This window comes from Rousettus aegyptiacus, unplaced genomic scaffold, assembly GCF_014176215.1.
Source record: "Rousettus aegyptiacus isolate mRouAeg1 unplaced genomic scaffold, mRouAeg1.p scaffold_m13_p_4, whole genome shotgun sequence".
NCBI lineage: Eukaryota > Metazoa > Chordata > Mammalia > Chiroptera > Pteropodidae > Rousettus > Rousettus aegyptiacus.
Window position 1 is genome coordinate 86,943,155 of NW_023416307.1, and position 138,464 is coordinate 87,081,618.

The 138,464-nt window shown below is 34.1% G+C and overlaps 1 protein-coding gene and 1 long non-coding RNA gene across 3 annotated transcripts; one reads left to right on the forward strand and one right to left on the reverse strand.

Moving 5' to 3' along the window:
• The first annotated feature begins 12,615 nt into the window (after positions 1-12,615).
• LOC118601761 lies at positions 12,616-36,578 on the forward strand. The gene is made up of 3 exons (XR_004950579.1): positions 12,616-12,784; positions 35,140-35,181; positions 36,322-36,578. It is a non-coding gene; the product is annotated as an uncharacterized LOC118601761 (long non-coding RNA).
• Positions 36,579-59,249: 22,671 nt separating this feature from the next.
• SAMSN1 (SAM domain, SH3 domain and nuclear localization signals 1) lies at positions 59,250-107,236 on the reverse strand. Of its 2 annotated transcripts, XM_016152013.2 has the most exons (8): positions 107,073-107,235; positions 89,749-89,820; positions 86,850-86,999; positions 82,813-82,939; positions 80,458-80,609; positions 77,204-77,410; positions 75,183-75,333; positions 59,250-64,480 (listed from the first exon to the last, which is right to left on the reverse strand). In XM_016152013.2, the coding sequence occupies exons 1-8, from the start codon at positions 107,127-107,129 to the stop codon at positions 64,278-64,280; spliced, it is 1,119 nt and encodes a 372-aa protein (XP_016007499.1). In that variant the 5' UTR covers positions 107,130-107,235; the 3' UTR covers positions 59,250-64,277. The 2 variants fall into 2 exon arrangements, with proteins under 2 accessions (XP_016007499.1, XP_016007501.1); XM_016152015.2 differs by lacking the exon at positions 89,749-89,820 and having other exon boundaries at positions 107,073-107,236.
• Positions 107,237-138,464: the final 31,228 nt, after the last annotated feature.

The window sequence follows — 138,464 nt, forward strand, 5'->3', positions numbered from 1 at the left end:
CTAACATTTTGGCATGCTATAATTTGGGTGTCTTAATATCTTTAATTAGTAAGTTTGAAGTGGCCTTTACCTTTGACATTTAGCTTTATGGAGATGAAGCAGAAACAGGAATCATTTCAATGTTTCAAACAGAGTTGTTACCAGAGAGACTGGAGAGGATCATGTTGAGAGTACAAGCTTTGGAGCCAGACTGAACTTCCCATCCAGTATGCAATCTGAGGGAATGTCTTCCAAACCCAGTGAGCCTCAGATAGCTCAGCTGCAAAAAAAAGAAAAAAAAGAGAGAGAGAGAGAGATCATAATCCCTTTTTTGCAAGGGTGGTATGAGAATGAAGTGATATATATTTTTTATGCATAACAAATAATAGGCACTTATTAATAGTAGTATATATTGGTATATACTTACTCGTGTCTTACATATTTCAGGACAAAGCTACCTCTTCCTAAAGAGGCTTAGATAATAAAAGGAGAATAATGATTATTTCTTTCTCTTAAGAAATATTTATTCTTTAGTCAGAGAGTAGAGCAAGGGAGGTAGAAGAGGGTGGGCATGGGGTTCTCATTTACTAGGTTGGTCATCAGTATGAATCAATTTATTGCTTAATTTTCTTCTTCATTTATTATTATTAGCATAGATACCAAGTAAATAAAATAATCATTATATAGAATGTATGAAATTATATGTAAACCACTTTCCCTGTAGCTGAAGTTTGAATCCAAATATTATTAGCAAAGTAACTCAAGTGGAGCCAATCTATTTTAGACCACTTATGGTGAAGGTTACTGCCAAACTAATCTTCCCTAAACTGTAAATTTATCAAGTTACTCTCTTTAAATTTATCAAAACTCATCTTTCTTATGTCCTGACACATTAAATCTAAATTTTCTGCCAGGTTTAATATTCTCCCTACACTGGCACCACACTTTCAAGCCAAATATTTTTTGTTATTCTCTCATGCCACTCTCCACTAGGGAGACCTCTTTCTTACCTATGAACAAATTCTTATCTTCCCATTACTTCTCCTTTCCTGAAACAAATTTCACTATGACTTCCACCTACTCAGATCCATCCTTGTATCAATTCATATGCTCATTCAGTGCTCATTTCCATGATGAACATCTTCCTAACTGGTCTCTAGCTATTCCAGTACTCATGCAGGAACTTTAACATGATTTTGGGTCATCATCACTAAATTTAGCTCATAATTAAATGCTGACTTTGTTGTACAATATTATTTCATGTGAAATAAAGTGAGCTAGCCAATTAGAATATGGAGGTTTTTGAAAATATGTTGTCTTACAGTTCTACATCCCTTAAAATCCCTTAATTGAACACAGAGGGTTAATAAATGTCAATTGATGAGTTGATTATAATTAACATTTTTTATATTTGCCCACATTGTTAATTTAGTCACAAACAATATTTAGTGTATCAAGTCAATCGATGCTATGTGCAGTTGTAGATACAGATTGAAATTCTTGTTTTTTGAAATATTTTTTAAATTTTTGTTTTTAAAGCATAAAATTTAAGGATGCTATAGAAAATGCAATTTATATTTTGTTTGCCAGGAGCGTATTTATTCATAATATCTTAATCCGAATTATTTTTAAAAAAAGGGATACATTCTCTCTGAGACAAAGTTCTCTTAGGGATAGGAGTTCTAATTTATCAGTCACAATCAGCTGATTAATGTTTATGGCTGATGTCTTCTAAGTATTACGGCAGTTGATATGGACGTGTCTATCTTGAGAATTTTATAGCAGTGAAGTAAAATAAACCAGATTTTTTAATTTATACTGGATTAAAATATTATAATATAAACTTTTAGTATTTCTATATAATCATGGCTTACATTTCTTTTCTAAGACAAAATCCTAACCTGGTATCTTAGATATATTTGTTTTATATATATTTTTTCATTAACCATGCTACTATTATGTACGTCCAAAAAAGCAAATGCTAGTTATTTTTTTCTAATAGAGTTGTATAGTATACTTTAACTTTTAGCAGCATTTTACACTACACAAAGGAAGCTTAATGTAATTATATTATAATGGCAGTAGCAAATTGTCTTGCTAGCACAGATTTCCCCCCAGATTCCAAGTGAAAAATACACTTCATTGATTTAATTATCTTTTTGGTATGAATTTCTCATCATGTTCATTCTGTGAATTTTCAGTGGTTTAGATGCTATCTGGGGTAATAGAGTATAGAGTGAAAAAACAAATATATTTTGAGAGTTAGAACAGTGAAATATATAATGACCAGCAGGTGTCTCTGTTATACAGTGTAGGTGAGATTCTCGAAGTTTTTCCACTGACCCTATTTTATATCTAACAAAATTCTCTTCAGTTTTTACATTTAATTTTTTTTCTTCCTCCACATCACATGAAGAAATCATTACTCCTCTTATATTGTTAATGATGGCTCTGCCTCTTATTTTCCTTAAAATTCTATATCCAAAATTAGTTTTTAGTGCCTAACTTCTACCTTCTTCCTTGGAATGATAGCTGGATTAAAATTTTTAGAAGTTCTTTGCAACTGAAAAGATCATGATTACACATCTCCACACATGTAATTAAATGAAAATATGGCAAACTGTAAAGTAAGAAAGTATGACAGTATTTTTTTAAATTTGACTAAAAGTTAATAACTATGACAATGTGGCAAAGTTTTCTTAATATAACAAATTATTTTTTCTTAATGTTTAAGGGAAAAAATCGATGACCTATGTTGAGGGATTTCTAAATTTAGTTTGTCTTTTGTATCATCTGTCACTGTGTAAAAGAGGTTCAAGATGAAACCCAGAATTATGCAAAGTGCCCCTGCCAAGAATGTAAATCATAGACTAAGATATACAGTAGTAGATAAAAGGGGCCAAGGGAGAGTTGTATGAAAGCAGAATAGGAGTGAATGAGTACACCTGGACATTGCCAGAGTGTAATTTGTACATTCTTTCCAATAAAAAAAAAAAAAATCTGATGTTTATTGTGAGCTAAACTTTGCATGTGTTCTCTCATTTTTTTTTCTCACCATAGTCCTGATTAGTGCTGTGAATTCTCTCACACTGAAGTGAAGAAACTGAGGCTCAGATATAAGTTGCAAAAGGTTTACACTCAGAGATTGGCTAACATTCTTAACCTCTATGGTATATTTTTAAGAGGCAGTTCGACACTATGTTTTTTTAATTAAAATTTTGTATAATCCTTGGCTTAGCACTTCTAAGATTTAATGAAATAATAATGGATAAGTGCAAAATATGTCTACAAAGTTTTCATTAGAGACTCTTATAATATTGAAATTCTTAGTTAATTCCATAGAATCAGGCTTCCACAAAAGTTTATTTACTACAAAGCTCCTTGAGAGTCTCTAGAGAATGAGAAGCTGGTTCAGTAAGGATCAAGTTATCAAGAAGGAAGAAGGAAGAAGCACAGTTACTGTCCTGGAGCTAGCAGCTCTGTCCTGGATGTCCCCACAACTCTAGTAGAGACTACCCCGTTGGGATGAACAACTTCTAACATTTTCCTTTGTACTTAATTCAAAGCTCCAGTTTCTAAGTCCTAGGAGAGGAGCTCCAACTGGCCAAATTTAGGTCCAATGCCAGCACCTGGCTGTTAAACCAAGAGAAATAATCCTTTCCTTTGGCTTCCATAACAGAAGGCAATTTCCTGTTTTATTTTTTTTTCCTCCCCTAAGACTTAAAACAATGTAAAAGAGTTAGTTTCCTAGTTGCAAATTCATGTACTAATGGGGAGAGGAAATGAAGCTGGTAAAACCAAAAATAAAAAAGGGATATATAACTACTAGACTACTTTAAAATCGAAATATCCAGCAATAGAGGATTAATAGATTAATCATATTATGGCATGTTAATCTAACATAATGCAAATAAGTAAACATGAAGTTGTAGAAGACTTTTTCTTGACATCAAAAGATGATCATGATATACTCAAAATTAAAATAACAGTATATAATGTGCGAATCCTGTAAACACATACACACATACACATAAATATACATTCTGATATGTGGAGTTAGGAAATGCTAAATCTTAGTGGGAATAAGTACTTTCTGAAAATTGGCAGATAGTTTTTTTTCTTAACATTTTGCCCTTCCTTTTCTCATGATTTCTTTACTAAGTTTCCCATCACTTACCAGTTTTAGTTCATCTTTGAGGGAGATAGGAATGTTGTGTGTTTGTGTGTATGTGTGTATCTTCTAGAGTTTTAACTTTTCCTTTCCCTTTGTCATTTGTTTTATGTGTATATGTGCCCATGTAAATAGGTGCAGAGGCTGATTTAAGTCATGGGGACTGTGCCATGAAATAATTTGAGAATCAGTGAATAAGAATGATCCTTTTTTTGAAATAATTAGAAAATTTGGGTGGTTCTAATCTCCTTGCTTACTTTGTGAATTTACATTACTTTCTCTATGTGGGAGATGCAATTATACTATTTATTGAATTTATAGGAATACTAAAAATTGAGTAAGAACATTTGTAAAATGTTAATGTTTTAGACAAATTTTATTATAAAAGCATCAGATATGATTAGTTTCCATTTATAAAGATTGCAATTTTCCCATAACTAATTTATAGCCAGTTTTTTGTTTGTTTGTTTGTTTTTCTTTTGAGCTATCATCTGGTCTTGAAAACACATCCAAAAAGAGCTTGAGACAGAACCTAATAATGCATGTGGGATTATGCTGAAATTCGTTGAATGGTTCTTCTAAGGCAGTTTAAAATATTAACTAATGTAATACCTCATCATCTAAATATCACCCCTCACCTGCACTGACATGTGACTTGTAGTTGTCTAGGTTTCTGATTAGTGTAAAGAATATTTGTTTGGACTAAATATAATTTTGAGCCTTCCTGCTCTCTCTAGTCAGCTGATAATGATCTAATTCACGCAAGCTTCCTCAGTGCACCAGAAATTGTTCAGGAAATCACAGCCAAGCACATTCTGAAGTTAAAGTACAATGTTAATAAGGTCAGGGAGATGGGCTTTTTAGGCCTGTTAGCTTTGTTGTGTTCCTAGCTCCAGGGCCTTAACTTCATATAATCATTTGTCAGATACATACAGCAGGAGAAGTAGGTCAAAGTTTGCCTATGATTACCTATCCTAGAAAAAGGAATCAAGATTCACATCATCTTCCTTATGTAAAGCTCAAAGCATTTTATGAAACAAACTAATTTTGAAAAAAAAATTCCTTTTCTTGAAAAATACAATATAAGTTAATACATGGCAATTTAAGCAATCTAGTAATTTTTAGCGCATATTAGAAAAGATTTAAGAATAAAAAAATCTAGGACTGACTGGAATATCATTTGTGCCATATATTCCTTTGTCTGCCTGGAAGCAAGACAAAAGTCAACCATCCCAGAAAAATTGCTCGCTCCTCCTTCATAGTTCTGATTTCACATCCTCTGTAATCACACTTCACAGGAGAATAAAACCAAGTTAATGTTTTGAAAAGAAAATTAGAACGATTTTCACTTCTTTTTCCATATATATTTCCTATAGCATTTTGATATATTTAAAAAGTGGTATGTTCTAGAAACAAAATGAAATCACAGGATGCATACCATGTTATATACTTGAAAATAAATAAATAGGGCACTGAACCAATAATTTGTAACCGTATATTTGTATCCCATGTACACAAATTAATATATATGTATATGTATTAAATGATGAGTCCAATATTTGTATAACTTTGGGTGTAAAGGCAATGTTAGGACAAAACACATTTCGAAGGCTTTTCTATTTTACATCATTTGCAAAATATCTTGTAAATGATTTCCTAATTTTTTGTTCTTTGTCTCTATGTGAAATCCCTTCCCAAAGTTGTTATAGTCTGTATTTCAATGTAGAAATGGGAAATTCATAAGTATAGCTCTTAAATATCCTACAGCAGTTAAGTTAAATAGGATGCTTCCAGCAGGATGCCTGATGAAAACAAACCAATGAACAAACATGATTATCCTCCTGCTGCAAACATGGATAAAATGTAATAATTTTTAAATGAGTGAATGAGTTCAAAAGAAGAAAGAGAAATATCAAGGTTCCAAAAATAAAGAGGCAACTGATCCCTGGAGTGCTAAGTGTGTTAATTCACAGTTGCATGTTAAGACTCATGCAGAGGCTGTATATGAGGCCTGGGATCTGACAGGTCTTGGAGCCAAGATCAATACAAAAGCCAAGATCTGGAAGAGCCTCGCTATTGAGAGCAATAATATACTAAGGGGGGAAAAATCATCTCCAGCAATAAGGGAACTTTCTTTAGCTGGGACTGGAGTAGAAATAAAAGTGAAACACAACAGTGGTCTTTTTTTTGACAAATCATAATATCTAGTTCTATACCTTAAAAGTTAGGAAGCCAAATTAATGCTTTATTGTTGACCCTGAAACTCCAAACAGAGATTAACATAAAAATTGATCCTAGGCTGGGAAATATCTTTAATTTCCTAACTTTTCAAAATTATACTAGAAATAGACCACATAATCTAGGTCACACAAGAATCCACACAAAAATGAGAAAACACAGGAGGCAATGATAAATAGAAGGAGGAGAACCTCTGGAGCTGTGTATAATAGAAAAATCTGAAAGGAGTTAAATACATTTTTCGAAGATATAAAAGAAGAAATTGAAACAATAGAAGGATATACTGTTTCAAAATGAACTAAATGGAACTTCTAGGAAAAAAATGCTTCACTTGTTTCTGAGAATAATAGCTAGGTAAAAGAAATTATTCACCAGGATATAACAATCTTGACTTGTATGCACTAAGACTATGGTCACAAAATACATGTGTTTATGTCCATTTTTGTTTTAGATATAGTCAGAAATTTTAAGCCACTTTCAGTTAATAATATTAAACTAGTGAAATGTTGGTGACTCTAGAAGACTTGAACATTTCAATTAACCTTCTTAACCCATGAACTTTTGTAGACCCTATACCCAATATTTATAAAATGCATGTTTTTTAAAGAACACATGGACTGTTCCAAAATTAATTATGTTCTCAGCCTGAAAAAGTCTCAAAAATGCAAATAATCAATATTACATGCACAACAGGGAAACAAAAAGAATGAAATAAATAAAAATATCTAGGGTATAAAAGTATAATCAAAATTCCTTATACATTAAGAAACAGACACAATACATTTCTAAATAATTCATGAGCCAAAGTAGAAATCAAAATATGAATTAGAAAATATTTAGTACTGGATAACAATGAACAATGTTATGCAACAAAACTTACCCGATGCTGCTCAAGCAGTAGTTAAAGGAATTAAATAACCTTAAGTTCATTTGAAGAGAAATCAGAGTGATTAATAATTATTAACACATTCAAGTAAAGAAGTTAGAGAAAGAATAAAAATGGAAAGAGTGATATAATAAAGATCAGAAAATTAGGGAAATGAAATAGAAACAAATAATAAAGATTATCAAGAGTGATATACCAAGTTCTCAGATTTTTGCAGGTCTGTTTTTTGTGTATTCTAATGTTTTCTTTTTCATCTCTCTCTTTTTTTTCTTTTTGGTCTATCTCTGACATTGTTCTGATTATGATGTTATTTTAAAAGATTATAATCAAGACAAAGAAGGCATTATCAAATCAGTAGACCAAGGATGGACTGATAAATGGCACGGGGATGAGGAGCTATACCTATGGAAATATATAAAATGAGATACATCTCTCATCATATACAAAAATATATTCAAGGAGATTATATACTAATAGAAAGCAAAACTAAACATTTTAAAAGGAGCTATCTTTATGTTATTTGAGTAGGAAATACTTTTGTAAACAAGACAAACAGAAACTTTAAAGAAGTAACGAGTAAACCTACTCAAATGTGTTTAACATCAATATGAAAATGGAGACATAAAAACCATAATGAGATAACTCTATTGTCCCACCAGAGTAATTAAATTAAAAAGACTGACATACCAAGTGTTGGTATTAATGTGGATCATTTGAAATGCTCATACACTACTGAAAGGTGTGTAAATTGAGATAATTAGGGTACTTTGTAAAACTTTTTGTTAGTTTCTACCAATTCTAAACAAATGCCTACCTTATGACCAAGCAAAACCACATATTTAGTAATATTTACAGCACTTTTATTCACAGGTCTAGTGTTCCCATCACTAGACACAACCCAAATGGCCACTAGCATGAGAATGAATTATGGTAAAGAATGAACCATCGCTACTCCCAACATGGATGAAACTCACAACAAAATGACGAGCAAAAGAAACCAGGTACATGAGTAGAAATTGTATGTTTCCATTTGTATGACACTTAAGAACAGGCAGAATTGATCTGTCATGATAGAAGTCAGAATACTGGTTATGTTTCACAGCAAGTATCGATGGGGAGCATACAAAAAAGCCTTCTAGGGTGTTGGAAATGTTTTGCAAAATCACTTATCAATTGGATTCACTAAAATATCAAAACTGTAAGTGACAAAAGAGTGATAATATTTGCAATTATATAACCAACAAAAAATTAACATTCAAACTCTATAAAGAACTTCTAAATATTAATAATAAAAAGCACAAACAATTCATGAAAAATAGGCAAAGTACACATTTGGGCAATTAGCTAGTGGCTAATACGTTGAAAATGTTAACTTGAAAGTTAACAATGAGGGAAGTGCAAATTAGATCAAAGTCAAATATTATTTCATACCCATCAGATGGGCAAAATTAATTGGTCAGGTACCACAGGTCTTGGCAAGATTTCAATTGCTAGGAACTCTAAGGGATTGCCAGTGGGTAACCTGCCGATATACTTGGGAGAACAATTTTACAATTGGAAAATGAAAGATGTACATAGCGTTCAGTCAGTAATTTTATAGCTATGTCTACAACCTAGAAACATTTCTCTAAATATTCACAAGAAAAAATTCAAATATAAACTTTATAATAAAGAAAAAGTAGAAAAACCTATAATCCAAAAGAGATATTTAAAAAACTTCGTTTTCTATTGATACAACATAATACAATTTCAAAATAAATAACTATATCAAGCTTTATCAAATACAAATATGAGTAAAAAGTAAGATATAGTGTAGTACTACTTACGTAAAATTTAAAATACACAAACAATAATATATATTGTTAATGTACATATATATATAGTAAAAATTACAAAAAAAATGTGAGAAATAAATGATGAATGTAAGGTGGTGGTACTAGGATTCTTACTATATTTATTTTTTATTTAAAAAATAGACCTAAAATATGTAAGCCATATGTTCCTATCTGTTATATTTGTATGAAGAATGTTGTGTTATTTTCTGTACTTTGGAGTTATTTCGTAATTAAAAATTTTAATTAAAAAGAATGAGACTAGACCATGTCTTGAATTTTCTTGGATTAACTTATTTTGGACTTGATCATGTATTCTAATGGCTTTATAAAATATGAGAGAATATTTCTATAAGGAATTTTCTATGTCCTGCACTGTCATTTGTTTTTAGACCTTATAATCCTAGAATAGTTTCTTCTAGAGACAGTACAATAAAGAAAAAGCTGTGTCCCGGGAGAAGGAATTGGCTTCTAATTCCAACATTTTCTAATCCTAGATGAACCTGTTTATTTCGTGGTTTTTCATATGTAAAATAATAAATTTGGACTATGTTATGGGGTGTATTGTTTTTCCCCAAAACTCATGTGTTGAAACTCTAAACCTCAGTACCTCAAAGTAAGACTGTATTTGGACATAGGCCTTTAAAGAGAAAATTAAGTTAAAATTAAGATGTTAGGGTGGGCCCTAGACCAGTCTGATGGTATCTTTACAAGAATCGGAAATTTGGACACAGAGACCTCGGGGATGCATGAGCACTGATAAAAGACCAGGTGAGAATATAGTAAGGCAAGTGTTTCCAAGCCAAGGAGGAAGGTCTCAGAAAAACAAACAAACAAACAAAAACCAAAAAAAACCCTGCCAACACCTTGATCTTGGACTTTTATCCTCCAGAACAGGAAGAAATTAAATTTCTGTTGTTTAAGCCACCTAGTCTGTGGTATTTCACTATGGCAACTCTAGGAAGCTAATGCAGACTAGATTCCTGCTGCTGTTCTTTCCAGACCTAAAATTTTACTGTCGTTTTTAAAAGATGACCTCTTTCTCTTGATAGCCTAAAGTCGATGAAGATAATGCTGATAATTTTGGGTTTATCTTAAATAATTTTTTATGTCCTGTTTGTTTATCTTTCTTCCTCTGCCTCTAGATATTTTCCACATGTTGGTAGAAATCCCACTAGCTTACAGCGTAGAACTCTAATATCATACATCATAAAACTTTGCTCACTTGCGTTTTGTGTATTTCTTTATAAGTATATTTGGTGATTCAACTCTGAACTAGTAACTGAGGATTAAAGTATGGATTTTTTCTAACCTCTGTCTTTTCTGATTGTTACTATTAAAATATTGATAGTGTGTGTATGATTAAACTCTTCAAATGTCACCATTTTGTTTCTAAAATTACTCTTCATGTTTTCATTGCCTTTATTAGCAGATACTTCCCATTTCACCCTTTTCACATAATTATGATGAATTATTAAAATCTCAATGCATTTGGTTTTATTATAGGTTAAATGATATTTTCAGGATGCATAAGGAAACATGTTGCATATTTTCATGATGACACAAAAAGCTTACAATAATCAGGATTCTTTGAAGAGATGATTGATTCTAGAATGGAAGTAGGAAATATAGAAAATGAGCCTGGACCATCTTATAGTGCCAGAAAATAAGAAAAAGCTCACAAACAAATAAAATCCATATTGATGAGTGTGTCAAAGGAACACGGAGCACTTTTTGACTTCTTGTTATTCAGCATACTGGACACATTAGTTGTGTTTGCTCTCTCCAAAACCAATGACAAACTGAAGAGTATAACTATCAGTGCCATTGTCATGTCACTTCATAGACCATTCAGCCTCCTAAATGGAAACAAACTAAGTACAGCTTATGTGGGGCGCAACTGTCCTTAGGGTGTAGGCTGAAGACACTATTTCTGTTTCTCCTACTCCCCCTTTAGACTGCTCAATGAAGTGATTCTATTTTTAACCCTGTCTGATATCTTTGATATCTTTGATTTATCTCATACCTTGTTTTTTCTTTCTGATTATTTGTTCAGATTATAAAAAGAACTCTGATCACTTTCAAATTCTAAAACAGTCTTGTTTTAGTAATAGATTCAATCCAGTGTGCTTAATTTGAATTCTTACTTCATTTATAGCTAGCTAACCACTCTCAGCTTTGGCCTGCTAACCCCTGGAAGAGGTGAGGGCATAGTCATTGGATTTTTCTCTCTTTCTCTGCTTTGAGCTTTGCTGCCTCCTGCTCCAGGTTATCTCTGGCTTTTCAAGGTTGGAGGTAGGAAGGAAGGAAAGAAGTTGGAATATATGGGGACATTTCACTTTTCAGGTTTGAGGACATTAGTGTTCTTATTTTCCTCCTCCTATTCATTTCGTTGTTCTCATTCTCAAATCTTCCCAGCACTTTTCCATACTTGGAAATCCCAGCTTTAGTAATTTGTAAAATGAAGGATTTAAGGAAGTAGAACTTTCGGGCCATGTGGACATGGTACCTTCTAAGCACCTGGGAATTTAGGAAAACCTGAGGGAGAAAATAAAGCACAGGGCAAATGGGTTTGATCACTGAGATAGTAGGTTCTTGAGAAAGAGAATGATAAAAGATGAGGAGAGCCAAGAGATAAGACTGGAGGAAAGGAAACAATGGGCGAGAAGAGTAGAGCTTGAGCAAGTGGGCACAGGGTGCTGAAGCTTCACATACTATCCAAACCTGCCATAGTCTGCTCTTGTTAGCTCTGGACTCCTTTAGCTGCTGCCACAGTCCAATTAGCCTTTTGCTTGTTTTCTCTTTGGCAGAAGAGAAAAGATCATGGAATACAATGAGAATTTTTCATTGCCAAGCTTTACATTATACTTCATTTAATGAGCTACAAAATACTTTTTTGCTCAGTTAGAAACAAGGCTTAAATGCAAATTTCCCAGAAACAATTACAATGATTAAAGTCATTTGTACCAAAGTATAAATGTTTAATATAAAATCAGTCTTTGAAATAATAGTAGAAGGAGATAAAGACCACCAGACCTCTGATGGGTAGTAAGGGACAACACCGAACATTAGATGGGATAACGGCCCAAAGATGTTTTGGGGTCCAAGACTGGCTCTTTTTACAACTGCCTTTGGATAAGTAAAAGTGTTTTCTGTAATATATGATATTTTGAATGGGCTGTGTCCTAAATGTTCTGCCTCAAAGTACACAGAAAAATAACTTAAAAGGGACAGTAGGAGCCAGATTCCCCGTGGACTGTAATTCTGATTCTGAAGAACACATGCAGTTGCTCAACAATTCTGGATTCAGAAATGAACTCTCGAGAATTACCAAAGAAGTGCTTCTGAGATAATAGAGCTTTGCTGTGTTCCATCGCCTGCTGGGGAACAGCAGGACGGAGAGTTGGTTTTCCCTCCAAAAGGGCTAAACCTCTAGAACTTAATAATGACAGAACTGAGGCTTGGGTTTTTTTTTTAAGGAAACACAATAAAAATTATCCTGTCATAGTTCACATCACTTCAGGATTGACATTACTTCTATTATTTGTTTTTTATTTAGTTTTCATGATGTTGGTAAATAAATGTCACTTGGGGAATCAAATCTTTATAAGAGAAGGGAAGAAGAGCCACGAGACAACAGTGTGGAAAACTCAGGGATACCTTGCTGTTCATACATAGGTATGTCTTTCAAGAATCTGGTAAGAAACTGCCAAGTACTAAGAATCTGTTTAGGAAATAACTTTTGAAAACTCTCATCCTTTACCTTGGAATATTTCACCTCCAGAATTTCCATGGTTACTGGCTCCCTTATTATTTGTCATTTTATAAAAGAATTTTAAACTTTTAACTGTTTCCAGCTTTGAGACAGGCCTCTTTTAATATTTACTTACCTCATGGAAAAGCTGAACTTTATCACTAGACACAATTTAAGGGACTTTGTTTGTCTTTTGTGCTCATTTGCCTCTCTTGCCAGCACTGCTTTAGGTGACTCCATTGCCTCCATCTGCTCTGGCACCAATTCTATCTTGGTGCCATTCTCAATTATCTTCCCTCCCCCAATCCCCCCACCCCCCTGCTCAATAAATAGGTATGGAAAATGGTGGTATTCCTATACTTTGACATGAGATGAGAATGTTTATGTTTGGTGTGTGGTCCCGAAACACAATTTTTGAAGCAAAGAGTGATAGTAGTGAAAGTGGCAGGTGAAATTTTACTGAGCTCTACTTGATACCCTTTTTGGCAAATACACCATAAAAATCTTCATCCTCTTATTAGTTATATTGGAAGTAAATTCTCTTCACTATTTCCTTGTCTGTATGTGACTTGTTATCTAAAAAGATGATGAGATTTTCATCTGTTATTTAAGGTAAGACTACAACTATAAGAATTGAAAACAACTAAGAAATTGTTATAGCATAATAACAAATTGATGATTTGGAATAAATGCCCAAGATGATAAGTAGGAGTTTTCTTTCTGATAATCTCTTCAAGATTCCACATCTTGTTATGATGACATGGCCTCTTGCATTACATACATTTGAGACAATCATCAAACTAAACAACACAGGCACAAGAATTATATAGAGTGGACCAAATTCTTTGTGTTATAATTGTTACCTGTTTTACTAAAAGCAGTAGGGGTAGAATTATGGTGATGAGTTTATTTAGCTGATAGTATATAAGAAAGAGTAAGTCATTAAGATAGAATTTTATAAGGCGTCTGCTTGCTTGGTTTTTACTTCCTTTGGACAAAAGAATGGTGATTCTAAGGTCTATGTGATCTGTGTAGCTACCTAGAAAGATAATTGTAGAGATTCTTTAATTTCAGATTTTATTAGATAATAAATATATATTTTTTGTGAATAACAGCTCACATTTTCTATACATACAGCTTTTTGTTACACATAAAATTTTAAAATCACTCAGCACTTTTAATTATTAAATGTTTTTTCTTTACCTATTCCCATCCACCTTTAACTCCACTTCACTGTAATTGCAAATGATTTCATGATTATATCTTCCCAGATTTTTATTCAATAGGTCCTTTTTATTCTCTCCAACCTTTTCTTCTGCAAACCATACTAGATGGATGTTGCCTTCCTGGGAATTTTCCTCCCTGTCTTTCTATGTTTGTTCTTTTTCTATTTTTAAACTTTATGCATTTGTGATGTGTTCTGGGAAAATTCTTCCATCTTCTCTTCCAGGCCACTGATTTTTTCTTCAGTTATGGCTATTCAACCTATATATCAAGATTTTTTTGTTGTTTAATTTCAACAAATATAGTATATTGCTTCTTTTTTCCTAATCTATTCATACTTCCTAGATGAAATAGCTGTCTGCATTACTTTAATGATAGTAATTTTATTTTAAATAACGTTTCTGATAGTGTAAGTAATTATTTTTTCACATATTAATTCCTTTTTATTTTTTTATCATGGCATTAATTTTCATCAAAACTCATCAGTATGGTTGAGAATTCCAACTAAACTATCAGTAGCCCGATTGGGAAGAAGGGTGGAATCATCTCCCAAGGGCTTATGCTTTACCTGTTTTCAGTTTGAGTGAAGAGATGGGAATAACATCTCAGCAACTGGTTTTCCGGCACTAGCATTGACCTAGTTGTTTATGATTATCATCACCTATTTGAGTTACTATCATGTCCCTTTGACCTAAACATTGTTCATTTCTGGAGACAAACCCTACTTTAAGCTCAGGGGCTTGATACATAGGGGTAGAGGGTTGCAGAGTCAGCCAGTCTCCATGCTCTCCTTGCAGTAACCAGCTAATTCTGGCAGTAGAACCATGCTGTACATAGTAGTTAAAAGATTGCTTTTAGCATCTAATAATATATTCAGAACATAGTTCCAGGTTATCCATGTCATTCTTGTTAATGGCTGTACAGTGTTCTATTCTATAGATATGATTTGTTTAATTATTCCTTAGTTTAATTTTAATGTTGTTTCTAGTGGTTTGCTATTGTAAACAAATTTTTGACTGGATATTTTTGCCATTATTTTCAAAGAATCAATTCTTAGAAGTATGACTGCTGGGATGGTGTATGTACCTTTTTAGCAATTTATACTCCCATCAACAATATAACAGAGTGTCTATTTTTCCACTTTCAAATCAACTCTATTCTTTTAAAGTTTTCCAAGCTGATATATGAAGAATGGCATCTACCTTGTTTTGATTTGTGTTGCTTCCATTATAAAATGTATTCTTTTTTTTTCTAGTATGAAAACAATTTTGTTATTTTCATTTACATCATGTGACAACTAATTGTCTTGATACTACTTATTGAATAAAACATCCTTTCCCACTAATATGAAATGTCAAATTTTTCATATATAGATTATAATATATATTTACATTATTTCTGAACTCTATTTTAGTCCACTGATTTATTTCTCTGTTCTTGGATCTGTATTAGCCTTTATTACAGTGAGGACATATATTTTAATATTTTGTGGGCCATATCATTTCGCATTATTTTTTTTTTTTCCAAAATGTTTTTAGCTTTCGTATCCACATGTCAGATTTCGAAAAGAAAAAAAACGTCATTTGAATAGGGTCAAGTCTTCCCATCTAGGAAAATGGTATGTTTCTTCCCGTATATCCTTTAGTAAAGCCATGTAGGTTTCTTCTTGTACTTTTTATTCTTCTCCTGTTAAGTTTGTACTTAGGAGTTACCAAATTTTTGTGCTAATGTAAATTTGATTTTTTCCCCTAATTTATTTTCCAACTTAAAAATTATTTTATTCATAAAGAAAGTCTTGATTGTTGTGTATTTTCTTATATGGAACTATTTTATTACTTATTAATTCTGGATTTGTTTTAGAACAGCAAAGGAAACCATCAACAAAATAAAAAAAGTAACCTACAAAATAGAAAATAGTTACAAACCGTATATCTGGTGAGGGGTTAATATCCAAAATATATACAGAACTTGTGCAACTCAATACCAAAAAACTCTTACAAACAATCCAATTCAAAAATGAGCAAAAGATCTGAGTAGATGTTTTCCCAAAGAAGACATATAGATGGCCAACAGATACATGAAAAAATACTCAACATCACAGGTCATCAGGGAAATGCAAATCAAAACCACAATGAAATATTGCCTCATACTTGTTAAAATAGCCATTATTAAAAAGATTAAGAAATAACAAGTGCTGGTGAGGATGTGGAAAAGAGGAAACACTTGTATACTATTGATGAGAATCTAAATTGATTCAGTCACTATGGAAAACAGTATGGAATTTTCTGAAAAAGTTAAAACAGAACTACCATATGATCCAGCAGTTCCACTTCTGAGTATTTATTTGAAGGGAACAAACACTAACCTGAAAAGACATGTGCACACCCATGTCCATTGCAACATTCAAAGCAACCTAAGTCCATTAATGGATGAGTGGATAAAGAAAGTGTGATATATGTGCATATATATAATGGAATGTTATTCAGGCATAAAAAAGAGTGAAATATCGCCATTTGTGACAACACGTGTGGACCTTGAGGGCTTTATGCTAAGTGAAATAAGTCAGGCAGAGAAAGACAAATACCATAAGATAACTTTAATATGTGGAATCTAAAAAACCCACACACACACATGAAATCAGACCCAAAGATACAGGGAACAGATTGATGGTTGCTAATGGAGGCGGGTGGAGAGTGGATGAAATGGATAAAGAGGTCAAAAGGTACAAACTTCCAGTTATAAAATAAGTCCTGCGGATGTACGATACAGCATGGTAACTATAGTTAATAACATGTATAGAATATTTGAAAGTTGCTAAGAGAGTAAGTCTTAAAGGATCTCATTACAAGAAAAAAATTATATGTAGTTATGGATGTTAATTAAGCTTACTATGGTGATCAAATCATTATGTCATATGCCTGAAACTAATATAATGTTATGTCAATTATATCTCAATTAAAAAAATCGATCCAGCAGCTGTGAGGATAATGGACGGGAGGGGAAAGAATGGAGTCATTGCAGCAACTCAGGCCAAATATGATTTTGGCCTGCCGCAAAGTGGTTGTATAGGGGATGGAAGCAGACTTACAATCCAAGGTAAAACTTTGGACTTCAATATCTCTTTTCCTTTTGCTACTATCATGGAATCAATCATGAAGTCTAGGTTTCAACCTTTAGACTTTCTCATCATATTTCTAAAATAATAATTATAACAATAAATAACATTTTGATCACTTGTATTCCCTAGGCATAAAATTCCATCATCTGCAAATAATAGTTTTGTCTCTTTTTTTTTCTAAAATTTAATCAACTAGCAAACTCTTTTCTGAATTTTGTTGAATGAGCTAAACTCTCCTAAGTGTCAGTGACTCTCGGTCATACCTATCTCGCTCCTGGCTTTATTAGGAATGTTTTTAGTATCCTTTTTATATTTTCTCTATTACTCATCTTTTAATATTTTCTGTTGATTTCTAATAAATACTACTTATGATGTTTAGGAAATTGTCTTTCTATTTTTATATTAGAAGCATTTTTTAAATGAGAAATATTTGCCACATTTTATCAGGTTTTCTCTTTCAGGGACTAGTAATATAATTTTACATTAGCCGAGGACATAAATTTAGCTTGATCTGGATTCTTTTTCTGTGTGCCTTGTATTTTTCTTGTCCCATGTGATCTTCAGTAGAACATCTGCTTACATTTTTATCATTATCTTTTATTTAATGCAATTTATTTAATCAGAGTTCACAATGTACTGAATCTTTTTCAATTGATATCTTTTATAAGACCTGATTTTTGTCTAAAATCTCACCACATGCTCTCTGTGGCCCTGCGATTCTCCTCTCTCATGTCTCAGTCTCCCACTTGGATCTATGTTCTCTTTGGCAACTCTGTTCTCTCTGTGGTAGCAGCACTCTCAGTGGCAACAGGATAGGGTGAAATTTTACATCTTCTTTGACAGGAAAAAATACTTCCTGCCTGGTGTCCACAATGAAAATAAATTATCTGCCATGCAGAAATATGGAAGTCATGATATTTCTGATGAAACATTTTTTAATAGTCTCTGGGCTGTCATTGAGTGTTAGGTTTTCAATACCATAGGGGTTACATTTCCATGAGATTTTGAATAATTTGGCAATAAAATGCAAATTGTTTATTCTGTATGTCTATATTTATTTTTTTTACTGTTTATACTTTAGTATTTGTTAGCATTGAGGGATAGTGGTTTATTTGCATCTTTATTTTGCCATTTGTGGGAAAAAAGGAAGAATATAAGTGACTTAGGCGTGTTAAACAAGTTGACACTGTAGAAGATTACAGTTATGATCCTCAGGTTAATTCTTTAAAATGGGACCTTTTCCACTCAAATAAAACTGGATAATTGACATGTCATCATGTATTTTCTTTTGTAACAATATGTCCTGCCAGTACAAACTTTAATGAATAATATTTTATCCTTTGCTTGCTTTGTAAAATTTTTCTAAATTTACTCTCTTCCCTTTGAACTTTTATCATGCTTTTTGTTTTGTTTTTCTCATAATTAAGTGTACTTCATCCTCTCAACCCTTTTTTATTTACTAAACTTTTTAATCTTGTTGTTGTTCTCTGAATTTCTTCCAGTTTTTTGGTGTAGTTTAATAAAGAAAACTCAGAATCTGAATGCTGAGGGCTTTTAAATGCCAAGTAGGGTAGAAAAATTACCTCATGTTTTTACATGCAATAGTCTTAACAATAGTCCAATTCAGTGTTTATTTTTCTGGAAAAAATGTTCATTATTGACTCATTCTTTCTATCATTTTCATTATAAACTTGAGGGCATTACATAAAAAACAGAAAATGAAACTTAAAGCACAGGACGGATTTTTTTTTGATGGGGGAGATCACAGAAGTTGGTATTATGCTGTCTCAAAACTAGCTTAACATTTGTGATATTTGCTATGCAAACTTTGGGTATTAAATCAACATATATTGACAATTATACAAAATTCAAATGCCACCCTGCCTCTACCAGACTTTAGCAGTGTTGTAAGTAGAATCACATTAAACATTCTTATTGCTGATGTTATCATAATTTTGATTTAGTTCGTGCAGTTTTCTAGCTTTTGTCTTTACACTTCCAACTAATCACCTCGTTTCATTTTATTTTTATTCTATATTAAAGTCTATACTTCCTGATCATAAATATGAAGTCAAGGATCTATTATAGCATTTTCTTGTTTGTAAAAAGCTTTCAAGTAGGATCTCACTTGATCCTACAGTGTTGTTCATGGACAGAAAATGAATCTTCTTTTTATATGTGAAAAATCAAGGCTCAAATTATTTAAGAAGTTGTCTTAATGAATAGCAAATGTGACCAATCACATGGATACTCATTAGTAGAACTTAGGCTAATGTATATGTCTTTTCACTTTTGGTTGACAGATTGCTTATTCAAGTATCCAACTACAAGAAAAGTTTAGCTATTATTTTAACTCTGTTTTATTATTGAGTGTAGACTATGTTCACAACATATCAGTGGCAGTACTCAAATGCAGATGAAATGCATATGGGTGACAGAAGTTAAAAAGGAAGGAATAAAGTAAGTCAAGGGAGGAGGTAGAGAGAGTAGTCTGATGCAAATTTTCTCTGGCACTCAATGATACCATTATCATAGGTCACCAATCCAAATTTGATTTTTAAATCTGCATCGTTTAGTACAAATTATGTAAATTATGCCAATGAGGGCATCTATGAATATCTGTGAATTGTGTAACTAATATTCCCAGTTTCTGTGTGTGTGAGATTTGTGCTTGTGTTTGCAATAATGACAAAATTAACCACTGCTATAATAAATATTTCACTCTAATCCCTAGACCTTAGAAATCACATCTCTTCCTTTCTTAGAGACCTCACAATCACCTGGCTGCCTCCATGGAACTGTTTCTTCCTGTAGGACCGGCATGGGCACTGTTCTGCAACTGAGCTCTTTCTATGTGGCTTCATTGCTATATGATAAGCAGCACCAGCCTCTTCCCCCCAACCCCACCCCCATAGTCTTTCAGCTTACCTTTTTCAGTACAGTTTTATTGCAAACTTGGGATCAAAAGAAAAGTCACAACTCATATGAGGTATCATTATGATTTTTAAAAGTATCTACTGATTTGAATTGAAAAAGTCAAATACAGAGCTTTCCTGGAGATAAGTGGTAAAATGCAAGAACAGAAACTTCAGATGATTTAACCTTTCTCTTATTTCTATTTGACTTCTGATCCTATGATGATTCTGTGGGAATATTTCAGAATTGTTGATGCATCTAATCCATTCCTTTAGTGCTAGCATTCTAGCTTTAAATAAGTTATAATTATGGGTCTCTGTAGTATAGAGCAGAGACTCGCCCTCCCTGTGCTGTTCTGGCTTCCGTTTCTGGCTCACTGCCATTTCTCTTGTGGCAAAGACCCAGAAGCCCAGGAACAGAAGAAATACACTATCAGTTCTCATCACACCTACCTGGCTTTTTGCCACTCTCATTGAGAGCACCTGAAAAATAACAACCAGGGTAGCTGCCATTTTATTGACCTGGGGAAAAGGAGAAAGCCAAATGAGCATAGTATTCCTGATTTAAATGCATTCAGTTTGATCCTTCACATATTTCTGAAAGCACATTTTGTGACTGGCACACTGCACATAGAAATGAATAGGAGTTTGCTTCAGATGAGGCAGATGCTCACAACATATTGTGTTAAGGGGACTTTCAGTTGTATGTACAAATAAGCAGTAGTGCAGAGGAAGCATCTATCACCCTAATGAAAGGATCACTCATCTACTTGCTTTAGACCTCTCAGCCCCTTTCCTATGTCAGGAACTGGCAGCTGGCATGGGACGCCAAGCGTTCTTCACAGCTTCACAGGGGGCACTAAGATAATCTGTGGGAACTGGTGCACTGTTCTAACAGTCTTGCACTCTTAGAGTGGCTGACAGCCAATGGCATTAAAGGTATTAAAGGTATAACCCTCTTAAGTTGTGGATTGGCAGGGGGCCATTTTACTAGTCAGTACAGAAACTCACTAGCACAAAGACATTTAAATATAGATAGATACAGATATAGATTAGATATGGATAGATCAGTAGCAAACTTGAATTAAAAGCTGTCATGGTAATTAAGATATCCTTACAGACCAGGGAACACAGTAAGTAGACTGAGAAGTTATTGAGATAATATTGTAATATTGAACTATACCAGAGATAATAGCATTGATTCACCCCAGAAGGATAGTATAAATAATGACAATTAATTATTGCAGAAACTTTGAAAACAAATCAGTGAAAATCAAGGAGACAGATCCGATTGACTAAATGAGTCTATTCAGGTTTTTAGAAAGTGCTGCTGAGTCCTCTGTGGTCACGGTTAAAGGTACATTTGCAGTTCTGCTTCTGCCAGGAGCCTTGAAAAACAAGGCACTTATTTGTTGCACTATTGCGACCTGAGTGTGGACTTTTCTATAACACCTATGCTTCCTTCTTTGCTCATTATTGAAACTTGAAAAACAACAAGGCTGTCAAATAGACACCTGTAGCAACCTCAGGGGGAAAAAATTACCCTTTTGTATTTATTTTGTTTAAGGAAACAACCAGAGGTCTCAGTAATTGAAGTTGAGGCGGGGGGGTGGGGTGGGCCAGGGTGTCTTTAGAAGAGTGACCAGGAGAGATCTGTTTTTCTGTCTCCTGGATAACACTTTCACAATTTGCATTTTCCTTTTCTTGAAATGCACAGAGCACTTATTCTCTGACCTTCATCTCTCTTGTCATTCCCGTCGTCGGTTGAGAAAATGACATTTTTACAAAAGGTCAAGTATTTGTCATGTAAGAAAACTACATTAATATTTCTCAGAATTATGATCTCAAGATACAGAGGCAAAAAGTTAGGTTACCAAATTTTTCAGTTGAGTTTATTTGTATGAACCATAAGGAATGAATCCACTTTATGGATGCTTTTAATTACTTATTTTGAGGCAAATCTCAGATGAAAGTTTCATTCTTCTTTATTCTCTAATCCTTTTGATTCCTTAGTGGCCATTCAGAAGCCTAAGCATTCTCCTTCTGCTTGAAGTTATTTTCAGGACTCAGTGAAGTTATCAGGTAGCCATTTCAAACAAATGAAAAAGACAGTGCCTTCATAGACATGTGCATCTAAGGGAAGATGATGATCCAGATTAGCCAATTACCACCCTTCAATTTTCTTCAGCTCCTAACAAGTGTAAAGATATTTACTTTCTGAGTAATTTAAAAAGACTGCAAATCATTTTCAAATGCTGATCGTTGCATCTATCTTTGTCATAACAGCTTACATGCATTGAATGCTTCCTATGTATACCTGATATGTACTACTTAATGTTTCCTGTGATCTGATGTGGAGGATCTTTTTTTAATCACTGATTTTATTAATAAGTTGGCCATCCTTTTATCTCATACTCACATCATCACCAGTCGTATTAATTCTACCCCCAAGATACAACTCAGCAGTCAATTTAGCTTCATATCTAGGGTCAACATGCTAGTTCAAGGCACAATCATCCTTCACTTAGCCTCTTGCAGTAAGCGTTCTCCTTTCTATACTGGCTCCCATCCAATCTACAAAGTAGCCAGAATTATCCTTTAAAAATGCAAATTGATTCCCATTGCTTATCTCCATAAAATCTTGGTCTGTGAAGTTCAATGAAAGCTGACCCACCACGCCCTGTCTGCTCTGACCCTGCCTGCTTTATCAGCCTCATGTTTTATTATCCCCTCCTTGCTCATGCTACTCCTGGATCATGCTATTCTGGTCTTTCCCTTCTAGAACTTGTCTCACCTTCACATGTGTTATTTCCACCAGGCTGCCAGACTACTACTCCTTATTGAGGTCTCTGCTAAAACATTGCTTCTCAAAGTTTCCTCAACTCACGCATCTAAACTCAGTTTTCTGCTCTCATCACATTATCTATATCTATATCTGTATCTATATCTATGTCATATCCTCTGTCCTTTCGTCAATTGGGTAGATTTTGTCTCGGGCTGTTGCTGATTCATACGTAGGCCTAGTTCTGTCATAATGTTTCACTGTGAATCCAAGATCCTTAACATTTATTAAATACAAAAGAAAACATTTTGGAGCCATTTCTTATGATATGGAGACCAAAAAAGGAACAACGTACCATTGTGCCATAATATTTCATTCTAAAATCCTAGGCCTCAAAGTTCTGTGGGAACCATTCTTGAAACCTCAGATTGTTCCTCCACACCTTGGCTCTCCCATCAGGCAGGATCTAGCTAGTACTGGTACACTAGAATTCCCACCCTTGACTCGCTGAGGCAATAACACTTTCTACCTCTCCCCCACCTTTAAAATGTATAACAATTCTCTCTTGTCTAATTTCTACCCACAAACCTCCACCCATTATTCCTTGGTCTATGCAGACAATTCAGCCACCAGAACTGTTCAAAAAAGCTGTGGGGGATAAATATAACTTACCAGGTTTTCGTTTTGTTACATTTTATTTCTGTGATCATTTTGTCAATGCTTCCTCCTCACTAGACTAATTCCATGATAGCAGAGAGCATGGTTATTATGTTCATGGTTACATGTCCTGCATCTAGCATAGTGCCTGGATCATGAAAATTAATAAAGAAATAGCTCTTGAATAAGTGGAATAACTTGCATGAGATCACACAGCAGTTAGTAGTGGAGCAAAATTTAATCCAGATGTGCATCTGACTTCAAAGGCCATGCTTTTTTTTTTTTTTTTTAATGCTACAAAAGCCATGGCTGATGCAATTATTGCGCAAGTGTATTCAAATGGGCGTATTATGGCCAGGTATGTACTTGATTTGTCTTTTTCAGTCAAGGGTCTGTGTAATATATTTTTATGAGTGCTGTACTTTGTGGCATGGCTCTAAATTAATTGATATCTGAGAGATGTGAACACTAGAGGCCATTATGAGAATTTTTAGATGTGGTTCTAACTTGTATTTTTTCCTAAAAGGGACTACTAATCATTTACCATCCTACCATCTGCCTCTTCTTATCTCATTTTCAAAATCTAGAGTGTGGACAGAAATCCCTGGCATCATAAGACATAATAATGCCCAGTAAAGTTTCTCTTCAAAGAATTGAATGGCAATTTCCTGCGATAGCAAGAAAGAAAAGATTGAAAGACATGAAGTCATGCATACTCTTTAGGAAGCTATTAGATAACCTCCAAGGTTTGCATTCAGTTATATTATCAGAAGGTTCTGTGAAACAGCCATGATAGCAAGTAGCAATGCCCTGGCCTAGCCACTACAAAGAAGGGCACCCTAGAAGGCTCTACGGCTTCTGAATGGCCCAATCCATTCATCATACGAAAGAGGAAGCAGAGTCATTTTTTAAATTAGCTTATTCTCAAGTTATAAATGATAATTCATTTATTTATTTATGTATTTATTCATGATGATTCCCAATATCATTTACTAAATTATAAGTAATACATTTCTGCAGAATATTTACTTACTAATTTATGTTTTGGGTTATAAATTTAGTATATGATATTTTAGAATATTTGGAAAGTACTGGAAAAAGGTATATTTTAAAAATCTCCAAACCTATGGATATCCACAATTACTATTTTGACATGTATTTGTGCATAATGATACATGCATTTCATGGCTTACACATACTCCTAGTATAAGTTATGGGGGGGAAAATGGGCTGCCCTCTTCTGCAGAACAGAAAGAAATTTTAGGATACCAAGATAGTTTTACATGCCTTTTATTCTATGTCAAGTGAAATGCTCAATCTCTATGCAAAAAATAACCTGGAATCTTCTGTCCTCCATTGGATGGATGGAATTTTCATTGGTTGGAGTGGTGCTCCGCCCAAGGCTGGCTTTATTCACCTGGTGATGGAAGGGATATCTGAGGGATCTTGCTTATAGTTGAGCTCCTGGGGTCTACCAGGCTAGTGTCCAGTAAAGAGAGAGGCTGTTACAGTTCTTTATTACTTTCCCCAGGGTCAAGATTGTTAGCTCATTTATGAAATCAAGTAATAATTCATTCTTGCCATTATTTTTCAGTTATAAGAGTCTCTCTATTTATTTAAAGATATATACTTACCAAACAGAGCAAACAAGAAGGATTTGCAAACAAAGGGGATTTAAGGAAGTGATACGAAGACACTACTCATTTTCTCAGTGTGGGGATGCAGCTTATGATTCCAAAAATATGTAATTGCTTTGCCCCAATTTCTCTTATGACAGACTCCTCTTCTTTCTATCTTGAGAAAATAGAAACAAAACAAGTATCCATAATTTATGAAAAACAGTTTATCCAATTTAATTCTTATGTAATACCTAAGATTACGTAGTATATCAGTTTGCTTGGGCTATAATAGCAAAGTATCACAGACAGTGTGTCTTGAACAACAGAAATTAACTTCGTCACAGTCCTGGAAGCCAGAAGTCTATGATTAAGGTATTAATAGGATTGGTTTCTTCTGAGGCCTTGCTTTTTCACCTGTAGATGGCTATGTACTTCCTCTGTCTCTCCTTTGTACATGTCTGTGTCCTAATCTATTCTCATAAGGCCACCAGTCATATTGGATTAGAGTCCACTCTAATGGGCTCATTAACTTACTTCTTTAAACACATTGTTTCAAATAGAGTCATATTTGAGTTCAACATGTGAATTTGGGTGAGGGAGGGCCACGATTCAGCCTATAACACATACATAGTAAATTAAGAGTCTGAGGTTTAAACAGTAGGCTTTATGATGACAAAGTCCAAATATTTCTACTATAGCAAAGCTGCCACTCTGTCACTAATTCTCTTCTCCGCTGTTTTTATTCTGTCTCAGTAAGCAACTCTACCTCCCACCATCCCAGAATGCTACTACTTGCTAGTAAGGTTTTACAAAAATTAAAATCCTTCTCTTGAGAAGATAGAGTGGGTAAGCCTAAGGAAAAGAGGCAGTAGTCATGTTGTGAAATGCTTGAAATATAGATTAAGGAGGTTGTACAATTATTAGACCCAAAAAAAGGCATTTATTGAATGTATACAGGTTATTTACAAATAACTATTAGACTATTAGAATTATTCTCAACTGATGAGAATTAGATTAAGGAGAAAATAACAGAGAATCCTTAGTCCTTATTTCATTTATTCTTCACCATAACCCTGTTAGGTGAACAGAGTTCCTTTATTTTTATCATTTTAGAGAATAAGGAGTTGAAGCTCAAAGAGTTTGTATAACTTGCTCAAGTGGTACAACTAGGACTCCAACCCACTTTTGATTCAGAGTGCAGTGATCTTTTACTTGTACTGGCTGCCTCCCTATTCAGGGTACCCACAGGATGCCGTGTGAAGTTCTGTAGGTAATTTGTAGATTCACCACAGGATATGCTCTCAAAGAACTTCCTTTGTGAAAGATCAAACTATCACACTCCTCACCATCTCCACTCTGTACCCGCCGAAGCCTGTGGACACACCAATGGATATGCATATCCACGTCCACAAAGTCCTATCTTATATTACACTCACGGGAATGCATTTTCTGAAGATGGAATTACTCAGAGGGATGTGGGCAACTAACTTCTATACAGTATGATTGAGAAGTTCACAAGCTCACATCCTCTTTCAGATATGTCTTCACCTGACTGCCAAAGTGCCCATACTTCCTCCTCTTAACTGATTCTAAAACCTCGCCTATAAGGAGAGCTAGAATTTTTTTTTTTTTAAGTGGCTTAACTGTCACTATAACCCTGTTTTTCACTAGTGAGTTGTGAAATCAATTTTGTGAGTCATGACTAGCATTTCAAATATGAATTTGAATAAAATAAAATAGAAAACATCAGAGTGTACTGCTTGAAATTAGAAGAAATATTGCTTTATGAAACTTCTGTGTGTGTGAGCCCACATACTGAATCCTTATGGAAGATGTATTTCTTGATCAGTGATAGTGGAAAAAAGGTTGAGAAACAATCTTTTTTTTTTTTTTTGACAGCTCTTAACACTTTTGAATTGAGTATTCTTTTGATAATATGATAAAAGTTAAGTCCTCCTCCCAAGAAAAATACACATAATTTTATACATCTATGTTTTTGGTACAGTTTTGAAAGGCTTATTCACCATATGAATGTCACCTGCTGGTTTCAAGTTAACAACACTTGCTCTAGTTAAAATGGCATATTTTCTGGAAAGAGGAGAAATGGCCCTAGAAAATTCTTCTGGTTCCTTTTCCTCAACATGTTCCTATTTTAGCCTGAATACATTTGGCATTTCAAATTAAGAGCTTAGCCTAAAGAGAAAGAGAGAATTTATTCAATGTTTTGTTAATAACTTTTTACTAAATAAAATAAAACTGAAGATGCAATGGTGTTCAAGCAAATACTACACTAACTCCATTGAGATTAAGTTCTAAAAGCAGAGAAAGGCAATAAGCAACTAAACGAGATGGTTTCTGATGAGTTTAAGTGTTATGAAGGAGATAATTGGGATGAGGCGATAGAAAAAATTGGAGAGGAGGTGGGAGAGGTTAAGGAAGGCAGTTTATTTGGGCTTGGGGGTCACAGAATGTATTCTTTTATTAGCTTGGATTGCTATACTAATATCTGTGGTCATGCCACCCTTACTGCATTATACCTATCAGAGTACTTTACAATATTTCAAAGAACTTTATGAATATATATTGATTGGTAATTTTCTTTAATTTTTTCAGGATAGATGGAGAAAATATGTCTAAGAGTATAGATTCTGGCATCAAACTGAGCTTGGATCTTTGCTCTGCCCTTTTCTAGCAATGTGGTTGTGGGCAAGTTACTTAATTTCATTAAGCTTCAGTTTCTTCAGGCTTATCTCTAAAATTGGACAAATCAGACTGTTATGAGGATTAAATAGGTTAATAAATGTAAAGAGCTCGCTTGCACATTCCATTTTCTGATATCCATTCCAGGAGTCAGTGGTTTTGAAAAACCACCATTTTATATCCCACAATTTGTGGGTCAAGAACATGGGCAGATCTCAATAGAGAAGTTGTTCTATTTCATTCTTTTTCTGCTTCATCAATTGAAGTTACTCAGTAGTTTTAGCTGGCAGATGAGCTGTTCTGGAGGTGTGTGTGTGTGTGTGTGTGTGTGTGTGTGCGCGCGCGTGTGTGTGTGTGTGTTTGGGGGAGGGAGGGTTCCAAGTGTCTTTATTCATACATCTGTCATGTGGTAGATATGACTGGAAGGCTGGGACTGTAGAATAGAGCTCCTATGTGTGACGTCTTCAGCAGGTTCTCTCAGAATAATCAGATTTCTTAAGTGGAGATTCAGTGCTTCATGAGATAGTGTTCTAAGTAAGAGGAAATAAGCGGTGATGGTTTCCTAGAGGCCAGGTCCAGAAACTAATACAGAGACACTTCTGCTATATCCACCTGGTTAAAGCTATCACAGAACTAACATTCAAGGAGTTATGGTCCCTACCTTTCCATGGAACAAATATCAAAGAATCTATAGCCGTCTTTAACCTGCCACACAATGCACAGTACCTAGAAAGTACTAGATAAATTGAAGTTTGTAATTTGTTATGTTATACCTTTTAAAAATTCTGGTTATACATTTATTCCAGATTGTTATAGAAAAATCAAATTTCGACCTTGTTTTTTCTTTACTTTCGCTTTGCTTTTTATACTTCTTACATTAACCCTCATCAGTAGGAGATTTAAAAACTGGTGTAGCCAACGCAGACCACTGAGCATTAACTGTGTGACTTTCCCTCCCGTGATAGCAACGGGTTTTATTTGTGCCACAAGTCATACAGAACTTGGTTTCAGTTTACTCATTGGTAGCCCATAATCTCACTAATATTACCACACAATTGTGTGTGTTTCCTCTCCAGAGGCCAAGGGCCTAGATAAAAGGTGATACCTTAGTACATTAAAATTTATTAGTAAACAATCAAATTTTCCTGGATGCATATACACTTGACTGAACTCCAGGCTCTTCTTTCTATCCTCGACCCCAATGAAATCTTCCAAATTAAAAGAGCAGAAATAAAAAAGCCACACGAAAAGTTGAACAAGTTCACATTGTAAAATTTCTTGTAAAAGCGTGATGATTGTGTGGCATTACTCTAAACAGACATTTCCTGTAACCACTTACTCCCAATAACGAATCAGCAGCTTAATAGGGGCTCTGCGTTCTTATCTATTGGATTGGCTGTCTAATTGAGTTATTTATTTGCTTTGGCCAACTCTGCCTACCCCGCTTTCCTTTTTATTTAATTTTTCCAGATTTAATACTGCCAGAGGTACACAAGTGCTTTTTTTTTGTTCGTGAAGCTCAATGTCAATTTCAAGGCAGGTCCCTGGAGCAGTGAGCATTTGTGACTGGGTCATATATTTCCCTGAATTTGTTACAGCTTTTGAGATATATGTAAGAAGGATAAAACAGATAAGCCAAATTGGTTTTTAAGACAAGGGGCACCTACAAATGGAGTACTATTGACCATGAAAATACAGCGTAACTATTTTTTTGAGAAAAGATACATTTGATCATTTTATCCTATGCCTTGAAACTAAAATGTCTCTGTCCTGCTTTTAATAATAAAAAAAATTATCATAATGTAAGTCATTCCCATTCCCTTCAACCACACCCCTACTTACCCAGCCTCAGCTGTTTATTAAGTAAATTCTGTTTTGAGGTCATTATTTTCTCCAAGTTTCCCAGAATTACCACTCCCCCATCCCAAAACTGTTTTAATTGTGTTGCAAGGCTACTTTGTAAGGGATATTTGCTAGCAGAAGTATTGATTCAGTAATGGAGTTGCAGTTCAATTGTGGTGACAAGAGGACTGATTTTTTTTTTCTTTAAGGATCATCAAGCTATGTAGACTCCAGAGGATAAAATTTGTACATGAAATCACCTGATTTTACTTGCGCTGTTTCTTTTTACTGCTTAGGTAATACACTTGCCTTAGCAGTTTGCTCAAAGTTCACACATTTGCACCTTTGAATAGCTTTCAAAAAGAAGGCCCTCATTCCCTCTTTGGAAAAGAAAAATTGCCTTCTAACAACTAGGAAGGTGTATTCCCCCAAGACCATCGGTCTTTTCTTGTGTGACATTATCATGCTGGCACTCCTACAGACTTTACCTGAAGCACAGTGTGGTGAAAAGAGTTCTAATTGGAAGCCAAGAGTACTAGCTTTGGTATTCGCTTCTGCTCTTCACCAGTTGCTTAAATTGGACCTGTACTTAACCTTTCTGATCCTCTTCTTTCTCTGTCATTTAAAGCAAGAATGAGGAACTACATGATCTTATGGGTCTCTTTTAGTTCAAAAGACAAAGGAATAACATGCGCAAAATATTTAGCTTTGGCATTTATTTAGAATGGGTAGTGTCAAATGTAACACTTAATTTTTTTGTTTGTTTTAATGTACTCTTTGATGTTGATTTAAATAATTTCTTTTGTTTAATTTTTTTAACCAAAAGCTGCTTCCGTTCTCCTTGATTCTCCCAATGAGACACTCCAAGAACCTTGCACAGGGCGTGACCATGGAAAGTGTTGGGCTGATTTCCGAGCTGCAGTCACCTTCACTCTGCATGGCAGCATTTCCAAGCAAACTGATGTTCACAGTTCTCCTTCTGGCAGCAAACTGCTTGGCCACAGGGTTCGTATCAGTTCTCTTTTTTCCTCAACACAGCACTTTCCCAGTTCATGTAAACTCTGTGTTAATTATTTTGGCCATTGGCTGAGAAAGAAGAAAAGCTCACATTTACTAAATCAAGAATGACAAAGTGGATTCAGAAGCGTTCTCTCTACAAAATTGTTTACACTCTGGAGCTAATGTAGACTCTGTCTTCACTTCGATGTGTTGCCCAAAAATATCGATTAATCATTTTTCTTTATTAGCTTATGCCCGTTGGTAGTATAATGCATTTGACTTTTCTTCTGTCTTCGAGGAGAGCGAGATGCTATAAACTGAGGCTGATAGTGTCAGCAAAAGGATCCCAGCAGTTTCTAGAGTTGAAGAAACAGATAATATAATGTTAGTCTCCTCTAATAAAAAGTATAAATGTTAGAGACTGGTGGTGTTTTCTCTTTTCGTACTTATGAAACATGCTGTAGTGAGGTGGAAGACACTGGGGTTAGAATCTGAAGATTCTAATCCTTCTGTTAGTTCCACAATGCTGCCTAAACATTTTCTGTGCCCTTTAAAGAAGGACAAGAGGCCAATTCTAAGACGTGCACAAGTGTCAGAGTAATATAAGTGTCTAGGCAAAGGAGAGAATCCACATGGGGTATTTCCCTCTAACTCCTTAAAGAGTGTGTATTTTTAGTTGCAAAGGAGAGATTTAAACTGCCTTTTTAGGTCCCAGTTGATAAGCATAGCTTTAGCAGTCTGAACTCTGGCTCCAAGTATGAAAAGAATTGAGTGAGTTTGCTGTTTTCTTCTCATGTTGCACACTGGATTTTATTATTCAGTCAACACTATGGGGGAGAGAGGTGCCTCACAGCCCCTAGGATCATACTGTCTTATTTCAAAAAAACAGATCAAACTGACGATTTTTAGTCCAAACTCCAAATTAAGGAGAGAAAGGAGTTTATTGTCTTAACTCACGACAGATGAGTACTCGTCCTTGCACTAACCGTGGCAAAGGGGTTTGGTAAGGAAACGCATATCGGAGTCCTGGGAAGGTCTTCCCACCACCTCTTCACCTCCTTCTCCACTACTGTGAACCAGGGAAGCCATTCAAGCACAATTACCTGAAGACTTTTGGCCTTTGTCAAAGACCTGAACTTTCATGGCCACGCCTATGAAAGTAAAACCCAATATATGTTCTTAATTGATCTGTCTTTTATGTGCTTGTCAAGAGAGATTTTTCCTTTATTCAAAAATAGGAAAGTCTCAACTTGAGGACAAGATTTACTTCTATTACTATTTCTTTGCATTTTAGGCACTGTTTATTGACTTTCCACTGTGGAAGAGGAGGACTTTGTGCTCTTTAACACTCAATATCTCAACTATACCAACAAAACACTCTTAGCTCCTCCTCCATATACAGCACTCTCATAAAACACATTCCCTATGCCCATTGTATAGTTATATCATAATTTTACATAGAACAGTAATTACTGTTTTTATTATTATAAACATGTAAATGTTATTTACAGTAGAACCATATAGAATATTGTGTCAGCCAGAAGAGGATAATCCATGTCACATAATGAACAATGCCAGAATCCCAGTGGTTTTGCTCAAAGTTGACTCCAGGATCAAGGTACTGTCCCAGGCACTTGTCCTTCGTGCATTGACCTAGCAATCCAGGATGTGGTGTACCAGCTAAATAATTTCTGAGGCAAAGGACAGAGAATGTAGTAGAAAATCCAGGGGCTTTTTATTGCTTCAGACCAGAAGTGACTATATACCACTCTTGCTCACATTTCATTTACCCAGACTAGTCACCTGGCTTTGTTTAACTGCAAGGGTATTAAGATGTGGAATTCTCAAGAAAAGAAAAGAAAATGGGAGAATGGGATTATTGGCGTTTACTACATATGAGATTATTTTAAATTTTTTAAAACTTCCTGAAGTTTGTTATACTTGTTTTCTTATTTTGTATGCTTACATATACCAGTTCTTCTTGACAATAGCTCTTCTTTAGCATTTTTTAAACTTATTTATTTTAATTAGTTTTAAGTATACAGTACATTGATTAGACATCTATATAGTTCATAAAATGATCCCCTAATTGCTCCCTCCCTTCCCGACCCTCCACCTAACCAGCATATTAATGCTAACTGTGTTCCTGTTCCATGCTCCCCATCCCCGTGACCATCCATCAGCTATTAATTTGTACTTCATCTCACTCTCCCAGCCCCACAACCTCCCCTTCCCTCTGTCCATCACCAAATTATTCACTATATTTGTGAGTCTCTTTTTGATTAGTTCTTTTTTATTCCTTAGGTTCCGCATATATGTGCAATCATATAGTGTTTATCTTTGTCTGACTCGAATACCTTGTAGGTCCATCAAAGCAATATCTTTTCCCATCCCCTTTCTTTTAGTCTGTGTGTCTTTTAATCTGAAGTGTCTTCTATAGGCAACATATGTAGAGGTCTTATTTTCTTATCAATTTAGCCATCCTATCTTTAGAAATATAATTGTTACTATTATTATTCCTGTTTTTGACACATGTTTTTTCCTTTTAAATAAACTCCTCCAACATTTCCTCTAATACTGGTTTGGTGGTGATAAATTCCTTTAGCTTATTTTTTCTGGGAAGCTCTTTATCTGTCGTTCAACTCTAAATAATAGCTTTGCTGGATAAAGTATTTTTGGTTGTAGATCTTGGGTCTTCATCCTGTTGAATATTTTTTGCCAAGCCCTTCTGTTCTGCATAGTGTCTTTTGAGAAGTCAGCTGCCAGTTTTATGGGTGTCCCCTTATAGGTAACTATCTGTTTTTCTCTTGCTGCTTTTAATAATCTTTCTTTGTATTTAACCTTTGGCACTTTAATTATGACATGTCTTGAAGTGGGCCTCCATAGATCCCTGGTTTGGGATTCCCTGAGCTTCCTGGGGTTTTATATCCATTTCCTTCACCAGGCTAGGGAAGTTTTCCATCATTATTTCTTCAAACAGGTGTTCATCGTCTTGATTTTCTTCAGTTATCCTGATCAGATGGATATTGGGACCCTTAGTAGTATCCCATATGCTCCTTAAATTATTTTTATAGTCTTGGCAACTTATCTCTTGCCATTCAGATTGAGTGTCCTTGGCTTTCCCATCCTTTAGATAGGGCATTTGATCCTTTTCTTTATTCACTTTGTTTATTTCTTTGCATATTCTATTTAATATACTTCTCACCTCAGATAATGTGTTCTTTATTTCAGATTGGTTCTCTTTTATAATTTCCATTTCCATTTTAATGTTTTTTTTTATCTCTTTGTTGAAGTTCTCACTGAATTTATCTACACTTCCCAAAAGTTCATTGAGCATCTTTATAACCAGTATTTTGAACTCTGCATCTGTTAGATTACTTGACTCTATTATATCTGAATCTCTGTTCTGTTCTCTCATATGGTTTCTGCTTCTTTGTCTTCCCATTTTGGCTGCCTTTCCACCTCTGTTTCTATGTACTAAGCAAAGCACCTATGTCTCCTGGTCTTAGTGTGTCCAGTGCCACAGTCCTGAGAGGGGTTCAGGTGCAGACCAAATTTAGCCCCCGCCTCTACCCCTCTGGGGCCGCCTGTTAAGATTCAGCAAGCAATCCACAGATGCTGTGCTTACAGTTTCCTCAAAAACTGAGGCCAGCTGCCTCCAGTGTGAGTCTAGGTGCTGCTCAGCAAGGAGCACCTGACTCACTGGGGAGATACTTGGATATGGCTTGGGTGGGGCCACGAGTTTGGGGAGGGGAGGTTTGAGGAATCCTCTGGGCGGACCAACCTCTGTTATCCAGTTTGATGACATCACGGCTATGACAGCTCTGTGTCCATGCACTAGGAAGGGAGAGTGCTCAATAGGGAATAATGGATACTGCTGGCACTTCTGTACAGAGAGGGTCTCACCTACAGCCCTCACTCTGACAACTCAGTGTTCCCCTGTAAGTCTCAGGTGACCCCTGCATGCAGCCGAATCGACACTGGTGCTCAGAACAAGCAGATCCGTCACCTCACAGACTCGGCCCCTTTAAGAGGTGTCTGCTGCTGCCACAGCGTCCATCTCATTCTCATTCAGCCACTCGAGACCAGGCAGCCCTGCATCCTCACCCCATCCTACCTTCTGCCATTTCGGAGTGCTTTCTTGGACTTCTCTCGAGTTGTATGGTTTGCTCATCAAGATCCTAGGCGATATTTCCTTGCTGCTTACTCCTTGTTTCTGTCACCACTTTGATTTGGTCACCAGAGGGATGAACAGAGCCTCTATCATCTATGCTGTTTTCCCACACCCTCTTTAGCATTTGACCAGCCCCAATCTGTACTGGTTTTCTGGATATCAGATTATATATATATTTTTTAATTTTTTCTACCTCTCACTAATTTAATCCCAGATATTATTAATTTTCGGTTTATGTACTCATTCTAGGGGAACATGTCTTTGGATTACCTGAGAAAGAGTACACTGGAGGTAAATTTTTTAATAACTTACATGTCTAAAAATGTCTTTATTTTATTGATAGTTTGGTTAGATATGCTAATCTAGCTTGGAAAGAATTTTCTCACAGAATGTTAAAGTCATCATTTTGGGGGGGGGGGGGGTTGTATCCAGTGCTTCTGTGGAGAAAGATAAAGAATTTTTATTCCAGATTTCTTATGTCATCTTTTTTTTTCTTCTGGAATTCTTATAGAATCTTTTCAGAACATGTATTCTGAAAGTTCACAGTGATATATGTGTGTGTCGTTCATCCATTGTGTTGGCCACTCACTGAAATCTTTCAATTTGAGAAATTTTCTTGAAAATTTTAATTATTTTTTTCTGTTATACTTTTCATATCTCTTATTTTGTAGATATTGTACTTCCTATTCTGGTCTTATAATTTTCTTATATTTTACATTTTATATTTAATTTTAAAATGTTATCCTTTCACATTTTTATTTGATTTTTTAATTTGTACAATAATATTTTAAATTTCAAAGTTCTCTTTCTTGTTTTCTGATTATTCCTTATTTAGAATTAGCAGGTCTTCTTTCATGAATGAAATGGCTCCTCTATTTTCTCTGTTAATAATGTTAATAATGTTTCCCTATTCCCCTCCATGCATAGATCTGTTGCCCTTAAGTTGCCTTTTAATATTGGCTTGTTTTGGCTTGTCTTTTACTTGAGAGACTTTCTTCAAATGTCTGGCGATTTCCATATGTACATATATAAAGGCTGGGCATATAAAAAACTGAAATGTTTGTATATATATATGTGTGTGTGTGTGTGTGTGTGTGTGTGTGTGTGTGTGTGTGTGCGCGCGCGTGTATGTATATGTGTGTTTATGACTTGTTGATTGGAGATTTAATTATAAATTGTTCTTATTAGGCTATCCCAATTGGAGGTTGTAAGTCAATATGTTTAGATCTTTTTTATTGTGATTAGTTTAGAATTCTCCAGTTAAAATCCTTTTCCTGTCTGGATGATACTCGCATCCTCAGAGATAAGAAGAAAGAAGTGGGGATTTCTATATAAATGTATAAATGTTTACTTAGTTTCTCTGTTTTTAGTATAGATTACAATATTCAGATGTCTGGTATTGGAATCTGCCAATAAAATGTTTTTCTGCAGGAGGTGAAGCTGGCACATCTTTGGCTCAGCAGCATGGAAGAGGAAGTTGTGAAGTCAAATTACTTCTCAGATAAACTCAACTAATCCACCTATTCTTAGCCCACATTGCTGTCAACTACTGCCACATGTAAATGGTCTCCCAATTTACATGTTTTTGAGAGTGTTTGGAGCAAATTGAATTATTTTTCAGATTTACTCACTGCTACTTTAGGATTTAGCTTCCTGAAGTCCCTAAATCATTTGTTACTCATTATGCTTTTCCAAATTTTGTGGCTATATTTACCTTATGTATTGTTTTTCTTGTGAATTTAAGCTTAAAATATTTATTTGACTCTTAAGATTTTTATTATGAAATGTTAAAACATGTACAAAAGCAGATATAATAGTACAATAAACCTCCATTTACTTATCACTCAGCGTCAACAAATACCAACATATCGCCAATTTTATTTTGGCTATTCTTTACTCCCTTTTCTCATTACTCTAAGTCCCCACTGGAATATATTAAAACAAATCCTGATTTACATTATTTCATTTATAAATATTCCTCATGTTAATCTAACAGATGAGGACTTAAAAACATAATGGCAAAACAGTTGTCACACCCAACCAAACGGTAATTACTTAATATAATTTAATGCCCAAATATATGTTAAATTCTCTCTGATTATCACAAAAAGTTGTCTTTTACTTTATTTATTTCTTTTTCTTTTTTTCTTTTGATCACAATCCTCAGATTGTCTTGTTGAGCAGCAAGCTGGCATAGTTGACCTAGTTATCAAACATTAGGAAATATGAGTGCACTGTTCCTTCTCATCTCTGTGGAGGAGTAGCATAGGTAGTCACGACCATATATTCAAGATCATTGTGGATAGCTTTGGTTTAAGCCTTTCATCCAAGAAAAATTATTAAGTGTCCCCAGTCATGATTATAAATGTCTTAGTTTAGACAAGAAATTATGTGGTCAACCAGCAAGGAAGGAGCCCATAAGCAGTGCATTCCTTTAATTATTTTCTCCGCAAATCTAAGGTTCTCAGAAGATTTTACTTGTAAAAAAAAAAAAAAAAAAAAAGGGCTCAGAAGGATCAGTCCTTCTGCTGGTTTTCCCCAAGATTTGGTTGGGAAATTGCACAGCCAGGTGACTCCCCTTTACACTTAGTGTAGATTGTTCTTCAAGGTATTGCTCAACTCTTTTAAACCCAGAAGTTCATTCTGGGTGTGTAATTCTCATTTTACATCCCTGCACTTGGGGGCGATGTGAGATTCAGCAACTTTGGGGTGGAGAAGATTCCTAGCATGGCTATTTTATCGTTCCTTAATTAATTACTGGACACCTCCCTGTGGCCAGAACTGTCTTCTAAGCCTTGCCCCTTTTATTCTTTGTGATTTGGTACTTGAAAAACTATTCTGAACTCCTTTTTGGTTATATGGGATTTATAGTTCTCCAGCTTTTGTCAGGTTTCATTGTCAATCTCTTCTTACTTGCTTTATATCTTCCAGGATTTCTTTGCTTTTCTGGTTTGTGGTAGCATACTACCCAGCTTTCAAGTGCTTTTATGGACTTATTTTTATCACTCTATTTATTGTGTCATTAGAAAAGGAGCTGAGGAAGGAGGGAAGCTAAACTCAATAGTATTTGGTAAGCCATCTTGAGTGAGAGCCTCTATGCCTTTTTTACTTCTTCTCTATAGAAATAAGTTTAATTCTTTATGGTTATGAGGAGCAGTTCTATCAGGGCAATAGCGTTCTACTCCTGGCAAGACAGATAAAACTGATGTGATTCAGGAAAACGAAAGTAAAAATAGTTCTGAATTACTACTATATACTTGCCAGAATGGCTAAAATGAACAGGACTGATACTATTAAGTGTTGACAAAGATGCAAAGTAGCTAGAACTCCTTTACCAGATACTGGGAGGAAAAACTGGTAAAACTTTTGAGGAAACTGACATTATCTACCAAATTTGAGAATACAAGACCTATAACCCGGAAATTCACTTTTGGGTGTCTATCTAATAGAAATGCATCTGCATGTATACCAAAATGCTAATATTGGCATTATTTTTAGTAGTCCAAACTATAAACAACCTAATGTCCATCATTAGAAAAATGTATAAATATTTTGTAAACACACACTTTAGTATACAGCATGTGACTACAGCAATGAAAGTGGCAAAATACTGTTACATATGGTAGAAACCAACCTCACAAAAGTTACAGTGAAAAAGGGAGTCAAATAGAAAAGAGTATATATTGTATGATTTCGTTTAGAGTAAATTAAATGGAGATGAAACTAATCTATGGCATTAAATGTCAGGACAGAGGTTACCTTTGGGGAGGAAGAAGGAGAGTGGGTAACTGGAATGGGTACAAAGTGAGACTTCAGGTGCTAGCTATGTTCTATTTCTTCACCTGCGTGGGGATTTCATGAGTGTGTTAACTTTTTGATGATTCATCACGTCGTACACTGATTTACACACTTTTCTGAATATATATTTAAAGATTTCAAAAGAAACAGAACTGGTTGAAATAAATAAATCTTATTATGTCCACTATACATGAACCAAACTAATTTCTAAATTATTATATTTCTGTAGGGATAATATTGATACTCTTTATTTGCATGCTATTCAGTAATTTTCAGAGAACTCTCAAGTAAATGTTCTCATTTAACTTCATAGCATTATAATGAAACATTCTGCAAGTAATTTTAAATTTTTTGACAAGTAAAATAATTCAGAGAGTTGTCCTTTGCCATTGTGGCAAGTAAAAGTTGGTAATAGAACCCAAGGCTGATGACTCGTCATATAGCTTTTCACTATACTTACTGGACTTCAGCCTGTAATCTCAGAACCTTGGACAGATGTTTTTCTTGTTTTATTCTCTAAGGAGTCTTTCTGTCTCATAGCTATCCCAAGAAACTAGTCTAGGCAATTTATTAGTAAATGTATGAGCTAATTACTGTTTTAAAAGGAGCCGTCTTAGAAAAAATTTTTTCATTGATAAGTGAGATTGGGCACCATGACAATTTGATCACACTTATGGGGAATGCTACTGAAGTACAAGGGGTCTCATTTATCTGCATGCACCAAAGACAAAGGAGATACAAAAGATGCTGAAGCAAAGAAATAAAGGTCTAAAGAAATGGCTCCAAACCCAGAGACGAAGGTGAGCTAGCACTCAAAGACCTGGCTCCCTCCCGATGGGCTCTAAGGAAAAGGTTATGTAAGGAAGGATCATTAGTCATGGTTACTTTTGGAACTGGGGTCATGGGCTTTACTAATTAGTCAAGGTTAGGGTAGCAGCCAGTTGATCATTGCACCAGATCCTGATGTCAGTCATATAGCTTCAAGGGGTTATGATCAGTGGGGATGTTCTACCTTCATGAGTCAGGAGGGGAAATACAACTAAGATCAAGATGTTATCTTTAGTTTGACTGAAATTGTTTCTGTGGTCAACAGGCCTAAGGCTTTGTTCCTAAGACTGTTCGATGCTGACCTAAGGGCTTACTGATTATGAGAGTGGTCCTGCAGTATGTGCAGAGGTGGAAGGATAAGGAAAGAAAAGAAGCAAGTGGGTCATGGTGCTACGAGACTAGAAAAGCCCAGTTAAAATCAAGGAAAAAGAAAAGAGAAAAAGTCATTTCAAAGAAGTGACATTTTTTTGCATGGTTACAGGAATGCTTTGTTATTTTGCTATGTTATCTTAAGATATGTGGCTTTAATATTGCCTATAATAGCTAATAACTATGTTTACGTGTAGACTCATGTTTGTTTGAAGGGAACAAATCATATCCACATGAATGTATTTATGCTCTGAAATCTCAAAGTTTCCTGACCTCTCTCATACCAAAAGCACAAAGTATAGGGCGAGAGAAGTGAGAAGGTCTTCAATATAGATGCTTGCAGCTCTAGCTGGTCATCCTGCCCCATGTATCCTTGGGTTTTAAAATGCCATCTTCCAATTGACATTTAAGTTTGAGTAGCTGATAGTAGGTGATACTAAGGAGAGCATAGAGAATATATGTCTTAATTTAGGAGGAGGTTAAGAATGCTGAAGATGACACGAAAGAGGGCAGGTAGAAATGAGGAAGCAGGGAGGCCACATGATATTTTAAAAGACCTGAGGTTTATACTCATCAAATAACTTGTAAAAATATCTAAAGGCGAGGCTCATTGCCCTCTTTTTTCTGTTTCAAGTTCCTCTTTTCTCAAACTCCAGGCTGTTTTTTGTGTCTTATTTTTTTCTTTTAAGGTTTGCCTTGATTCTCCTAATTCGTTTTTTTTTATATGAATGATATCTCTTAGCTCTGGCTGGATTTGCTCCAGACTCCTTAGATATACCTAAATTTAATCATATTTCTAACCTAGGAAATCTCTAGAGAGAGGGGCTTGAAGTGAAGACAACTAGGCAAAGCCTTGAGACTATTTAAAAAAAGAGAGAGAGAGAGATGTGTGGGTAGTCACTCATTTGCTTTGTTTACGTTGTTTTATCCCTCATCTAAAATTGTTTCGCAATCGTGGTTTTATAAAAGAAAAGTGAACTAACAGTTTTTGACTGTTTTCTAAATTCGTAAACGTGAAAGCTTCTCAATAGAAATATTCAGGTTGTAACATTCAGATTTAATGCCCATATGCTTCAGTCAGATTAATGACATAATCAGGAAAATAGTCTACAAACTAAGAACACATTTTGCTCTAAAATATTACCTGAACCCTATGTTATCCACAGCATAATTTTAACTGCTTTAATATGGAATACTTTTTCTCCAATCTTTGCTGCTCTAAAGAGCCATTATAATTTTTTTGAGTAAACGATGTTTAAACCAAAGTGCCGTGTTTATTCTCAAATACACATTTGAGTCTTAACATTGTCTTTTTAGTCTAATTAAATGTGAATTTCTCATATTTAGTGCTAAATTAAGAAATAACCATGTAACTTTTTTTCTCCCTTAGACTCTTCTTCTCCCTTATAAAGGTACAGGAAAGCAATTAACATTTGAAAATGGTGAGCATGATTCAAAACATGAGAAATTCGAACTACTCAATTTATTTTCTATTTTATCACAAATTGGTTTCATTTTAATATCATCTTTAAGGACTACAGAAGAGAGGAGGGAAAAATGATGAAATCCTGTAAGCCATATGTACCTGCCTCCAAAACCTCTGCTGATGCCACAGCTCGAGAATCCTGAATTCCTTGGCAGTGGCAAGCCAGTCTGTGTGTTTTGCGCCTAATTTAGGACAAGCAAACAGATAAAAGATAAGAGAGTAAGTTCTGCTCTGTTTGGCTGATTAACCACGGTAGATAGAATTAATGAGAAAAAATTAGACAAGCTTATCATTTAAAAATCACTTTTATTGTAATAGTAATACCTGTTCACATAGTAAAATACAGAGAAGTCTAAAAAAGCAATATCTATAATACCATGTCCTAGGCAACCACTATTAACATATTTTTAAATGTCTGTATAGGTTCTTCCAAGATATACATACTTACAGTATGAAATGTATATGTGTGTATTTTGTATCTATATATGCACGCACATACGTATATACACATATATGCATTCATACAACTATACATTTTGTTTTATAATTTTAATAATTTAATAATAAATGGTAGATATATTCCAATGTTGTTAAATGCAGTCTGAAAAAGAACACAAAAAAGAAACAAGCTAACAGTTTCTTCATTCTATATTTTAGGTTATTATGCATTTACTGTCTATGTTAGTTCTCTACTCAGTGCTGAATATGTAGTTTTTGCCTTGGAGAGCAATAAGATTAACAGAAAGAATAAACAGACAATTTTGTAACAGTGATAAATCCTATAGTAGAGGAATGCCCAGGATTATATGGGATCATACAGCAGGGACTTTGATCCATACTGAAGGTATCTAAGATGTCCTTTCAGAAAAGGTTAACATCTGAGCTAAGCAGGAAGTTAGGCTGTATAGGAATTTTAGTAAAAGGAGTGGGTGTTGATATGAGGAGTGGGTGTGGACCAGTTCAAAAGATATGAGAGTACAGTGGAAAAATTGAAAGCAGTTTCCCATCACCAGAAGATAAGGTAATGCAGTAGGAGTGGTAAAGTGATAAACAATAAAGCTGGAGAATTGGGTAGGAACAGATACTTAAAAATTAGTCTAAATGTTTGAATTTCATTCAGAAAGTACTTGAGAGCCAGGGAAGATTTTCAGCTGGAGAGTGGTGTAATCAGGTTTATATTACAGAATGAAGTCTGGGGAATGGATTGGAGGATATCAAGTATGGAGTTATGGCGATTACTTAGAATTCTAATGATAACAATTCTGTGAAAGGAGATGATTACATGTTCTGAGGAAGAGGCAGTGGGGATGAAGGGGAAGAAATAACCTTGAAGAGTTATGTTTTGGCAGTAACATTGATGGGACTGAATGACTGATTGCATGTGAAATTCAAGGAACAGGAAGGGTCAAGGGCCATTTTTGGATTTCTAACTGGAATCTGGATGGATGATGGAGCACTGGTAGAAGACACAGTTTTGGGATGAAGATGATTAATTTCAATCAAGATGAATTGGAGATTTATGTGAGACATTGGAAATAAGTCATTGGGTGGAATGGCTGGCCTGAAAATTTAGAATGGATAGGATCACCAAGATCATGGAAATATTTTTTCAGTTATCTTGGATACATACCTAGGAGTGGAACTATTGAGCCATATAGTAACTCTACCTTTAACTATAGGAATTTTTGTTTTTTTTACTTGATTTCAATTATAGTTGACATACAATGCTGTATTAGTTTCAGGTGTACGACACAGTAATTAGACATTTATATAACTTATAAATAATCACCCTGATAAACCCAGTACCCATTTGATACCATACATAGTTATTACAATACTACTGACTATATTCCCCATGCTATACTCTACATCCTTGTGACTATTTTGTAACTACCAACATGTACCTCTTAATTCCTCTCCTCTTCACCATCCCTCCACCCCCTACTCTGGCAACCATCAAAATGCTCTTTATATTTATGAGCTTGTTTTTGTTATTCGTTTATCCTGTTTTCTAGATTGTACACATGACATTTGTCTTTCTCTGTCTGACTTGTTCCACTCAACACAATATCCCTTATGTCCATCCATGTTGTTACAGATGACAAGATTTTATTCTTTTTTATGGCTGAGTAATATTCCATTGTTTATATGTACTACCTCTTTATCCATTCGTCTACTGATGGACAGCCTCTATATCTTGACTATTATAAATAATGCTGCAATGAACATATGGATTCACGTGTCCCTTCAAAGTGATGTTTTGGATTTCTTCAAATAATTACCCAGAAGTGGGGTAACTAGGTCTTTCTTTGTCTCTTATTATAACCTTTGATTTAAAGTCTATTTTATCTTATATAAATATAGCTACCCCAGCTTCTTTGTTTGTTTGTTTCCATTTTCATGCACCATCTTTTTCCATCCCCTTCCTTTTAGTCTGTATATGTCCTTAACTCTGAAGTGAGTCTCTTGTAGGCAGCATATGTAAGGGTCTTGTTTTCTTACCCATTCAGCCACCCTATCTTCTGATTGGAGTATTTAATCTATTTACATTTAAGGTAATTGTTGCTAGATATATAGTTTTTGCCATTTTATTATATTTTTTATCTTTTTTTCTTCTTTTCTTCCTCCTTCTTTCCTTCCTTCCTTTCTTCCTTTTCTTTCTTCCTTTCTTTTCTTTCTTCCTTTTCTTCTTTTCTGTCTTTTTTCCTTTTTTGTTCTTCCAGAAGTCCTTCTAATATTTCCTGTAATACTGACTTAGTGATGATAAACTCCTTTAGCTTGTTCTGGTCTGGGAAGCTCTGTATTTATCCTTTGATTCTAAACGATAGCTTTGCTGAATAGAGTAATCTTGGTTGTAGGGCTTTGCTTTTCATTACTTTGAATATTTCTTGCCAATCCTTTCTGGCTTGAAAAATTTCTGTTGAGAAATCAGCTGACAGTCTTATGGGAGCACCCTTTAAGCAACAAACTGCTTATTTCTTGCTACTTTTAAGATTCTCTCTTTGCCTTTAACCATTTGTTGAAAATACTATCCTTTCTCCACTGTATTGTTTTGGCACTTATGTTGAAAATCAAGTGGTCATAAATATAAGTGTTTAATTTTGGACTCTCATTTCTATTCCACGGACCTGTATGTATAACATTATGCTAGTATTTTGAAATCAGGAAGTGCAAATTTGCTCTTTTTCAAGATGATTTTGGTTGTTCTGTGTCTTTTGCATTTTCACATGACTTTTAAGATTAGTGAGTCAATTTCTGCAAAAATGGCAGAAGGACTATTGACATAGATTGGATGTGTAGATCATTTGGGGAAATATTGCCATCTTAATCATGTTAAGTCTTCTAGTCCATGAATATTGATATCTTTCCATTTATTTAGGTTTCCAATTTCTTTCAATGATATTTTGGTGATTTTCAGTGTATGTGTCTTACACTTTGTTTTTTTATAGTAAAATTAATTTAAAATTTAATATCAATCTTGTATTCTCCCACGTTGGGGAACTCGTTTATTAGTTCTAATTTTGTGTGTGTGTGTTTTTTAAGATTTTCTATATATATAAGATTATGCCATACGTAAATAGTAATAATTTTATTTCATCTTTTCCAATCTGGATGCCTTTAATTTCTTTTTTTGTAACTAATTACCTTAGCTCAACCCTCTCGTACAGTGTTAAATAGAAATAGCAAGAACAAACATCTTTATCTTGTCTGTGATCTGAAGGGAAAAGCTTTTACTGTTTACCATTAAGTGCGATGTTAGCTGTGGGATTTTTATTATACTATTTATCATATTGAAAAAGTTCCTTTCTATTTCTAATATAATGAATGTTTTCATCATGAAAGAGTGTTGAGTTTTGTCAAATGCTTTTTCTACAGCTGTTGCAATTATTGAGATGATCTTTTTTTTCTTCATTCTATTAATGTGATGTATCATATAGATTGATTTTATTACGGTGAGCCAACCTTGAACTCTGGGACAAATCTCACTGGGTCGTGGTGTATAATCCTTTTTATATGTTGCTGGACTTCTTTTTTGATATTTTTCTTGAGGACGGCTACCTCTATATTTATAAAGAATATTGATCTGTAGTCTTTTCCCTGTGATATCTTTTCATTTTTCAATATTAGAATAATACTGGCTTTATATAATGAGTCATGAAGCATTCTCTTCTGTATTTGGAAAGATTTTGGAAATATCAGTGTTAGTTATTTGTTAAGTGTTTGATAGAATTCACTGGTGAAGCTATCTGGTTATGAGTTTTTCTTTGTGGGAAGATTTTAGATACGAATCCAGTCTCATATTTTATTATAGGTATATGCAGAATTTTTTTTATTTCTTCAGTAAGCTTTAATAATTTGTTTCTTTCTAGGAATTTTTTCAATTTCAACTCAGTTATTTAGTTTGCTGGTACACAATTTTTCATACTGTTTCTTTATATATTTTTTTTTATTTCTGTAATTCTCTCTCTCACTTTTGATTTTAGTAAATTGCTTCTTAATAACTTGGACAGTCTAGAAAATTATATTTATCAGCTTTGCTGTTTTAGTTTATTGTTTCAAAGAATCAACTTTTGGATTTAGTGATTTTTTCTATTATTTTTTATTCTATATTTTATGTATTTCTGCTCGAATTTTTATTTTTTTCTTTTTTCTCTTTTCTTCAGGCTTAGTCTAAGTTGATCTATCTTCAAATTCTGTCATTTCAAATCTGCTATTGAATCCATCTAGTTAATTTTTTATTTCAGTTTTTATAATTTTTCTGATCCTGAATTTCTATTTTTTAACCTTTTTTTCCGTTTATTGATATTCTGTATTTGATTAAACATAGTTCTAAAATTTTCCTTTAATTCTTTGGACATGGTCTTATTTAGTTCTTTGAAAATGTTTACAATAGCTGGTTTAATGTCTTTGTCTAGTAAGTCTAATATCTGAGGTCCTCAGAGATGGTTTCTTTTGACTACTATTTTCCCTTTGTATGCACCATAAATTTATATTCTCTTAAATGCCTTGTAGTTGTTTTTTTTTTCTTTTTATCGAAACCAAACATTTTCAACTATATAAATCAGTTTTCTCCTCTTCCTCCAACTCCCCCTGGGGTTTTCTTGTTGTTGTTTGGTGGTGTTATTTGGTTACTATGGATGCTTGGTTTTTTTATTGAGTTTCTGAATTAATTTCATAGTTTCTGAATTCTTTGTTTTGTATACCACTTAATGTCTCTTCTCAGCTTAGTGATCACCTAATACAGTCTCCCTGACTTTGCTCAGGAGCTTTGCATGTGTTTGGGAGAAATATGCCAACACGCCAGGAGGTAGTTTAAACTCTACTTTAGCCTTCACTTCCTGCTTTTGCAGAGACTCAGAGTAATCCATGTATGGGAGATTAGGGCCTTTTCAGGTCTTTTCTAAGCACATGCACATCCTTGCAAATGTGTGTAGCCTTTTAGATTTCCAGGAATATATTGGATATTTTCAACATCCTGTATGAAAATCTAATTTTCCAGTTTTTCCTTTAAATATTTTTGTTAAGTCTCTTACTTAACTCAACTGGTTTTACTACCTCAAGCAGCTGTACTCTTAAACAATGGCATTTATTGTTTCGACAAATGCCTTAGGGACAGAGCTGTTACCACTGAGCAAGATTAGTCATATTTGATTTAGCTGTCACTCAGGTCAAATAAAAACAAGTCCTGAGAATGAGGTGCCAGACAGGAAATCATGATGATTCTCATGGGATGAGGTTTTTGGCAAACTTCAAACCTATTCTGTTCCTTCCATTGACTCCTAGACTGCTGGTTTTCACAGTTAGTATAGTTATATAGCTTTTGGATCGAAGGCTACCACAGAAATTAGAGGGTGGGAGGTGGATATAGGACAAGTTGAAATGCCACAAAGCTTGCTGTTTTTACTAACGTTCGGCTGTTTGTTTTTTTTTAATAAATGATCCTCGTATTTTTGAAAACTTTTCATTAATTTCTAGAGTTCTAAAAAAGTTTATTTTGATCCTTTTTGCAATTATTCTCATTGCTTTTATAGATGAGTGTATTTATGGAGATCTGTACTCTGCCATTCAGAAGTGTTTCCTATTAGAATTTTTCAAGCTCCTTATATATAGTTTCTAATGTTTGGGCAAAGTTGAAACTCATTGCTTTTTTGAGAAAAGAAGAACAAGGGCTAGATTATGGAAAACACAAGCATTTAAGACCAAGAATAGAATCAGAAGCTTATGAATGAGTTAGATAGGAAATGGTTCAGAAATGAATGGGGCTTATAAAAAATGAAAGAGGAAAGAGTTTCAGGAAGAGAATAGTGAAAGCTGTTGAATGCTGCCTACATAGTTCAGAATATGGATTGGAAAATATTGATTGGAATAATCTGCTAAGAGGTCAATGATCTTTGTCAGAGCAATTGCAATGAAGCGGTGGGGTAGAATCCTAACTGCAATAAGTTCTGACATAAATGGGAGGTTAAAAAAAGAGAAAACAAGTTTTACTCTGAATAAACTGGACTATGAATAAATGAGAGATAATGTAGGCTAGTAGCTATTATAAAATGTAAAGTCAAAAAAGTTGCTTTCTCCCAGACATCAATTCAACTGGTTTATTCATTCACAGATTTCTTTTTGGCCTTTACCTAGTCAAACAGTCCCCAGCTTTTTGGTACCAGGGACCGGTGCTCCTATGAGAATCTAATGCCTGATGCTCTGGAGTGGAGCTGAGGCAGCGATGCTAGCATTAGGAGCGGCTATAAATATAGATGAAGCTTCACTTGCTCACCCATCACTCACCTCTTGCTGTGTGGCCTGGTTCCTAACAGGCCACAGACCAGTACTGGTACACAGCCTGGGGGTTGGGGATCCCTGCCATAGACCATAGGGCCATCACCAGTAGCTTGGACTTGTGGATGAGAGGGTTACTTTTCTCCCATTATATGTAAAAGAAATGTGATGCTAGACAGATAAATTACGCCTTCAAATAGATCCTCAGTGAAACTGTATGACTGGATCTATGAGGGGCAGTAGACTAGAATATACATAACATCTGAGAAAACAGAGATTGAGATTAAATCACAGCCCCTCCACTACAGTTACTAGCTGTATGACCTTGGCCAAATTACTCGACTTTCTCAGCTTCACCTTATTTATGTGGAAAATGATACCAATCTTTCAAGATTCTCATGTGGATTAATTGAAATAATGCCTAGGCTTTAGAGTAAGGAGGAAGATGCTATATGATTGATGGAAAATTAACCTTTTAATGTTAGTTTTCTTATCTATAATATACGAGAGGTGGATATTATAATCTCTGTGCTCCTTTCCAGTTCTAACCAAACAGGCCTCTAATATTTTTTAATTCAATACTATTCTCCATGTACTTTGTGGACTAGATGGATATTTGAAATTGATCTAGGATTTAAACTGTTCTTTGTAAAGAGTTTCCATTAGAAAAGGCATTTAGAATTCCAAAGGATTTACTTACAAATAAAATTGAAAGAGAGCTCTGCTGAACTGGGGTTTACTTTTAAATAGATGAGCTCATTTTAGGACATATAGAGAGCACTCACCAAGGCACATTTCATAACCTTTGGAAATGAGCTTTGAAGAGTGGCACATCTTGCATGATGTCATATCCCAAAGAGTAAGTCTGTGTTTTGGGGGCCCCTGGATTGATTATTCTACCTGAAATATTTGTATTTATGAATGTTTATAACTGCTATTTTTTTTGGTGGTTGAGGAGACTCTGAAGCAATAAGCCACATGATAAAGAAGGGCAGAACTGAAACTAACTAAGTATTCTGAGGAGAAGTAAAGGGGTGAAACAAGAGTGAGTGAGGATTGGTGAGACCAACAGAACATAATGAGATCAGGATTAGATCAGGGGCTTAGAGACACAGGAAAAAGGGAAGCTGGAGGCCCATTAAGGCTGAGCTGAGCTAGAACAGGAAGAACAAACCAAAAATGACTTGTCTCCTTAGAGACTTTTCCCCAGCAATGCTCTCAGCTTGTTTCGTTCAGTTTACTATGTACTTTGGTAGAATTTTATTTGGGTAGACGTAGTATGAAATTTACCCTCTCATTTCAGGCAAGAATTGAAAACTTGTTCATTTTCCATTAGCAGATTAGTGCTTTAAAGTTTAAGGAAAATAAGCTCTGTGATTTAAATGGAGATAAAATGACTAGGAAATAAGAATACAAAGCAATAGTATTGTATTTATTGTATTTATTAGAAGCCTCTTTCCACACAACTTTTAACACTTGGTTTCTCAACTACAGTTTCTTCCTGAATTGTGAAAGAATTTCTACTTTAAGAATTTCTTCTTTTTTCCTCCTTCTGCTTATTCTTCCCATGTGGCCTGTAGCATAACTTTATTTTTAAAATTAAAGATGGTTGGCAAATTTTCTTTTGGGGGTGTCCCCAATTCCACATTATTTCTTGAGATAGCTGGAACTGTCCAGGATATCCTGGGAATTCTGATCTACATTGTCTACTTTACTGGAGACTCCATATTCGTTCAAGACATTTTGCTCACATATGACTTTTGGCAAGAAAGAATGACTGGAAGGTCATTGGATAGCCCTTTGTCTAAGTGGACCCTTTGGGTGGGATTATTGATCAGCGGGGGCTCTGTAGACAGCTAGGCAGCACTACAGCCCGAGAGATCTTCCTCAGCAACCTGCAAATGACACTAATATTATGAAAGATTTCTCCAAAGACAGACATTTTCAATTAGCCAAATTACTCTAACAGGGCATAGCTCTGGAAGATTTAAGGCAGAGCTAGTTGCTCTGCCAGCCAAGAAAGAGACCTGCTCTTCCAGTTGAAAGGGAAGCACATCTTTCCCTGCCAGCTTGAAATGAGATGGTTCTTGCAGTGACAGCAATTCTACCATGCACATTTGATTTAAGGCCCTTGATTACCATATTTTTGTAATTATTATCAGGCATTGCTAAACCCTGGGAAAAGTATGGGCCTCATATGTGAGGATCCTGGAGCTTAATCAAAATGCAGCGTGCAGAATGAATCTTTCTTCTTGATGTTTTACCTCTTTTCAACCAATTGTTCTTGGTTTGAGTAAAACTGTAGCACAACTCTTTGCCAGTAATTGTGATTCATTTTCACTTTGCTAATCAAAAAGTTGTTTCACAAGACTCTGATTGTATTTAAGACACCTTATAGAGGTATGATTTTTCTCTAATTTGGCTGGTGTAGATCTCATATTTTATATGAAGTCATAGGAAAGATTTGTAAAGCCTCCTTTAGCTTATATGTTTTCTTAGTCTAGCTAAGCACTCTCACAAGGTTTCTAAAAGGCAAATATCATATTATTGGTATCTAAAATATATTTTGTTTTTCTGTTAAAGGTCAATGATATCTAGACTAGTGTTTCTATTTTTTTCCTTCTTAGGGACAGTAAGTTACTGAAGAAACACAAATTTTGGAGGATTTGTAAAGGAGAGAGAAGTTACTTTTTCTTGATGAGCCATAACTTCAATCAACTCTATTATGTTAAATATCCAACTTTGCCCAATGCTGTGTTTCACTTATGGTGAATTCAGCAGCATGGTATGAAGGAAACAGGCCTGGGCTTAATTCCATAAGATCACAGTACAAATCTGAACTCTTCTTATATATAGGTGTAAACATGGATAGATCTCTTCATCCTTTAGGCCTTAAATCTCTTCTGCAATGTGGTGACATTGGAATAGGTTCTCTCGAGGTCTTCTCCATCTCTGACATCCTTTGAAGGCAGGAGTCCCTCCTCTTGAGGAAGTAATTATAAGCATCCAAGCATTTAGTATACATTTTGTAAGAAGTTATTTATGACACTCGATTAATTTTTTTAAGAACTTTTTTCCTTACAAGATTTCATCCCTACCTGTCTTGTATTATTGCAAGCACTAGAAACTTGGGAAAGTTGGAATCAAAGGATACATCAGCATCATTCTCTTATTCATAGACTCATGGTTAAAATGGGAATGGCTTCTTTTGGTTTGGGGAATATTATAACCATCGGGACACGTATAACACACACATATTCTGACTTCTCAGTTACATGTTAAGTCCCTGAAGGTCTGAGAGTATATAGGGGGCGGGGAGATTTAAATATCTCTAGCACCTACCATTTATCAGTTGGCACCATAACTAATCACTTAATATGTTATATGATATGATTTTTTTGTAAGCAAAGCTTATGGAAAATTATATAGGCTAAAAATTTCCTCTTAATTACTGCAGTGTAAACAATTTTTCACAAAACTCAATGAAAAGGAATGTAGAAATGAAGAATTTAGTTTATTGTGGTAAACCGAAATCTACTCTGGTGTAATTAGTGCTTATTTGATTTTTAATTGACAGTACCTCCCATAAATTAAATTGTATGCAGCTGAGTAGTTATTACTCCATGAATAGCTTACCTAGTATATAATTATATACTATGTATCTGTCTGGTTTACCCCCAACCCTTAAAACTATAAATTGAGAACCAGAACCAGGATAAATCAGTTTCTTACAACATTTAAGTATGTCTTCCTTCTCTAAACTCTATAGCCATTACTTTGTTCTATTGGTTTGACAACTATGCTACATCTTTTTTTGAAGGATTGTGTTGCTATTGCAGTCTTTGGTATTTGTCCTTCTACCCCAGATAGATTGCAAACTGGTTGAGAGAAAAATCACATATCTTATGATTCTGTATTCTAAGTTTGTAATAGAGTTTTACTTATCTAGAAAGTACTCAATTAATATTTGCTAGAATTATCTAAGTAGGACAATAGACACATTACCCTTTGGAAATTCACAATAAAATCAACAAATATAAGTCTACTTATATTTCTAATTCATGAAATAACTTTAATACAGAAATAACTATTTTTCTTTTATGATGATTTTACCACTCTAAATTTTTGTTATTCTGTTTCCCATATATAAGAAAAAGGTATATTTAGGTCCTGTAGATCCTGCCTACATAAGTCCACGGTCTTATGTAAGTGTAGGATTGTTCGAAATTTTAAATGCTTTTAATCCATCTAGAATAACAAATTTGTTGCATATCTGAATTTTTTAATCAACACATTAAATGTGAGGCAGCTTTCTAATTATTTGAAAGTATAGTAGAGTTTATTAAGAGAAATCTATATTATGTCTAATTTATATCTCATAAATGCACATGTAAATAATCCTTTGCCTAAGTTTTGAAGAATTTTGGTTCTTTTTTTCCAGGAGAAAACTAACCTAGACATCTAAAAGTGTAGTAAATAAAACATTTATAAAGGCATTATAAAAGGGACACTCTAGGAAAGTATATAAATCAGGGTCCCTGGAGTCCTTTTTAAGATTCAGGATAAGGAAGTAATTTCTCTCATTACACTCCCTTGGTGTGAATATGATAGTTCACTATTTCATAAATATTTAATGAATTATTATTTCCTACAACTTAAGAGTGTTTGAACAGTTTAAGCTTTGTTTGGAATACAAGTATATATCTGGCTGTGTGGGGAAATGAGTTATTATAAATGCTTAACACTGTGAGTGTGTCTTGAAAAAGTCTGGGAAAAATAATTTCTAAGTTTTAGAGCAGAAGGATATTTACTGGGATTTTTTATGGTATAAATTTGAAAGTGTCTGATGGGAGTGCTTCCTCATTCTTAAATCTTAAAGTATCATTATTGTTGTTGTTGTTGTTGTTGTTATTATTGATGTCACTAGTACAAGTAATGAACTTTACAAAAATTGTAAAAATCATCCTGGGTGCCTTACTTATTTATACTTGTTTAAGTTAAATCTCTACAATGTCACCATCAATGTCTCTTTTACACTCCAATAAACTAGAGCATAGATGCCTAAGAACTTGAAGCAAATAAGTGCCGAAACTAAATTTCATCCTAAATATCTCACATTCCAAAAATCCATGCTCTTAAATTGCATTGTGTTGATTTTCTATACTGAGGAAAAGTTATTTTTCCTTTTGCTATCAAAATATAGGTGATTTTTTGCATACTGGTTCTGGCACTGTCTCACATAGGAGCTTCCAATAACTGCCAGTCACAGGGTGACAATTATACTTGATTAAACAGATCCAGTAAGTACTTGATCGACTTTTTCCCATAAATGCTGACATTCTGCAGCCAAAGGGAAAAGAACACTTGCTATTATTCAAAGCAATCTGGCCATCTCTCCTTGTCCCTCCCAATAATACCAGGCCCTAATTTTCCTAAGATCAGTGTTTCCAGATCCTTAAACTCAGCTTGGATTCCAAGGTTTCTATCAAATATTTTCTTAGATAATTTGAAATGTTGAGGTCTGTAAGCCCTCCAAAGAGATAGGTATGACAATTTGTGAGATTTGAGAGTATGCTTGGCAAAGTGTCACTGTTGCTATTAGTTATTCTATCCCCGATAATTCATTGCTATGGATTTTGAAGTCCTTATAATGTTCCAGAATCCTCTAAAAATACATAGGAAAAAGTGCTTCAAAAATTATAAATGCATGCTATTATGAGAATATACATAACCCCACAAAATAGTATTATATATTTATAGTCCACTGAAAAGATGACTTTAGCAATGTTTCTCAAAAAGTGATCAGAATTGTTCAATGAGCTTGATTCTGCTCTGGGAATTATGGTCCCTGCCTCAGACTGCCATACTCTCAAACATAGAATATTAGGGTAATATAAATGGCATAAGACCATAAAGTTTAATTTTATGTGGCTCTTGAATGTGCTCCAGCAGCATTCCTGAATGGTCCTCCAAAAATGACTCAGTAATTTAGGTGTTTCCTACAGTGGGCTCCTCCACAATTCAGAGTCCGTTATTTCCAGCTATATAGATTAAAAAGTGGAAAAGCACAGGAAAGAGTAAGGAAAATCTATTGAGGGAGGACTTGAGCCTCAAAGAAGATCTTATGGGCCAAGCCCTAACTTTGGCCAGAACTGGTCACATGAACAAATAGAATGTAAGAGCACTGACCATATGCCCAGGGGGCTAATAGATGTAATTTGGTGGGCACATAGCATTTTCTCTGTCTCATAGTTTATATGAGTAGAGGCTGGATAGAGCAGAGAAAAGCAAACTCAAGTCAGAATGAAACATGTTGATTCTAATAGAATTTAATGGGTGTCCAACATGTCTTTATAGTTAATATGGACCCATGCAAAAAACATGTGACTTATAGACAGGTCTTATTGTCATTTTTGTAATCTATATGGTCCTTGAAAAGATCCAAATGTGCATTATTGCTAAAGAATATCTGAAACCAGGGCTGGATGAATGGGTGTGTACTTAAGTTTTTGCACAGGGCTCTGCTCTCATAAAAGCCCCACATTTGATTCAATGCTCTGTTATTGCTGTTTTAGAATTTTTAATAATTTTGAACAAGGGGACTCATATTTTCATTCTACACTGGGCAATTATTCTAAGCATTCTGGCCATCTCCCATTATGTTGCTGGTCCTACCTGAAACTCATGCCTTAGCAGAGACTAAAACTGGGCTCAGTGATATAAAGAAGATACAGTCTTTAAGATGCAGCTAATTCTAATTGACCTTTTAAAGAAAACAAGTTACAATAAGAAAGTCGTGTATGTGTGTTTGTGTGAGGGTGTGTGCATGCACACACACATTAACATGTCCATGCAGAAATATGTTTTCTAGGGACAAAGATTATTGGGAGCGATTTATTTTAATTGATATTAGTTGAGCATCATTCCATTGTTTACTGTTAGTTACTCATGTGAAGAGTTGGTTGATGTTGATAGCACAAACATTTGTTTCACATATATGGGTGTTTCAGTTGGGTAAGTTTTAATTAAGCAACCTTTATTGTACAAGTAGTTGTTTTTGAAACCATGAGAAAACTCCTTGCTAATTCTGTTATCCTGAATCTGAAGATGTTGAATCTTGTCTACTATAACCTCGAATGTGATTTTGGCTATGAATGCCCCAAATATTTGTCAATAAGAAAAAGGAATAAGAAACTTCTAATGTAATGTGTTAAATTCTATTTCTATAATACCTGGTACAATTTAACTCTTCTCAAGCTCATAGAATCATTTGATTCTGAAATGATTTATTTTTAAATCTTGTTTCTATATTGCTACTCTAGCATATCACATTTCATAAGGATTTATTTATTTGCACATTTGTCAAGGGGACACATGAACTCTTAACTCCTTGATAGGAGGTGTTATTGTCATTCATCTTGATATTCCTAGAGCCTAATAGAATTTCCAGGCACCTAGAACATGTTCAATAAATATTTGATGAAGGAATGAAGGAATAAATAAGTTATAATAAAAATACCATATATTTTTCTTTCAGCAAAATATCTATGTCCAAGTCTTAAAGGAAACGTGTGCTCTTAATAAAGACAAAATCAAGATGTTCGTCTTGTAAGAACATTTTAAACTTGCATTTTGTTGTTTAGCTCACAACAGCTATATTACAGGTGGCAATTAAAGAAAACATACTTTTATTAAGTAAAATGAAAACATCTAAAGGATAAAAATAGTGCGTACCTAACTGGCATACTAAGAGGGTCATTATTGTATTGAAGGAGTTTTTGTCCTGTTAAAAAAAAAAATTGAATTGCTTAAATTCACTTACACAACACACGTACGAGTAAAGAACATACACAGATTTCATAGGATAGATATGTTAATATGCTTTTGTATCAAACTTGCTACTAATGATGTAATTTTTTTCTATAGTCTACTAGTAATGGCCATGAATAGAGGTCACTATGTCTTAGTTTCCTGTGGCTATTATAACAAATGATCACAAACTTGGTGGCTTAAAACAACAGAAATTTATTCTCTCCTAGTTCTTGAGGCCAGAAGTCCAGACCCAATATCACTGGGCCAAAATCCAAAACATGTCTGCAGGGCCACACTTTTGCTAGAGGCTCAAAAGGAGAATCCGCTTCTTTCCTTGTCCAGCTTCTGGTAGCTTCCAGCATTCCTGTGTTTACATCACCCCAATCATCAAAGCCAGCCAGCATCTTTAAATCTCTGTTTGTTCTGCCCACATATTGCCTTGTCTTCTCTGTGTACCGGATATCTCTCTACCTCTCTCTTATAAGGACACTCATGATGCATTTAAGGCTCACCCAGATAATCCATAATAATTTCCCTATCTCAGGACCCTTAATTTAATCTCACTTGCAAAGACACTTTTCATAAATAAGCTAACTTTTATGAGGTTCCACAGATTAAGATCATCTGTCTTTTGAGACACTTATTCAGCCTGCTATATTTGTCTTTTGCATTAATGACCAAGTAGTAGGATTCCAGATAAAGTATAATAGTTTATTTTTCTTAATACTCACTGACGCAGGAATAAGGTGCTGCGTAAGTGAGTGCGGGAGAACTATAAACTAAATAACACTAAAGGAAATCCTGCCTGAAGAAGCAAGCTTTGGCAAGTAGGACTCAGAGAGGGAGCTCATAACTTCATGATAATACTTGACATAAATTAAAGTAATGTTAATTGTCTCCCCCAAAGCATGGCCATTAAGCAGCTTATTGCTCCTACCTTAAGAATTTATTTTGGCATTTCTTGTGGTTCTACGTTTTCAATGGTATTTTACTTTTTACCCAGTGGGGCTATAAACACCTCTCTGACAATCCTTTCTGGTATATTTTATCTCTAAGTATAACAACAGGAGGAAATAAATGACCAAATAGGTCCTGATAAGCTCTGCAGCAATCAAAGACAAAGGGCCCTATAAAGATGTCAGTAGGTGGAGCTCCATTTTGAAACACAGTTCCTAAAAATGGAAAGAATAAGTGTGTCTACATTCCTTAGTTATGAACAGCTAAACTGTCAGTGACCTTGCAACTGACTAGGGAGGAATTTTCTATTTTATTTTTTCTTCTGTGCTGAGGGAAGACCATCTGAACCATGAAAGAATATGTTTCAATTCCTTCAACACATTTTTATTCATTCCCTACTGTGTGCCAGTTACCGTGTGCAAATCCCTGGCTAATACAATTGCTTTATTTCTCCCTGTCAGTAGCTATTTGTGTAATTTTCAAGTTCCTCAAAACTTTGCAAAGTTCTGTTCTTGGTCATTTACAACTGAACCAAGGTTACAAAAGGACAGTTTAGTTGTGGGGGCGAAAATAGGAAAAAAAAAAAGAATGCTAAGAAGTTAACATAAATGTCCTCTAGCACATTCCCTGTTCTGAGGGCTAATGTACTGTAGCAATTCATCAGTCATTCTAATAGTTTTTTAACTTCTGTCAGAAAGCCTACTAAATGCTAACATCTTAAATGTTTAATATTCTAAACGCATTTTCATTAATCATGCAAATTATCTGGGCATCCATGTTCTACAATAACTCTTTTGAGATTAAGAGGCCTAAGGCTTTGTGTTTAAGACACCCATGTTAGCAAGTGACATTATAGATGAAATATAATTTAGAATTAAAGAATTTAGAAATAAGAAGTTAGTAAAATCCCAATATCCATGGGCTATCACATTTATAAAAAAACAACCCTGAATGATGTTAATGTCGGATACTTCTGATTAGCTGTAAGCAACTAAAATATACATTTACTTCATTCTATTTCATTATATAGTCAGCGAATGGATATTAATGTTGGTACATGGTATATTGTCCAAACAGAAATGCCCTATGTTTTATAGAAAAGTGGACTATGGGCTTGGTCGTTAGTAAAGGATAGAACACGTGTTCCTCACAGTTAGGTTGGCCCGAACTGCATCATGAAAATCTCCATTTATGTGCTGCCAGTTCCTCCAGTTCTAGGAAATCTTACCTGCTTGGAAAAATGAGAAATATGTGGGTGGGCTTCATGAAACAGATGGATAAGGGATTGAAAGGGGTAAAGGGCATGAGTTTTGGTAGTGTTAGTGGAAATATTTTACCCTGAAGCCATTTGATTATCAGTAGGGATGGAGGCTGTTCATGAAATAGGTAGAAACGACCTGAGACCATGTAAATGTAATTATACTGAAGTCACAGAACAGTGCTCACTGGACTCAAGAGCATGACCCAAGTAACTGGAAATCATGAGTAATGGTGGAGCCCAGCTCCCATCAGGAAACAGATAGCATGAATTGGGATAATCCAAGGAAGGTTTATTTATAAAGAGACAAATTACAAAGGTTTGGGCAAGGTGGAGGGTAGGGGAACCATTAAGGGCTGTGCAAGTAGTGAGCGCTAATGACCACAGAGCCATTATTAAATCTAGGCCTAAAATGATGAGAGAAATGGGTAATTATCAGAATCTGAATAAAGAAAATATGTACAAAAAGTCTACTTTAGGGATTGAGCTTTGATTATGGGAGATGGCCAGCACAAGGTGATCTCATGGTAAGAATAAATAACCTGGTCTCATTTCCCTCTTTCCCAACAGTCTCCTGATGGGGCTTTCCATTCACTAAATCCAACAGAAACCTGAGAGCACAGATCAAGAATGTATGAAGTCCATACAGCTCTGCCTCCCAGAGGCAGTACCAGGGCTTCACATGTGGGGAGTGGATCTGAAGGAAGACACTAGGAGTCAGAAACATCTAATTTTGATAGGAATATTGCTTCTTTGGTTATGTGACCAAAATTCACACATACACTTTGAATGACTTTCTTTTTTTTCAACGATTTCTTATATTTTTATGGTTATTTTATTTCGCACTATCTACTGATGCTCTATTTGTTATCTTAACAAAATTTTTAGTTTCATTGTTGCTTCTGCAGTACATGTGCATGAACCACCTTAGCCTCTGAGTGATCAGCTGTTAAAAAACAAACATACCTAAATGCCATCCAGACAGTTTGTTATTCCCCCATGTAGCTTTTTTCAGTGTAACAGTGTGCTTTTAAATGTCTGTAGTGTGTATTATTAAAGAAGCACTGAAGTCTTCACTTTTTTTACATGGTTTGCCTTTTAATTGTATTTCTCTAGTAAAATATTTAACCAATACTTCCTTAATCATAGATTCTAAAGTACAGTAAAAACCCCAAGGGAAATACAGTTGTTATATAGAGAAACAGATTTTGTTCCCGGGTGTTTTTAATGCTTGGTGCAGGAATGAATGAGTAAAGGTTTCAAGAATGAATAGCTGTGGAAAAGCAACTTATTGTTGCATATAGTTCCTGCAGCCCCTGGGTACAAGTACTTATGTATCTCTTTTTGTTGAGCTCTCTATTTTTTTATGAATATGCATATTGGGAAAAAAACTTCCATCTGCTCTTTTTTAGCTGATTCTATCACATTTTTGAGCTGCGCTTCATTATGGAGCTTCAGAAAAAGATGATCATTTACATTACATATGGATATAAAGGAGAGAAAGAGTTGATGAATTGCAAACAAGTATAATTTATATGGACAAAGTATGCCAGAAGTGCTTTTCACCCCATTTTACTCTGCAAATGGAATGATTCCTGCCCATTCACTTGGCCCGGTGCCCAAGAACTCAAAGAGGAAAACCATCCTGTTAGTCATATGCATCAGGATTCCACTCCTTTCCTGTGAAGAAAAGGTTCTGTGCACTCAGGCCCACCAGGGACACCAGAAGGTCAAAAGAGATCTCAGAATTTACTAATGTTATTTTTTAGGTTCTTCCATCATGGCTTCTTAATTTGTAATATGCATCATGCAAACACATTGATACTCTGTTGGTAATTCAAATGTAAGGATTTGCATGATGAAAAAGGAAAGGGGAGTAATGAAAATCTCACATTTTCCTGGTGACCTCTCCCTGCACTTTGATTTCCCATGGCAGATCATTTGCCTAAATGTCCGTAAGCTTCATAAATATGTAAATATCTGCATTTAGGGTTTCTTCCTAAGGGTTTCTCTTTTGGCAGTTGCACAATCAGCCATGACTCTATATTGTAAAGCCCAGGACCCATGGTGTAGTAATAGCACTGATAATCCCAAATCTTTTATTTATTTATCTGTTCATTAATATAGGCATTTATTTATTTATTCAATCACGCAGCCTTCAAAAATAGTTATTCCTTTCATGTGCCAAGGATGAGGAATCAAAGCTAATTACAACATAGCCTCCTTCTAGACTGTCCGCAGTAAAGAAAGAAATGTTCTGTCATGATAGAAGGGTCATTTATCTGCCAAGTTCTGTTAAATGAGCTGATTCTCTTTCACTGCTGCTGGATATTACAGTTGTCTAAGCCCTTAGACAATTTGTCTGAAGGATTTAAAATTACTACAAGTCTGTGCCTATGTTATTGTAACATGTGCACTACTTCCATTTTATGTTTAGATATCAGTTTTTATGAACATACTGCATGCACTGTGCTGAGTGCTTTGCCATATTATCTTATTTATCAACACAGTAATATGAAATATTATTACTATAATTATTTACATTTTGTAGAGAGCAAAGCCTAAGCTCAGAGAATAAGTGACCTGCCCAATGTCACATAAGTCTTCAAACCAGGACCTCTAGTCTATGTGTGTAGGTCAACGACGAGTGTGATCAGATGAACTCAGTAGTTAGCTAGGAGGTAAGATAAAGTGAGAGTTTTGTCTGTCTTATTTCCATAGCCAAAAAACCTGGTCAGATTTACAAACTATTGTTCTCTTGCCTATATTTAGTTTCTATTCATTCTGCTTTCAACTTTTATAAAATTTTAGCATGACTTCCCACTCTATAAAGTTGCACATGAAGTTTGCATGCTGATTAGTTATACAATTTTCTTTGTTCGTGGTGGGGGGATGGAAGTGCGTGCATGTGTGGGCTGATGGAATATCAAAAATTTCTTCATATTATTTTTCTCAGAAGTTATGCTTGTAACGGAAGTTTCTCAACATGAAATGTCATCAATTTAGCCCCACACAGGAAGTTGCAAGGCACTTGAGTCTAACCTCAGTAAACTGTATGTTCTCTAAAACCTGATAATCTTTAGCTGCCTATCATTTTTAACATTTTAAAAGTTGTTTTATTTCTTAACTAATTGTTTTGGCAATTTCTTTGATAAAAAAAAACACTTCTGATAAAATACTTCGGAGTAAAGATATATTTGTGTTTATATCAACAATAGAATGGGAGTGGAGGGGGGGGGGTAAGAATTTAAATGATCTGAATTTTGCTCTTACCAAAAATGTATTATGAGAAATTTACCCACTTACCTGGAATAAAATTTCTCTTACCATGTATGCCATCACAACATACTTGAATTTGTAAATATAGGATAACCCTGGCAGAATAATCATTTCATCCCCAAACTGTATTACCTTTCTATGCTGAAAGATAGCTGGTTCCAATGAAGAGGATATGGGGAGATTCTAATGCAGATTACCTAATCCAAAAGGCCTTTATTGACATAGATAGTCTCAGGCAACAAATATGCTTAATGTCTAACTATTGTCAAGTGAACAAATAAGCTAATGAGACTAAGACTTACCAGGTTTCAGTCTAGAAACACAAAGCCAGTGTGATCATCTGTAAACATTAAAATGTCAACCCTCTCACCACCTCCACATCGACTCTTTAAAGGCTCAGACTCATGTCTCTCTCCCAGCCAAAACAGCAGAAAGCCTAAGGCTCTGAGCTACTTCACCACCTTGGATGGACTAGCATCTACCTTTCCACTCCTCTTTATCCAGCTTTCCATGGTTAAGAGAAAAACTTAAGAAAGAAATCCAGTAGGTACAGTGAAGGCAGCAGCAGCCCCTTAATATGGTGTATATTTTTGCTACAAATGTGTCCTTTTTAGTTCTATGATCTATGAAGGGGCCATCCTTCCATCAATTTGAGCCTCGTGGTGTCTTCACTTTCCTCTTTTACTTCCTCTTTGCAGGAATCCAATCTCTCTTTCTATACTTCAGTCTCCTCAAGGCCTCTGCAACACTTCTACTCAAAAACATTTCCCTGAATCCTTGATCGGGTACCAGATATTCATTTTGAAGGGATTGAAGTTGTGACTGAGTATGCTTCACAAGAGATTTTTACCACTTTACAATCAAGTAATTCTTTAGGTGCTGCCTAACCTACAATTTTCTGATATTATCATAAAGTAGTTGTACTCTCTTGACCTCCTTTAAATATCAGGTTGATTAAAGTTTAAAAATTATAGTCGGTGGCTATGGTGTGTCCAATGAGTCCAAACAGAATAATCTATTTGGAGCAGTAGCCATAGCAGGAGTGGGGCCACAATGGACACAGCATATTAGAAGTTTGAAACACTTTTTACTGCTGTGGAAAAGGAAGAACAGAAGTAGGCGTGTTGCTTTACTCCTGACCGAGGAGTGCATATGGGATTAAATCTCATGGATCTGAAAAAAAAAAAAAAATACGTTAGAGATTAACAGTTGTTCCACAGCATTTGCAATAACACTTTGTGTTTCTTGATTTTTCCTAAGATATTATGTTTCATATATTTAAAAAAATGTTTAGGTCACTTTGGAAGGTATTTACCTATAGGCTGAGTAGATTGATTTAAATATAAATATAGAATGTTATATGAGAATCATTATTGTATTCAATGCACTCCAGCAAACATTTCCTAAATGCCCACTCTGTACCCAGCGTAATACCAGCAGGCATCAGAGATTAAGGAGGGTAAACAAAATAATTTCTAGCACAAGGAGGTCACAGTCTCATGGAAGGACAAGTGTCATACATATAGATAAATTATAATTTGATAAGTGCTATAATCAACAGAGATGCAAGTTGCTATGGAAACACAAAGAGGAGAACACCAAAGGAAATCATGGAAGGGCTTTACAGAGTAAGTGACTTTTGAATTATGTCAATATCCCCCCACCCCAATTTATATGTTTAAGCTCTAACCCCCGATGTATGTAATTTAGAGATGGGGCCTTTAGGAGATAATTTGGTTCACATGAGGTCATTAGGGTGGGGCTTCATGATGAGATTAGTGGTCTTCTCAGAAGAAACACCAGAAAGCTTGCAATCTCTCCTTGCCATGTGAGGACACTGTAAGAAGATGGCTCTCTGCAAGCCAGGAAGTGAGATCTCAACAGAACCCAACCACACTGGCAACCTGATCTTGAACTTTTAACCTCCAGGACTGAGAAGATAAATTTCTGGTTGTAAGGTGCTCAGTTTATTGTACTTTGTGTGGCAGCCTGTACTGACTGATGCATAGAAGTATTCAGGAAATTGGATAACACAGATCTGGGGCTCAGGAGATAGATTGAGGTGAGGTATATATATAAAAGACCTTGTCTTATAGGAGATATTCTGTCTAAAGGTCTAATATGAAAATACTTTAAGTAAAACAAATCTGGAAAATACCAAATGCACACAGTTCTTTTTATTATTAAAATTAGGACATTTCAAAAGTAAAAGTATTTACACTTAAAGGTGAAACATCTGTACATTATTAAAATTAGTTTTACTAATTAGAATTGACAATATCTTATCTACACTTTTAAACCAAATAACAGTGAAGAAATCAACAAAAAATAGTTACTAAAACGCCACTGTGGATAAGTATAGAAGTCTCCAATATTAACCTGCACTTTCCCAGTAAGTATAAAGATGACTGTAAATGCTTCTTAGACAATTGGCTATCACACGCATGCTCCACTGCTATCATTCAATAATATACACAAATTCAAACCTGGCAGGTATGAAAAAGGTGGGTTTTTTTTTGCAGAATTTATCATTTTGCACTTATAAAGTCAAATAAAAGCTTATGTCATATCAAAGGTTTGTACTGTACATTTCTAATACAGATATGTGAAATATTAACATGTAGAATTTAAAATAATAAATATACATATTGTTTATAATAATTGGGAATGTTAAAGATGTGAACTTTTATGTACAACTATTCAGATTAAAACATTTTAACTTTAGGTTGTATCTTCAAATACTTCTCTTCCTCTCCGATTTGATCTTTTAGCTCAAGAAAAGTTAAAATGGAGTGCATCTGTAGATATAGAGTTCAGAATGTGTGTTCAGTCACTTGTTTCTGTGATAGTTATCTTCTGTACCATGTTGGAAAGATTTTCAGACTCCAGATCTTCTTTGCCATTATCCGAATTTTCTGATGAGATGTAACAACCAGAGTCCCTTGGGCAGTCATCTAGCTGTGACTTATTTAAGGAGATGTCAGGGCTTAAGGATAAGGGCACAGATTCATTTTCTTGCTCTTGAACATCTGTAAATGGAAAAGAGAGCAGCAGTTAGGCAAAGCCAAAAAAAGTTTTATTCATGCACTCATTTATCTTCAAGCTATTTTAACTATTCCAACCTTGACTTCATTATAATTGAAACTTCTATAAGTAAACAACATATTTTTCTTTCTTATTATAAAAGAGATATTTACACTCAACTATTCAAGCCACTGTTTTCTTAGAAGACAAAGTTTCCCCTTTGTTGCTCGCTTTCAGTTTCATGGAATTCATGTTAACTGCTTGCATAAGCAAAGATCAATATGGACTCTCATTTTACATTAATGATGAGTTGCCAAAGAAAGCAGATTGTACCCACAGTGTGACTGATGCCTTGTCCAAATACTCCTTAAAGAAACATTAGAAAAAGTAATTTGTAGATTAACCGTACAGTCCATAGTCCATAGTGAACAATTCTAGAATCATAATAATGTGGGTTAGTGAATAAAGGATCACTGTGGGGAACAATGTATAGCAGGATTTCACTTACTTGGTGTTTAAATAATAAAACTTGGAATATTCAGGATTCCCCTACATTTGCATTTATCAGAAAAATAGACATAGAAAACCAGGTTTCTTTTGGGTAGTAAAATACCACCATTTTCATTGAATCTGATTTAGTTTGTTTTGTATATCTGTGTTTGTAGTTCTAACAGTCATTTATATTCAGATTGGTAATTGTGTCATAAAAGCAATATTTTAGATTCAACTGGTATTATCTTTTTTGAAAAAAAAATTATTAGTGATGTAACAAAAGATTTTTCTGAAGAATCTAAGTAGCCCTGTTAAGTTTTACTCTTCTCAAGAATTCCTTAGCATCAGCCTTCTTTTTGTTAAGGTGATGTTTCTTTCTTTGCCTTCCCTGACACCAGTAAATGGGTATTTCTCTACATTTTGAGATGGACCTTAGCCAACCACCTCTCAGCTATATCAATATGTTTTATTGTTTTCCCTTCTAACCTTGGACATTTGAATAGCCCCACATTGCAAAAACCAAATACATACATTTCAGGGTGGAACAAGACCTCTGCCTTCAGTGGCTACATACTTCATCCCATTCCAGCCAGAACAAAGTAAGTACCAACTTCAAAATCCATGGGAGAAAAAAAAATGGTGTAGTTTTCCTCAATAAACTCTTATAATGCTAAGTAATTTATCTTTAGGAAATCCACCCTTTATCTTGTCTACACATCTGCTTTTTAATTGCATTTTCTAGGCTCTAACTATCTTGCCAACATTAGTTTATGATCCTTTGTGTATCTATTTGTTGTTAACCTCCCTTACAAGAGAGAATTGAGCCCTGGTGCCCCACAGCATCCTGTGTTTAATGAATTAACTTCTCATTAGTATATCTGGAATAGTACTAGTTATGAACTATCTATGGAGGAATTGAGAAAAGAGTTACTTAAATTATTTCCTGTGGTTTAGATAATGAATACAGGTTGAGAAAGGCTAGAAAAAATGATAAAAATCATTTTTTAGTCTGCTCATCTTCAAAATGAATCATAACGGTCTTTTTAATCTTTTTCTCAAAGCTTTTATTTGCAACAATGAAAACACATTTATGCCATTTTCCAAATCTTCTCTACATTCGTACAACTGTTTTAAAGTATGGATTCAATTATCAAATATTTAAAACTAGTAATGTTATAACTAGTTCTAAGTATAAGGAGCTTTAATTTTAATACGCATCTATTATGACCGTTATTTTAAAATTTTAGCTACATGAAGGATTTTCTATTAGTCATAAAAACATTTATGTTTCAGGAATCTCTTAACCTACTTGATATTCATTAGTCTTTACAAGCATCCATCTCTTCACTTTTGTTTCCAAGTCTGTGTGTGTGTGTGTGTGTGTGTGTGTGAGAGAGAGAGAGAGAGAGAGAGAGAGAGAGAGAGAGAGAGCGCGCGCGCGAGAGAAAAGCAGCTCTGAAATGGGACTTCATTCTCTGAGCAGAAGCTTTCTCTTCTGCCTCTGCCTGTCTATCTTATTGCCACTGAAATGAAGTGAGCCAGCTCTGTGTTCCATTATCCAAGTGTTTCTGGAAAAGGGCAGAGGAATAAGTCCTTTTGTTTGCTTCCTGTGACATCAGCAGTGACCATCGTACATGGAGTGCAATCCTCTTAGAATGGTTGTGGGGATAAAGCCATGTTTCTCCAAATTATATTTAAGTCTATCACCTGAACACAAAATTAAAATTACTAAGCTACTTCTCTTCAGACTGACATCTAAACAGGATTTGGCATAATTTAAACTGCTCCCAATACCATGTTCTATTTAGATTGATTACTGATTGTGGAGCTATCTTCAATATATAAAATTTAGGCTTAAAGAACTCTGATTTCCAAAATTAGCTCTTTTCCTTTCAAAAAAGTAATTATTTAGCTTGTTATTTTATCCTCAGAAGGCTTTATACATTCATCTCAAAGGCAATGAAGTGAACAAACAATAAATAAAAATCTGACTTTAATAGAGAATGTCATTTTTTAATATTAGTAATAAAATGTATTTGTTTTTATTCCTAACTGAGAAACATTATATCACATTCTCTAAATTCTAGGAATTGGTTTGTTTTAAATACAGGTTACTTGTTGTAGATACCTTTCATCTGCAATTTTTATGGAAAAAGGAAATAGTTTCTCAGTATGAAAGTTGTGCAGCACTGTAATTTACAGAACAGCAGTAATTTGCTAAATGATTTCCTAGTGGAATGAAAACATGACTGTGCCTCCTCAAATGCTTCCCACCAGGCTTGCAATAATTTTAGACAGGTGATCAGCTGGAGTCCCTTAGCTGTAACTATAAAAGGAAAAGGCAGGTCATTATGTTATACTATGGAAATGAATACTATATAGCATTTAGTTTTTGTATGCAGTGGGTCAAGATTTTTTTTTCCTACTTTTTGTCTTATTTTTCATTCTGACACTAATGACTTAGAGATTGGCCTAAACCTAGTATTTATGCTATGGATGGTTTTTCTAGCAGAGGGGATGAGTTCACAGTAATGCATCCGTATTTTCTTTCTAAGTTATTTAGTCTCTTCACGTGACCATGAAACAGTAAACCTAACTGACCTACCCAGAAATCTTGAGACTATAACATTTATTCCATGTTCCAATCACCTGAGCTAACTACGCAAGTGACATTGAAATAAGAAACCGTTTGCTTCCAAAATTACAGACTTGTCATAGGATAGCTGAGTGCATCTTACATATTAGAAATTCCATATATATATTTGTGTATTCTGTTATTAATATTATGTAAAAACATATATGCATATAATTCACAAATGAAAGTATTAAAATTTTGATAGGTTTCCTCTGTAGTCCTCAGATTATCTACAATGATTTATAATTGATTATAATAAAAATCAAAAATTAAAATGCTACAATTTTTCAATAAAACTCTGAATAGTTTGCAAATATCCCAAAGGCTGTACATTTTCAAATCTGAGTATATTGGAGGATTATTAAATAATTTGAATAAGGGTATTTCCTTTTGCTGTCAGCAGACAACAGGCATAAGTCCAGAAAGCATTCTCAAATCATTCTATACTCTATATAATGAAAATAAAATAATTATGCTAAGAGAAATTATTTAGGAAATATTTTGTCATAAAGAACTAATTTAAATATTAAAATATTTTATTGTTATCAGATTTTTTATGTAATTGTATAAAGTCCATGGTTCAACATTTCAAGATAGTTAACTGTGGAGATTAAAAGTGTCATGGTGATTATAATATAATTATATTGGAATTGTGACATTTAATTAAGTATAGGCAATCTCAATTATACTAGAAGTGAAGAAAGCTTTAAGGAAATCAAATTAGATCCTAATTGTGTGAAAAAGTTCTCATACTCTAAGAAGAGAAATCTATCCTATATTTACATATTAGAAAGTTAAAGATTTGATAAAAATGTAAACTATTAGTTTTGCTTCACTTTCCCAAGTTTCTGTACCCATATTCCAGATTTTGACTTTACTGTCTTGTTTGCCTTAGGTATGAAGCCTCTGTTTCTTTGGGCCAAGTACGATAAAATAATGCATTATGAGGGGCATAGAAAAATGCCTGGTCATTCAAATTACCCAGTAAACAATTAATATTTTTATATTAAAAGAATATGATATTTAGATTAACTAAAGGAAATATGAACTAAAGAATATTAAATATGGAATTTTGTGGGAATTAAAATGAAAATACTTAGCAGCTGTTTGAATTATCCTCCTATTTTTCTCTATCCTGATGCCATCTTTAAAGGGGAAAAGCCAGGGATTTACCTCTTAGGATGGCTCAAAACCTCAGCCTCATGTTGTAGTTACATTTGAGTCACCCTAACCAAAACTCAGGCATTCTTCAGGTAACTGTGGCTGTATTTATTTGTCCAGAGGCAGCATTGTCCATGAAAGAATATTTGGTAGACAATATGGTACAACTCTTGGTTATTTCCAGTTTCTACTTAAGCATATCCTTAAATCACATGAAAACTTCAATTTCCTAATTATAGTGAATATTTAGTATGAATTTCATTTGAATGCTAACCTGCCCTTTTGGGAAAAAAAATGATAAACAGGAATCCCCTCATGGAAAATCAGTGAGTCGCTGTTGTTTTCCTTAAGCCCTTAGAGAATATGGAGTTGAAATGACTGTCCCCTTTTTTTGTACACCTCTCTTTTTATCTCACCATTATAGTCTACCCTCCAATGAGATGGGTGCCGGGGAGTAAATCTTTTCATTCATACATACAGCAACCTCCACTTGCACCATGCTGGCTGCTTCAGTAAGGGCGGAGACACACTCACTCAAGATTGCAATCACTCAGCAACAACACAGAGAGCACCATTAGGCCGCAACTCTGCCCAACCACATATCCCATGAACAGCTTTGGTCCTAGGAAATATTTGCCCTTAGTTGAGTTGTTGTCCTATTGGACTATTTTATAGTGATCAAATAAGATGAAAAACTATCATTTTATATTGCTTAATTAAGAACCTTGGGAAATAAATTTTATTAATCCTATTTTCTTAAGATAGCAAAAATTAACCTAATTTTATTATTTTAAAAATTATGATTATTTGACAAAAATGGGATTACCCTGCATATGACTGATCTACCATCTGCTTTTACCATTTAATATGTTTTGGACATCTTTTCACATCAGTATGCATTTCATTCTTTTAACATCTTCATCCAACTTTATTGTTTGCATATATCAATTTATTTGACAAATTAATTAATGATGGAAGTTCACATTGGTTTTAGTTTTTTACTAAAACTGTTAGTATTTTAACTAGTACTTTTATACATTCGTATGTAGAAGTTAAACAAATTCTTAGCACTGGAATTTCTGGATATAAAAATATGCACATTTAATCTTTGATAGTTTTTACATTATTGCCCTCTAGAAATGTACTTGTTTATATTCTAGCATACACACGTGCATATGTGGTTTACACATACATTAAATAAATCTCTGCAGCACACACCAACAGCCACTTGCATGTTACAAAAACTTCTATGCATGAGGTGGGGTTGCAGAGGACTTTAAGTATTATAAGCAGAAAAAAAGTCTTGCTTACTATTTGAAAATCTCTTTACTCCTTCACTCAACATTTATTCATTTTATAAGCATTTGTTAGCAATTCCTTTCATGCAAAGCAGAGGACTAGGGGCTTTGCGAAGACACATGATAATAGAGGATGCAGTCTTGTTCAGCCAGGGTAATCATTACAAAGCCACGCCTAGTATACAAGGCAATACAAAAAGCACAGGAGTGCCCTGCATGCACAGGCACTACCAGTCCCTTAGGTGACTGAGGTGAAAATTCTATGAACTCCTTTCTCTCGGAATTGTTCTCTGATAGAAGAGAAAAACGTTTATATTTCATTTTATTGGTTATTTTTTATTACATAAAATATGGTACCTATTGTGATTAAATCTTAAGGGTAAAACCAAAAAGAAATCTGAAGAAACTATATTGCATAAAGACAAATAGCTATGACTAGAAATAGGTATTAAATGCATATTTATAAATAACAAAAGTAAAATCCCTAAGTGCCTTCTCTATTCTATGTATGTGGACGGTTAGCATATCTTTTCTTAAAAGCTGTATGTATGTTTCTTTAATCCAGATTCAAATCATATGGCAAGTGGTTTGGAAACACCAGGTACGCATGTCAGGGACTAGGGCACCAGGCTACCCTGGCACATTTTCAGGCCAACTGCTGGACTGCTGCTTGGCATAACTATAAATCTCCCCTGCTGGCAGCTCGTGTTCCAGACTCCTGACTGGGCCTTGCCATTTGCCCTGCATCGTTTTGGGCAGATAGGCAGGTAGGAAGGCACAACTGGGGATAGTTGAGCAATGAGGCGCTGCTGTGACCACAGCTGGTGCCAACAGCCTGGCACACAACCCACCCTTCCCCCTTCCTCCTCACTGAGCACTGCAAAGCTTTCAGATACTTAAAATGTATACAGATTCTAGTACAGTTTGCTTATTTAGTTAACGAGTTTTTTTTTCCCAGTTTAAAATTTAATTATTCTTGTGCTAAAGGGAAAACAAGATATTTCCATCACCCATTTTCCCCAAGGACAATAGTATACATCCTTATAGACACACTTTTAAGACACATCAAAGTGTTTCTAAATGTGGGAAAAGGAACAAGTTCGAAACAAAGAGAAAAACATTTACTATTAACAGCAGTTAACTTACTCTAAAGAGATATTTCTCATAAGGCAAAGGGGTCTTGAAGGTTATGTTTATGGAACAACACACACAAACACACACACACACATTCTCTACTCCTTTTTTTTTTTTGCTAGGAATGTTTATTCTAACTAAATAGACCATTTTAAAATTCAGACGATAGAGAAATCCTAAAGTGTACAAAATAAACAGATTCTGCTCTTTTGCTCCTTCAAGAGCCAAGTCTAACCCTAATCTTTCTTCTTCTTACCTCATCTAGATTCCTAGCTGAGGGAGCCAGTGACCTAATTCTGCTCAGTTCTAATGCAACACAGGAGCAAATTCAGAATATCTCTGTATTGGTCTAGCGAGGATTGCTGAACCCCAAAGTCATTCTCTGCCTCCACAGGTAATCCTGTGATCAGTTCTAATATCACCTGCCAGCCCTTCTATCAGCTTGTTGGAGAAACATTTTTACCTCTTGTCAAGCAGTGACCTAGAAAGTTTAATCTGATTTACATTTTCAAGGTCAAAGTGGGTACAATATTATCCATTCTTCCCTAAGAGAAAATGAAACTTGCTTGCTCTAAGTCTTAGGCTTCTGTTTTTGTCTCTGTCCCATCCCCATTCTCATGGTCCCTCCAGAAGTATAATTAAAGGATCACATGGAGCTTATGGTACCGTCTACATTATTTCAAAAATTTTACTCTTGTCCTCAAAACAGGTGCCCACTCTGCTCAATTTTTATACTGAATGATCGACAAAGCAAAACTGCAGTTCCCAACGTAAGAAGAAATGACGCTCTAAACTAGGAATCTATTGACATTCCCAAACTGACATTATTTAATGATCAAAATAAAATGCATACTTTAAATCCTAGCCAATTTGCATACCTTATTCTTCCACATACACACAAAAAGCTATTTTTAACCTTTGACTGGTATATCCATTTGTTTTTAATAATGTCTTAGTTTTATATAGCCATATTTTATATAACCATATAGGTCTTTATCATTCAAGGTACATGAAGGTTGTACATTTAATCTTTAGCATGGTTGTAGAAGGTACGATTCACAGAGTAGAGAAGAGATAAAAATAAGCATGCAACAGCATGATACTGAATCATCAGAACTCTATATCTTATCAACAAATAGAAGTCATTCTTCTTTATTTCTTGAGCAAAGCAATTGCATAGAAGACAAATAGCTTTCAGTCAGAATAGCCTAACATGCAATATGCATCTTTTTGACATGTATATTCTAATAGTACACTAGACTATAAGATTAAAATAAGAAAAATCTCTGGGTTATATGTTGACAACAAACACTAGTTGAATCTGCATTTTTTCCATTTTTCGTCTCCCAGAATTTGGCTCAGTGTTTACATCTTTGTACATTACTAGCTATTATTAAATGATCAACTTCTAGTGACCTTCAAGTATAGTTTTGTAAAGTTTTATAAGAAATAATTTGGGGGGTTTGTACTTTTTTATATCAAACATCGAATGTCACATCATGCCTTGGAGATATGTTTTTCGTTTTCAGAGAGGTAGAGTAGGCTGCATTTCTAATATTTGCATTTAGGATACTGGTTTCTAAATAAATGACCTTGAGAAAACTGCTTACCTCCTCTAGTTTTAGTTTCCCTACCTTGCAAAGGAAAATTTTGGGTCAGATGGTTTTTAAAAATTACACCTAGCTCTAATGTGATATCATCTACAAATTATTTCTTTGTTATCATAGAGAGTAGATGGGTGATGAGGAAATTGGAATGACGAAAATGAGTAGATGCCAAAAGTGGCCCAATCCTTTGGCACTGAGCTGATCTTTCCTCTATGGGTCCCTGTTGAAAACTGTTTTATAGTTGAAAGCCCTGTTTGCTGAAGGCCCCTTCCACTTACAGTCCTGTTGTAATGAACTATAATAGCCTTCCACCTTTCCAGGAATCAGGTGGTGGCAAGGCTTCTGTTTCACTTAAATGTTAACTTATACTTTCTGAGTTGGAAAACTGAACTGAAGCTCTTGTGTAAATTGGCAAAGTAGTAGAAAATTTCAATTTTTAAATATTCATTATTCTTTTCATATTTACTAGTTTGCATGTGTGGAAGAAAGAACTTGTGTTTTTATAGCAAACTGCCTTGGGTTAAAACTCCTCCTCTGCTACTTATCTGTTTGGCCTCTTTGAAATTTATCTCTAAAATGCTTTCTTATCTGCAGAATGGGCCAAATTCCTACCTGGCTGGTATTGTAGAAGAAAAGTAATTATGTACCAGTCCTCAAAAAAGACCAGTACTCAGTCTTCTTCCTCCCTCTACTTCAGCATCAAATTATTTTGGAGAGAATTGACGATGATACTGACCATTATCAATTACGAGAAATCTACAGAATCTATTTCTTAGCCTCACAGTGCTTAGTGAGGAGATATGTTTTGGAAATGACAAAATGTGAAAAATGTGGGGGGCGGGGTGCGGGGGGAACCTGTCTCTTTACCTGAAAGATATTGCCACCTCAGTTTACAGTGATCAGGTTTGTTTGGGCTTGTACTGTTGAGTACACTGGCTACTTAAGTTTGACCTTTGTCTGCTTCTGTGACTCTTCCTTCTTTTGCATCTTCTAGCCTTCACAACTCTAAAGAATGCATATAAATACCTAGGCCCAAGAATAAAATCATTCTGAAAGTGTCAAATTAGTCATCCATGTGAACACTCTTTGAAAAGGCTGAAAATCTGTGCAAACTCAAGTCAGTGAACAAGAAGAATATGAGGTATAGTTTCTAAAAAAAAAAAAAAATTAATTCCTACTAGATAAAAGGCCAGTGCCTAATAAACATGTGCTGTGTAACTATGCCCATTTTGTGTGGCATATGAAAGAGGGTATAGGGAAGGCCACAAAGGATCAGTCAGGAAGCCGGGGTCTTAAGTACAACTTTCCTCCTTACTCTCTATCTGGCCTATTATTTGTGGTGTTCAAAAGTATCGCATAACATCTCAAATACTGGTCTTAGCTCTTCAGTTCAGGTACAAGTTATTTACCTTTTTGATTTCTCATTATAAAAATAGGGAATGTACAATTTAGCTTACAGAGTTTCAGAGAGCATTAAAGAAGATGATAAATGTGAAGACCTTGGCTCAAAGTTTTACTCAGAAAACATGTTCAAAAAAAGTAGTTAGCAGTTAATATTACTTTAGAAAGAGAAGTTTGGATTAGGTGATGTAAGTTCTTTTTCATCTTTAAAATTAGACACTTCCTCCCCCTCCCCTTTTTTTTCCCTGACAAAATACTCCTCGCAGAGCTTGGCATGGCCTAAACTCAGGGTTCTGGGAGCCTGACCAGATTTAGTTAAAAGAGTGTTCAGATTGGGCAACTGTAAAAACAAAAGCTGTCCTTTCATCACAAACCCAGTTGGTATAGCCAGTATTCTGCCACAAGTGAATCTTCATGTATTACTCTATCTTAAGTTTATACTTACAAATACATAGAACCATCTCAGATAATAAAATTGAGTGTTGAATATTTTTGCAAGCTACTATAACATTTTGAAAGAATATTAAAAACACATACAAGATGTGACTATATGATAATGAAATGAATTTTCTTGTGTGGCACAAAAGCTCATTAGCTTGGAGCCACGCTCAGTGCTGTTCTACAGAAGTTGCATATGACATTTCTCATAATGGCTCATGCTGTCACTAAGTATTTGTCTCTGATTCCCTCAGTCTTTGGGAATGCAGACATCCACTTGTATGTACATTAATAGCTCTGCAGAATCTGAATGAGTTGCTCAGAAAAGTCTTTTCATTTCCTGAGTCCAGTAAGGAAAAAAAGGCCCTCTTCCTAACTATATATTTGACCAGAGTTGTTTCCAAATATATAAGGAAATATTTATTTTGTGAGAAAGAATGCTTTATATGATTCTCAGTAAATAAAACCGGGGCTTTGTTTTTAATGATTTTACTATTTACATTAAACTATGATTATCAGCTAGGGAAAAGAGCAAACTTACTTTCTTCATCAAGGAGATTTTCAGCAGCTGATAGTAGCCTCATCCTGTCTTCTGGGTTTTTAATGTTTAATTCAATGAGATGACTCTCTTTTATATCCTTTAAATCTTCTACGGTCTCATAACCATTGAGCAAAAGTGTCGATGTGTAGTCCTGTGTGGGAGAAAAAATATGAATAATATAAGGTAGTCAGATTTAAATATTTTATTTTTAGTTCTCTTTAGATTTAAAGAAAGTATAGCAATGCATATGGAAATCCAAGGTGCAAATAGAACTTTGCTGAACTTTATTTTACTTGTACTAGTTTTCCACATATGAACTTTAGGGCATTTAAAATTGTGTGCTATACAATTTCAACCTTCTGGAAGGAAAATCTAAAGAAGAAAATATTACCTTAAGCTGGACAATGCTAGATCATGGATGGGTTAAATAGCTGGATCATGCATCCCTTTTGGCACTTTTTCACTTCTCAAATAGCTATATTGACAAAGCTAGAGTGTCCTTAAGTCTATCAATAAAGTGCCTCTAATAGAGTATATTATAGTAATATTTTTGAATCTGCATCTTCTTATTCGCTCGATTGCAAAAACAGCTATCCTCGTTAACTTCTTGGAGTGGGTTAAAAAATGAATTTGAAATAGATACAATTTATATAAAAAGTAGACTTAGCATTTTGGTTATAAACCTAAGGTATCCAAGATTTTCTATTTAATTAAAAGCTTTTATTAAGCTTTTACAAAAGCACTGCGACTGGGAAAAGTATTGTTTCCTTTTCTCAGCATGTACGCCTTGCCCATCATTTACATCAAGATCTATTAGTTCATAGCCTTCTGATTTCAAAGTCTGTATGCTATTTATGTAACTTCTATTCTAACAAATTCAAAGTGAAGTTTAATGCTTTCCAACTTCCTCAAAAATCCCTCCCATTCTACTTGATTATTATTTTAATATCCTTATTTTAATTACTAAAATTGAATAAGAGAACGTGTTAAAATTTTAAGTAATCAGGAAGAACTTATTACCAGCTCTTCATGGACAAAAGAAAAGGAAAAAGTAGCAATTTTAAAATTAATGTATCCTTGAAGAGACACTGTATTAGAACAGAGAAAACCAAAATTCCCATTCTGACATAACCATCTAACTGTGGGTTCTTGAGTAAGTTATTTCACTTCCTTAGACCTTAGTTTTCTCATACAACAAACAAGTAGTAGAGGCAAGATTTAAATTCGTACTTCCTGCAAGGGGGCCCAGTTTGGGAGTACTAGTAGTAATATAGGAAGGCCTGGAGAGTGTGTCTACAGACAAAAATATAGATAATTCAGGACAAACAAGGAAGGTTAAATTGGCCGTTGCATTAATGAATTTTGAAAACTAGCAAAGTACTACTATGTTAATTTTAAAAATGAATTGCGAAACAGTAAGTTGAGTAAAGCTAGGTATACTGTATGTACACACCATTTAACAAGGTAAATATTTCATAAAAATTTTGCTCATGTAACAAGAAAATAACTGGATTATAAATATAGAGAACAATTTTCTTAACACAATTACTATATGGGCTTAATGATCACTGTTTCCTAACAAATTACCTTTAAAACAGTTATATTTAGTTATCTTAACTTGGTTTTGATTTCTGCTCTATAGAAAATACAATTTCCTTTTTATTTTTTCTTTTAATTTTTTGGATTTTTATTTTTACTCTTCAAATTCTCTATCACCCTCATTTACATATTTTCTCAGAGTCTTTTATTCTCCTAGGTATTTTTCATTTTACACTGCACTTTCTCAACATTAATCTCTATTGTCATTGCTAAGTACCATTAGAGTTTAGTTCAAAGGATGTTATATCAAGACGTGTCCTTGTATAGTAAAATAAAGGAGAAACAAGAACTGTTCTTGGAAAACAAGTTTTCCTTTGTTCTAAGTCATCTCTTTTTTAACAATTCTATACAAACACTGATCCATTCCCCTCAATTATTCCTTTCATATGCAACCAAAGTCAAATAGGCACAGGTTTGCTAACCTGAAGGCGAATCTTCTCTAAGAAATCCTGCAGTGTCTTGGGTTTCTCTCTTCCACTCCTTCGCTGTGCCTTTATTTTCTTGGGAGCTGTTTCTTCTTCTGAGATGACATCCACATAAATAAATTTGAAGTTTCCCACCTTATTGTTCAACATTCCTGTCCACATCCCCATTGGAGTTTTGCAGATAATGTCTATGATGTCTCCTTTCTAAGGACAAAAAGTACACAAATCGGAATTTAGAGAACTCTGGTGCTATGGCTATTGATATTAAAAAATAGAATCATAGAAGGTTAGAATAATGAGGGCATTGCGCTAAGGGGATTGTAAAATAAAAGAAATCTAAGAGGAAATTTTCTTTAAAATTCGAAGGAAACTATTTACTAGTAATAATGGAAGAAATGTGCTTGAAGAAAAGCTTCTACGTGCATTTGATGATGTGTTTGCGTTTTTGATATCATATCAACTTTTCAACTTTTATTTGTAGAGCACAATGTAATTTACAAAACACTTTTGTATACATAAAGTCATATTATGCTCAGAACACATCACTTAGGTACATACATGAGGTGTCATTATTACTCTAAATATTACCGGAAAAAGGAACACGGACTTAAATAATTTTCCAAGATTTCAAGAAGTTAATGACGGAGCCAGAATTCAAGCCTAAGTTGTCTGAATTAAAAAATGATGCTCTTTTTATTCGTTCTGTCAAAGCAATATATATGTAGCAAAGCTCAAGCTATCATGCCTAGAGAAGCTCCCATATTGGGGAAGGAGAAGAAAGAGAAGCCTGTGACTATACCCATGCTTCCAGTTCATCTGAAAAATTCATCTACAGTATAAAATAAACCCATATGAATTATTGCATCTATCTGACCTAATGAAACTGTTCAGGACTTTGTACAAACCAAATATGAAACAAAATTATATGTGCATTATGAATAAATTATGCTACTTCATTATTCTAAAGGAGATAATACTTAGCTTGAGCTCCACAACAGTTTGAATTGAAATATGAATGAAGCATACTGGGATGGACAAACCAGTTGATCTTTTTCTTTATTCACATCTGAGTCTCTAACTGGCTACGGGCTGCCAGTTATTGACAAGAGGATAAAACCTCACACAGGTATTTCTTTGCAAAGAAAATTTACTTTTATGCAAATACAGTGTCTACATTTATTTTTATTTTTATTATGGTGACATTGGTTAACAAAATTTAAACTTAGTTATTCCCTTAAGACATACTTTCTACTCCAGGGAGGACATTATAGTTTCTGATATTTTTGCTATTCTAGGGGTCTGCCTTCAAACAAAGTATTAAGTCTGCTACTAAAAATATTTTTTTTCTGCTACTCCATGAATGCATACTCTTCCACCTAAAACACAAATTGTATTTGTAATGGTAGAATTCAATGTGATAAAAAGATTTGGTCTTTCTGACTTGTGATTGCCAATCTAACCCTATGGGCTGTTCCTCCAGTTCTTCTCACTTTTAACTATAGGGCTCGGCAGGATCAGCTAAGCAGACCCAGAAAGCCCCTCAAAGCTCCAGGCAAAGTTTCTAAGCATGGAAGCTCTCTGAGGCATCCTTCTATTATTGTTTAAACTTGTAAAAGAGTATACATTCCAGGAAAATTCAGCAAACAGAGACCCAATTTAATTTTGTATAAGATGATTTTTAGAAACAGTAGTATTCAATCTTTAGTGGTAGCTGCAGGGTTCGTTTTGTGTCTTAAAAGAGCCCCACAAACATGCCTAAGGCAGCACCAGTGGAGGTATGCTGGCGTAATACTGTAGGGAAGGTGAAAGCTATCCTGAGTCAAAATGTATTCAGTTCAGTCCCTTTCATTGCCCTCCCCCCCACAATGGTTACTAGGCTACTAGCATCTCAAGACTTGGACTAAGAAATGACGAAGGAGTTCATTGTGGGGAAAAATGTTTTCCTCAATCTCCAGCCGAGCTCACTCTGATCTGATACCACAGAAGGGATAAAAAGAAGAGCTTAGTGCCTTGAATGTGAAATAATAATATCGATACTTCATAACTTATCATAGTTATTTATTAACATTGCCATGGTGTTGACAGTATAAAAAATTCATAAATTCTGTCCTTTTAGCTGCATAGCATTTTATGTTCCTGAAAGGAATAATTTAACATCTATGAAATATTTTAGCATTAAACCTTCCTCTATTTGTGCTGTTGTAACCATCTACTCCCCTTGAGTGAAAGCAGGGCTATAAAAATTATGAATTTCTCACACATGACCATGTTGTGTTATATGACAGAAGAGACTATGCAGATGTAATTAGTGTTCCAAATTAGTCAATTTTGTAATTAAAAGAGAGACTATCTAGATGTTTCTAACTTAATCAGGTAGAAGCTCTTAAAAACAGATTTGAGGCATGAGTGAGCTTTTCTCCCACAGGCCTTGAAGGAGTAAACGTCCATGTCATAGAGAGGACTGTGGCCGACAGCCTCAAGAAGCTGAAAATGACTCCCAGTTGATGTTTAGCAAGAAAGCAGGAGCCTCACTCCTACAACCACAAGGAACTGAATTCTGATAACAGCCAGTGAACTTGGAAGAAGATCCAGAGACTTAGATGAGATCACAGTTCCAACCTACACCTTGATTTCAGCCCAGTGAGAACTTGAGCAGATAAGTCATGCCCAAATGTATGTCTACACAACTGGGAGATAATTAATGATGCATTTGTGTTGGTTGAAACCTCTGAGTTTGTGATAATTTGTTTTACAGCAATAGGAAATGAATACAGAGGACAAGAATAAGAAGAGGGAATTCAAGAGCAAATATCATCGAGAGAAGGTTGTCTGCTTACTCCTGGTAACCAATTAAAATACCGAAATTACCCAGCTAAGTGTGGTTCCCAAGGCCTTTACTCTGCTGGACACTTGCCTGATATTTCTATCTTTCCTCTTTCTCCTGGCTTTATTATTTTTACTTGAGCAAGTAGCAGGTAGAGCTACGCAACTGCTTTCAGAAAAATGTAGATAATTTCTTCTCCCCAATAGGCTCTGATCCTGCATTATATACATAACAGCAGCTTACACTAATAGCTTCAACAGACTGATTCTCCCCCCGGCATATTTTGTTCTAATTCTTCCTTCAGTAAACCAGTCCCCAGTTTTACTATTGGGAAGAACACCCAGTTCCCACTGCTTGTATTTCTAAAACAGACCATACAACCAGCATTAGACAAACCATACAGAACGCAGATATGATGTGCACGTACCTTGATTTTGAGGGAGTCAGTGTCATAGGGGCTTGGCGTGAAATCTGTATGCACTCTGGCACGCCCGCAGAATGGGCCTGAGTAGGGGCCATCATCATCAAGTCGAAAGCTGTCCCTGTTACTTGTACCATCTGAACAGCTTGTTATTCCACCTGAAGAAGGCAAAGTGGAGGTTGACAGCTCTCATCAAAGGTTCATAACCATCATCTGGACACAACTAGGCAGAGAGAATGCTGAAACTTTGGATGACAGTCTCCAGAGGGGATTCTAGGGGACCCATCCTGTTTCTGCTCCCCAGTCACTCCATCAGCAACCTTTGTCCTCCGAACCACTTCTGACATTTCTCCACTCTTTCCTCAACCACTCTTTCCTCAACCACTAACCCAAACACCCTCTGAGTTTGTCTTTGTGATCTGACCCAGAAATGCAGTGTTTCGACTATTGGATACTTGTTAAAGAAGCAGAGGGTATAAATTTAACTTTCTGTACAAGCCAGATAATTGTGTACATATAAACAAAGAAACTGATAGCAACAGTTTGATCTTTGTGTATTATTGATCAAAGTATGAGACATAAGGTTACCCACAACTTATCGCAGTGTAGCAAAAATGCTCTCTCAGACTTCCTACTGTACGCCGAAAACCATTTTAAGGCAACATCTCTGCATAAAAGGTAGCCCTTTTGCTTGTTGTATGAGGGAAGGAGGAAGTGTAAACTCTAATGTCAGTACTCCCAAGTGCTTTGAAATTGTTGGAAACTGAGCAATTAAAAAAAAACTGCCCCAAATCCTTATTCCTTGCTCCTCTTCTGACTTTGAACCTCAGGGGTAAAAGAGAAAAGCGATTCCATTTTGCTTCTTGTTTGGGGACAAGACTGGTTCCCAGTGGAAGTAACTCTCATTTTCTTCATCACTCTCAATTATCACTTCACTTTCTCCTTCAGTATGGCCTTTTGGTGCTTGGTTCAATGAGGGAGCAGCCCCAGTTTCTCTACCATTCATTACAATAATTATGGAAACAAGATAAAGATCCTTAGAGATGCTCCAATTGTATATGAGCTAGTGTAACAAGAAGGTGAGTTTCTTCTAATCACAGAAAGTAAGTTGTAGATGATAACAGCTAAATGGGCCAACATCTCACAGCTTCCCTTCAATGACCATCCCAGGCACTGGCTTTCTATAGTACATTTTAATTAATAAAATTCTTCCTACGTTCAACATCACAATTTAGAATTTTAAAACTTCCAGCAGAAATGAATACTAATGATATCTGATTTCACACATGCAAAAATATATCCTTCAAATGTTCGTGCAGTAACTTTTTTCCCCACAAAATCACTGTGCCATAGCCAATAGGAAAATAGGAATAAAATTTAGAATATTTGAAACATCTGGTCTTTGCTGTCCATCTCCAAATAACAGAAGCAGTTAATTTAATAGGAGATGAAAAATAACCTTTGTAAAAAAAAAAAAATTAAATCCCTTAAAAGATTAGAGGGATGCATAACAATGTACATATAAAAATGTTATAAGGCACCCTACAATATCAGTAGTTTCATCCAAATATTGTAACATGATATGTGAATAAATTCTGAGGGATATCCTTCTTAGAAAATATCGGTGCTTTTAGAAAATCCTTGTTGAACATGTACTGGTGATATTCCTATTATTTAATATTATATATTACTTCATTATTTATTCACTAATGCTGGATTGAAACCTAAAACATAATGTCAGAATTGATGTAAATGTCCTGATTTTTTTTGAGAATATTGAAGTATAAAAGGAAAGGAAGAAAAGAGTAAGAGAGAGCAGGCTTGGAGAGGAGAGTAGAGGGAGGACGGGAGGGAGGAAAAGGAAGGAAGGAAGGAAGGAAGGAAGGAAGGAAGGAAGGAAGGAAGGAAGGAAGGAAGGAAGGAAGGAAGGAAGGAGAGAAAAGAGAAGGGAGTGAGGGAGGAAGAGACAGAGAACAGGATTTTATATATCTGCATATTTTAAGTTATTTTGAAATTTTTTGACTAAAGATAATGCTAGTTCTCCTCGGCACACATTTTTATTTTAGGGATGCAGGTTTAATCACCCAACATGATTTTTTTGAGACATATCCCCAAGAGCCCTGCTGACCAGTGTTAAAAGTTTCAAAAGAATACATAATTCTATCTAATATACTATATGTCATTTTAAACAATAATAACTTTTAGATTCAACACATCCTACATTTTTCACTATTTTTTTTTAACCAGGTAGCTATAACTTTGTTGCTAATTTGACAAACAAGTCCAGAAAAATTTGTTATTTTTCATTAACCTAACCCAGACCTCCCATGTAGGACCTTGTTCCTTCTTCCACGGGCTTACTTGATGAGCTCTGCCCACTGTAGAGACTGTCCATGGAGTCACTGGCTTTGAGGGTGGTCTCTGTGTGGGTCCCAAGCATAGGGTCACTGTTCCGACATGGAAGGGCTTCCTCTCCATCTTCTTCATCCTTCAGAAAAACATCAGAGTTTAAGGTCAGAGAACTGATTTCCACAGAAATGTTCACTGTGTGCATTGACTTAGCAAACAAGACCGTAGTTTAGCAATAAAATGCTTAGGAATATATCTACATAAAATATGAGAGTTATTCATCTTTAGTTCAATTTCTAGCAAAATATTTTATACTTGAAAATATTCTTTAGATGAAATATTCCAGATTATGGAATTCAGCTGAAATTATAATGGTTTATTTTGAAAATTAGGTTGACTATCTGATCACAACTATTTAATCAGAAATGTTAAATTTATTGAAATCTGTGTTTTATATGTTTAAGCACTTCTGTTTCTTCATGTTCTCTTTATCATCTCTTTACTACTACCATTACTAATCCTTTGAGATCTGATATTACAAGTTTAAACTCTGCATAGTTGTTTCATTTCAATTATACACACCCCACTAGATCACCAGATATGAATAAAACATTCACACTTTGCAATTCTAAAGAAAAGCTTATCTAAGAAATTTTACAAATCTCATTTTGTGCTTGCCACCTAGTCAAGTGAAATGCAAATCTTGCGTAAAATTATAAAGACAATTTCAAAACAAATTACGTCTGCTTGAAAACATCTCAAATGTTTCTTATATTTAGATAGTTTGGACAAAAGCTATGGATTCTTTAATATTCTTCAAAATGTAGTTTAATATTTCTCATTTTTGAGCATTTATAAACATTTATAAAACTTTAGAATATACATTTGACATATGCTCAGTTTTATTCTCTGTTTTTATCCATTTCTTTATTCATTTGTTCAGTCATTCAATACAAGTTTATAGTACCTGGCACTATTTTGAGAAATAAGGATACCATAGTAAACAAGATAAGAGGGTCCTTGCTCTAATGAGATACGTTTTAGTGTGTTGGGCTCTGTGCGTGTGTGTGTGTGTGTGTGTGTGTGTGTGTGCACTTGCATAGTGTTTGGGGAAGTGTGTGTAAACAAAATAAGCAAGATAATTTCAAAGAACAATAAGTGCTATGAAGAAAATAAAACTGGACGATATGAGGGGATTAGCTACTGAGGGTTAGGGAAAGGTTGGCTAATTTAGATGGAGTAGCCTCCAGAGACCTTCCTCATAAGGAAATATATGCTCTGAATTCTTGACCTGAGTAATAAGAAGATATATCTTATGTGAAGTTTTGGAGACATTTTTCCAAGTAAAGAGAACAGCAAGACCAAAATAACTAAACTCAGAATTCACTTAGGTTATGCAGGGGAGAACAACAAGGCCAATGTCACTGCAGCTGAATGAACGAGAATATTGAGATATGAGCTAAGAGAAGTAAACTGGAGCCAGATCATCATGAGCTTTACAGACCACATGTGGTGGTCACAGAAATGTGCCACTCAGATCTCTTGCTGTGAAACCCTTCTTTACTGAAAGCCTCAGTACTGCCCCTCTTTATTCACCACTATGTTTGCATGGTAGCTATGCTCTCTGCCAATGACTGCAGCAGTAGGGTACTGCCAATGGAAAACTATATTTCAAGGACTCCCCATTGTCCTGACCAAAGCTTTCTCAGAAAGGTGTTGAAGTCTGAGACTACCAATTCTCCTTTCTACTTCTTCTCCTTATACAGATGTCAGACCTTCTATGCCCATTTGTCACAGGTATTTTACTCCCAAAATCTTTGGTGCATCTTTTCCTTTCTTGGGGTCTGCTTCTCAGAGGACTGGAACGAACATGCTACAGTATGGGAATGCATTAGGAAGATACTGTAAAATTTTAACCAGGGAGTGATGTATTCTGAATTCCACTTTTCAGAGATCCTTCTGGTGTGGAGTATGGAGAAAAATCAATTAGATGGTAAATAGGCAAGTGAGATCGATTACCTAGTCTAAAGCACAAATAGTTTACATGGAGAAATCAGGGGGTTTAGGTATACTTTAGAGTTAGAACTAAGAAGATATGCTGATAAATTGGTGTGAAAAGTGAGAAAAAGAAGAAATTTTGAATAATTCTTAGCTTTCTCCTTCCCTATCTTCCTCTTTCTTTCCCTCTCTTCTTTCCTTCCTGCCTTTCTTCCTTCTGCTCATTTATCTATCCATCCACCCTTCCTGGCATCTAGAGTAATAACAGTGTTGTCTATTGGTACTTGGGAAATAGGACAAGAAAGATTTTTTTTTTTCTTTTTTTTTTGTATAGCACAGAGAATAATTCAGTTTAGGATATATTAGGTTTCAGATAGTTATTGTACATTGAAGTGATGATATCAAATAAGCAATTGGTTGTGTACATACCACAGATAAGTAAAGAGGTCATAGCTAGAGATTTGATTGTGAAAAACAAAGTCATGAGACTGGATAAGAGAGAGTAGAAGAAAGTAGGTTTAGTAGAACAACCATAAGCCTCAGGAAGATTCAATATTTGGAGGGATAAGACAGAAAGTAGAAACAAGAAGGGAAACTGAAAAAGAAGGAAGGCCAGAATGCCTAAAGAAGCCAAGAAAAGATACTGTTTCATATATAATAAAATAATCACTTGTATTGAATGCAGCTTAAAGATAACGTAAGAAGAAAGAAAGGCAGCCACTGGATTTGCAATGCAGAAGTCAACACTGATTGTGATGACTGTTTTAATGGAGCACTACAAACAGAAGTCCTATTGAAGTGGTTTCAAAAGAGAACTGACATAGGATGTATAGATCAATGGAATATAATTGAGAATCCAAAAATAAACCCATATACTTATGATTCATATATTTATGATCAATTGATTTTTAACAATGGCAACAAGACAATACGATAGAGAAAGGACTATCTTTTCTAGAGAGTATTAGGACAACTGGATATCCACATTCAAAAGAATGAAGATGAATTCCAACCACACGCCATATATAAAAATTAATGAATCATGCTCCAAAATTTAAGAGCTACAACTATAAAACTCTTGGAAGAAAACATAGAGTTAAATATTTTTAAACTTAAATTAAGCAACGGTTTCCTAGATACAATATTAAAAGCACAAATGAGAAAAGAAAAAGTAGATAAACTGTACTACATTAAAATTATAAACATTTGTGCTGCAAAAACCATCAAGAAAATGAAAAAATCTACGGAATGGGAGAAAATGCATCATATTGCAAATAATATATCTGATAAGGAACTCATATCCAGAATATGTTTTAAAAATGCTTAAAAGTCAACAATAAAATAACCCAATTAAAAAGTGGATGAAAGATCTGAATAAACATTTCTCCAAAGATATGCAAATGGCTAATAAGAACATGAAGAGTTTCTCAACATCATAAGTCATCTGAGAATTGAAAATTGAAACCACATTGAGATTTCACTTTGCATCCATTAGGGTAGCTAACATCAAAAAGACACAATAACAAGTGTCGGCAAACGTGAAAGAAATTAGAACCTTCATGCATTGCTAGAAGGAATGTAATGCCAGTTTCTCAAAATATCAGAGTTAATATATACCTAAGAGAAATAAAAAAATATTTAATCCCATGCAAAAAACACAAATATATTCATAGCAGCAGTGTTTATAACAGCCAAAAAGTGGAAACAACCCAAGTGTCCATTAACTGATGAAAGAATAAATAAAATGTGACTTATCTATGAAATAAAATATTACTTAACAATTAAAAGGAATGAAGTACTGATGTTTTCTATAACATAAATGACATGTGATCTTCACATACTACATGTGTGATCTTTTTCAATGCCAGTCTCCTCTTTCAAAATGGGAATAACAATATTCCAATATTGTTTCTTCCACCCAACTTCTGGGCACAATCATTGAGGGAGAAATAGATGTTGAACTCCTTCATAAAGCATGCCTAGCAGAACATGTTAAATATTTTAAGAAGAAGATAATAGAAAAATACAAGTGATTAACAGAGTACACCTACCTTTTCTTCAGAAAGGGCTTTGATATACTTTTTACCCACTCTTTTCTTCATTGTCCAGGAAATAGCTCTCATTTTTTTACCTAAACTTCCTCCATGATTTGCAGTTTTATTTTGTTCTTCGCTTTCATTTATAGGTTCCCCCTCATGTACCTGGTTAAAATTGTTTACAGAAGACAAGATAATAAAGCAATTAAAAGCATTAATCTGAACATTGTTCTATTAGCATAACATAAAATAATGTGATTAATATATTTTGTAATATACAAGACATTATATAGAGTGTATGTGAAATAAAATATATTCACACCTCATCCTTAGCTACTTCTCATAGTTCCCTTGATCACCATAGCAGTGTTTCTCAAAATGTGGTCTCAAAGGACCAGCAACCTCAGCATCACTTGGAGACAATTTACATTTTAACAAACTCTTCAAGTGATTCTGGTACATGCTAAAATTTAAAAACAATTGTAATTAAGTATTTCCATACTAATCCCCTTGCCGTTTCTCTGTGTTCTCATCAAAGTTTGTACTTACTTTTGCCATTGGCTTCTTCTGGAGATCCACAAATATATTCCTTCCTTCATTCACATTTCTAATCACATGCCAATTAATAAGAAAGAAATTTTCTGATTGATCACCCTATTTAGAATAGTCCGCCCTTGCCCATACTCCCTGAATGTTTACCCATCTTCTTCTAAACACTTAACATTATCCGATAACATATTTGTTTGTTTGTTTGATTACTGCCTGCATCTCCAACTATGATATATGCTCCATGAAATTAGAGACTTTGTTTTATTTATTCTGAGTGTTTAGAATACTTTCAGGAACATAACTGACCCTCAATATATTTGAATAAGCAATATTTCTCATATAGAGCTTCGGAGTGATTCTTTTTCTTGGAAGAAGTATTTGGGTTATGTTTCCTTAGTATGTTTCCTTAGTATCTCAGTTTTTCAAGAAAGGACCCTTGAAGGTTATCTAATTTAGTGCTGCCCCCCCATTCCAAATAGCCAGTCATTCCCTGAGTATAAAAAAATCATAGGAAACTTCTCTTTAGTGAGCTTGAATATTTTAATATGAAAGTTTAACTACATAGTTAACATCTTATTAATCAATATTATGTTTTGCTTCACATCTTTCTCCAGATTGCCCATGATAAATATAAATGGACAGCCAATTTAAGCCCTCATTGCACTTTATTAATTTGTACATTCAAGGTTATAAAGGCAAAGATTCTTTTCTTAATTCAAGAACCCTGAATAAAATATAACTTGGAAAGACTTTAAAATTTTAGAGTTAGCCTTTTCCTTTTCTCTTTTCTCTATTTAAACTTTCTCTATGTTCATGTAAAATTGGAAGCTAAAATTAACGAAGTACATTATTTTATTACTACCTGTGCTAATTTACCATTATCTAAAGTTCAAAAAAGTACTACAAATATTTTTCATTTCAGATTTTCCTGTCACTTTTACAGAAGCTTCAAAAAAACTCAATAGATTTTTAATTTAAAATTTTCTATGCTATTTTCTTTCATTGCTTAAATCACAATTTTTATTTATTTATTTAGTTAGTTAGTTAATTAGTTGTTTTAGTCTGTCTCCCCCTAGACTTCAGGTTTCATGAAGTAAAGATTTTCATCTGTTATTATAACAGTACTTTCTGAACACCTAACAGAAATCCTGCCATAGAATAAATATTCAATAAATATTAATTAAAAGAATGAATGCTGGATCACTGAAATGTAAACTACTTTATTAGGGTCACTAAACTTTCACAAAGTACTAGGCCATTGTTACCAATCAATGAACTTCAGTGAGCCTGAGAAACTTTTATAGGTTAACTCTAGAGTTATAAATTTAATAACAATAGAATACATCTATGTATAATTACGGAAAGTCAAAGGTTTATGCAACATACTAACTGAAAATTATGTGATGCTTCTATTTATATGCATATATTACATCGTATTATTTGCAATTATATAAATGTTGATAGAACATATAGATACCTACAAGTTTATCCATAAGCGTGTGTGTGTGTATACATGTATAGGTAGATAAAGGGAGTATGTATAATATATATATATATATATATATATATATATGGGATGTATCATACACACACATACATATACTAATGAAGATAGTTCTAAAGTAATCATAGGTATAATTTTATTTTCATTTTTTTATTTAGAATACCATTATTAAAATTAGCATATTTAAAGTCTTATAAAAAGATATGTATAGGAATCTGAAGAGTATTTTGAGAAATTAGATCCAATAAAGGGAAAATTATTTATAAAAAATTGAGATACATTAACTAAAATGAAATATTAAGACATGCATAAAGTCTAAAATCTATTTCTCTAAAGAGGAAGTATCTCATGTGCTACACTTGGGAAGCTTTTCTCAAGCTATATTTAAAGTGTGCATGGTTTGCAAATGTGTATGGAATGATCATCCCTGGGACATTTCAATACAGGTGGTAGAAGTGTGAGAGTGCAATTGAGTAGCCATATGCTTTCCTTAACAAATTTACAATTAAGCTATTTAATCATTTTCTAAATTAAAGCAATTATAACTTAAAGATAATTTAACACAAATTGTTTTATAGTGAAAATGCTCAGAAAATTTGGAATTATCTGTTACATTAAGTTGTAACTCTCTTAAATTCATGTTTAGCCTTCTCAAACATCTGTTAGTCCTTTTAGATAGCTTTTGATGCCCAGTATAGTACTAGGCACTAAAAAAGTTTGTTAATTTATCACAAAAATATATGTCAGTTTATTTTAAATTATTAAGTTTATTTTTTATTGTACTTTGCAAAAGTGATATTGGCTTCATAATTTTTCACAATGTGTTTCCATATTATTCATAAAAACATAATAAATACTAACCTCAGTTGAGTCATCTGATTTTGATATGGAACTATTCCGAAAACGATCAAAATTGCCAAAGCTGCTGCTGCGCTATAATATAAGAAAGGAGGAAAAGGAAAGGAAATTTAGGATTTGTGACTTGCACTGATAAGAGTACAAAATATATTAGGTTATGGTTCAGTAAACATCACTCTTGCAAATGTAGGATTAAAAAAGTTGTCTCTGGAATAGATAAAGGCACTGAAGGCATAACTATTATCAACATTGTAATATTTATAGTTGATAAAATGTCTTCATATGTTTTTTGTTATATTGTTAAACACCTTAGAGAAAATCTATTAAATTTTTATTTTATAGTGTTACTTTTGCTCTTAGGAGTGGCATGTATTACTAACCTGCCAGAGCCTGCCGACTAAAGTTGAGCAGCACCTGAAAGAGTGGGGTGAAGCCTAAGGAAAAAGAAAAAGACAGGAAAGCACTTCGGGAGGGCATACAGTCTCAATGCTGCAGCCCCGTCTTTATTTACCTGTCTTTATATAAGTTTTTGGATACAATAGCAAAGCACAAGGTATATCATTCGAATGCTGACATTCACACAAGATCATATAACATCCTTGTTATCTGGGTTGTAAAACATCCCCTTATCTTAAAAGGATTTCTTTAGGAGGCAAACCTCCCCTCCAGGGTCAGTCATAATTAAATCAACCATTGCTTTCTCGAACCATTGATAACACAGTCTCAGAAATGGCTTCATGGCTATCAGCTACGTGACTTCTTCAGTGTCTCTTAATGGCTCCCAACACTAACACAACAACCAACTAATAACAATAAAAACCATCATCTAAGTAGATCCAACATTATGCCTCATGAAGATCACATTGGTCAAAAAAAAAAAAAAAAAAGAACACAGATGTGTTTCCACCGCTAACTCTTAATAATTTGATATTTTCTACTTGATGTCAGGAAGAGAAAGCATGCACATACATAGACTTACTAATCAGTTGAAAACAACATTTGGGCATGCACAGTCTAAGGTTTAGAGTAAAACTGAATTTTTCCACATTTAACATGAAATTACATTGAGACCTCTGGGTCAATTTCATGCACTGGTTTTGGGAAAAAGCTTAATATCTTAATAGAAGACTTATTCCCTTGGTTACATTTTGTCCTACAAAGCTAAATTTTCATTCTTTTGCAACTTATTCTAAGCAGGTAATTACAAACAATTCCCGATTTACTATAAAGTACATGATTCTCCTAAATTCATTTTCAAAAATATTTAGTCATTGAGTCAAAAAATTGATATTTCTTCACTATTTAATTTTATACATCATTCAGGAAGGTGGATATCTGATATTATTCCTTTAGGTACCATAAATCCCAAAAATATGTTCTTTCTTAAGAACTTTATCTTTTTTAAGATTGTGTTTTCAAAATAAGCTGGTAGTACTAAAAAATATCCTGGTAATCAGAAGAGTTAATGACAAGAGTCAGTAATCTATAAAACTTTGTATTGTCCTTTTAGAAGTCATACTCCTCTTCAAGTCCTTACAAGCGCTGTTATACTCATCTCTCCCACCAGCTATCTTTAAAACGCCTTGTTTCCCTTTTAAATGAGTTGAAATAAAAAGATCCTGACATGTGACAAGGGGTTAGCTTGATAGACAGTGTGATACTGAATATTACCCCAAGGATAATGGCTGTGTTAGACACAATTAACGCCTTTTTCTGACTTGCCACACCTGCTGAACAAGCCCTTCAGCTTGTGGCAATGGGAGAGAAAGAAAAGGGCTGAAATTGAGAACCACCCTTGAAAATTCAGTCTCCTCATGCTGAGTTTACTAACCTAGGATGACTTCTCAAAGCATTAATCACATCATCTTGCCTAGTGGGCATTTCCACCAGGCCATCGCTGCCCAGAGATCACAAAAGGGAATTGAATATATTGTTGTCCTGCTTATAAACTATCTGAATACAGGGAAATCTGTTATTCTTTTATATATTTGAAACATTCGAATTTGCCTAGGGCAATTTAGTAACTTACATCCAGCCTGTGTCCTGCCTATTAAATATTAATGAGGGTTACAGCATGATTTCCACCACTGGATAATGAGTCATATTGCCCAGGAGGGCACAGAATAGGCTCACTTCAGCATTTCTCTACACTATCTTCTGCCATTAAGTAATCGATAGTCTTCACCTTTATAATCAATTTCCCCTCATTATATCAATAAAAAGAGGCAGATTTCAGAGTGGTGGTTTAAGAAAGCTTTAGGACTATTACTTTGGTTTTGTCAGTCATCTCATTATGAATAACTCAACAGGTTTAAGCCAGAGGAGTGTAATGTCTACCCATGCTAGTCTACATTTTTAAATGAACATTTTAAAAATTTCATTATTTGCTAGTCTAGAGGTAAGTAACTTTCTGAGATAGTTTCTCTCTATATAGATTATGGCTTGTGATGAAAAAGGGTTAATATCTACTATGAGGTATGGATAATGATTAAATTTATAATTTCTGCTCCTGTTAAGTTTCTAATAAAAAGATGAATCATGTAGAAGCAAGTGACTTTACAGATAATAGTCCTTTATAAACGAGAATGTATTTGAATACTGATGATTTTGCATTGCATAATTGTAATGTTTAGATTTACCAAATGCTATCTGTCTCATTGAGACAGAGCTATTATATAAATAAATGGCTATCAATGGAAGAGTAACAAATAAAAATGCAATTCATATTGTAGATAATTCTTGGTTTCTGTTGACATTAGATCATATTTAGTCTTTAACTAGACGCTATGTAAATCTATATAGTCTTTTGTTGTCTGATTAGATAGGTGTTTGTAAAATAGCACAACACCTGTGGAGGGTAATTTGGCAACTAGAAAGATTACCTTTGTATTTGCCCTTTGACCCAGCAATTACATTTCTAGACATCTATAACAGAGATACACGTGGATATAAATTGACTTACATATCCACATTCACTGTTAAACTTTTATATTATCAAAAAGCTGTAAACATCAGTTTATTAAGAAGGGACTGATTGAATAATATATCATAAAACAATGAAAATGTGTGCTGCTCTAAGAAACTGAAATACATTTGTTTGTACTTCTATGGAATGATCAGGATACAGCGTAAGTGAAAAAAGCCAAGTGGAGAAAAATGTACATAGCAGGCTGCCATTTTTCTAAGGGTGGAAATACGAGTGTATTTTAATATAGGCAAATGTGTACTTTCCTTCTTAGAGAAATTGGGCAAAATAAACAGAGTAAAGGAGAGGGGAAAGAAAAGACTTCTCTGAATATGCCTTGTTTTGTAGATTTAACTTTAAAACCATGTAACTGTTTCCTGTATTATAGTTTACATATTGATAAACACGTTAAATAAAAATAAAAACAATTCCTAAATATTCCAGATAAAAATGAAACAAACCTAATTCCATATTGAAGTGGAGGCTTCGAGAGTAATTATTTTAAGTGACTTTAAAAAACAGTAATGTGGTTTTCCAAAGGACAAAAAACAATGCCAAATTAAATTTTAATCTGTTTTCAGTAATCACATTGTTATTAATAATATTGGTATATATAAATATGTATGTTGAGGGGAAATGCAAATAAGTAATAATGTCAATGATACTTGGAGTCAAGAGTCTCAGAATTCTCAAAATTATCATCTTGTCACACCATAACGCAAGTAAGCTATCAAAGGCTATTGGAGCCATGTCAAAACAATACATGGGCCATATTAAAAATATTCTACCTGGAGTAGATTATACCCAAATGTGAGATAATTTTAGTATCAATAAGAATAATAAATGAACTATATTAAAATACATCTAATATATCCAAATTCATGAATTCATAACGATGTTAAAAAGAGAAAATTCAGTAATTACCTTTGGAAATGTTACAGTGATATTATTAGAACTGTCAAGTAAAGGGAAAGAAATATTTAATCTGTCCTTGTATGAAATATATTTCAGAGTAACTACATACTTAATGAAGAAAATTCTCTCATACATATATATTTATGTGTAGACTAGCTAATCGATTAATAAGAATGTAATTACAAAATTACCATTTTGTAAACCCTTAATGGCATAATGGATCTAGGAAATGATTATCAATGGCTACTAAAATTACAAAAAGAACTAGAATATATACTTCACGATGGAAGCACCTAACACTGCCAATTAAATATCCTTTAAAAAAATCGGTCACACCAAAATTTTGTATCTCACTATTAGATTAAATACAGAGACAGAGGAGCATGTTAAATGACACCAAGAAGATACAGTCCATCAAAAATCTAGACAATGAGAAAATCTATAGGACAAATAACCGGATCTTTAAAACTGAGCAATAAAAAAAAATAAGGGGACAAGGAAGTAGAGATTAATAATCGTTAAGACTTTTATCAACCAAATATAATCCATGATCTTGTGTAGATATAGATCAAATAAACCACTGGAACAAAAACATCCAGGAGACAACTGAGGAAATTTTTAAAATATCTATTAATTTGGTGAAATTTAAAAAATACCGTTATTTTTTATTTGTAATTCAAAATAATTTAGTGAAGGGTAACAAGTGTGTGGGTATAAAGAGGAAACAGGACTGGCCATAATTTTATGATTAACTGGGTGATGGAGATATGAGGCAGATTGCACTACTCTCTACTTTTATATATGCTTCAAAATTTTCTTAACAAAATGCTGGGTTAGACAAGAAGAAATGTACCCATATAATAGCTAAAAAATAATTTATAGATTTAGTAATGTGTAGGGACTGGGGTCTATATGGGAAAACTTTATACTTTCAATTTTGCTGTGAACCTAAAACTGCTGTTAAAAAATAATCTTTAAAAAAGAGTTGATGGTAGCATAAGTTTCTAAAGAACAAATTTGTAAAAATATCATTTATATTGCTTAGGTTATAGCTGTTTAGGAATACAGAGATATTTAAGGAGAAAATAAACTGTTGCTTTCTATATTTATTTTGGTACAACTAGCTTTCTGATATAAATGCATGTTATTGGGTTACCTTTTGAAGACTGAGATTTCGTAGTATAGATTACTTCCTTTCTCACAGTCTACTTGGTTTTCATAAAAATAAGACTGTACAAGTGTCAGTTGGGGTGTGTGAACACATTTGTTTGCGGGTATCCCTACACAATGCAATGTATAATTAAAACTTGAAGAGGATTTATATTTTTGTTACTCACATTTCTTCATTAGTGTTGTAGTAATTGAATTAAAACAGAATGCCATTTCATAATATAAAGCAGGCTAAGTTCTTAGAAATCATCTACTTTCTCAATGAGAAACTGTTATAGGAACCAGAACTCACCCCCCTAGCCTCTCCGCCAAAAAAACACCTTTTTGTTTTTTTCAATTCTCTACCCTGATGTACTCTTCTCTCTGCCATTTCATTATAAAGTGTTCATCCTTTTATTTTTAAGGAAACTTGCTATCTAAGCAGCATGGAAAGTGTAGAAATTTAGTTTAATAGAAAGAATGGAACTGAATAGGCTTCTTAAAACAATGACCTGCCTAAATTTATCAACATGAAGGAGAATTAGGAAGTCTTTTTTAGGAAATGTAAATTACTCTTTTGACCAAAATCAAAACTTGACCCTTATTTTTACTTCTTAACCACCCACCAACTTTGGGGGTCTTCAAATAAATTTTACCTCCAGCGTGTGGGTAAGGCACAAGTGGAAAAATTTCAGTCTATTTCAAAGAAAAATTTGCATATATAAGTTAGACATTCTCAGTGTTTTGAAATATACCACAAATTAAAAATTACACACACTCTGCGGATGAGTTCTCACATCATCTCAATATTGCACATAGAGTGTTGGTTAGTAATATGCTGTACAATATTGGAATTTTGTTTCAGCCATAAGCTTGTATGAATACTCTATAATAACAGTATGTTAAATTTCAATAAGCTTGTCAGCCTTTATCCAAAGGCATTCGAGGATTTAATTGTTCTAATTAACTCAGCTACTGGGATGTTTTGAAGAGTGTGAAACAAATTTAACTCACTTAAAATAATCTGTTAGGATTGCATCAGTGTTAAATAATTACACTATCATGTGGTGCCAAAGGAAGACAGTTGTGTGGGGCATCAGGGGGGCTGAAGGCTAAAAGACAACCAGAGCTGTGAAACACGGGCTTCTACATGAACATTTAACCTTGGATAAAGGCAAACCCAGTGCTCAAATGTATATCAATGCTCTAAATATTTTTAATGTACATCTGGACTCATAGAACAAAAGTTTGTTTACCTGATCTGTCTGGTTCAGTATCTCGTCTATCAACCGAAAAATATCTAAAGGAAGTGCAGATTCTGTTGCCACCACAGTGCTTTAAAGTTATGTCAAAATTTCCATGCTAAAGCTTTACTTTCAGACATCGAGGTGCTACCAGAGATGCTTTCTGCAAATTAGAAACTGCCTCAAAGGAAAGAAACTAAAACAACAACAACAACAAAAAGTTGAACTCAATGAAGAATGATACATAACCTGTAAAAGTGGTTATTCATATCAGCCCATTTAATGCAACAAAAACAAGTTTTATGCGTAAACCAGACTCAAATATTTAAAATTATCAATTGCACCTCTGCATGATTTATTACTGTATTTCATGATTTACATTACATCCTGTACGTTCAGGAGCTTAATAGAAATTAAGATATTTTCTTTCAGCTGCAAGGGGTTCTTAAGATAAGTAGTATATTCTTTTTTTCAGTTAAAAATCAGTCACTTAATATCATTTATTTTTTAAAAAAACTCTATAGAATGTAAAGGAAATTAAAAGCTTTTAAAAATGTGACCATGATCAGGCAGAAACCTTTCCTCAAGGAATTTACATTCTATTGGTACCATCAACCAAATAACTACAATCAATAAGAGCTAAACAGAGCCATATTCAAATGAGTGCTATGAAAATATAGAAGCAACCCTAAAAGCTGGTTAAATTTGTATGATCCCCAATAAATTTAGTTTAAAAAGCAGATTAAATTTATACACAAAAAATGAAGTTAATAATGTATAATAGATGTCAACTTGGAAATTTATATTTACTCATTTACAAATACTAATTTGTACTCACTACATAGTACATGAAAGGTATTTTGCATTTATATGTCTGTACCTACATAATTTATAGTAAATCTATAGAAAGGTTCATTAAAATGATCATAGATTTTGGAAGTAAAATTAGTTGAAATCAATACCATTTGAATCGGCCTAACCATCTTCAAAAATTATTTATTCTAAGAGATTGTGTAGTAATTGAGGAATACTTTAGAAATCACCATATTCGAAGATGGTGATTACTAAAATAATGGTAAAATAATAAAAAGGTGATGAACCACAGACTGTATAATAAAGGGAGCACTAGAATACAAAAAAAAAAAATGTGTCTAATATAATTATCTTCTGAACTCTTCAAGGGAGAGAAAGAAAGATTGTCTACAGTGAACGTAATCATTTTGGGCACTAGAAAACTGTTGTGTATTTGGTACAAGAATATTTCACTAGCATTTTTCATTGTCTGGATGGTCTATCTCTCAAAACCAAAGTTGGCAAGAGGTTTTCAATTCTTACACCAGCATGAATAGTTTTTGAAGGCCTTTATGGAGGGCTGTGTTGAAAAGGGTTCCGAGGCCTCTTTTAGGCTTAGTGTTAAAGAGGTCGTGGTTAACCATGTCCGCCATGGTTACAGAAGATACTGTGTGTTTTGGGGAAGATAGTGGGGAAAGGAACGAGAAATTACAGGTAACGTATTCCTTGCATTTACCATCTCTATTCTACGATATTTCCTTGACCAAATTTCCATTACTAATTCTGTTTTCTAGGTACCTTGATAGAGAGAATTTGGTGCCAAGAATGTATGACTTACATTTCCAGTTATAGGAAATATGTATTATCTTCTCATAAACTTAGAAATTAACTCTTTATTGTATGCATATTATTCTACTTATAACCAAATATTAAATGATTTTTCATTGTAGCCAGATGATCATCAAATATTTTCATCATATGACTAAACTTCAAAAACAAATAATTCTGCATACAGAATTCTCCTGCATAGGATATAGTAACAAAAGAAAATAATATGAATATCATGGTAAAAAAGGTAACAATTATTCAGAAGAGTAACTTTGAAATACTAATCTTAACAGGCCATACTACATTGACCATAATCTTGCATATCAAATATTCTGACTTTCTTAATAAAGACCTGATTCTACTATTTGTTATATCTAATAGTGAAATTATATCATATGTTTATGTATATAATATAATCACTCTAGAAGACAAGCTATTAAAAATATAAAAAGAAAATGTCTATTCAATATAATCATAAAAGAGGTTTTTAAAAAGCAAGAATTTACTATAGGCTGTATTAAACTGAAATTTTTTTTTCAGGATTTTAGACTTAGGCCTTTTTTTCCTTTTCAGTAATCAGAAAGAGAAAAAGTCTTGAAAAATTTTCATTACTTAACACATGGTGGAAGAATGTACAATATATTTAAGTTTATTAAGATAATTTTAACATATTTAATAATTGATCATGTTGACTCAAATTTTAGGTTCCTGAAAAATTTCCTAATAAGTTTACCAGGCAAATGTTTATACCATTGAATTCAGTTAAAATAATTTTACTGCATCACAAACAGGCAAACAGTCCTGGTACTCACTGCTTTGACATCATGGTTAAATAAAGAAGTAAAAATTAAGTATGAAAAATAGAGTTCATTTAATAAACTTTCCCATCGAATTCTCTGGAACAAAAACTCCCGGTTAGTTACCTCCATTAGTCTTAAATGTCCTCCGCACTCACTTGGCCTCTGAATACATAATAACCTTTCTAAAGGTCTCCCAAAGGATATTTAGTCATGCAGTAATCTCCTTGAACAAAAGTAATGACAAACAATAAGCTAATTCTCAAAAAGTTTTTTTAAGTCATTTTTACTACTTTTAAATGAGTGTGCTTGATGCATGATTTTGGTCCCACTGATTAATGGTCACCGCCAGCCCAGCTTCTGGAGTTGTAATGTTTCTGTGAGCTTCCTTCCAGCAGAGCTCGACCATTAATCCAGTGGCATATGTCAGCTCAGCAGAGCAAGGTCACTCTTCTGCTTCAAGGGGAACCTTTTTAGAAATAATAAAACTGACAGAAAGTTCTTTTTTGCATGCTTTATGCCACCTGAGGTTGAATGCTGCAGTTAATATCATAAAGCTTATAAACATTCCCATCTCAGGCAGTACCCGCTGCCACTATGCTTAGGAATTTAAACGTTTTTTTTCTTAGTAAAACAGACATGTTTATGTGGGATAAATATATGGTATGTAATCCCAAACAGGGAAAGAACAGGTGGAAAAAATTTGTAGTAAGTTTATGCTAGGATATTTGGGAGAGATGTTTGGGTTCTCTAACTTCCTCATTGTCTATTACATTTATTTTCCTTTCAATTAAATTGGATTTGGCTATATGAATATGTTAGTCTACTTAAGGGTTAATAGTGGTGTTGAAATGTAATAGTCATGGTAGAAATAAACTCAGTTTATGATAATCCCTAAATCAATAATGTAATGTTTGACAACTGTACAGCACTCATATTTGGAGGAATTTTACTTTTAACATTATAAACATTTGTTTCATTGGTAATTGCTGCTTTAAATTTGATAAATAATTATAGTAAAACATTCATAATCTTAAAGTAATCTGAAATTTGTAGATGGCCTACTTCAAAAAAAGATGATGGCTAAAACTATTAAAACTAACAGTATAAGGATTTTATACTCATAAGCATTACAAAATTTAAATATTGACTTATTTATTTATTACTTTTACTTAATTTAAAAAAAAAACAAAGTTATGTAGTTATTATCATGTGAAATGTTCAGAAAAAAATTTAACCAAATATCCAGACTGCCATCTCACTACGAATTATTAAATAGAATTTGATACAAGGCAAATCTTTCTTGAATCTTATTCCAAGAATTTAAATTATTAAAATTATGAAAAACGTAGAAAAGAAAGTTTATAATTTAGTTGTCTTTATTTTATGTATATAGAGAAAAGGCAGAGCCAGTCGACAATTCCAGCCAGTCTTTCTAGGAAATCACTTCCTGGGCCAGGTCTTTATGTCCAATATCAGGCCTTCTTCTCGACAAGTATAGGAACTTTATTTTTCAAGCTTGCAGAAATAAACAACCTTAGATGAGACTGACTTGTAAACCAAACTGATAAGTTACCAGAAATTGCAATACCAAGTATTGATTAGGTATGAGACATTCAACTGCCAAGAAGAATATATATTCTTATTGACAGATCAAAGAATTGTCTCCTTTGGAAGAAATACATCACGGGACACAAAATCATTTTGGGAGTTTGTTTAGCATAGTAGAGTCACAGTAAAGTGGATTAGGTGATATCGAGGGCTATAGACGTGAAGTTATAATAGCCCCAAATACATATTTTACCTAAGCGAGCAAATCTGAGCCAAATGACATATTTGCTTCAGCTCATCTGGATTATTCTGCAGACACAGTGGCAAATTTTTACTCTCCCACTCCTTTTTAGACTCCTTGAAAAGCAACATCATTTGCAGATGCTTCTCCCCACCCCATCCCTGACAGATTACATTACAACTTTGATTATTTTTTTCCTTTTGTTTCATTTTGATTCTAAGAATGGTTACTTTATTTTATGTGGTGTTACTCAGATCTTTATCAGTGACCCATTTAAAAACTGTCTTGAAGTAAGTTTTTTAGACTAATATTATCCATTAGTCATTCCACGTTTATTGTACATACACAGAAATCACAACTATGTTCCATGTTACAAATGTTTTTGATGGTAACTAAGGTCTCATAGAAAGCACTTGGAGTCTGAAAGTCAGATGAAGTTCAGTCCCCCTTCTTCCCCAACGAAAATTGCAGGGATACAAATATGAGTAATATACACCCCCTGTTCTCGATGGTGACTCTAGTTGAAAGGACATATTGACATAAACTACGGTAAGAGAAACAACAGAGGTGTGGAACAAGCTCTGTCAAAATAGAAAGGAGAGAGAGATTACTAATCAAACATGTACTACGTGCTAGGATATTTACATGCGTAATTAACTTAATTCTCATATCGAGCCTATGTGACGTGTTTTAACACATCCCCTTTTTCAGAATAAGCACATCAAAGCTCAAAAGAGATTTAATAAAATGTTCATCCTGCAGTTATGATACATCAAAATAGGACCTCAAACCCACATCTACAATAAGACTTTAGTTCATGTTCCCTACTGCTCTGTCAGAACACCATCCTATGCACCGCCTTGAGCTAACTGGTGGAGGTTTTCTTGAGGGAATGAGAGTTTACTGAGCTATTAAAAGATATGTATGTATATGTTCATGTGTTGGAAAAAATGGGCAAAGACATTCTAGGCTAGGGGAAGCACAGAGAGAAAAGTATGAGAGTGGCCAGAACTACTCAACTCAAAGATGAGATCTGAGTACATAAAGAAAGGCATCAGGGGTTTTCATGCACAGAGGTACAGCCTTGTGAAAAGGCAGAAAATGGTGGCCATCTGCAAGCCTGGAACAAATCTTTCCCTTATGGCCCTCAGAGGAAACCAACCCTGTCAGCACCTTGATCTTGGACTTCCAACCTCCAGAACTGTGAGGAAAAAAAAATTCTGTTCTGTAAGCCACTCTGGCTGTGGTATTCTGGTATGGAAGCCCTAGAAATCTAGTACAGACTGGGAGAAGAATTCCAAAGGTCTTCGTACGAGGAGAGAAAGAGGATTTGGTCAGCTGTGTGAACAAATGGCTCTATCTATCAAAGAATCACTTTATCTACCACCAGAGACAGCTTAAAACCCTCTTCTATTTTTATTAATCAATTCTTAATGGAAGATATTTTTGTTCTCTACTTAGAAGCTGATTACAAATGTCTGGTTTCTAAAAGTTTGTCTAAATCCTTAACACTAGAAAGGATGAGAAATGGATTAGTTTGGTAATGCTAAATTTGGAAACTTAAATATGTAGAGTATGGATTTAATTCCATTAACACACACACACACACACACACACACACATCTGCAGGGATAATGACACCCTTTATCACTAAAGCAAGAAAGAAAAGAGTAAAGAAATGTCTCATTAAATTGATTTTTAACAAATCCAGATTTTATACTCTCTCTAGAATATAATATCCAAATTTCCAATGGGGAGTCTACACTTTCATCATTTCTCTCAATGGTTTGTCTCCTGAACCTTCTGGATATGTCTGAGCACTGTTTTTTATTTGTTTGTTTTTCAAGTATAACCAATCTACTTGGCCTCAAACCTTTTGCTACTTGCTTGCACAAACAAAACAAAACAATACAACAAAACAAAACAAAACAAAAAACTTATTATAGTTTTATATTCTGTACTGTAGAAAAGCTAAAATGAATTAGTGCTTTTTTTGGAAAGGAGTTTTTAAGACTAAATTATTTAACTCTTTAAAATAAACATGGAGAAATGAGAAAATTATTATTAGTTCATCTCTTCTGATTTTAGGTGACCTAGAAATTAAAATTAAATCCAATTAAAAAATGTATTTTGAAGAAACAAGCAGAAACCATTAGAAAGTGGTGCATCATTTTGGGGGTGAATTTCTGGTAGCCTTGAGCAGAGAATGAGGGTGTTTCCCCTTGGGATAAGGACAGCTAAAAGCAGGGGCAGAACAGGGCTGTGGCAGCCTTTCTGTTTACCATCTTTCAAGCACATGTAGTAAGTTTCTTACACATATTCAAATGTGTACAATAAGTACAAATAGATCTCAAATCCATCTCTCAATACCCACCATCATCTCTTTCCTAGTTTTTATATTAACCTCCTAATGGGTCTCATCTCCCTGCTTCCTCCCTCACTCCTTTCAGTGTATTTGAAATACCAAAGACAGAATAAACCCACTAAAACTTAAGCCAGATCCTTCTCTTTTCTTCAAACAATCTGTCAATACTAGCTAAAATCCTTATAATGACCTAGAAGGCCTTCCATGACCTGGCTCTGTGTGACTGCTCCTCCCCTTGCATACTCTGCTTCATTGTTTCCTGTACACACCAGGGACTCACACACCAAGGCTTCTGGGATTACTCTTCCCTCTACCTGGAATACAGTTTCCTTAGCTAACCTCATGGCCAGCTCCTCCATTTACTTCAGGTCCTTTTTCACCTGTCTCATTCTTCTCTAGTTCCTTGTATTTCATATCTCTCCTTCCCTTCTTAGCATTTATCAATACTTAGCATGCTATATATTTAACATATTTATCTTGTTTATTGTCTGTCATTCCTAGTAAGTGTAAATCCTATCAGGGCAGGGATCTTTGTTATATTACCACTATATTCCCAGCATGTGGTCTCTATTGTTCATAGTAGGCACTCAGATATTTGTTACTTTGAGGAATGAATGGATAACTGAATGGGTTAATGAATTAACTTCTAAATCTTTTGAAAAGATTAGTAGGAAAAAAAATGGCTCCAGATTGGGAAACTTTAAAAGTTCTTGATGGTCAGACATATTCTGTATGAGATAGATCAGAACATTTGAAGATGGAACCAAATCATTAATATCTCTTAAAGCCCTTCAGTGATTCACATGTGCAACCTAGATTGAGAACCATCAATATGGACATTATTTCCAAACTTTAAAGTGTTCACCAAACTCCTCTGTATAGTCTGATTTCTAACAAACTCTTGGGATGCCTCTCTTGCTAGTCTGTAGGACCGCACTGAGGAGCAAGTATTTATATCCATATTCTACTCAACCTGAATGGCCCTGTGCCACTTTTTATCATGGTCTGTACTTTGTTTTCTCCTGACTTGTCTTACTTAGTTTTAGGTTTGCATTATAATTAACTTTAAATATTTCTTGGGAAACAAATATAGAATAAATACTAACTAAATACATAAATGAAGAAAACTTCTTGAGAGCATTTTCTGGATGCAGAGGAGAGTGATAATCAAGAGTAAAAATAAACATTTATTTACACCCACTACTTTTTAAATAGGAAAAGTGAATTTAAAATATTACCTACAATGTATATTACATATTTTATTTGATATCAATTTGTCTGAAAAACCAAAACATTCAACTAAATTCATATCAATTGAAGTCAGAAAATTATACCACAGATGAAGAAGCTAAAAGAAGTAGTAGGGTGGAAACCCACAGATTTAGAAAAAAAAAAAAAAAAAACTCCCATATAATCCCCAATTTTTTTTTTAATAGCTGTGATAACTTAGGTAAAATATTTCACATCTATAGGACTGTTTTCTTTCCTGTAAATTGGGGGAAACTTTTTTTTAGAAGCCCCTCGTGCAAATGCCTGGCCTAAAGTATCAGTGCATGTAACCACTTCTTTTTTTCTTATAGTTGGTCAGATAAGAGTTAAAATGTATCTTAACAGTCTTGATAGGAAAAGCAAAGAAAAAAAAGCTCTTTAATGCCACAACTATGTGTCATTCTTGTCTAGGAGCATAAATTTGCACAGCGGGCAGTGCAGTGAAAACAGCTCATAATCAACTCATCACCTCTCATCATTGCTAGGATCAAATGCAAATGGGAAAGAATGCCACTTCAGTCATTGCTAGTGAAAATTAGCATCTGTGACACTAATGGTGTCTCATTTACTATGCGCTTTAGGTTTTAAAAAATGGTAAAAAAAAAAAAAGCTATTTCTAGAACTGCCATTATTACAATGTTTCCCTTTATAATAGTGGTATTTGAATCTCTTTTACTCAAAGAAAAACCTTAGTAAAAATTTATTAACACAGATCATTAATCCCAGCCAAAGAAAAGCCAATTTGTTCAGTTTAAGAATTTCATTAGTAAAGTTTATTCCTTTTCTATTTTCTAAGTTTCTACCATATTCCATGACCTGGAAAAAAGGTCTACTGGTAAGTAATGATAGCCCTCTCTAGGGATTCTTACACAGTTGCTGTATTGACATTCTTCTTAAAATGAAACTTAAAAATGAATTAATTGTATTTATACACATATGTACAAACTTTCTTATGTATACACTAATAAACTTGCTTCCAGGAATAATGAAAGTATATAACATTCATGAGTTAACATGAACTGGACGAATAAATAATATTTTCATCATTTTTAATGGTGCTCATTACCTACTTTAAATTTAAAATAAAACACAAGGAAATCTCTCTCAGAAATTCTGAAATAATATAACACAAGGAGTGTATGTTTCTGAGTCAAGAGAAGTGAACTATTGTCCGGTATGTAGTTAATCAACGTAGACAGTGATTCCCTATATATCCGACTGATTTCATCATGGTTCTATTCTATCTTTCTAGACACAAGCTCCACGTTTCCTTCCAGCAGACGAAGGGATTTGCACTCCCCCTTATACTACCTATTTATTTGTAGAGATCATCATGACATCCACCTCTGCTATCCTTTATAGATTTTACTCTTTTCCCATAAAATACACAAGAAAATTATCCAGTAAAATAAATGTTTCAAAGACATAATTATAATAATTGGGAAAATATCACTTTTGTATTTAAAGGAAATGATTTAGTTGACCTGGAATGTTGAAAAACTCTTGTATGTGTACACCTATATACCTCTTTAAATTCATATAGAGTGGATAAAGTAATAATGTGGTACATATATAAAATGTCTATTTCTCAGCCATGAAAAAAATGAATCTTAGCATTTACAACATGGATAGACCTAGAAGATACTATGCTAAACGAAATAAGACAGAGAAAGACAAATAGCACATGATTTCGCTTATATGTGGAATCTAAAAAGCAAAATAAATGAACAAACAAAACAGAAACAAATTCATAGATACAGAGAAAAAATTGATAGCTGCCAAATGGGAGGGGAGTGAAGGGATGGGTAAAAGGCGAAAGGGATTAAGAAATATAAATTGCCAATAATAAAAATAGTTATGGGGATGTAAGGTAGAGCATAGGGAATACAGTCAATAATATTGTATAATGCCAGGTGGGTACTAGACCTATTAGGATGATCACTTTATAAGGTATATAAATGTCTAATAACTATGTTGTACACCTGAAATGAATACAATACGGTGTGTCACCTATAATTGGAAAATAAATTAATATAAAAATTATATAGTATAAAATCATCCATCTCAAGAAAATGAGAATTTATTCACAACAAAATTTATCCAGCTATATTTTTAACTAAAAATGCTTGTCTATCCTTTAGCGATCTTTGTATCAGAAAGAATTAATATTAAAAATAATTTATTCTTAGTTTCCAAAGATTGGAAATTATTTATTTTTAGTTTCCTTCAGAGAAGTTTCCTGTAGCTTGAAAAGTTTTAAAATATTGGCCATTGTTCAAATGCCGCATTGATTCAAAAGTTCACAATCCATTCCCAACTCTTTTCTCTCAGAATGGGTGGTAAGCAAAAAAGGACCCATAATAGATAATAAATCAGTCCTTTAAAAAGATATTTGATGTCAGCTATTGTTTATTCACAGACTAAAAATATTATTTACCTAAGAAACTCAAGAAATGTACAAGTATTAGAGAAATTCTCTCTACCAGTATTTCACAAATTAAGAACTGATTAAGACTTCTAAAACAGTATCTGCAGTTTGTTATCTTGTGCCTTATTTCTTTTAAGGAGCAATTATTGTCAAGACGAAGACTAGACTAACATTCCAAATAGAATCAATTTGATAAATCTACCAATTTACATGATTTCGATGCTTTCCAAAACACAAGCCAATCTTCTCCTTGGTAATGTTGTTAGTTCAAGAGAAAAATAGAATGAAAAAATGCCATATTTTTTTTATGCTACCATATTTTAATATAAAAAATGAAAAAAACATATAACGAAAGTATCCACTTTACAACCTTCTCGTAATTAAATGCATTGTGAATAGCTGAGCACTTAAGAGATAAATTGCATTCAGTAGATGGTTAAATAGATATTGATAACTTTATGGTCATTTAAAATGTGCAAGAAGATTTTATAATATCAACCTTTCAAACAGAGACCACCAAATTGATTTCATGAAGTTGATAATCTGAGCTCAAAGTTCAGTTACAGATGTAAATGATCAAATATGCACTATAAGATAAAATTACAAAGATAATAACTGTCTGATATTACTTAGCAACTAATCTGTAATTTAATTTTTTCTATACCTGCCACGAGGCATTCAACCCTCTGAGTGAATTTATTTATGACCGACGGATAAGAACAATGTGTGTGTGCATTCTATTAAATGGTTTAGTTTTGTTGACTACGTATGAAATTATCTTACCTTTGGTTTTTGATGTTTCTCCTTCTCTGAAGCATTGGATGGTTTTCTTTTCAACATTTTGAATTCAGCCTATTCCAAGTGAGTGCACTTTCTGTTGTTTCAGAAACAACTGAGGACAGTCTACAGTGTGCTGTCTAAGATGTACAGCAGTAAATAATTTTGAGCCCTGTGACCTGCCACTTCCTTCTTTTGTCAGGATATGACTTCATATCTACATGGGTAACGTTTTTTGGCTTTTTTTTTTTTGTAGTAATTCTTTGGTAACTCTTTAGTGTTCTGTCTCTGCTCTATTCTATGAGGCAAATTCCTAAATTTCACACTTTGATATGCCTGCAATTATCATAAGAGTCATAAAGATTTCAAAATAAAACTCATGTTTTTAGTTTATATAAAAATAAAAATCTATAACACATTCTATAGGTAGAGGGAAGAAAACATCCGAGGCAATAAATAAAATGAAATGAGATGTGGGCTTTTTAGTTTTCTAAAAAGGATAGTCAATTTTACATTTCTAGGTAAATTTTGTTAGATGAAATAAACTAGACTTTATACAATACTAATTGTATTTAAAGAATATGTACATTTACTTACAATTGAGCATGGCTGAAATTTATATAAATATAATTGGGAATATGATTCCAGAAATAAGTGATTATGCATATTGTTATTTTTAAAACATGTTACTGTGTTGTAAAAAACCTCTGATTAATATGGAAATCTATTAAACAGAACACTCAATGAACAAGACGTTTTTCTACTACAAACTACGGTGCCATATACTGATAATTTTTGTTCCATTGACGATCCAATGAATCAATGGTACCTTCAAATGAAGCATCCAGAATTTCTATTTAATAGGCCTGGAATAGAGCTAACATGCTTAGAAAGACTTTCTTCCTCAAACTAAAGGGTTTAACATTTTTATTATAATGTCAAAACCAAGACACCTAGGAAGTAAAAGCAAGAAATTCAAGTTTTCTTGTTAATTAGGAATTTGTCAAAGAAAGACTATGAAATGTCTGAAACTCTAGTTCTACTAAAACAGGATTGTTAAGGAAATCGACCTAGATTTCTGTTTACAAAACCGATGTGTTGTAAAGCAGTCGTGCCGTATTCTTAAAGAACAGCTTCTCTAGATAACAAATCAATTGACTCTATTTCCCAATCATCTCTAAGGCCCTCCTCCCTGAGACCCAGTTCTCGTATTCAGATTATACTGGTTAATTTCACAGGTATTGAATTGAGGGTCTATTTTGTTCTGTCTGACAGTTTATCAAGCCTCTTGACTAGCTAAAAAATTGCTTTCGTTCTATAATAGAATTGAAGGACTACACTTATCAAGATTATGGTTAGTATGCTTCTAGAGGATATTAAGAGCAGAATTATATTTTCAAGAATTATCGGGCTGGTATTTTCAAAATAATGACACAACAGGTAATATTGAAACACCTCAGGACTTTGAGTTGGGTAATTCCGTTGAAATATGCCTTCTTTCAAACTTTCTGTTTGGGTTCAGTTTCAGTCAATGGCCTAAGTAAAAATGTTGTTCTTCCTCAAAACTTGAAAGTCATGAAAAAATATATTTCTTAACTGAAATATCTGCATCCTCCATGTCACTATTTCTTTATATGTGAATAGAAATTAAATTCAGTTGTGGAGTTCAGTCAATAATATGGAAATGATAATGTTGATTACTACATGAGAGGGTTTTGGTGAAGGTAAAAAGAAATACCAATAAAGAACATTCTTATTATTTGATTCATTTAAATAATGTTTAATGCCAAGTAACGTTTGTGGATCTTAAAGAGGCAAACCTCAAATAGTTATGTTTGCGATGGTGTTTGCTATACATTTTATTTCTACAATAGAGAATACTCACGTTTATGGTGACTAAGCTGGATTACATGCAGTTTAAAAAATGTTACACAATCAGTTTTTGAAAATCTCAATTTATGATCTCTAGTCATTTTACCATCATTAACACTGTAAGAAATATTTAAAATGTAAATAAAACTGAAATCTTTTCCTTCAGAATTACAGATGAGAGAAACAATTTTATAAACTTCTCTTATTGAATAATGTTTTCTGGAGATTAAAAGACAGATATGACATTTGAAGTCTTATTACAATCTGTATTAAACTCCTTGGTCCTCTAAATATTTCAAGTAACAAGAAAGAAATTATTTTTATCAATTATCTATTTATGAAATTCTGGGGCCACCAAGATATTTAATAAGTAACCCAGAATGATCCAGCAAATTCAAAAGTTTAAGGGAGACAGAACAGGAATTGGGTAAATAGAGTCAGTTTTGAGTACACCTACTCCCTATCATGATTCGACCACTAAGCCACATGTTGCTTAAGACATGTTCCGAAACAGGGAAATTGCAAAAGAGCTAAGTCTCGGTGTACTGTTTTTACACATTACCTAAATGATCTTCTGAGCCAGGCAGAGTGAAACAAGATTGGGACTTTGTGGCATACATGTGCGTCATAGAGGTGAATCAAAACTTTAAAGAAGTTCCAATCAAATCATAGCTGCTAGGGTAAAATGTGAATGTTAAATGAGACATAAAAGAAGCCAACAAATATTTATTGGTAGATTTCTAAAACATGAATTATGAAATTCAAATATAGGTATCAGAAAAGTATAGATATGAGAAAATGCTATCTGATGTTTTTGATTTTGACATCTTTTTTTTTGAGGTTTCCTATTTTATTTTATTTATTATTTTTAATTAATTATTATTTACATTTAATTAATCATTATTTTTTATTATGGCGACATTGGTTAATGAGACCCAGTAAGTTTCAGTTGTACAATTCAACAGTAAGGCATTGTGTGTTCACCATCCCTTTTTACTACATTTACTTCTCCTCTTCCCCCCCCTCCTGATTCTGACATCTCGAGTGCTTGATGACATCCATCAATATCTCTTTGCTTTCTGCCATCAAATCGAATAATAATATTTAATAGTAATGTTTAGATTAATCCTAATGTATGTTGTTCACTTGATGGAAGATTTTCCAAACAAATCTTTAAAAATAGGACTAGAATTTCCATGCTGCTTTAATATTTACACCTTCTCCAGCGTGTAGACGTGGTCACAGTAAATCTAATGCTTCCATATATTGCTTTTGGGGCAGCCATGACCAAAGCTATTTTAGTAACTATGACCTAAAATACTTCTGACTACACCCCAAATGCATTGTTGGGGAAGGAAAGAAAAGAGATAGATACCTTCCAAGAACTTAAAAAACAAAGGAAATAAGATTGTTATCATGGAGTACCATTCTGAAATTAATGTTTGATATAATTATTATAGAAAAAGGAAGGATTGTATTCTGTATATACATCTACAGAATTTAGTCATTTATGATAAAGAAAAGAGTAGATCATAAAAGCATCTTAACCTTGATAGTTCCTGTCTTTTCTCTGGCCCCTCAGAGCAAGCTTCTCTCTACAGAATGGGGAAGAGAATTGTAAAGAAAGAAGTCCAGTGGGGGTATTGTGGTCTTGCCTGCTTATGGCTTGCTGGAGATCCTAGATTATTATACAAATCTAACTCTACTCAGGATTTCTTTGAAGCAAATACACACTGGAAGTTCTGAGTAGTTCTATACTCAATAACTCATATATTACTTTCAAAACCATAGGGCCGTATACGACATGTTGGGCATTGTCCCTCTTCTAGATATCTAGCTTATTCTTATCATATGGTAGATTAAACACCTCCTTGTTTAGATGTGGGAGTTTATAGAGAAACAGTGGGACAGATATTCTCCCAAGCCTACAGTGGGAGTGAAGAGATTTGGGGGATGGTGGCTTTCTTGTGAATCTCTTGTATTTCTTAGGTCTCTGAAGTCATTTTACGCATTCTCTGTCTCTGGAGTCTCTATTTACTAATCCTTTTCAATAAGGGGCCCAGCCCCTTCTTCAAACTCTAGAAATCCCTTCTAATGTTTTATTTGAAAAGTCTTACAGTTTTGTATGGGTGTGTGTGCTTTGTCCCAGTGACCTGCTTTAGGAAGTGATGAGCTTAAATTTTGAGAAGATTGGAAGAAGAGAAAATTCTGTCCCCACTAACAGGGTATGTAAAGAAGATGGGGTTATTGAAGTTTGTTTTTCCCAACAAGGCTTGAAATTAAAGCATATCTATCACAGTAATTAATTTTCTTACAAGAACTTATATCAAGTCTACATAAGAAATTCATATTTTATCTACTAATTTCTCTTTGTGGTGTGGTGCTTTGCCTGAACTTTACTGTAGACTTGCCATACACTCACTAACAGTAACAGGGGTGATGCCCAAATCACTTGGGAATGTGGGTGTGGCGGGGAGGGGGTTCTTAATTCACTCTGCCTTACACAGAAAAAGGAGAGTAACAGGAGCAAATATTGGTTGTATCAACTCAAGCTGCTGAGTTCAAGAAAGAGTGAGCTTCAGTGAACTTTTAGCATCTTAATTCTCCTCACAAAATGATTCATCATCAAGCAATTTAAGCTGGATTTCATTAAACAGTGAATATGTCAAACTACTTGTTTTGTTTTCATTCTAAGCTCTACAGTAACTTTCTAATGATGACATCTGTTCTTAAGTAGTTCTGTTTTCAGGAGAATGCATTGTTTATATGGATATCAAGCCCCTGAAATCCTATTATTGCTATTTCTAACTATAACTTACTAAATTGCCATGGTGATAATTAGAGTGTGTCCCAAAAAATGATCAGCTTTTGGTGTGCTCAAAACATTATGCTTCTGAAAGAGAACTGCTGTCCAGGCCCTAGATATCTTGGGAAGCCTCTCGGGAGAGAGCCTGGCCCTGCAACATTACTTCTTATTTTAAATTCCTACAGAGATGATGCAGCATATTATCTCATAATCTTAGTTGTAGAGGAAACAGAGAATTGAGATCAATAAAAAGGACAAATTGTCTAGGATTAATCGTGAACCTGAAGAATTATATAGGAGGAAACTAGAAAAAAAACAAAGAACTTCTTAGGTTGCATCCATACATGGCAAGATGTTTGAAAACAATGTAAGAGAAAATTTAGTAAACAAAAAAATGAAGAATACCAGTTCAACCGTGACTAAAACAATTAGGAGAGCTGATTAAGTTCAAAATAAATACAAATTACTCAGATTATTTCAATAAATCATGAATATGTACGGTTTCATTGCCATAATAAGTAATGACAAAATTTCATCCATTATGATTAAAAGTTACAATATTCTTGAAGTAATCTTATTCTCAAAGTTAATAAAAGTAATTGTTATCATTTTTGAGTGCTTATTACATGTCCGACAGTGTGGTGCATGCTTTATACATATTTCCCATGTAATCTTTACAAAATCTCCGTGAGCCAGTCCTAATGTTATCATCTTTAACTTCTAAGTGAGGTTAGGTAATGTGTACAGTTTGTGCAACTGGGAAGTGGTGGAGTCAGATTTAACCCAAAACCTCAGGTCATAAACATCACTCTATGTCATAGCTGTGCTTTGGCATACCTAAAGACTTGGCATAAAATGGGAGTGATTTATTTAAGTCAGGAATTGGTAAGGGCTGGGTGGAGGGTAATGTTGAGTTACTGATGGGAAAGAATGTTTCAATCATTACATGTATATAAAAATTTGAAACCAGGTAGTCTGCAAATAATCTAGAAGCCTCTTCTTTAATTAAGACTCAGCACCACAGGGACAAACCTGCTACCACTTAACTTCTCTTCTCCAACTTAAGAAACCTTTTTACAATCCTAAGAAGAGTCAAGAGCCCCTCAATGCTATTTTAAATAATCACTCTCTTGAATTTCATGCTTATAAAAATCAAGGTAAGATCACAAATTAGACTTGTCCATACTTGATGAAATTCCTTACGTTCTGAAGTTCCCTGCTGATGATTTTTTGATATCAATCTATGAACTAATATAATCTATGAAGTTATTACCATAAGCATATTCTATTTTCTTCTTGACCTAGAGCTATAGCTCCCCAATTTATGTTTCTGAAACATATTTATTATTTTCAACCTTTGAATATTAATTTTACCAGTTTTTGCTTGCCTTAATGTCACATCCAAATTAAGGCCACAATCTTCACATTTCTATAATACTTTCCCCTTCTTCATTTCTAAATATCATTTTAACTTTAATAAAAATTAAAATGCGCATCCTAAAAGATTAAAGAAAAGAAGCTCCCTATCACATTCTGTTCTACTCCCTGAGTTATTTCAATTCTTTTTTTTTTTTTTATTTCTTCAGTATTAAAACCAATTTTCTCATTGGTTAGATTTATTTTCCTATATGATAGGCTCATAATTTCTTTATTTATTATTAGATATTATCTATTGATTCCTTTTTTTTTGTTCTCGAGCATTCTGTACTCTTTTCATTCCCAACTCCCTTATAATTATTTAGTTAAACAATTAATCACTATTATTTTGTAAATATTGTTCACAGATAAGTCAAATTGTGCTTATATTTCCTTTGTTGTCCATTTTTTATTAGTTCAGCCGTACAGCACAATGGTAAGGCATTTATATAATTTATGAAGCAATCCCCCTGATTACTCTACCACCCATCTGGTACTATACAGTTATTACAATATTATTGACTATATTCCCTATGTTGTACCCCACATCCTCATGACTGTTTTATAACTACTGATTTGTACTTCTTCACCTCTTCATCTTTTTTGCCCTGCCACCATTGTCTCCCCCTATGGCAATCACAAGTTTGTTCTCTGTATCTGGGAGTCTGTTTTCATTTCATTTGTTCATTTCTTTTGTCCTTAGATTCCTCATATAAGTGAAATCATATGGTGTTTGTCTTTCTATGTCTGACTTATTTCACGCAGTATAATACCCTCTAGGTCCTTCCATGTTGTTGCAAATGGTAGAATTTCATTTTTTTATCCACTCATCTATTGATGAGCACTTAGGTTGCTTCCATATCTTGGCTATCATTAATAGCACCACAGTGAACATTGGGGTGAGTAAATCTTTATGAATTAATATTTTGGTTTTCTTTGGATAAACACTCAGAAGTACAAAAAGTAGTTCTGTTTTTTAATGTTTTGAGAAACCTCTAAACTGTTTTCTGTAGTGGCTGCACCAATTTGCAATTCCTTTAACAGTGTACAGGGGTTTCCTTTTTGCACATCCTCACCAATACTTGTTGTTTTTTTGATTTATTAGTGATAACCATTCTGACAGGTGTCAGGTGATATCTCATTGTGGTTTTAATTCCCATTTCTCTATGATTATTGACCTTGAGCATGTATTCGTGTCTATTGGCCATCTATATTTCCTCTTTGGAGAAATATTCAAGTCTTCTGCCTATTTTGTGATTGGTTTATTTGTTTTTAGTGTTGTATGAATTCTTTATAAATTTTGTATATTAACTCTTTATTAGGTGTATCATAGGCAAATATCTTCTCCCATTCAGTAGGTTGTCTTTTTGTTTTGTTGATGGTTTCTTTTGCTTTGCAAAAACTTCTTAGTTTGATATCCTCCCATTTGTTTATTTTTTTCTTTTGTTTCCTTTGCCCAAGGAGATATATCAGCAAAAAAAAAAAAAAAAAAAAATTACTAAGAGCAAAGTCAGAAAGTTTACTGCCTATATTTTCTTCTAGAATTTTTATGGGTCTCACATTTAAGTCTTTAACCCATTTTGATTTTATTCTTGTATATGGCGTAAGAAGGTGGTCTAATTTAATTTTTTTTTGCATATATCTGTCCAGTTTTCCTAATACCATTTATTGAAGAGAATTTCTTTATCCAATTGTATATTCTTGTCTCCTTTGTCATATATTAAATGAGAGAATAGGCACGGATTTATGTCTTGGCTCTCTATTCTTTTCCTTTGATCTATGTATCTGTTTTCATGCCAGTACCATAATGTTTTGATTGTTGTAGACTTGTAGAATAGTTTGATATCAGGTAGTGTGATATCTACAACTTTGTTCTTTTTTCTCAAGATTGCCGTGGCTATTCAGAATCTTTTATGGTTCCATGTAAATTTTTGGATTATTTGTTTTAATTCTCTGAAAAATGCCATTGGTATTTTGATAGGGATTGAGTTGAATCTATAGACTGCTTTGGGTAGTATGGCTATTTTAACAATGTTGATTCTTCTTATCCATGAGCATGGTATATATTTCCATTTATTTGTATTTTCTTCAATTTTTTTTTTTCAATGACTTATAATTTTCCAAGTTTAGGTCTATTACCTCTTTGGTTAAATTTATTCCTAGGTCTTTTATTGTTTTAGATGCAACTGTAAATGATATTGTTTTCTTAATTTCTATTTCTGATAGTTCATCATTGGTATATAAAAATGCAACCAACTTCTGAATATTAATTTTGTATGCTGCTACTTTACTGATTTCATTATGAGTTTTGACAATTTTTTTGTTGGAATCTTTAGGGTTCTATGTATATATAATATCATGTAATCTGCAAATAATGACAGTTTTACTTCTTCCTTTCCAATTTGGATGTCCTTTGTTTCTCTTTCTTGTCTGATTACTATAGTGAAGACTTCCAATACTATGTTGAATAAAAGTGGTGAACATCCTTGTCTTATTTCTGATCTTAAGGAAAATGCTTTTAACTTTTCCCCATTAAGTATTATGTTAACTGTAGATTAATTATATATAGCTTTTATTATGTTGATGTATATTCCCTCCATTCCCACTTTGCTGAGTTTTTATTATAAATGGATGTTGGATTTCGTTGAATGCTATTTTTTGCATCTATGGATATAATTATATAATTTTTACCTTTCATTTTGTTAATGTAGCGTATCACATTAATTGATTTGCAAATATTGAACCAGCCTTGCATCCTAGGAATAAATCCAATTGGATGGACCATGGTGTATATTTTTAATGTATTACTCAATTTGGTTTTTGAATATTTGTAGAGGATTTTTGTATCTATATTTATCAGGGATAGCAGCCTATATATACATACATATACATATATATATTTGTAACACCTTTTTCACGTTTTAGAATCAGGGTAATGGTAGCCTCATAAAATGAGTTTGGGAGACTTCTCTCTCCTTGAGTTTTTTAGAATAGTATGAGAAGGATAGGTGTTAATTCTTCCTTGAATGTTTGGTAAAATTCAACTGTGAAGCCATTCTGTCCATGACTTCTGTTTTTTGGGAGTTTGATTTCAATAGTGGTTGTTGTCCATTTTTAGAGTTCATAATTGTCTTTCTTTTTATCATTGGTTCCCTATGTGTTGCTAATATATCCCAAATAAATGCCCCAACGATTCTATCAACTTATTTGTTTTGAATGTTTAAATTCAGACATTATTTTTATTATTTCTAATGCTCAAACATTTCAGATTTATTTTTTCTTTGTTAAAATGTGGTTTAGTTATTCTCTAAGTATGTAGTGCTGAGGCTGAAATGGAATTTCTCAACCTTCTCTTGGTTTAGATCATTTCTGACTTGATTGAGTCTCACATCATCTTTTTTATCTACTCTCTCGTTTGCAGAAACATACTGCCTAATAGAAATGTTCTAAGTTCTTATAGACCCTTCATATTTGAATGCTGTTTTGACTTAAAATAGAATTCTAGCCTCATTATCCCTCAGAATTTAGAAGGTCTCTCTATTGTCTTCCACCTTCCAGAGTTGTTGCTGAGAAGTCTAATGCCATTGTGATTCCTGGTTTATTTGATATGGGCTTTCCGTCTGTCTCTCTGTCTCTGTCTCTCTCTCTCTCTCTCCCTTTTATCCTTGATATAGGTCTCTTTTTTTTCATATAACCTATATTTCTTTGATTAATTCTTCATTTCTCCTTCTTTGTTCTCTCTTTCTGGAAATCTGTGTAGCTCAATATTAGACATCCTGGATTGATAGTCTCATTTTATTATATTTTTGTTTTCTACCATTTTATAAACATTTTTGTTGTGTTTTTCTAGAAAATTCTATTACTTTTTCCAATTATTCTAAAACTATTTTAATAATATTTTATTTTACAAAAGTTCTTTCTGATTATTCTCTTTTTGTAACATTCTGGTTTTCAAATAAAGCAATAAAAATTAATGAAATCAATTGACATGCAGCAATATGGATGAATCTTAGAAATATAATATTAAATTTAAAAAAATAAACACTTCCCAAAAGAATTACATATAGTATGATACTAAATAACATGTCCTTGGCATGTTATTTAGCCTTTCTATAAAATGAATAGGAGAGTAGTGCCTACCTCAAAGTGGTTTCTATGATGATTAAATAAGACACTCTTATAAAAAGTGTCTGACATATACTAAACACTAAGAACTAAATAAATACATGAAATATGTTCTCTTTTCTTTTTGAGTTTATTGTTATAATTATTATGATTTTTCTTCTGTCCCTTTCATTGCCTTTGTTGCTTTCTGATTTTCTTTTCTTTTTGCTTTGATCTGTCTTTTATCTGTCAGGCTTTCTTCAAATGTCTATTTTCTGAGATCCTATTTTCTGAGATCATTCAGGTTTTTCAGGTAATAATCCTCCCATGCCCCAGGGCAGCTGTGAGGGAGAGAGAGTAGCTTTCTTATAGCCTTCCAATGCTGAGACTCTCAGGGAGAATTCAGTTCACAATGACTCACTTAACTGCAGCATCATTTTCTGCAGATTTCCACTTGCAAGAGATTGCCACTTACTCTAGTCTTCCACTCACCTTCCATCATCCCAAACACTAGTTGACATTTCTTCTCCTATTCTTTCATCAAATGACTTTGTCTCTATGGGTTTGTGTCTTTTTGGTAAATGTACATGAATAATATACTATATTTAAGCAGTCTAGTTTTGTCAATTATATTTCTTCACATTCTTATCACCTCTGACTTTTCTTTTACTCTGCCTTTTAAAATATTTGCATCTCTTCACCTTATCTTAATTGCTAAACTCTTAATTATATGGAGAGTATAGCTAATTGCATAAAACTGATCTTTGTCAGCACCAATTCTACCTTACAATTTTTAAGATTTTTTGTTGTTGTTGTTGTTGACATGGCTACTGGTGTGACACAACAGGAAGAAGGCAGGACACAAACATGAAGTGTTTCCATGGAAGCTCATCCTCACGTTTAAGTAATTGTGCTCTCTCCACATTTTCGGATTCTTCTTACAAGCACAGAAATACAGTATCCTGTGAAATAGTTTACTTTTTCATTCTTTATAGATAGTATAAAGTTATAATAAAGCTTATAGTATCATTAAAAATCTTCAAAGTAATTTTTAAACTAAGAATACAGGTCAGTACTACCTGAATCATATCTCATTAGGCTGAAAGAAAATTTTGTTCATAGTACAATACTGACAGAACAAATTGAACTAATTTTGCGTGTTTTTTTAATTAACTTTTATCTGAACACAGTACACTTCACATGTACTATTAAAATCCCGTGCTTAATCATACTTCTTTCTCCAGAAGCATAAGAGGAAGGTAGACTGCGCTGATCAGTAGACCATGATTATTGTCTTTACCTACTAAAGAAATATGTAATTAACAAAATATTGCTGAAGAGATATAAATAAACTCTTTTCCCCAGAAAAGCTATTCTTAAACAGGAAGACCAAAATTATTTCTATTTTCTTTTTACCTTCACTCATCAGAGATATTTATAGTAGATTCAAGAGTGACCAGATTATTTTTCAGACTTTACCATTTGAAACTATGCTAAAGCTGTAAAGCTATAAGAGATAGTAATTGTATAGCTTATTTATTTAAACAATCAAAATTCCTTACGAGATCTTTATCTCCTCACCTTTGACTACAATATAATTATAAAATAAAATATTTTAATTACAAATTATTTTAAATTCAAAAGAAATGAATAGAATATAATTGTGGTGGATTTTTAATCTAAATCTATTTCCACAGCAAAATCAGATTTTGTAATGTCCTATATATACACAATCACATATATATGCACACATATATATGTGATTGTGTATATATAGGACATTACATATATACACACACATATACACATCTGTGTATATGTGTGTGTATATAAGTTTGTGTTCATTTAGGTAGAATTCTGTCCTTTCCTTTTAATACAAAAAGTAGTGGAAGAGCTTCTTAGAGACTAGATATTTCGTAAATAGGTATACATTACTCTCCCCAGACCAACACGCAAAGTGAGGTTTCTACATAAAGCGCGAACTGCAGTGAGGCACAGCTTCTCGAAAACACCCCTGCATTCTAATTTTAAAGCATTTGTGTCTGTCATTTCTGGGAAGGGAAAAATCAGGTGATTAGTTACAGGATGTTACAAATATGTTACCTGCAACTTCATTCTATTTTTCTCTCTAATAAGAACTTTTGCAACGGTACTTGTGAGAGTGAAATGAAAGAAAAGTCGGTTTTTCTTTGTCAATTAAGTTGTATGATGAACCAAATAGCCAAATTAACATCTATTCCCAACAGCTCAAAAACGAACTGATTAACCAAAAACCAATATCTAGTTGAGGAGAAATTAGATACACTGTTTTATTTTCGAGGGCATGGAATTCTAACCACCCAAAGTTGTCCCTACAATGGTGAATTCATTCTGGTGACTAGTCTTGCATTGAGCAAGCCTGGCTTGAGGGTCTACTTTTCCTTATGCCACTCATTCTTGGAGGCCTGGTGGTATTAGAGTATGTTGACTTTGGAGGACTGACATAAGTTTGAGTTCAGTCAAGTGCATAAACTTGGGTCTAACATTTGACCTCTATGAGTTTCAGTTTTCTCACTGGTAAAGGGGAAAATGATATTTCCTCATAAAATTGATTGTCAGGATTAAATCATACCACATGTATAAAATTTTTAACACAGAATATGTCTTAAGTGCTAATTTCATCTGTTCTTAAAATACAAAGGTAAAAAAGTATGAGATTCCTAGGGATTCATGACTCACTGCCATGTGGTCACAGTGCTGCCCAACTTCTTGGTAATATGTCTAACCTCTGATTTCCAAAGCCTGTATGTATGTCATTGCTAGTTTAACCTGATGTTCTCTCACTGTCATATGTTCTAATGATATTTGAATATACTCTTGATCCTCAGCCACCAGCGAGGGGAAATTTCTACAGGGGAATTCAGTTCTGCTTTCACTTAGATTTGGCGATAAGCATTTAACTGTGCATTTGTAATTGCACTTCAAACTCCATGCTCTTCTCCATGACCAGGAAGCCTAAATCTCACTCCTTTACCTATTTATGCCACTCTTCTTTCCTTCTCTGCTCCAGTCATGCTGGCCTTTCTTCTGTGCTTGGACACCATTCAGTTCTTTTCTATCATGAGCTTTGGGGCAAGATCTCTCTTCTGTTTGAAATGTTTTTCACTTCATTTTTCACAAGGTCAGCTCCTTGTCATCCTTAAGTCATCAGCCTCCATGCCACCTCCACAGAGGGCCTTCTCCAACTAAATAAATATTGGTGCTTGATAGTTTTTACTGTTTTTTTGTTGTTGTTGTTTGGTTGGTTTGCTTATCTAGAAGGCAGAGGCCAGGCCTATTGCTAGCTCTAGCATTGAACAATGCACAGAGAAAAGTTCAGAGAGTGTTTGTTGAATGTATGAATAAATTCTATAGGTTTACACACTATCTTCTTGGATTAATAAGTATTAGGTTCAAAATCTCAGAATCATATCCTTCAAAACCAAAAGCGATATGGTAGGCAGAATGAACGTTTTACTAGACATTATCAGATAAAAAAAAAAATCTTTAAAATGTTTTGGGACACTATAAACCATTTTAAAAACCACTTTCTCTTTTATGGAGAAATCCATGAGATTCGTCGACATACCTTCCTAATGATGATAATGATCTGTTATTGATTTATACGACATTCTTTCTCAAGGCTTGAACACCTTTTAACATAAATTATTTTTCCCTAACAGCTTTCCTGTGAAGTACTTACTTATACTGATGCATTTGGGAAACTGAATATTTGAATTTCCTCTTCTACCAAGTCAGCTCCTGATTCCAGGATTTCTAATTCCGAGCCTGTGAGATTTCCTGCAAAGCATTCATTGAAATTAAAAGTCTTTTTACCTGTTGAAAGGAATTATATTGGTCTCATCTTTCCTAAAACCTTGGTCCTATAGTTCTCTGAATATTAGAGCTTGACTTGAACTTACCAGCTCATCATTGCGGAGATGGTATTTTAGAAAACTAACACTTCTCCTTTGAAAGAGAAAAGAAACTTTCTTTAAAAGATAATAAATATTTAGGGGAAAAACTTGGAATTTTTTTCTAGTTCTTGCTACAGTCAGTAAGTATGTCATATGGTTCATGCAAAGTTTACTTCTTTATTTCCGCCATCAAAGATCATCTCACTGGCTAATAATTAGTAGGTGAATAGAATCCACTCAATATCATCTTGAGAAGGTAGCAGTTTGAAACTGTAGAAATTGGTCGTGGGTCTTTAAGTCTCATAGCTCTGGCCACTAGATTGGAAAACCTTAAAATGCTTTAAGGCCTTTCCTATGACTGTTTTGCATTGGTAAGGAAGACATAACAGAATCCCTGTATTAGTCTGACAGAGAGAAGACTGAGAGGGATTTGAATGCCCTACAACATAATATACTGCTCCTGGGCTCTTCTTATTCTAGTCATATTTCAATATATGGAGTAAGGATCCTATCTTATTTGTTTAACAAATATCTATTTAACATCTACTATGGACCGGTGTCACTTTACCAGCTACCCAAAGATGGAAAGGCATGAGGAGTGCCTTCCAAGAGTTTAGAGTTTAGTGGGAAGACAGGCAGACAGATAGATAGGAATCCAATGTAATGTGTTCTGATTAATTCAAAGTATATGAGCAGAGAGGACATACAGGATAAATTGCTGATTGTTCTGGAAAAATATAGAAAAAAATTCATGAAGGAGGCAATGCTTGAGGTAATAATGAGCCAAATGGGAATTTTTCGACAGACAAGTGAAAAGGCAGAGACATTCCAGCTATGAGAAGACTATATAATAGGATCTGAGACATGAGAGTGTTTGGTACAGTCTAGGAGTGAGAAGTATGGGATGGGAACTTCAGAAGAGATGTTGCCAAAACAAGACAGCAACACAACTAGATTTGCATTTTAGATAAAAGGCTAGGCTAGGAGCATAAGTTGGAGATGGAGAATGGAGAAAATCTTCAAAATTTTCCAAACCTTAGTGACCACTATACTTTCTCAGTATCTCCTTGTCTATGAAACAAACAAAAAGGAGAAAAGATCACCCTTTCTTAGTTTGATCCAAAACATTATATTAGAGCTTTCTTGTCTGCATAATGTTACCTGGATAAAGAAAGAGGCATGCTTTGAAATTCAGTGCTGCCAGACTACCTTATTTAGTGATGGAAATGTCACAGTGGAAAATGACAGTACTAATACTATAATATGGACACTTAAAATGATTTTGATATTGATATTCTGATATTAATTTTAAAAATAAATTGAAAATCTCATAACCATGAAATGAATGAAATTAATTTTCCAGTAGCAAGCCATTTGAGTTCCCAGAATTGTTTTCTTTGATCTTTATCTTAATTGGAAAAACTGGCTTATATCCGTGTCTTGAAATATCTAGTCCTATACTAGTAAAACACTTGTTAAAAATCATATTATTACTTAGGTCAACAGTAAGGATGCTGGAGGACAACTGTTACTTCTGTGAGGTATGTTTCCTAGAAATGTCGCAAACTGTAATGACAATTGTCAGCTTTCATGCAAACGGCTTTTCTTAAATTGGAGTAATTGGCATTCAAACCTCTGACACTCTAAGGCTATATGCTCTCATTGTTTCTAATCTTGAATAGTTTAAATAGATTCTATTATAAATACATAAGACGAGTATGTTTTCAGTATTTCAAGCAACATAAATGCGCGCACACACACACACACACACACACACACACTTTACAAGTGATAGATCTTTAATAAAGTGACAGAATTCACTAGAGAGTAAGAAGACATTTTTAAAGCATTCTGATTCACATTCTGCAATTTCATCATAACCTCCTGAGACACAACATGTTATGTTTGCAAATATGAGTAAATAATTTCATAAATGTAAAACACATCTCAATATATCTTTTATCTAATTTACTGAAAACTGTGACTGACAATGTTACAAAAATATTAGTTTTATGACATAACTCAAAATGTAAAGTATATATTTCTAATTGTATTATATTGAAGGAGTAACTTAACATGACTTCCCTTTGTTTAAAGTATGAAGTTCACAGTATAATAAATTTAAAAATCAATGAGATTATTAAATTAAGACTCTCCCTAAATAAACATGAGAAATTTGTGCACATAATTTAGTATTCAGATGTTGTGGACACTGATATGTAAAATCATAAAATTCATTTGGGAAAGTTAAGCTCAAAGAGATGAAGAGTCTCGATTTAAGGAAACGGAGACAGTTAAGGACAGTTAAGGACCTGGAGCTTGTCTCCCTTCACCTGTGGTACACATATCGCGCTTTCCCATTGTTGCTGTGAACTTCTTTCACAGAGATTAAGCTGTGGCTACACAAACAACAGGGTTCTGTACTTAGTGATTCCGTCAAAGTGACATGTAAGAGAGGCTGGACGCCTTAATCAGTATTGTATATTAGTTTTTACTCTGCAAAACACATTGTCTCCAAGGGAGAACAGATACAAAATATTTGGGAGGGATTTTGGACATGGATATTAATTAATAGTGACAGAGAGGTTTTGGACATGAATATCAATTAATGTCTCTCTGTAATTGACATTTTTGTAAGTATAAGTGGTGGTAGAATTACCAAAATAAGAAAAGATCGAACAAGTAATATAGGCACAATTAAGAACAGTAGCAAAAGTAAACCAAAAATATCCTACATGTACACGGAATGGTTGCATTAGGTATACTTACCCACTGGCATTCACTCATTTTTTTTGCTCTCTCCTCCAAACTCCATTTTTTAGATCTCTTATGTGCTTATAATTGAAAAATATCTTCATTTAAAAAATGTCTGATTTACATACACTATTTGGACTTTAGATGGAAGAAAATGGCTAGTACTGAACTCATAAAACTGATTTCAAATCAGATAATTTAAGAGATACCTCCTAAACACTGACTTGAAGTGTTATACATATATATATACAGAAAATATGTTTTAGAAGTTAAGAAGCCACCATTCTCCATACTCACATACTCAGTCTAATTAGTTATTAAAATATAGACTGAGACAAGAAAAGAGATTTCTTGGAAGAGGAAAATGAGCAAACAGTTATTGATTCCCTGCTATAGATCACTGTAACTCATTTAATTCTCAACAACTGATAAAGTGTTATTATCTCCTATTTTATAAAAAGGAAACTGAGGCACAAAAAAGCTAAGTCACCTGACGTCAAAAAACTAACAATTAGTAAAGATTTGAACCAAGGCTTATCTGACTCCACTCTGCCACGTAGCCAAACCCGTTGTGCAGAATAAAACTCACAAGAAAACTAAGAAAGAAATGTATACGCCAAAAGCATCCCTACAGGTTTCCTTAGCAGTCAGCTGTACATATACACCTTGGTTTCATCACTAGAGAATGTGCCACTTCCTTATCTTTCTCTTCCTCACCTTCTCTGGTCTCTTTCCTTTCCCACTTTCTATGTTTATTGTAATTCTTTTCCAAGGACTCACTACATTCTCACTTTCCCCTAAGACCCCAAAGGAGTATTTTTCAGTAGCAGTCAGAGAAGGAAATTGAAGGCAGAGGAGGGTAACTCAAAATCAACCCTGGAGGAGAAGTTGTAGCAAGTACACACTCATCAGAAAGCATGCAAACTTTAAAGGGATAGAAAAGCCACTGATGAAGTAATTGAAATTAAGTGGCAGCAAGGGTGAGAAAAACAGAAGGGACACACCAGGGAGCATGTAAAGCTGAGAAGAAAATATTGTTTGATTTGTGTATATCATATAGAAGTTCTCAAAGAGGTATGCAAAATATCTATATTCATCCTTTATTAATAATGTAAACATTTATACCAGAAGCCATACTGAGAAGTTTAGAGATAGTATTCAAATTTAAAAGTAAGTTAAAGAGCTCAATAAAATGCTTCATTTACATCTAAATCTATAATTGCCACCCTGGTTTTGAGATAAAGCTTTCTAAAATATATATTTCTTTCCTTTTAACATTGTTTCTTGCGGTTAATGGCCACCATCTTTATATAAATACATGCCAATCAGAGGGCTAAATGCCTTTTCATAAAATATCTCCTGGAGATATTTCCTAGTCTGGAAAAAGGCTATATTTTTCTCACTGCACAAGAAGCAACTGAAGATCAGACAGTAATGTGACTATGTATGCCATGAATTTCAAATTGAAACTCAGGATTCCTTCCTTAAACGTCTAATGGCCTTCTCCTTATACGATGCTACATAAAGTTTTAAATATGATGAGTACAATGCCAGCTAGCCACACTAAAAATTCAGAAATGTTGTGTGAATACTAGGAGTCCAATAAGTATTGTTATTGGTTAATATGTATAATTTCAAAAGGCGAGCCAACATACTGTGTCTCCTTGCCACTTGGGTGGGGAGTGGGGCATATGTCCAGACAATGGAAAGAAAAGAACCATATCATAGTTTATTCATTTCCAAGACCGTATATGCACACTGACTTTCTAATTACTTCTGTTTCTGTTACTGGTAAAGACATAAATTCACCTTCTAACAATTTGCCCAGATACAAAGGCCAAGCTGTTGCTTTGGTTGACAAATCAGTAGTAACTACATTTGCACTGTGGTTCCTATGGTTGAATTTAAATTCAGTTCTATTTTAGTCAAGGGAGACTTCTCCACTTTCATTTGAACTGAATCAATGCACAATACATACAGCCATGAAATTTACTAATTGTGGTGAATAAGGATATCCAAGGGTTGTAGACTGTCAGGAAAAGCACATTACAGAAACTAAGTACTTCGTTTCAAAAAGTCTTTTAACATAAATATTTCAAAATCATCAGTTTTTTACCACTTAACACCAATAATTTTCATTTCCCACAACCTATTCTGACATTTAAAGGAACATTAAAAAAAAAAAAAAACAACTTATTGCATCAGATATAGTAACTACCATATAATAGCACTTAAAATTTACTGGTTTAGAATAAAGATAAAAGCAGAGGACGGCTGGCCGTGGCAAATCAGATGAAATCTTTTTCACATTTTTTTGTTGTGTTAGTGTTATCAGGTGCAAAGAAGCAGACACACACACACACACACACACACACACACCCTCGAGATTCTTTCAAACACATCAGCTCAGTTCAAACATCTTAGGATCTAGAGATCATAGCCAAATGATATTGAGAACTCTTACTAAGAGTGGGCTGTATAATTAGCAAAACTGGACATTTTCTTTGACTCTCTGACAGAAGAATGACTTCTGCTCCTCAGCGATTGGGTAGACTACTGTAGCAGAGGCCTGAGCTCATACAGCAGTGTTGTCAGAGAGTTCCACGGCTACTAGAACCACAGAAAGGCGATCCACTAAAATATCCTGACTGATAGGAGGAGTTGGCAAAAGAGAGGGTTGAAAAAATGCAACTTAGAAAATAAAAGAGGCACCCATAAACTGGAGAAAGTTGCACAAATGAATCAGGTGGATGGTTTTTTAATCCAGGTTGGATAGTAAACTTGAAAGAACACAACAATGACTCACTTAAGAAAATCAGATTCCACTTACATAGTTACTAAAGAAAATAATGATTATGTTATAATCCTCAAAACAAGTTATATTCAAAAGCATTTTGTAAAATCTGGAAGGTTTATATATGGAGTAAGTGGCTTGGTGGTTGGTTTGGGGATTTTTCTGCTCCGTAATTTATCAAAAGCCCCAAGTACTCTCTGATGGGAGTTTTAACCAAGTCAGCTTGGAAAGCACAAAATTCTTCTGGGGATTTATCAGCTGCACCAATTAGAGGCTCTGAACACTTTCAAACAAGTTGGTTACAAGGGCCTTGAGTGTTGAGAATTTCGAAGGACTGCCCAGTGTATTCCTTTGCTGTGTGATCATAGTGACGTCCTTAAGGTGACTTGACTATCTTACAAGAATGTGATTCAGAAGACTTTGACTAAAATCCCAACCTGGCCTTAAAACGGGGCTTAGGCAGCTTTCTCATTCCTCAGAGTCCTACTGTCTTCTTTGGAAAATTGAATTATTCACTTTACAGGGTTGTGCTTATTAGATTAAATAACTTGTGAGAGTGACATACATATGAGAAGTTCTCAAGAAGACTTCTGGAGAGGTGAAGATGAAATTGAAAAATCAGGCAATAATGAATTGTTTTCTTCTATTCAGAGGTGATTCTCAAACTTTGGTAAGCATAAAAATATCACCTAAGGAGCTTGTAAAAGAATGTCCATTCTAGAAATTCTGATTTAATAAGTCTGCAGTAGGCAGACGTTAGTAATAAATGCTTTACTTGATTCTGCTGGAGTTGGTTCATGGACCAACACATTGACAAATACAGTTTTAGAACATAATATTCTAGCAAAATTGTGAAATGGTGATTGTTTTATTTAGAATCATCAGATGTGTTATAATTCTTTTTTCCAATGTCCTTTCTTCACTTTAAATTTTCAGGCTCTCAAAGACCTCTGATTCTCATATAGAATGAGCTATCTAATTCTTCCTTATAAATAGAGCTATCTCGACCTTTCACATGCAAGCAGCATTGAGGCCTAGTAAGTGTGCAAGACATGCAAATCATAAAAATACTACACATTGCCTCTTGCCTAATTATTGTACAAGTGGGCAATGAAAAGTAGTCAAAATTTTACTTTCTAAAATATAAGGCTCTGAGTTTGGGAATATTTTCATGGGAATCAAGTCCTCCTGTTCCCTCAGATGATAGCTTAATATAATCCACAACTGCTATTTATTCCTCCAAAGTTTATTCATGAATAGTTATCCCTGGAAAAGGTCTTAGTGGCCATCTAGTCTTATCCATTTATTTAACAGCTAAAAAAATTATAGCCTATACCAGCTGGCTTGTCCTCCAACCTAGAATGTTTATAAATGAAGAAGTTTCTCATTCAAGGGAAACCCAATTGAGAGCCAAGTTACACCAGAAAAAATTTCTCTCCTGAACCAAGTTCTGCTGTCCAGTGTCAAAAAAAACAATTAGATGTCCTAAATCATAGTAATAATCATTTCATACAAATAGGATGCAGGACATTTGGTTTAATTTCCTTCAGTGTATCTCACTCATGGGATAAGTAGCAAGATCATGGACTCATTCCACAAAGGAATATATCCCTCCAACAGAACAAAATTCCCCATATCTTTATATTTTGGGTATTAAATGCCTAGTATTAAAAAGTTACTTTCTCTAAAGAGATTCTCTGCCACATTCCATAAAACCTGAATGCCTTTTGTGTAATTGCTGCCTTGAGTTATTTCCCTATTTTCTCCCATGTGTACACAAAATTTAGAATTTATGATATTTTAATCTTAATCCTCATCTGCTATTTTCATATATTATTTTTGTACTCATCAGAATGAGTCATGTTAACCCAGGCCCACCACACAGCTAGCTCCCTGGAACTCTTGTCTCTAATTCTCCTCTTCAGTCTTATAAAGCTTTGAAAGGTATTGATTCAGCAAATGTGAAAAATTAACTTATCAAAAATAGCACACATAAAATGGGAACTGGGCAAAGAAAGCCTAAGAATATTGTTTTAACTGGAAGTTGTACCATTAACTGCTACAACATGCCGTATTCCTGTTATAGCTCTTTGTGATATATTTATCACTGTGTGGGAACAGTTTAATCTCCTCCATACAGAGAGCAGTAGGAGCTCTCAGAGGCTTCAAAATATGATGGCCCTTGCCACAAAAAAACAAACAAACAAAGAAACAACAACAACAACAAAAAACCTTTATCTGAATTTCTTGCAGGTGGCAGGTCTAGCTTTTTTTCTAAAAGGAAATAACCCTACTCTAAAAGTCAAATTTGTTTTTAAAACTGCGGTGTCTTTAACCACTTCTTTTTCCAGTTTTTCAGTTGACATCTTGTCATGACTTACGGTGGATTGCATCAATCATTCTAGATTCTTACAGAAAATATTTTGTGGTGGTGACTATCACATGCAAGAAACTAAGTGCCCTTTGCGGGTGACTGCACAGGTACCTCTGATTTCTTGCCAAATCATTCAGAATGCCGCAAATCCATTAAATCTCTCCACAGGGAGGAAAATATTCCCACATCCTAGAGAGAGAATTTATGAGTTCATCTCAATCATCACAAATGAAAGCCACCCTTAATATTCATTAGAGATTTTAGGTGGCAATATGCATTACCTATTCGTATGCCCCTGTGAAAGGCCAATTTCCTTTGAAACTTTGAATGGCTCCAAGCCACTCTGTAGAAACAATGGCCTATGTCCAAGTAGAGTCAGGGGAAGCAAATGGATGACATTTCCTTATCTGTTGGTAATGATTCCATTAAGCTACTATGATGGCTATGAGCTTCTAAGTTTTAAAAATTAAAGGACAGATTTAAAACGTACAGAGTTGTCATTGTATCACTTCTCAGCTGTCGTCTGTGAACAGATGTCCTGAAGTAAATGCGTCTTTTTGGTTTGTATCACAAAAGATGACTTTCAAAACTGACATTTCCTTCATTATGTCAGAGATGTAAGTCTATGAGCCTGAGACTTCTCTTCTTCTTTCTACCACCATAGTTCAAGTCACCATCATCTTATATCTATTGGTCCTCTGCAATTGAAAAAGGGCAATGGTAAGCCCAGCACATGCATCCCCAGCCCCATCTTCTTTTTGCCTGCATGCCTCAGAGATTCACAGCCATGGCATCGCTAGAATACTTCTGGGAAGCTAAAGCAGAATCTCATCCTACTCTGTATATATTTCCAGGGATAAAATTGGGCAAATGATATTTTAAAATATTAAAAATTTGAGAAAACTTGTAATGTATACTTAATACATCATTATCTCATATACAAAGTGCTGAGAATTGTTGATGGTGACATCCTAATGCCAAGTAGGTATCTTAATCATCTTTGTGGCCCCACAGCCCAGGACAATAACTAATATATTATAGGCACTATACTGTTATTCATCGAACGAGGGATAAATAATTATAAACACATATAATTATAAATTATAATTAAAGAGTAATAATTGTCACTAAAAATAGTAGCTCTTCTTCAATAAGTTCTAACTAGGTGTCAGAATTCTTATAAGAACTCCACAACAAAATTTGCATTACGTTCATTTAAGAGATGAGAAACTGAAACTCAGAAAGCAAGTAACTTAACAGTCACACAGATAATAAGCAGTAAGGCTACAATTCAAGGCCATGTTTATTTGGCTCCAACACTCATAGAGTTTCTATCATGTACTATTTCTCTTTACTGCCCTGTTTATTTCTCTTTCTGCTGAAAATCTTAAAGACAACTTAGTGATAGGAAATAGTCTGGACTAAGAGGAGGCTTATGTTCAGTACCATCTTTGCCACCATGTGCTGTGGGACCACAGGCAATTCACTTAATCTTCATGTGCCTCAATTTCTCCATCTGTAAAATGGCCATTATGTTTTACCTAAATCATAGCACCAGTATAAGCTAAAGTGTTAGTCAAGTTACATTGCCCCTAGAAGGCAGGGACTCCATTTATTAGGCTATTAACCCCTTACCTTGAATTATTTGTATTATTTCATTTTGCACTTCAAGCTAGGAACTAAATGTCTTCACTTTCAGATGAGAAAAGTACAGATAAGTTACTAGCCTAGTCTCAAAAGTAACAAAGCCCTAATCTTTGCAGGAAAACTTGGATTTAAAATTCAGCTCACCACCTACTATTATGTTGCATAAATTATTGAACCTCTTTGAGTTTCAGATTTTTATTGTTAAAAAGGGGAAAACACCACTTTGCTGAATCATGACACAAAGATAGCATATATAGTCAAGTGCTAAGTCAAAAGGAGGCCACGATTATCACTATATCAACGTCTCTGCATAATCAGAACAAGATCACAAAGGCATGAACCACTCAAGGTGGCACCTAGTATGAGTGTGCGTGGTAGGTTGATGGTGGCAAAAGAGGATGTCTCACTTCAACCCAGTATTCTTTTCATTGAGTAGCCCCTGTTCTTCTACCTCCCTCTACAATCTTAATCTTCTCTCACCATTTTTCATAGCAGAATTTAGTCCTCCAAAATGTCATTCAAAGGATATTTTAAAGTAGTTCTTTTTGAGTAGCAAAAAGCGTTCTTAGCTATTGATAATGGAAACATAGACATTTGGTTCATGAAGAAATTTTTTATGGCCAGAACCTGACTATACCCCAAATGAAAACTGTATTTATATACATAGCTGCTGGTTCAGAACATGAGAGAGGAAGGAGCCAGGATAGAGGAAGGAAGTACAGTTGCTAAACACACACGCGCGCGCGCACGCGCACACACACACACACACACACACACACACACACACAAAACCTAAAATAGCTGTGTAAAGAAAAAAAAAGGTTAAAATAAAGTAAACAATGGTCATCTGAAGCGTAAGGAAAGAGCTACTTTGAAAAAACTGAAAGAAAATCCTTACGTGCTAATCTTTATTTGCTCATGGAAGTTCTCTTCCTCAGTGTGTCCTTATAGCCCAAAGTGTTGAAGACAACAAGAATCTTAAAAATCATTGACAGCTCGCCATCATTCTAAAGATTAGGTGGCAGAAGACTGCAGAGATAAAGCAACTTGACCCGAAGGGATCCTAGTGACAGTTGAGCTCACACCTGACTGATCTGTGTTCCTTTTACATACAAGGCAGGCTCTGATATACCATGCTCCACACACTCAGAATGTGACTTTGTCTTTAACATGCTTAGCAATATTTGAATTATGAACTTGTTTTTCTGCCATAAAATAAAATTCCCTAACACTTGGTGTGATCTCCAAGCCTCATTACATAAAATGTTTTATCATTCAAACCTCTCTCCTCCCAAAGGTGATTTGCATTATTCTGTTGAACCCTGCAAAATATTGAGGCTTTAAATAAGTGGGGGCTTTAGGTCTTCCATCATCAATGAGCATAATTAAGCCTCCTTCAGATTGACATTCACTGTCCTCCTCCTTTCACTGGAGGATCCAAAGAAACAAATGCAGTTATAATTGATTATACTGAATATTTTTCATTATCGAGAGAGCTAATTTAAATAATAAGTATTTTATGATGACTTTAAAAGATTTTATTGTGGAGAGCACCAATGCAACTTTTTTCTTTTTTTCTTTTTTTTCTTTTTTTCTTTTTTTTTTTTGATGCACTTGAGTAAACAAGTACAGAGTAAAAACAAAACAAAACAAAAGAACAACAATAACAAAAAAAAAGAATAGAAAAACAAAGAAGAGGGGCAAAACAAGATGATTCATGAAAAAGAAGAGAGGAATCCCTAGTTTCTATTACAGTTCTAGAACTAGAACACAGCCTGTTATTCCTATTGATATACATGAAGTTTGTGTAATTGGGAAAAGTCAAATATCAACCCAAATATTGAGACTGGTTTGCATTCTATGTTGCTCTGCCTCAAAAGTCTAATTTTATAATATCTCTAGTCATCCTGGACTTTCAGAATAATATATCACACAGAGCAATTGCATTTTCTCATTTTATCTTTATTTTTATTATAACAGATTTTATTAGAAAAGACATTTAAACATTCTATACACATTTGTAATTTACTTTCCTCAAGCTCAACCAAAATAATTTCCATAAATCTAATGTCTTACACTATTATGTCTCATAATTTAAGTGTATCTTCTATAAACTTTTTTTTAATGTAAAATGCTTTTATATGTCTGTCCAGATCTTTTTCAGGATTATTTTACATATAAGTACTGCAACATCCTTGTCATCTTAGTGGTGTTTTATACCAAGAATGATGATTATTTGTTCTTCCTGTTTACCTTTTCCTTTTAATAAGACCCCATACATTATTATTATAAATGTGAAATGATAGATTGTCTGTCTCCCCAATTCATATCTCTACACTACCACATTCATGGACTGAGTGGCTCAGGAGGCACTTGACATGAATTTTGCTAATGAGTGGTTGGATGGATGGAAGGAATGGATAGATGGGTGGAGGAATAAACTGCCGAAGCACCTCCTATTTTTCAAATTCCTCTCTTTAGTAAATGTAATTTTCTTCCCAACAAATATTATACTGACTATAATTAAAAACTTGTCATGTATAATATTCATAATTATTCTTGTTCATTTAGGGTCTTAAAATTATCTTTAGAATCTTGATTCTCAAGTTCACTAATTCCAGTGCAGAGTGTGATAAGTAGGGATATATTTTGGCATAATTGTATCATATTTTAGTTTTCCCTTTTGAATTTCTCAGTCCAGATTATAATTTACTTTGCATTCCTTTTCACAAATTGTCCAAATCTATTTATTGAAACTTGTTCTTTTTCTATCCCACCATAATTCCAATGTAATTAAATAAAAGTTCAAATACATTTGCTGTCACAGTTGAACACAGAGACAATAAATTCCAAGGAATTATTCGTTGATGGTTTAGAGCATGGCTTCCTCTGTCTGGATATGTAGCAGTTGTCTTAGTATGTCATATTTACTGGGCAAGAAAAATCACCCTCATCAATAGGACCCCACAGAGTCTTTTTGGCAGGAGTATAACATCATTAATGTACAAAGAAAATAATAACAGAATTTATAAAATCAGTTTTGCCTTTTTTCTAAACTGTGCCTGCCTCCTTACTCATTTTACTGGCCCTCTCAATCCTCATTACTTCTCACATATTTCTTCAAAGTGTACAGCATGAAATCTTACCTCTTGTCTAAATTTTTAAACTTCCATACTATTCATAATACAAATAGAGAAGAAAATCCCAAATAAGGAAACAATATAAACAAAGCCACGCAGATGGGGGAAATAATTATCATGTTTGATATCACTTTGCCTGTAGCAGAATGCATGTGAAAGATACTTGGATAGATCTATGTAGAAAGAAGGTAGCATTAATCAGGTAGATTAGTCAACTAAACTAATATGGTAACGATGTGTCATTCGTATTGATTAAAGGTGGTAGACTTGAGTCAGAGAGACTTGGAGGGATTGCCAAGATTGAGAATAAAGACACCATGTAGAAGAGAGACACAAGTAGCTTCTCCTAGTTTTGTCACCTCTCCCCCAGAGATCGGTAGTTTTCTTGGGCAGTATTGAAACTCATACTCCATAGCTTTGGGACCATGTATTCCAAGAGCATTTTCCCATGTCAATAATTAGAGCATCCACTGCTCCCCATTGAATTGAAAGATCATTGTAAAATCTTTTGTTCCTTTAGTTCTCAATTGGTATTAGCACATATCCTGTTTCTCTCCCTGAAACAGTTCCATAAAGAAATGTTTTTTCCACACTTTCACTTTTGTCACAATTATGACAGGTTCATGTAATACTCCAGCAAAACCTTTAATCTCCATTCTTCTTATCCTCTTACACACTTTAAAATGCTTTAAGTAGAGCTTTGTTGTTTTTTCTCCCTCTCACCTTAGAGTCATTCATTTTTCTTTGATTTTTATGTAATTTGGTTCCTCATTATTATCATTTTTCTATCTATACTGCATTTGATTTCTTCTATGCTTGGATCTCTGTCTTTCAGGCCCTTGACTTTCCTTCCTGAAAGGGCTTTGTTATTATCACTATTTAAACATATCACACTATTTTTATAAAATAGATTTCAAAATACCTTAGACATTGATGGAAGAAATGGATATCTGCTCCCCTTATTCATGCCAAGATCATTTCCATTTTTTAATATAAAAATAATTTATTTTTCTTACAAATCTTAAAATTGAGTCTAGCTTTTAAAAAATATACTAAAGGAAGGGCTTATCTCCTTTGCAACACACAAACTATTTATTCTTGCCCTTACTCCCAACCAAGCCTACTGTTTCACTTTCCTTTTTTTGTTAAGATTTTTCAAGCTCCTAGCATGCAGAGCTTCATAAGTACTCTTCAATCACTCTTCTTGTAAATTGATTTTAAACACTTGGTTTCGAATATTATTTTGGGGTTACCTCTACTATTATCTTTCTTAAGATGCATCTGAAATTCCCTCTCAACACCACTCATTCAGATATTAGAAAAGACCTGCATCCTTAAGTAGTTTTTCCTTTTACATTTCTCTTTTAGAGTACACACTTTTATAAATCTGATCTTTTACCTTTTCAATTTATATCATTTCCACAATCACATGTCTTTACCCACGCCCCAGATCCCAAAGACCTTACAAACAACTAAACCACACATTAAACACCTATGTGTGTCTTGTTCTCCTGCTGACTTCCATGAAGAGCCCTTCACAAGTAATATATTTCCCTGCCTGGATTCAGCTTGTTTATGGTCTCTCGACTGAATAAAGTGTTTCTTCTTTCCAAGCTTAGCACAAGCTTCTGGATTCTTTGATCTTGATGTGAATATTACCTGCTATTGCCTGAGTCTTGATACCATTTCTTGTCATATTTCCATCAGCCTTACATGGTAGATATTGGTAACTTGTTTGACAAATGGAGTATTTTCAGTATGCAAAGAGTCACTCAAAGGAAAAAGAACCATAGGGTCTTAAACCAATCAGCTGAATTGGAATTAGCTGGTTAAAGAGTTTACTCAAGTTCATTCTGCTGGTAATGTCAGAGCTGGCATTGAACACAGCTCTATCAGAACCAGCCTATGATAGGCTCAGCAGGGCATCATATCCTGGTGAATAAGGACTCTCTGGAAGACAAGTCAGTTTTAGGCCACCAAAAGACTGATTTAACAGTGGGATCAAAGATACTGGAATCTAATATTGCTGAAATTTCTAAAGTCAAGGAGTAATGAGTCTCTTTGTGGCTTGATTTCATTTCCCCTGCAATGCGGGGTTTAGGCCCAGCTCCAGCATATTGCATATGTTGGTACTTTTTAAAAAATCTAGTAACTTTTACCCTTTAAAAATTGCAAAAATTTCACCTTTGACTACCTGCCATTGATCGTAAGTAACATGTAACACTCATTTAGAAACATATCTTTTTCCTCAGCACTATCTGCCTTTGACAGAATTAAAGTTAAAGTATGGCCCAAATAATAACTCATAATTTCAACAGAAAAAAATATCAACTATGCTAAAATGAAACTGGATATTTTTCATTTGTTATTATCATAGAATATATGTGCAGAGTAAAAAATAATAATTTTCACTTACCCAACTTCTTTCACTATATGTCTCAAATCCCCGAGTGTAAGTAGTCTTATTAAGTTTACCAAACCAATTTAACTCTAACATGTTCTTGAACCCTCTCTCCAAATCCACTGAGTTTTTCCTGTCACAAATGCTGAACATTATTATCTGAAATTCTGAGCATTCTGCAGATATTTGACCTTCTGCTGATAACACTCATTTAATCATTGAGTTATATACTAAAATAGGCAAAACTACCTAAATAAAAAAAAAGAATCAGTATCATGTATATATATACCTAAATCTACATACACAAATACGCACATTACACATAATAACTGAGTTTATGTCTAATTGGATTAATGTGAATACAGAAGGATGAGAAGAAATGTTTTATCTAGATTTATAGAAACAAAACTCACTAGTTTCTAAAACTTCATTCAGTCAGCAAATGTTACTCAGATATTTATTAAGCACTCATAACATTCTAGGGACTGTGAAGGATAAAAAGATAAATCACTTATTAGCAAATAAAAAAAATGCTCAACTAATTTTAATACAGGGCGAAGTAGCTTCATTCTAAGCCCCATGAAGATAGGGACAGTGTATGTATTGCTTTAACTCTGTATTCCCAGTTTCTAATATTTTGACTGGCACACATTAGATGCCAATGTATGTTTGATGCATATATAAGAAAAGAATAATGTCCTAAAAAGTGATCTAGAAGTTCAAAGGAAGAAGATGTTACTTCTATCTGGCACAACCCAGGAAGGTCTTCTAGAGGACAAAGTATTTGATCTGAGTCTTAAGGAATGAGGTATTGGTTTTAAAGGAGAAAATAACATATCAGACAGAGGCCAATACATAAACACAAAGACAAAAAGAAAAGAAAGTGCAAGACAGTCATTAGGAATAGCAAATCACTCAGTTTGGCAGTCTAGTATAAGAAATATATAAAGAGAATCTATAAAGAAGAAATAGTAAGCAAAGCAGAAAAGTGAGATTGAGGTCAGACTGCTGAAATCCAGAAATGCTCACTAAGGAGTCCAGATTTTATTTTCAAAGGAAGCTCTGCATATTTGTGTTTAGAGTCTTATATACCAGCTTTGCCACTTGCCAAGTAGTTATTATTCTTGATCCTGATTCTGAAGCTGTCATAAGTAATTCCTAATTATATTACCAGCTACTAAAAAAAAAAAAACGCTCCAAGAAGCCTGCAAAGTCCAGCAGTCCCAAAGAGAAGATGAACACTAAGGAAAAGTGAGAGGCATTTCTAAAATTAATCAATGTTGTACGGTTTCATCAATTCCAAGCGGCAACTAGACACTTGTAATATTTAATGTTGCACTTTGAACACAGATTAGTCTAGCTTTGATCTGCAAAGACCTAAGATACACAAATATTAAAAGGAGAAAAGGACTCCAAGAGAGAATAACCCTCCTTAGAGAGCTCTAATGCACCGTGAAATATAGCCTCTGCATTAGACACCGATCCTCAAAGCAAAATGGTATAGAGTAGGGTTCCTGGGTACACAAAGTTGTCCCATTCATTTGCTCTAAACACAAACAACCATTAATAGTGGAAGAGAAATAAAGGTATAATACATGCCTTAAGTAACTTACAATCAAGCTAAAAAAAATTAGGCACTCCTAAGTCCCAGAATAGTTGTTATTTAATTTTAGTTTCTCAATTACCTCATGAGTTTAATATTACTATTTCCATTTTACAATTGAGAAAATTAGAGTTTCAATAATTTTTCCAAGCTATACAAATAGCAGCACTTGCATCCAAACACAAATTTGTCTAACTCCAGAGTTAGACAAATCTGTGTTCAAAGGGTAGTCTAAACTCTTTTCCTTGCACCATATGGCCTTAGAGCCTAGCTTAGTATATGGGAAACACTATAATGTATTAGCTAAAAGTAGGATCCCCAGTATAAGACCATTTAGGTTCTAGATCTTGTCTCCACTTGTTAGCTCTGTGACCTTGTACTTGCTACTAACATTTTTGTGCCTCATTTTTCTCAATTGTAAAATGGAAGAATTAATATTAAAATAACGTTTCCTACTTTATTGAGTTGTTGTGAGAATTAAATGAAATAATTCATTTAAAGTGCTTAGGAGAATGGCAGGCCCAAAGAAAACGCTCATTTAAATGAGCTGTT

Excerpts from the sequence above, each read along its gene's own strand:
- SAMSN1 (XM_016152013.2), bottom strand. The coding sequence starts at position 107,129 with ATGTTGAAAAGAAAACCATCCAATGCTTCAGAGAAGGAGAAACATCAA. Across the intron at positions 89,821-107,072 it reads AGAAACATCAAAAACCAAAG|CGCAGCAGCAGCTTTGGCAA; the intron begins GTAAGATAATTT and ends CTTATATTATAG. Across the intron at positions 80,610-82,812 it reads CAGTGGGCAGAGCTCATCAA|GTGGAATAACAAGCTGTTCA; the intron begins GTAAGCCCGTGG and ends TGCCTTCTTCAG.